Here is a 144,179-nt window from a genome sequence, read left to right on the forward strand (position 1 = left end):
TAAATAATTGCTTTTGTCATTACTATATATACAGAGAATTTTAGGCCAGTGATGGACCTGTCTTGGGTCACTCAGCCTTATGTTTCTTCTTTCCTTGCACTGTGCTCATTTGCATGCAAAGCACACATGAAACATTGTAATGTGTAGAATTAAGTTATATTATCTGCAGTGATCCAACCACAGCAGAAACAATAAGTGTGCAGCCCCAAATTAAGAACCTTTGTGAGGGAAAAATGACATGAATATCAATGGCAGGAGAAAACAAAAGATATTTATTTTTTGTTGTTAGCCTATAATTCTACAATCTGGATGGCAGGAATCTCTTCTGTTTGGATTGTTTTATGTAAATGCAAACCTGACATACTGTTGCCCTATTGGGCTCTAGCATGATACACAGACAAAGCCAATTAACATTCTTCTGCCTAAGAACTTCTGAATCATCTTCACAAGCTGGTAAGTTTACATGAAAAGGGAGCCTGATACTGTGCCATATATTTGAAAATGTATTCAACAACCGTTTCAAGGGGAGCTTTTATTACACAGTATTAAACTCTACAATAGTAATACTTAACAAGCACCTGAAGGATACAGATTTAAAGTTGGAAGATAGAAGGAAATATCCTTGTGGATATGTTATCTTAAGGACAACACTTGTGGATTTTTGATTCCTGGTCCATAAAACTCAATGGAAAAGTATTGTGTTATACTATGTATAATCTTACTGACTACATCACCTTTCAATCACCCATTTGTACTTATTAGGCATTGCAAACAATAGCTGTTGATTTTGAGAGTACACCTAGCTTTTAATACGAGATGAAATTCTCAGAGGCTGATTCCATTTTAAAAGATCCAACCACACAGGGGTTTCGACTTTGTTGCTTGATCTCTGAGTCTAGCATAAATAAGCCTATTTGGAATAAAATTTCTGAGATTTGCAGGATTCATTTGTATTACTGAGCCAACAATTCTTAAAAAATAACATACATATATAAAACAATAATTTATTATTTCTCTCATTTTACAAGACATCAATTTGTGTGGCTTAACTAAGGATTTGTAGAGCGTTTATTCTGTTCAATACATATGACACCCTAAAAAAGCAAAAGCAGCTACAAAGTTTGCTTCAATAAGCACAGATATTAATACTTTTAAGTAATAAACATCCTTCTTGATGTAACATACACAATGAAAAATCCTGTCAATAATTTGCAACAGAGGGTATTGCTGGTAATATAACTGTAAGAAATTGGCACCATAAGAGAGAAATAAAAAAAAATCGATTTGTTACAAAAAATGTATTTCTGAATTTACAAAAGTCCTTTTGAAAGGATTATATGTTATACCTTACAGGGAAATAGAGTTGTTTCCATGAAAGCAGTAAGTATGCATAACAGTAAAATACTGATAAGATATATAATATAAACAAATGAATGCAAAATAATGTAAATGCTGGCTGTGTATGTATTGCACTTGGGTCTTTACACACTTTCAAAACTGTTTTTTCGTTTCTGAAATTATTGGGAAGAGTAAAAATGTAAAAAAGGTTATTGAAAACGTTTCCAAACTCATACCCAGAGTCATGACCCAGTCATTTCAAGTCCAAAAAGGACCTTCTCTTTACCACAGTGGTGAAAAATTATTGTCCTGAAAAGGCTTTCCTTATTTCAAATTTACAAAATGTTGCCACATTGAACAAGGGCTGGATACTCTACCTGAACTGGTAGCGTCACTGGTAGACCACACTTCTGTCTGTCCTTCTCTTTCTAGCCTGCCATTTGAACTCAGACCAGGACTTAAACTGTGGTCACAGATAGGAGTGAGTTGTAAGCTCTTTTGCCATCTGGTGACTTTGTACCATGGGTCAGCAGTTCCTGTATAGTCATCCAGTTGTCAAATATTTTCTTATTTCTCTTTTTCATCAACTTTTTGTGGCTGAGTTGGATGATGTTGGGCTCCTTTTTGTCCTCCAGACAATCTGCTCGGCTCTGCTTCATGAACTCTCGGCGTTGCTTCTGCTCTTTGGCACGAACTGCATGCTGCTTCCTCTCCTCCCTGCTCCAGTAGCGGCCCATCTTAAGCTCACTTATGGCATCGTCGTCTGTGGTCATACCACTGCGCTCCTCGTGAATGCGCAGTGCACGCTCCCGCAGAAGCTTGTCTCGGACAGGCCGCTTCGTGATGTAGCGTGTGCCATCACTACGTATCTTAACCTTCCATTCCATTTTAGGCTCCAGATCACTCGGGATGATGGGGTCCCGGCACATGCTGACCAGACTCATCTGGCTATGGGCATACTCAACGGCTGATTTCTGCTGAATCAGCTGCATGTAGCTCTGGTAGTGCTGGGCATGTGCAGGGATGTGGGCGTGCTTGTACGGTGAATGTGGCCGAGACAAGTTTTGCCTCGACTTACTGGTCTCCCCATGTTTCCTTTCCTTACTCTCTGCCTGCAGGGCTCCATCTGAATCCTTGGAGGAGTCTCTGCTCTGACTGAGGCTAAATGCTTCCTGCACAGGGGACAGGAGAGGTTTAAGCATCCTGACGTTGGAGCTGGTGGAGACAGATGCCCCAGCTGGACCCTGATTCCCTGCTCCTCGGTGGAGTGAGTTGTCAGGAGACAGCTCCAACGTGAGAGGTGTGCTGCGACAGCTCTCACCAGTGTTGTAGGCACTGGAGCTGTCTTTGTCTGATTTCTCTGGCAGCTCTGTAATGTCTGAGAGCTCATGTCGGCGTGCGTCAATGCTTGTATTGTAGTTGCGGAAGCCACTGTTGTGGAGCATCCAGGACTCACGGCACTGCTCTCTGAGCAGCTGCATTTTGTGAGCACGAACAATATTCAGGCACTCCAGCTCAATAGTGCGCAGCTCCTCATTAAGCAGCTCTAGCTCTTTGTCCACACCCTCCTGACCACCTGCCTCACCAGCCTGGTAGTATGGAACTTCAGTGTTCCCCATCTGGCACTTCAGTTCCAGGAGTTCTCTGAAACGCTCACACTCATCAGCAGTGATTCCCAGAAAGTCAGTGTCAGTGCATTCCGCAGAGATGAATGACTCACTGCTGAAGGGAAGGTCAGTGCTGCTGAGGGTGTCCTGGCTGTAGGTCAGCTTTCCGTAGCTGCCCAGCGTGTTGGACGCTGTTGTCTGGTCATCACCAAGGTTCTCCTGCTCTGAGCTCTCATCGTTTCGCGTACTTTCATCTGTACGACCAAGACCACTATCCTTCTCATGGTGAATCGACAGAAGAGTGGCCGTGTCTGTAGTGCCTCCGTCGTCTTCCTGCTTCTTCTGTACAAACAGACAATGGGATTACTCAAAACAAATGCTGCATCCAAGAAGAGAGAAAGCACACTGATATCAAGTAGAATATTGCAGTCAATATTATTGAAAGTGTTTTTCATAGTTTGTAGTTTGTTTTTCATAGTTTTTCATAGAACACTCTAGTGCACAGGGGTCAAACTCAATCGGAGAGGGGGCCGAAATTTAAAACTGGTTCTTAGGCGAGGGCCGAACGGGGTCAACATTTCTTGGACAACAGACTTAAATAAACCAAGAGACAATGACAAATTAGTCATACAGAAATACGAAGCTCCCAAGACATCTTATAGAATTCAGAACAAAACAAGGGTATAAAAAAATGAGAGATTCAATTTAAAATTAAAGACACATCAGCATCATTAATTTTGTTTATGTCTCCCTCTCTATCAGAGTAATTTCCAAAAAAGTTGTGTTAAACATGCATCAAATACTGCCAGAAAACTTTACATTTTCTCAAGAAAATCTTAAATATTCAGTTTTCTTATTCACAACACCATCAAGCAAAATAAGAGTATTTTAAATGTGATCAATCTGGTGAAAATTTGCAAATACTTCACTCTGCTCTTATGCTCATTTGCCAGGGCCAGATGCTTGGCATCTATTCTTGGCTGCAAGTTAATTAATGTTTGGGGTTAGGTTTTGAGCTGTGGACACTCTCAGGATGGAGTGAAGGTGTGCATCAGTTGCTTACACAGGTATGTGCTTCCAAACATGCAGAGCATTCAAGCAGCTTGTACACGGAGTTGGGGTTGTTTCACAGTTCTATCAGCTCCATTTGGATGTTTACAGGTGCTCTTTCCACGTCAACTACAAACTACTACTGAGCAGTTCAAATTCAAATTTTTGAGCTCCATACTCTGCAAATAGCCATGTGAACTCTGAGGTCCGCTCAGTTTATCGGCATAACGCGCAGTTGGGAACAAAGCGAGGGAGACCTGGTTTGTTATTGTTTGGCAAAATGAAAAGTTTTCTTGCTGTATCTGAGTCTCCAACAGGCACAGCTTGGCTTGTTAAGCTCTCGCTGCATCATACATGTCCGTGATCACGCGGTCTCCTCCCTGAAGCTCAAGTTTTAGCGCAGTGAGAAGCTTTGTTATGTCACACAGAAATGCCGACTCACACTGTTGGTGCTCACAGGTCTTGATTGGCACGCCCGTTGTTGCAGTGCATTCTGAGATTTGTAGTATCAGCGGTGTGTGTGCTGTAGACCGGCGGGCCAGTTATGATAGACATATGATATTATCTCGTGGGCTGGATATAACTGTATCGCGGGCCAGATGTGGCCCACAGGCCTCGAGTTTGACACCTTCGTTCTAGTGTATAATTTTTTCTCACATTATATATGACAAAACATTAGATATTGGATTTCTGCTGATTTTGTAAATGTGTGTGAAATACAATGTTTGATTAATTAATGTTGCTTCAAAAGCAAAGGAGGAACATTATCAAAAATGTTGTAAACCATTGCACGGATGAAATATAAATATCTAATGTGTCTAATTTGGAATAAGTATTTTACAAGAAATGCTGTATTTTATATTGCTCTTGAAGGTTTTAATTTGATATGGACCAATAACCTTGACATAGTTTCTGACAATGAATATGTGCTTTTCCCTGTCTGTATGTTCTGTTAAGAACAACAAATCGTAGCTAAATTGTAGCAAACAAACTGTAGCTAAAAATATTTAACAGCTGTTACCATCATCAGAATCGGCTTTTCCAAAATAACACACGTGTAAGTGCAAATTAATTGAGCAATATAAATTTTAAAGGTGCAAATCTACGGAAGAGGATTAGGGGCACTGAAAAAAATAAATAAATTAAGGTCCAATAAAAAAATTCTTTAATTTTATTCTGAGAATTCTGACTTTTTTCTCAGAATTCTGACTTTAATCTCAGAATTCTGACTTTTTTCTAAGAATAAAATACATTTTTTTTTTATTGGACCTTAATTTTTTTTTTATCCCAGTGGCCCTAATCCTCTTCCTTACGAATCTGTATATCTTTAGTAGTGTGTGTACCTGCTGCAACATGCTGGCAGTGAACTGCATGGCCTGACGGTGCTGCTGCTCCAGCATATCCATGTGGAGGTCATCCAGAAAGTCGTTTCTTTCGTCATCTATCCAGCCCATGTCCAGCTAAGACACAGTGGGGAGAAGAAACATGTCATTACATGCAAATATTATCTGCAATGTTTTTTTTTTAAATGATTTTTGGGCTTTTTATGCCTTTGTAGCGTGGTATCAGGATAGGCCTGATCCAGGCCCGACCTGGTTATTTGACCCCACCAGGAAGAGAGCTAGACCGCTAGCTCGGCTTTGGATCAAAGTGGACACTAATGGAATCCAGGGGGGGTTTACAACCCTCTCCCCCATTTGTTTATACATTCTATAGAATCAGGAGGTAGACCGTGGGACAACCTCCAATAAACAACAATGATTGTTGGTGTTTAAATGTTTGCATTTAGAATAGTATGGTGGGATAAGTAACCAAATGCTTTGATCCACGGACTGTGAACAACAGGGACGAGTCACACCTCAGATCCCTGGGGCTTGAAAGAGTTTGTGGATCACTTATCTGCTTTCCCCCCCTCTCCCTCACAGAGACAGGAGAAGGGAGGGGTGAAACAGAGCTAACTCAGGACAGAGAAAATGTTGATTCATCAATGTGGTTCTCTTATTTGGTTTTAATAGTCTGTAAAAACACACACACATATATATATGCACACACATATACATTCACATATAAATGTGTGTTCACCATGATATGTTTAGTGCTGAATGAACTATTACTTTCATGAACTGTTTATTTAATCTTATTCTGTGTATCATAACCCAGCGATGTTTGGAGTCTACACGCAGCTGAGAGTCCAGAGGTATCGAATATGTGGGGGTTAGATAGATGAGATTATCTACTTTAAGTTTAGGAAGAAATAGTTTATCGAATAAGAAAGTTCCGGAGAAAGGAGTGGTCAACTTCACGCCACTTTGATTGGACACTGCCCTCGGGAGAAGAGACCCTTTAAATAGGAGACGACACCCCAAGATCTCTCTCTTACACCCTCTCTTACTTTTCTCTTGCTTCTTCCCTTTTTGTGCTACACCCTTCGTCCCGGCCGCTGACAAGCGCCTCCGCCTCCCCCTTCCTCCGTAACTTCTTCCCTTTCCCCTTTTTAAGTTTTGCCCGTGAGTAGGCCCAGAACCTGCGTGCACTCTGCCGTGCTGAAGACCTCGCATGTCAACATTGCTCCAGCATTAGATCCGAACTGCTCAAAATATAGACTCTAGTTCTCCCGGTGCTCAAGCCCCGGCGCTCGGACAAAATCTCAGTCCCGAGCCCAGAAGACGCATTCAGCCTCCATCCGGCTCAGGCCGCAACGCGGGACTGACCGGCACGTCATCATCTAGAGAGACCGAACTGGCCGTGCGGCGCCGCTCCGAGGGAACCCGGGTACAAGCCCCGGCATTAGACGCTTCGAACCACGCCGACCTGACGCTCTCCACACACCTCATCTGCAACGCGGTTGACCCTCCTCACCCTCCGAGTAGGTCTAACTTTGGTTTTACTGTATATTGGGGTTGATGCTTTAGTCACAGAATTGTTAGGAAGGTTAGTATAAGGTTTTTGGCGATATACCTCCTAATATCTCGGCTGCTACACTTCACTCCTTTGAACAGGTTTCAATCCATCTTCATCATATTCATCCTGTTATTAATCGTTTCACGTTCATAACCATATTTAGCTATCTCATGTATGTTTAGTAGTATTAGTCAATAAATTCTTCATTTATAAAGTACTGATTCAAGTGTCTTTGTGTGTGTGAAGTACTAAGCCTCTGTACACCGCGAAACAAACTCAATTCTAGACTGTAGCAACCTTCAGATTATGAGAGTGAATTAAAATAATTAGGTAACTAATTATATGTTTTCCCTGTTTTTTCAAAATTGGGTGGTGCCCCGTTAGATACCTATGATAGGTTAAGTCTTTTAATTAACGTTAAAGTTAACTTCTCGTCACTATAGAGTGCAGGCATTCTATGACGAGTCTAATTAATTATTAAATAATTAATCGGCCGATTTACGCTACACCTTTATTTCAGAGAGAGGACAGTGGATAGTGGCGGAAATGGGGGAAGAGAGAGTGGGAACAACACGCGGCAAAGGGCCGAGGCCGGGAGTTGAACCTGGGGCGTTACCGCCGCCCATCAAGGATCACAGATCAAGGATGTCTTGATTATCCCCAAGGGGCAATTTGTTTTACAGCCAGCAGTACCACACAACAATCACACCAACAAGAAAAGGTTTAAAATAAGAACCATATCAATGGTTACAAAAAGGCAATGACAACAAATCAATAAATAAACAAATATCACTTTGAGCTACTTAAAAGGCTGATGGCAGTTGGGACAAAAGAGTGTTACAGTCTGTTTGTTCTACAAGTCAGTACAATGTAATGGCGGCCAGAAGGAAGCAGCAAGAACATATTAAAAAGAGGATGGTCCGGATCGTTCAGGATTGAATGGGCTTTTTTAAGAGTCCTGAGTTTGATCACCTCAGTCAGGTCTGCAATTTTGCAGCAGCTCTTGACCATGCCCAGCATCCTGTTTTTATTTTTTAAATTAAGAGATCCGTAAAAAACAGATTTAAAAAAATGTAAGAACAGATTCAATAAAACAAGAATAAAACATTTTCATAAAAAGCCTGTCAACATTGAAATTGCGTAGCTTGTTTTTTTACAAACAGCGTCAACCTGAGGTTCAGAGGTCAGTTTATCGTCCACGATAGTACCAAGGTATTCATATTGCCTCACAGACTGTACATTCTGACCACTGATGACAGCTGGAGTGATGGCAGTGTTTTTTTTCCCTAAAATCCACTGTCATCTCCTTGGTTTTTGACACATTCATGTTTAAAAAGGAAGATTCATACCAGTTAATAAAATCAGCTAAAACAGGGCCATGATCCGGGTCAACGTTATGAAGCAGAGACACAATCACAGAGTCATCAGCAAACTTTATGACACCCTGTGTGTCGACTTTGACATTCATTGGTATATAAAATAAATAAAAGTGGAGAAAGGACGCACCCTTGTGCTGACCCTGAAAAAATAAAATCAGATAAAACCCCATTAACTCTTACACACTGAGATCTGTCAGTTAAAAAGTCCATCAGCCAGCTGATCAGGCCAAGATCAATGTTATGGAAGCTCTGTAGTTTTTCTGCTAAAATGTGAGGCTGCAAAGTTTTGCTTGAAAAATTGAACACTACCCAACACTACTATTAAAAGTTGTACTTTACTTTGGGGGCACAAAAACAGCTTTCAATTTCAAGACACCGACATTCCTTTCTAAAAGTGACCATATCAGATTTTAACATAAAATATCTTGTTGTCCTAAGCTTTCAGTTCATATCAGTAATAACCAATTTGATGGACACAATATTTATAATTACCATTTGAGATTTTCACAGTAAATACCTTAAGCTTTCGGTTCATACCAATAATGACTTATTACCTGGATCTCTGGCCTGGCCACCAGCAGAGAGATATTCGGGTTCCCCTCACTAGTTAGCAGCGCCACAGCATCCTCCCGGTTCTGGATTTCAACACCATTGATCTTGAGGGACAAATGGAAATATTGAGATACCTGATCTTATTTAAACACTTAAACACACTACAGTAATACATAAAATGAATAGCAATGAGACAAATAAAACTGCTGAGACTGCAGTGAGCTTACCTGAATGATTTTGTCCCCTTCTCTAATTCTGCCATCCTGTGCAGCAATGCTATTAGGATCGATCTAAAAAGAATATGAGATAGAGATTAACAGCTGCTCATAGCTAACTATTGAGGGGGATTTGAGCTCCAACCTGTATTGCATACTTCACTAATGTAGATCCCAGCTTCGTCCTCGTCATCAGTCCTGTAACAGATCGTCAACCCAAGCTTGTCCTGGATATTTGCTCGGTACAAATCTACTTCCTGGTAAGAAACATGCACAAATGAATATTATACATCTTATGTATCTTTTTTCCCAGGATTAAATAGAACATGGTTGTATTTTTGTTTCATGTTTTTCTGGCCAGCCTGAATATATTAAATAGGTAAAGGGGTCGTGGAGCAATGGTATTCTGTTAATCACTATATTGACTCTTGCAGTCTCCCAGCTAGCAGGCAACGTTCCTATAACATTGGCTAACATTGCCTGCAAGTTCTAATTACGTTTGAAAGAAAACATTTTAATCTAATATTCAAAGAAATTTTAAGGATGTTTATCATTTCAAATAATGCAGAGAACGTTCTCCTACTATTAAAAACATTGCACGTTACATTCTCAGAATGTTCTTAGAACAAAACATTTCTAGCTGGGCTTTCACTGTCCACTGATAGAAAAAGAGATGCTGCTATGGACTGCAGATGGTTAGAATATGGCTTTTTTTCTTGTTAAATGGTAAATGTAATTATGTAGCACCTTTGTAGTCTTCCACCAATCCAAGGCACTTTTACACTACATGTCACATTAACCCATATGTATGCATATGCACTGATGTAGTGCCATATAAGGTCATTTATCAGCACGACTTCAAGCACATTCACTGACTGCAGGCTATGCCTCCAGGAGCAATACGTATCATGCCCAAGGCTACTTCGGCATGTCTGACTGGAGGAGCTGGGGATTGAACCGCCAACCATCCAATTGAAAGGCAGCTCACTTTACCTCAGAGTCACAGCCACACCTTTATCTCACAGATGATAGCTTTTTTTTTTTAATTTAAAATTTTTTAGTGAACAATAATGCCAAACTACTTTACATCATATTAATCAGCATTTTGATCAGATGTTTTGACATTTGCCTTTTGTAATACAATATTATACAATTACTATTCAGTTCCCTGTTGTGTGTCTGTGTACAAAGGGCCATCAGCCATCAGACTAAAAAAGATATTTTCAAATTGGTTGTTTTTTCCTTAAATATAACATGATAATTATCCCCCCTATTGTGGTGAAATCTCAGATAAGACTCAGATGGGCTGTTATGGAAGTCTTTGAAAGTTTGGTCTAAAACTATGGAATGCATTAATTCAGTTCAATCTAACCACGAGCAGTGATAAAACAATAGCCACCTTTATGTAGTATTTTGTTGGGTAATTCATAATTCCCTATTTTAGTACACTACTGGAGACAGTGAAACTGAAGTTGAAGCGAGGAAACAGGAATCAGAATTCCATCTCTGTAATTTGCATGGGTTAAATTCAGAGGTGGGCAGTAACAAAGTAAATTTACTTGAAGGGGGTGTCAGGGTCATCAGAGGTCAATGAGGGAGCACAACAGAAACTTGATCATGGCCACATCCAGGCATTGTTAGCATGCATCACCAGATTAATAACTTCAAATCTTCAAATCTTCTAATTGTCCACTGGGTCTCATCTCCACTGCGTAGTAATAGATTAATGATGTCAACATGGTGCATCTGCTGGAACAAACCAGCAACTATATTACTGTCTGGCCTCTATATAAGTGTCTGTATATGGGGAGAGGAGAGTGCCCCCTCGAAAAAAATATCCTGACAATATCCTTGTGGTCGTTAGTAGGGGCATATGATTTGATATACAAATCCCTTTTACATTGCCAGTTCAAACCGGGACTGTTACACCTCTGTTACATCTCGTCTTTCATGTAAAACCCATGGATGCAAAATCGTTGGGTGAAGTTGTTCTGCCTCTGAGCTGGCCTCTGAGGTAGTAACAGAGTGGAAACGGTGTGAGTGTAAACTGCAGAGGGTGGAACAGAGCCGTGTGTGTATGTGAAGCCATGTGTGTATGTGAAGCTCACACATACACACACCTTGTGCCTGTTTTTCTTATGGAACACCGGAACGCAACGTAAAACACACTGGGGGGCAACATTACGGGCATGACTTGGTTCAATGGTTAATGGCAAAGGCTGCGTTACAGCGGAGCTGCATAATGGAGCTGTTGCAGAATTGCAATGTAAAAAGGGCTACAGAGAGGGCCTTATTTGTACTTATTTAGCAACAATGCACTGCTGTCTGTATATAGATTTCACTGAAAGGAGAGTGGAGAAAAAGGAAGACAATTTAAGTTTACCTCATATTCCAGTTCCTCTCGCTCTATGTCCTGGTGTATGCCCTCCAGGAAGTCATTGGGGTCAAAGTATGCATGTCTGGAAGGATGTCTGTGAAAAGACACAAGATAAACTAAAAATGTGGAATGCAAATATGACAAACATACATTAAATAAGGAGAGAAACTTTTCACAAGAGAAACAAACTATTCTACTACTAACTACTATATTGTCAATAAGAGATTTAAGATTGCCAAGTTTAAATTAGAATAGTTTTAAGAATTAAACGTAAAAAATCATGCTTAAATCAGATATAAGGAAGCTACACCGAGAGGCTAAACAAATTAATTACGTTATTTATTTGACTAGGAAATCAATTAAAGAAATCACAATTATTCATTCAAGGAGAGCTGTTTCCATTACACAGTGTAAAATGTGGCCAAACTTTAGGCTCCAGGGCTGAAGACACACACACACACAGGAATGACAGAAGCAACTTAGAAATGTGAAAACCCAAACCCAAATGAACCATCACTTGCCCCCTGAGGGGCTGTCAACTCTCATAAGTGACAATTTTTACTTTAAATTTGGTAGACACCCGGAGAGATCACAGCAGTGTGGTGTAAATTAGATGTGGTTCTCTTACTGAAGTATAAGAGAAAGGTGGGATGGGGAAGTGATGTTATCAACATTTCTGCAGAGTTACAGCTTCTGGTACTGATAAAACAATGAAATATAATTTTTAAATGATGGTCTGAGTAATAGCTCCATCAGTTTGAAGGCTTATGAGACCCCAAAGCCCATCCTGTAAAGGGACCTTTTATACTATGACACAAGATAGCAGAACTCCAAAGTTATCAAACAAACTGGGTGTTTAGCATATAACAAATGTTCCCTGAGGCAGGGAAACAGGGTACAACACATAAGTATGGGTATTGCGCCCTCGCAAGACCAAAAGAAGAAGAAAAGAAGACCCGAAGAACCTTTTTTAAAATGCCTGTAAAAGCCAAAGAGACTGTGGGGGGTCCCACCTTCCCATGGGACTACAAGGGACCCTGTGCAGTCTCTGCTCCTCAGTATAAACTGCACTTCACTGAGCTAAAAGGCAGTGAGGGGCTGACTTTTGTTTTACCTTGTTTCCCTCCCTCAGGGAACATTTGGAACAAAATAATATTATTTTTGTGACACCAAGCATCAAACAGATGCCACTTCAGTGTATATAACACCTGCATGGACACTGCTCTGGTACTCTGTATTATGTCAATGAGGTTTGCAGTTTATCCCTTTCAGGGGTCAAGCCCATAGGTCACAGATTTCAGGGTGCAGTTGCCAAATCTGGCCCCGGGCCTGCGATAGTAGGTCCTGTGTAGAAAGAGGCACCACAGTCTCCTTTTCAGAAGAGAAATTCTCTGCAACCAAGTTTACTTGGGCCAACGTAAGGTGATTAGGGTCATAGTTAATTCCCCTTCGCACACGCTCTAGTGTGGTCTGTAACAGCATCACTGGCGGAAACGCGTAAAGGAGTGTCTGAGGTCAATGATAAGCCAGCATATCTAAACCGAGGGGTGCGATCCCAGCGCTTTAGTTCATCATATGCAAGCCGAGAGGCACTGCTGGAATCATAGAGGCTATCAGTCCCAGCAGACTCACAGAGACTCACAGAGAAACTTGGTGCGCTGTGTCTCTGGCAGCTCTGAGTGTCAGCCACAAATGGCGCTGAGCGACCATCGTCTCAGCCAGGCCTTTTCCTAAAGAGACAGTTGCTGAACTCGTCGGAGGCTAAAATCCACTGTCCTACGAGCTAAACAAGCACTATGTAGGGAACCTTGTTAGCGATGTGGGCAGGGAGCTAGCTCACCTCCAGGCAGGCAGTTAAATAGCTTTCAAGGGTCCTACGGGAATCAGATTTTGCGAGGTGAAGTGCAAAAAGATCGAGGAGCAGAGACTGCGCAGCGTCTTATGTAGTTCCAGGGTAAGGCGGGACTTCCCTTACCCCCCACAGTCTCACTGGCCTTTACAGGTGTTTTGATAAAGGTTCTTAAGGTTGGCCTCATGAGGGCACAATCCCCATACTTAAGTGTTGTACTGAGTGTACCGACTGAAACAGAACAATCATTTAATTCTACATTGTGATAATTGCGAGGTTACCAGTAAAAATACAGCATTGTAACAAAGTAAAACGTATGGCCTCATTAGAATAAGCTATCTGAGAAAGTTTTTGCTGAAGTCCTCTATATGAGTACCTCCTTGGGTTCTTTTTTAAATGTCTAACAAGCCTGTTTCATTTTTTTTCATGCAGGGATATTGTCTGTCTGATTCCAACCTTTATCTCTATTCTGAAAAGAGTCCAGAAACCCTAGTGTGCCAGATTAAGGCGACCCATTTTCACATTCTGGCTTGAGGTCAAGGCCAGGTATGTCAGGCCTTGACTGAAGCCTCTGAGAAGCGAATAAATCTTATTGTCCTATCTTATCTTACTCTTCCGGAAGCAGATACTCGTCCAGCTCCGTCATTGGGGGTGAAGAGGAAGGGAGCTTTGTAAGAGCCATGATGTGTCTAAGGGTGATGTCAGTCTGGGTACTGACATCTGAGAGCTGGGATTCAGCAGCCTGGCTGACCAGTTTGGGATGCAGGGCTCGGCGCAGAACCTGGACCATGATGGGCTCCTTGGCAGTGCAGAAGGCTTCGACTGCCTGATCGTGGGTGGACTTGAAGAGATCCTTGCCATTGACCTATAAGAATAATTTGAATAATGGATGCAATTATTATCTCTGATGATTAAGACCTCACACAAAGCACTGTGTCTACACAAACTCAGCAGCGACGATCTGGCTGAGAAATTATTTATTATTGCCTCAGTTCCTTTAACAGGGCCACAGTCAGATCAAGCAGAATAAAACCTTAATGAGGAAGAGACTCTTTTCAATCAATCAATCAATCAAATGTTGTTTGTATAGCGCCAAATCACAACCAAAGTTATCTCAAGACACTTTACAAAAAGAGCAGGTCCGTCCTCTTTGTTATATTATTTAGAGAGAGACCCAATATGAATCACCATGAGCCACAATTGGCAACATTTGGCACAGTGGCAAGGAAAAACGTCCTTTTAACAGGCAGAAATCTCGAGCAGAACCAGGCTCATGTTGAACAGCCATCTGCATCGACTGGATGGGCCAAAAAATGGGATAGAGAGAGATGAAGGATAGAGACGGGCAGACAGAGCAACAACAACAACATACAGTGTGTTCTTGTTACAACAACATCATATGTTCTTGTTACATCAACAGCAGATAATACTTAGGGTTACAAAGCCAATAATAACTGTACAAATGTGTGTAAAATTAGCAAGAACAGCATAGTAATGATGATAGGCTGATAATAATAATTGTAGCAATTTGAAGTCAACAGGTCAATGATTAGCATTAGCAACTATATTAAAGATACTATGGGGAAGACTGATTTCGAGCAAGTCTGAGTCGAGCAGGTCCACGGCAGCAGGTGGTCTGCAGCAACGAGGAACCCAGGAACCTACGAGACAAGGGAGCTCAAAAACTCCCGGGAAGACATATGGTTAGTAATGTTAATGGGACAAGAAGATACATAGTTAATAAGATGAATTAATAAAACATAAATGCACACAGAGAAAGTGGGAGAGAGAGAGAGAGAGGGAAAGACAGGAGCTCAGTGTGTCAGATCCCCCGGCAGATTAAGCCTATAGCAGCATAACTATGGGCTGGTCCAAGCCTAAGCCAGCCATAACTATAAGCTTTATCAAAGAGGAAAGTTTTAGTAGATTATTCCAAAGGAGGGGGGCCTGATAATTGAAGGCTCTACCTCTCATACTACTCTGCATTCTGGGAGTGCAATGTTCTACAGGGGGTAATATGGCACTATGAGCTCCTTAAGATATGATGGTGCCTGACCATTAAGAGCTTTGTAAGTAAGAAGAAGGATTTTAAATTATATTCTAGATTTTACAGGAAGCCACTGCAGAGAGGCTAACACAGGAAAGATGGGATATTTTTCCTAGTTCTTGTCAGTACACCTGCTGCAGCATTTTGTAACAGCCCAAGAGTCTTTAGAGACTTATTAGAGCAACCTGATAATAACGAATTACAGTATTCCAACCTAGAAGTAATGAATGCATGGACTACTTTTTCTGCATCGTTTTGAGACATATTTTTTGCTGTGCTGTGAGGGGGAAAAAAGGCTGTCCTTGAAATGTGTGTGGGATAAAGGACATATCCTGATCAAATAGAACTCCCGGATTCCTAACAGTAGTGCCGCATGCCAGGCTGATGCCATCTTGGGCAGTTATATCATTAGAGAAAGAATCTCTGTGGTGTTTGGGGCCAAGCACAATAACTTCAGTTTTGTCTGAATTAAGTAGCAGAAAATGTCTGTTCATCTAGGTCCTTATGTCCTTAAGGCATCATTCTAGTTTAGTTGGCTGATTGGTTTCATCTGGCTTCATTGAGTATCATCTGCATAACAATGAACATGTGGGGTGTTTCCTCATGATATTACCCAGAGGAAGCAAATATAAAGTGAAAAGAATCGGTCCAAGCATAGAACCTCGTGGAACTCCATGACTAACTTTGGTGTGCATAGAGGACACATTACGAACATTAACAAACTGAGATCGATCTGATAAATAAGATTTAAACCAACTTAATGTGGATCTTGTAATGCCAATTAACTGTTCTTGTCTCTGTAACAAGATGTGATGGTCTATTGTGTCGAAGTGCTGTCACAGTGTTATGGTGGACTCTGAATCCTGACTGAAAGTCCTCAAATAGACTGTTGTTGTGAAGGAAGTCACACAACTGATTAGTACCTACTTTGCGATATATATATATATATAGATATAGGTCTATAGTTAGCTAAGGTGCCTGAGTCAAGAGTAGACTTTTTTGGAAGAGGCTTAATTACAGCTAGTTTAAATGACTGTGGTGCCTGTCGATACAGACCATGTCTAGTAAAGAAGTGCTACTTAAGAGAAAGACTTAAGCAGCTTGGTTGGAATCGGGTCTAAAAGACAGGTTGATGGTTGAGATGAAGATATCAAAGCATTTAGCTCGGGAGGATCAATTGGAGAAAAACAGTATACGTAAACATCAGGTTTTTGAGCAGTTTACAAAGATAAATCTGCACCAGTTAAGGGCAGGAGGTTACAAATTGTGTCTCTCGTCTTAAGGATTTTGTCATTAAAGAATCTCATGAAATCATTACTGCTGAGGGCTATAGGAATACATGGCTCGATCTCACTATGACTCTCTGTCAGCCTAGCTACAGTGCTGAAAAGGTACCTGGGATTGTTTTTTTATTTTCTTCTATTAAGACTATTTTGCCAGGTAAACGAGACTCTTCTGTTTTGGTGGATCACCACATTATTTGAAATGTATGCGAAAGTTGCTTCAGGTTACGAGTTTCTGAGTCATACCATGGAGCTAGCCTTTGTCGTTTAATAATCTTTTTTACGGGGGCAATCGAATCTAGAGTACTTCTCAGTGAACCTGCAGTACTATCAACAAACTGATCAAGCTGAGAGGGACTAACATTAGCATTAGAGCTTTCTGTAGTAAAGAGATATGGTAAAGAATTAAAAGCAGCTGGAATTGCTTCCTTTAATTTAGCTACAGCCCTATCAGACAAACATCTTGTCAGTACATTTTTTTTAACTGGAGAGTAGTCAATTAGTAGGACATCAAATGTTACAAAATAGAGGATTTTATGGAAAGACACGTTTTTCGTTTCAAGGCCATATGCTAGAACAAGGTTGAGGGTGTGGTAAAGTGGTGAGTAGGCTTGTTTACACTTTGAGTGAAGTCAATAGAGTCTAATAGAGACATAAATGCCATGCTAAGGCTATCATTATCAACATCCACATAAATATTAAAGTCACCTGCAATAATTATTTTATCTGTACTCAGGACTAAATTTGATAAAAACTCTGAGAATTCAGTTAGAAAAAGAGTATGGGCCAGGAGGGCGGTATACTATCACAAATATATAGACTAATAAATAGGCTGTAAAGCTTTCCGGGCTGGGTGTGAGAACAAGGCTTTCAATAGAGCCGAAACTAAGTTTTGATCTAGGGTTGATTAAAAGACTAGAATTGAAAATAGCTGCCACTCCACCACCTTGACCAATGTCTCGAGGAATATCAGTATTAAGATGACTGGGAGGAGAGGATTCATTCAAACTAACATATTCTTCCTGACACAGCCAAGTCTCAGTTAAAGAGATTAAATCAATATGATAATCTAATATCAGATCGTTTACTAATAGAGCTTTAAATGACAGGGATCTGATATTTAACAGACCACATTTCATTTTAATATTTTTTGGCACAACTGCAATTGTGGTTTTAATTGTAATTGGATTTTTATGATTTACCCTTTTTTATTTAAGTTTAAATTGACTAATAAAAGGTCTGGGTCGGGGGGCAGACACAGTCTCTATAACATTAACATTGTGGCTGGGAAACTGCTCAAAAGGAACCACAGAGCAATGTATAGGACTGCAGCTCTGCCTCCTGGTCTCAACTGTGGCTTGTCAGGTTAACATAGCCATACGGTATTACGGGACAAAAGAGCTGCACCATCCAAAGTGGGATGTGCCGTCTCTGCTAATCAGACCAGGCTTTCCCCAGAATGTCTGCCAGTTATCTAAGAAGCCCACGTAGTTTGCTGGGCACCACCTCGACAGCCAGTGGTTGAATGATGACATGTGGCTATACATAGCTCCAAAAATACTACATTTAATACAAGTACCCTTATCCTTAAAGGAGGTCAAGGTAGAACTAAACATCTGACACACTGAACAGGGCATATCAGCAGAGCGAGAGGCAGAAGGAGAAGCCATTTCAATAGATTAAGCTAACTGCTAAGCAAGTATAAAGTTAAACAGTTCAGCAGATAAGTCGCTAAAGTAACAATGACAGTGCTTGATGACAATGCATGTGTGTTTAAATAAACAACCTCAGTGATGACAATTAAAGCAAATTAATTGATTAAGTTCGAGTTAGTTCGAGCTCTATCGACAGCTAGAAACAGCACAGGAGAAAACAGTAGCAGAGAGAAAACAGGAAATGACGCAATACAATCACCGTAGTACGTCGCAGTCTTTTCAACGAATCAAGGTCATTAGCTGGGTCTCAATAGAGGAGTCACATTTCGGTAAGTAATTTCTCAGCTGAGGAATGTTGACCCCTTGAACGAGGGACGTAATTAATGAAGTAGCAATCAAAACGATCGATCGATTGTTACCAAATGATATCTGCACGTTTTTATAAGCTTTACAAACAGCGACAATCAATGCATTTACAGTTGGGACATACGGAGATACACAATATGATTGTTTAGATTAGATTGCGTAACAGAATTGCACATGATTGTGTGCGGACAGAGAGCGTCCGATGTCGGACCCTCTTTTACTGTTAGAACACTGTGTGGAGTAAACTGGTCCCGCTGTTTTTTATTTGGTTGCCACGACTTCACCTGTGATTGATGTCCTGTGACTCCTGTCACTGTTTCAGGGCTGCCACTGCAAAATGTAAGTAGCGGAAACACTGGTTTTCTTAGGACAGATTGAACTTTATTATGTTCTGAAAAAGTTATTGCACATTTTATTATATTTCTATTTGAAAGTTTTAGAACCACTGCGCTAACCTAAGAAGAGCAAAGGGCTGCAGCGTGTCCCAGAGAAGAAGCTTATTATAGAATAGAATAGAATGTCACAGAATCCAATAAGACTTCAAATCAAATAAAGAAGATTTAAGTCTGCTTACTGATCAATGCTGTCCAAACGTCTGAGAGCAGTTATTTTGCTAGAGCCAAAATGCCATTATATTACTGTAAGTTCGGCACAGTCATTCCAAACTGGAGACATAAATCATAAAACAAGCAGTTGCCCTGTATTTCAAGATTAATTTCCCGATGAATGTGACTGGTTGGTGCACATCCCTCTAGGTATGGCTGATCTCATTCAAATTGATCACGTAGTTTGACCTAACTGTGGTGATGTACATAATGCGTAGAACCAATTATAAATTGGATCCAATATATGAATACTTTGTATATACCTGACTTACACCTAGACAATGTATAAGTCAAGATTATATTTCTACACTGAACAGAAAAAACATATAAACGCAACACTGTTTTTGCTCCCATTTTTCATGAGCTGAACTCAAAGATCTAAGACTTTTTCTATGTACACAAAAGGCCTATTTCTCGCAAATATTGTTCACAAATTTGTCTAAATCTGTGTTAGTGAGGCATCTCTAAAATGTGCAGTTTTACTGTATTGGGGGGGTCCGGGGGGGGGGGTCATAAAACCAGTCAGTATCTGGTTTGACCACCATTTGCCTCACGCCGTACAACACATCTCCTTCGCATAGAGTTGATCAGGTTGTTGATTGTGGCCTGTGGAATGTTGGTCCACTCCTCTTCAATGGCTGTGCGAAGTTGCTGGATATTGGCAGGAACTGGAACACGTTGTCGTATACGACGATCCAGATATTCCAAACATGCTCAATGGGTGACATGTCTGGTGAGTATGCTGGCCATGCAAGAACTGGGGTGTTTTCAGCTTCCAGGAGTTGTGTACACATCCTTGCAACATGGGGCCGTGCATTATCGTGCTGCAACATGAGGTGATGGTTGTGGATGAATGGCACAACAATGGACCTCAGGATCTCCTCAAGGTATCTCTGTGCATTCAAAATGCCATCAGTAAAATGCACCTGTGTTCGTTGTCCATAACATACGCCTACCCATACCATAACCCCACCACCACAATGGGCCACTCGATTCACAATGTTGACATCAGTAAACCGCTCACCCACACGACAAACTGCAGTCAGGTCGAGACCCCGATGAGGACGACGAGCATTCAGATGAGCTTCCCTGAGACGGTTTCTGACAGATTGTGCAGAAATTCTTTGGTTATGCAAACCGATTGTTACAGCAGCTGTCTGGGTGGCTGGTCTCAGACGATCTTGGAGGTGAAGATGCTGGTTGTGGAGGTCCTGGGCTGGTGTGGTTACACATGGTCTGCGGTTGTGAGGCCAGTTGGATGTACTGCCAAATTCTCTGAAACGCCTTTGGAGACGGCTTATGGTAGAGAAATGAACATTCAATTCACGGGCAACAGCTCTGGTGGACATTCCTGCAGTCTGCATGCCAATTACACGCTCCCTCAAAACTTGCGACATCTGTGGCATTGTGCTGTGTGATAAAACTGCACATTTTAGAGGTGGATGGATTATCTCGGCAAGGAGAAGTGCTCACTAACACAGATTAAGACAAATTTGTGAACAATATTTGAGAGAACTAGGCCTTTTGTGTACATAGAAAAAGTCTTAGATCTTTGAGTTCAGCTCATGAAAAATGGGAGCAAAAACAAAAGTGTTGCGTTGATATTTTTGTTCAGTGTATTATAATTCAATCCGTTTCTGGTTTCAGGGCTGAGGCCCATCTACAAAGAACTACAGTATTATGTTCTGTCAATTAAATAAAAAAAATTAAAGGTCAAATACCTAAACAAAGAATGTATTTTGAAATTCAGGATTGGTCAAATAGCGATTATTTACATTATCAAGTCTGTTATTGCTTCAATTATACATGAAATTGACAATCACAATCTCCAAGTCCATGTCTTGGACAAAGCAAAGTTAATAGTCCTATTTTAAAAAACTCAAAACAGATAGTTCATTTTTGATTGGTATATGTCAATTAAAATTTTTAGTAATAATCCAAAAAATGCATTTATTGTTCAGCACTGATTCTACCCAAGTATCTTTAAAATTTAGAATGATAAAACCTCTACTGTTGCTCCTCTCGTGAGCACATTCTCTCTATGTGTAATGATGCATTTTTTGCTCCATTTTTTTTAACTCAAAAATGTGCAAAACAAGCACTGGAGTGTTAAATATAAACTTAAGTCCAACAGAGGTTTAAGCTGGAAAGCTCAGTGTCAGCATTCAGTGGACAATTAGGAGTTTGGCAGTGATTAGCACACACTCTCACTATCAGTATTAGCCCATTTTATACAAAGATCCTGCTATAACCACATTGCACCGGCATATTGGTGCCCAAGTGCTTGATAAATTAAACAGATAGATATACGTCATGTTAAGTAGCTGCTCTTGGGAACTGAGAAACACAAACATAGTAGCAAGAGTGCAGGACTATGTTTGAGGTCCCTTTCATGTAATGTTAATTAAACAGCATGCCAGTGTTTCAGAATCAAAAAATGTATGCTGAGAATGAGATGAAACACAACAGCATTGGTGCTTAGTGTGACATATAGCAGCGTTTAGCCCCCCCGGCAAGGCAGAATAATAGTGCAACATTCCTGCCCTTAACAGAATGTGTAAAAGGGGCTATTGAGCAAGCTGTCACCTCTTTACTCCCCCCCCCCCCCCCCATTTAAGCATGGCGGGCCACCTCTCAACGACCCCTATGACCAGAGTGGGGCATCTCAACTTCAGTAGCTCCAGTCGCCAACAAATACACTCCAGTCCACTTCTCTCCACTCTACTTCCACTCAGCCTGTGACCACAGAGACATGAGTGGTGCAAGGTCAGAATACACGATGAAGCTGTCTAATTCTCTTGCTAAAAAAGAAAAAAAAAACAACCGGAGCAAATTTCCATAAACTATTCCTGGGGCTCATACAGCTGTGTTCACAGTACCTGGCAAACTTCGTAGAGTAGTTTGTATTGCTTCTCCGGCTTCTGCAGGGTACAGAGACTGCATCCCATTGTGGACGAGATCACACCATCTAGACTCTCCCACCAGCCACTTAGACAGGAAGTGAGCACCACCAGATCATCTATTTCTTCTTCTCCTTTCTGACAGTCACTCTGTTTGCTCTATGTCTTGTTCTACAGCCACACAATGATTTTGGCTGGCAAGGTTGACTTCCCCCAGCCTTTGGCTGTATCTTTATGCTCAGCGTTCTCTCTCACAGACACCCCCCACCCTCTTTCTCGCCTCACATGCTCCAACCCTCTGACGCTCCTGCAGCCTTTTGCTGAGCTTACTGAGGCCAGTGCCAGAGCTATACACCCCCTTGTGTTCACAAAGACTTGCTCATTGATTATTCATAGTGTGTGTGTATGTGTGTGTGGGGGGGGTCTTCTTAATTAAGCATCTTTACATCTTTTATACTGAGAAAAAAAAACAGTTCATAAAAGAAAAGCTTTTCATTTAAAGTCTAAACTAAGCTTGTTTGTTTACAGTTCCAGTCTTTAGTCAAAATGTGACAAAAAGACAGTTATCTGGGACAACAGGTTAAGCACTCCATATTTGGCATTTATGCTTCCAAAGCTGTCCTCTGCAGCTTTGTTAAAGCATACCCTTTCTATGCCTCAGTTAAATTGACACTTGACTTCTGGTATACCAAACCAGCAGAAAGAGACACTTAGCATTCTTTCGTCATGTAAATATCTAGGCTGGCTATGATGTAGTAGGTCAACCCTTCGCAATTTGATTTCTATCTTGCTGTGAAATATGAAAGAGACTTAATTTAAGTCCACAGTGCCAAGCCACATACCTGGATATAGATTTCATGGCAGGAGGGGGATAGTCATGTCAGAGAAATAAACCTAACTGCTGGTGGTAGTGGTATTTCTTTCTGCTGATCCTTATCTCTCCTACCTACCTACCTCCCACATACGTGTTACTATGCCTTCAGCGTACGGTGTTCGATCAGCTGTTTGTGTCAGAGGTTTGTAGAAGAATCAACAAACAGAAGAAAATACAATATTATGGAAACAACAATGTTCCGTTCATGGTGGGGACCAGAGGACATTGTTTTCCTTCAAGCCTGTTGTCTAACAGGTGGTATTGTAATGGGTTGTTACATGCACCCCTAGTAGCCTATAGCTGTATTGATGTGGATGAATAAAATCTTAATTTCAGTTCAAGTTAAATTTACACACAACAACAAAAGAACAGCAAAACTCTTTTGCATGGCTTTTAACAGCAGACATTACCATGTTGCCTAGATCAGGGGTAAGCCTCCCCTGAGAGCAGCAGAAAATGAGTCGCCTATTACGCCTGTCTCCCAAGCAGCATACGCGGCTGCTGAAGATTGCAGGATTGAATAACATTGGACTGGTTATGTCCCGGCACACGTGTCAAAAATACGCTTCAAATACGTTACCTGTCAGTTGACTGACTTAGCCAAATGTTGCCAAGTGTGGCTCATGGTGGATTTATGTTGGGTTTCTCTCTAAATAATATAAAAAAGGGTATGGTCTAGACCTGCTCTTTGTGTAAAGTGTCTTGAGATAACTTTGGTTGTGATTTGGCGCTATACAATTAAAATTTGATTGATTGATTGATTGATTAATCTACGTAATTTGTTTTGACACGTTAGTTTTTCTGAAATAAATTAATTGAAATTAAAATGTTTTTGACAGCCTTTTTTGTAATATGTCCTATCCTATTGTATCATATGTCATGATATCATATTATAACTCTAAATATAAATGTTCTTCTTGTTATTATTACTTATTATTATAACTAGTTTTTAGTATTTTGTATTTTCATTGTAATGTTTAATGATAAAAGCTGCTATAACAATCTAACTCCCCTCAGGGTTAAATTAAGTATAAGCTTTGTTGTAAATAATTACTATTGAATTTTTTAACAATTAATTATCATAAAAGTATATTTTTAAGAGTAGGACTAAAAAAATCAAAACTCATCATTGGAAATGCCGCCAGAGAGAATGAAACTCAGATTGTCGGATTGCCACTCAATATGACAATATGGAACGTGAAGAAACAGAACACCAATGGCTCTTGATGAAAATTTAAGGTCCAGGTTTCCTCCACATTGCTCACGCACTGTCCAGATACCAAGTGAAGGGAAGGAAGGCAAGAAGGAAGGGTGAATGATTAAGGATGATAGGGAAAACTGAATGGGCTACATGTTGGAAATCCATGAGGTAAATGTCCAAGTGTGGCTTGTGTGTAGAATGATGATTATTAGTATTAATGAATTTTATTTAAAAGGGACCATGTACAGTTTAAAACATAAATGTCACCATTTGATGCACCCTACCAGATTATAGCTTAAAGCTAATTCGCATCTGTAGTCCCATGGTTCTGTGCATCAGCAAAGACTGGATTACAGTCACTTCACGTCATGTTACTTGAGGTCAGAAGAGAAAAATTAGGTCTTTCAAATGCCCTCAACTCTTTCCACTATTGTTGGGTGAAACTACTAATGCAAATTACATTAAGAGGAGAATGCTTCTTTCTGTCTGAAGTAAACTTTTCCCAAGACAAGAGTAAATAGGTTTGGTTCACCATAAACACAGGTTAAGGGGAGTCCACAAAGTGCTTTTTGGCAAAGCTAAGTCCTCTTCATTAAGCTTTTTGGCTTGATTTTTTATGTCAGCCTTTTAATTTTTTTCATTGGTAGAGGTATACGAGGAGAACTGAGCTACAATGCAGCTTTGTTGATGCAGATACCAGATGAGTTCATGTGAGAGACAGGAGTGATGAGGGATGATAAAATAAGTTTTGAAGGTGGCAGACACATGGGACAAGGAGACAAACAGAACCCAAGAACAGTTTAGAAACAGAGATTTAACATGTGGAGAAGTTTAACGAGTCTCCAGTTCCTTTTGACTGTACCGCCTGAGTGTGGGAAGACCAGTGTTTTTGCGGGTGTCAGTACTATGAGTATCCACCTCTGAAACACTGGGCTGTGCATAATTTATCAGACAGCTGTCAGCTTTGTACTACCGTTTACTCTGCAAGCCCGCTGGGCCAACAGGGAGTCTAGCCAGCAGGAATGACAGCCACACAAATAGTTTAATTAGAGACCTACTGTAATGTTCTGTGTAACCTGTTTTATTTTGTATCCTGGTGCTTGTGTATTATGTCTAGTGTTACTTCCTGCCTTTGTTCAGTTTCCTGCCAGTTTTTCCCTACACTTGTGTCCCACTGGTAATTAGTCCAGCCTGTATATATACCCCTGTGTTTCCACTCACCCTCTGCCAGATTGCCATTGTCACCATTGTGTGTTCATGCTTTCCAGCCTTGATTCCCTTGTGTTTGCTTGCCCGGTTTTTGAACCCTGTTTGGATTTTTGGATTTTGTTTTTTGTTGATTACCCCTTGTAAGAGCAGATTTGATGTAAATTGGTTTGTGTTATGGACTGACTGTGATTGGCGGGTCAGCCTATATAGCCGAGGAAACTTTGTGTCTTGTCAGGTGTTTCCAACCGGAACAGGAGAAACAGTTTTTGACCGCTGTGCTGCATCAGGTTATGTTCCGTGCTGATATGTCGTGTGAAAATGTGTGATTTAGTGAATGAAATGTGAAATAAATGGACTTATGTGCATCGTAACTAAGAATTAGGTGGATGTTCATTCATCCGTCATGGTAAAGAAAAAGCGCGTCAATTAGGTTTCCTGTGGAAATGCCTCAGTGGCTTAAAGCATTGGCTTAGCCTCTACAATCAAAGTCAAAAACTGTCTAATGGTCGCCAATAACTGCTGGAGTTTGAAGTTGGACTTTTGTTGCATTTTGGTGGTGGACGTGAGGAAAAGAGAGCCATTGCGGAGGCTTTGTGTGATGATCGGCGCATCAGCTGAGCGTCATTTGCTCACCTGCCGACTGGAGACGCCGGTGAGGAGAAAGGACCGCGAGGAGGAGCGGATGAGGAGACGCCGGCAAGGAGAAAGGACCGCGAGGAGGAGCGGGTGAGGAGACGCCGGTGAGGAGAAAGGACCGCGAGGAGGAGCGGGTGAGGAGACGCCGGTGAAGAGAGGATTGCGAGGAGGAGCGAGTGAGGACAGGCCGCTGAGGAGACGTCAGGAGGAGGAAACATCACAAGGTTTGCAGCATGGTCATACAGCTGCTTGGGTGACAGAAAGCAGGAGGCAACACATGAATCATGGACAAAATGATCAGACTCCACTTGGTGATATTGTGAGTATTATGTACAAACAAAATGAAATCACAGCCTCTTTGGTGAACCAACAACGCCTGCTTTCTCTGCCACCACAAGACATACCTGTCTTTGAGGGAGATCCATTTCAATACAAGGCTTTCATAAAATCATTTGAACAAGGTGTGGAGCACAAAGCAAGTAAGGCTGACTGCTTGTATTACTTAGAACAGTTCACCAGAGGGCAAACAAGGGAACTAGGGCAAAGTTGTCAACACATGGACCCTGAACGTGGCTTCATTGTGGCTAAAGCTCTGCTGCAGGAACATTTTGGTAATGAGTATAAGATTGCTAATGCATATATTGAAAAGGCTTTAACCTGGCCAGCAATAAAGTCAGAGGATGTTAAATCTTTACAGGCCTATGCTTTGTTTCTATGTTGATGTTTTAATGTGATGGAGGAGCTTCCTCATATGCAGGAAATGGACATGCAAAGCAACATGAAAACAGTGGTTTGTAAGTTGCCATATAACCATCGTGAAAGGTGGAGAGCTGTTGCTCATGATATAATGGAAAAATACAATCAACGGGCTCATTTTGTGGATGTTGTTGCATTTTTGGAGAAGCAAGTGAGGATCCTTTCTGATCCAATTTTTGGAAATATTGAACCACCTGTACCACAGAATGTAACTGCTGTAGAACCCTGTAACAAATCAAAATGCAAACAAAGTCATTCAGAGGGAAAGGAAGTAGTTTTGCCACTACAGTAAAGCCTGTTAATTCATATGAAGAAAATGCTCATACAAGCAAACACCAAAGAAACAGGACATTTTGTATTGTTCTTGCTGCTCACGTGCTCACCTCTTGGAGAAATGCCAACAGTTCCAATGTAAAAAGCACAGAGAAAAGATCCGATTCCTAAAGGAAAAAGGAATATGCTTTGGTTGTTTAAAGGTTGGACACATAAGCCGTGACTGTAATAAATGCTTGGTCTGTGAGGTTTGTGACCAACAACATCTCACTGCACTTCATATCCCAAAGGCCAATGCTGAGTCGCAACGCACAGGTGAGCCACCTGAAGTAAATACATCGACTTCTTCCCAGGTATGTGAACGCACAGGGGCTGGAAATGACCGTTGCATTCTCTCCATTGTCCCAGTGCAGGTCAAGACTACAAAAGGGAATGAAATCATTCAGACATATGCATTCTTGGATCCTGGTAGCACAGCTACATTTTACTCTGAACACCTTATGCAGCGGTTGCACATCACAGGAAAAAGAACAAATTTTCTCTTGAAAACGATGGGACAGGAAAAGGTTGTTCCCACTTTTGCTGTGTCTGGAATGGAGGTTGCAGATCTTGCAGTAAAAGGTTTTTACCCTTTGCCTGAAGTTTTCACACAGAGGGAGATGCCAGTCACCCCAGACAACATTGTCACTGCTGCTGATTTGGAAAGGTGGCCTTATTTGTCCAAGGTTCACATCTCTTCCATAAAGGCCAATGTAGACCTACTGATAGGAACCAATTTTCCCAGGTTACTGGAACCATGGGAGGTGGTGAACAGTTGTGGATACGGTCCATACGCTATAAGAACAGTGTTGGGCTGGGTTATCAATGGGCCTTTAAATGGAAACTGCAGTAATGATGAAATGAAGCTTCCTCTGTTGTGGTAAATAGAATTTCCGTGTCGAACTTGGAAGTCATGCTGAACAATCAGTATAAGCATGATTTTAATGAACGACCTTCAGAGGACAAGGAGATGTCTAGAGAAGACATAAAGTTTATGGAGATTATGGAATCCTCTGCAACTCTACAGGAAGAGAGACACTGCCTTAAGTTGCCCTTCAAGAGACCAGATGTTCACCTGCCAAACAGCTTTAAAGTAGCAAAGCAAAGGATACTTGAACTCAGGAAAAGGTTTATGAGCAACCCAGAGTTTCACAGGGAATATTCATGTTGTCTAAATAATGTCATTGAAAAGGGCTATGCAGAAAAGGTGCCTCTGGAACAGTCACAAAGCAGACCAGGAAAAGTGTGGTATATACCCCACCACAGTGTCTATCATCCCAAAAAGGGTTCTCTTCGTGTGGTGTTTGACAGTGGAGCCACATATCAGGGCACGTCATTGAACAGTGAATTGTTGCAAGGGACAAATCTTATCAGTTCGCTGCTTGGAGTCCTAACTTGTTTCAGGCAGGAACCAGTGGCATGTATGGGTGACATCCAGGCAATGTTTTATCAGGTGAAGGTGGCAGAAGAAGACAGAGACTTTCTGTGCTTTCTCTGGTGGCCGGATGGAGACCTCAGCAAAGAACTAGCAGGCTACAGGATGACAGTGCACATGTTTGGGGCCGTGTCCTCACCTAGTTGCGCTAGCTACGCGCTAAGGAAAACTACGGATGACAATTGCTCTGATTTGTCTGCAGAAACTGTTCAAGCTGTTAAACAGAACTTTTATGTGGATGACTGCTTGCTGAGTTTGAGCTCCGAGGAGGCAGCAAAGCAATGAGTCAAAGAGCTCAGTGCTCTCTGTAAGAGAGGTGGATTTGTCTTGGAGAAGTGGGTAAGCAACAGTCGTTCAGTGCTGCAGAGCATTGCTGAAGATCAGAGGGCAAAGGACCTAAAAGAGCTTGATCTGGACAGAGACAAACTTCCCATTGAGAGAGCTTTGGGTCTGCTCTGGTGTGTCGAGTCAGACTCATTCAAGTTCAAGATGGAAGTCAAACAGCAGTCTCTAACCCGAAGGGGGATGTTGTCTACAACCAGCTCTGTATATGATCCTCTGGGATTTCTGTCGCCAGTAACTCTGTCTGCTAAGATGCTGCAACAGGAGCTCTGCAGGAGAAATTGTGGATGGGATGACGCCATACCACCAGACATCTTGCAGCAATGGGAAGTGTGGTTACAGGTGGTCAAGCTATTGTCATCATTCAAGGCTGAACGCTGTTTAAAGCCAGAAAACTTTGGTGACCCCATATGTAGCCAACTGCATCACTTTGCAGATGCCAGCAAAGATGGTTATGGCGCTGTAAGTTATGTCAGGCTGAAGAACTCCAGAGGTGATGATCATGTTACATTCCTTGTGGGCAAAGCCAGAGTCACACCTTTAAAGGCTGTAACAATCCCAAGATTAGAATTGACTGCTGCCGTCCTAGCTGTCAGAGTGGATGCTATGCTAAAGGCCAAGCTTCAAATCCAGTTGGATGAGTCTGTGTTTTGGACGGACAGTACGTCAGTGTTGAAATACATCAATAATGAAGATAGGCGGTTCCACACGTTTGTGGCAAATAGGATCTCAGCCATACGAGAAATCTCAAGCCCTGCTCAATCGAGGCACATTGGCACCAAAGACAATCCGGCCGACGTTGCATCCGGGGGGATGAAGGTGTCGGACTTTCTAAAAAATCAAAGCTGGATGGAGGGACCCAGTTTTCTTTGGAAGTCTGAGGCAGATTGGCCAGTAAGTAATCATGATGCCAGGGTGGATTTTGTGAATCATTTATGTGAATGCCACTGTTCATGATTCATTGAATGCCACTGACCATCTTATAAGTTACTTTTCCTGTTGGAAAAGGCTCAAAGTGGCAGTGGCTTGGTTTCTGAGGTTGAAAGGTCATCTGTTGGAGCTCAGTCGTCAGAGAAAGGCCTCAGGATCACAGACACAGTAGAAAAGCAGCGGAGCAGTGTCCTGAGACCAAAGGATTTGTCGGAGGCTGAACTGGCTGTCATTTGCTACTGTCAGCAACAAAGGTTTGCAACTGAAATTTTCTCACTGATGTCTGAAAACTGTACAGTAAGCAAACAAAGTTCTATTTACAAGCTTGATCCCATTTTGGAAAATGGACTCTTAAGAGTGGGAGGGAGATTGGGCAAAAGGAGTGATGCCGTCAGAGGAAAAACATCCCCTCATCATTTCAAAGGAGCAGCATATCTCCAAGCTTATTCTCAGGAACATGCACCAACTGCTTGGACACAGTGGGCGAAACCATACACTATCTACACTCAGGAGGCAATACTGGATTACTAGTGCCAATGCGGCTGTGAGGAAGATCATATCCCAGTGCAGTTATTGCAGACGCCTTAATGGCAGAGCTATGCAGCAAAAGATGGCAGATCTTCCTAAGGAGAGAATTGTTCCAGATTTCTTAAGGGAAAGCCAGCCTTACCAGCGGGACTTTTCAGATCTTTTGACATGTATGTGAAGCGGCGCTGGTGACAAGCTCACTACATTTCAGACTTGTTTTGGAAGCGATGGATTCGGGAATATCTGCCCCTATTGCAAGAAGGGCAGAAGTGGAATCAGAGGAAACAGAGTCTGGCTGTTGGAAATGTTGTTGTCATTATGGATCCCTCAGCTCCCCGTGGTTCCTGGCTTCATGGGAAAGTGTTGGAGATTTTTCCTGATGCAAAGGGCATGGTGCGTTCTGTGAAGCTACAGACTAAAAACAGTGTTATTGAGAGACCTGTGACTAAACTTTGTCTGGTACAAGAAGTGTAAATTGGGTCACTAAAATTTGCATTTTTCATATGCTCATATTGTGCTCATTTTGTTGGTTGTATTGAATTGCCATGACAATTAGGGGCCGGTGTGTAAGAGCAGATTGGATGTAAATTGGTTTGTGTTATGGACTGACTGTGATTGTCAGCCTATATAGCCGAGGAACCTTTGTGTCTCGTCAGGTGTTTCCAACCGGAACAGGGGAAACAGTTTTTGACCGCTGTGCTGCATCACGCCATGCTCCGTGCTGATATGTCGTGTGAAAATGTGTGATTTAATGAATGAAATGTGAAATAAATGGACTTATGTGCATCGTAACTTAGAAGCAAGTGGACGTTCATTCATCCGTAATGGTAAAGAAAAAGTGCGTCAATTAGGTTTCCTGTGGAAATGCCTCAGTGGCTTAAAGCATTGGCTTAGCCTCTACACCCCTATTGGATTATTATGCTCTCGCTGACTGATTGTCCATGTATGACCAAAGAACATTTCAGTAAAGAAGTTTTCCTGCTAACCGGATTTTGTGTTCTGGATTTTTCCTCTGCATTTGAGTATCCTTGGTTTTAGATTGTTACACCTAAACAACTAATATTATTACTATCTCTTCAGTGTAATTAATTAAGTATGAGAGGATGTTAAATAACACAATGCTGGACTTTTTATTTGGTAATACAAAATACAGAAGTGTAAAATTACAGGCATTTTAAATTTTTTCTGTAAAATGAATTTCCCAAGGGGACTCAAAGAGGGACCCTATCCACCAGACAACAAGAACAACAAAATGTCTGCATAGAAAATAACAATGCTATTAGTGATTGTAGCATGTAGCATGACTATTTACATATACAAATCATAAACAAACAAAAGTGAAAAATTAAACAGAAAAATATGAATAATTTACTAAATAAAGAATAATTTACTAAATAAAAAGTGAAACAACAAAAAGAAAAGAAAAAAAGGGGAAGAAGTTAATTTAAAGGAAGTTAAACTAATTTTTTTTTAAAAAAGGGAAGAGGGGGGATTACTAAAATATAAAAGCTATAAAGCAATTCCATTCATGAAAAAAATTGGCAGAGCTGCCTTTCACTGAGAATCTGATCTTTTCTAACATAAGAAAAGACATAATGTCTCTGAGCCACAGGGAGATACATGGAGGGTTAGGGGACTTCCATAACAATAAAATATGTAATATATAAACTATGATGAATTAAATTGAGAAGAGTCAACAGAGTCCCTAAATATTGCAATAAAATTACAAATCTTAATGCATGTTCCGCATATTTATCTGTTGTAGCTCTCTCGCTTTCCTGAGGATGTTGGTGCAGTCAGTGTTGTAGTGGAGCTTTGCGACTTTAGCACGGGGTTGGTCACCAGGCTTAGGTTTAGACATCAGGGTCTGGTGGGCTCTGTCAACAAGCGGCTCCTTCCATCAGAAGTTTAGACAGGCTGGCAGTGCAGGAGGAGACAGGATCATCCTCTGGGACACCAATAATCCGGATGTTGTGACGGCACACTCTGGACTCCAAATCCTAATTTTATTTTCAAACTTGACCAGTTCTTTAGACAGATGTTCCTCTCTGGGATTTAGAACGACAATGTTGTCAGTGCAGGTTGACAGAAGCCCCTTATACACTGCCAATTCAAGGTGGGATTATTACGCCTCCGTTATGTTCCGTCTATGTAAAGCACACACAGACAGAATGGTGGGGCGAAGTCGTTCCGCCTCTGAGCTGGCATTGGAGGTAGAAACAGAGGCAAAACGGTGGCGCCAGCAGGCAGAACAGGGCTGTGTATGTGTATGGGAAGCATGCGCTGTTTGTTTACACCTTGCACATGTTTTGCTTCTGCAGCGCCAGAACACTAAGTGAAAACACTGTTTTACAAAGCATTGTAAATGTAAAATGGCGAAGGTGGCATAACAGCGGCGCTTCGTTACGGCGCTGTGACAAATTTGCAATGTAAAAAGGGCAAGTGATTTTTGTAGCATCGGGAGCAGTTTGATCTTTAACCGCTCAGATCCCTTGGTGCGTGTGACAGGCGTGAGTTCATAATCAATAATCAATATCAATATCAATAATCAAAGGTTGTAATGTGAACAAAGTACACAGGGACAAGGTACAATTATGCACCTTGCCTCCTTTCTCAGGGCCTTAACATTTACTTTCTTGGGGTGGGTTACTTTCATGACAGAGGGAGGTCACTGCAGACAGATATAGATGTGTGAAATAAGGCCCCAGTCCCCTATTGATGAGATACCCAGACTTACCCAGGGCACATGTTACCTCAATACAATTTGACAGAAATTACTTATTGGAAAAAGGTTGTTTGAGGAACAATAATGACCTGGTTGGCTTCAATCAGCAATTATTTTGATAATCTGCTTTTCCAGCTTCTGATATGCAAGGATTTGCTGTATTACAGTTGGCTGGAAAAACTAGCAATTTGATGATTGGAATTTGTAGATGTTCAATGGGTGTTATTCTCCATTATTTTTCATAAATAAAAGAATAAACAGATTAATAGGCACTTGGGTTTGCTGGAGGCATACAATGATATCAGTTATATTGGGGCAGCAGTTTATGTTTATTAAGGTTATTTCCTTCATCAATTAATCTGTTAATTCAAGTTAATTTTTCTTGACCAGTAGGATGATTGTGTTCTTTATAACAACAAAAACAGTTAACATGCAAATCAAAACAAATGTCAACATCAACAAGTCTTTCTTTGTGTCAATCAATTATCAAAGCAATTAGCTATTAGTGACTATACAGTAAGAGTGATGGAATGTGTCTGGTAATAATGGAACTCTGCATTTCTTATGGTTTTATGTTCCCTTTTTTCTCTAAGTTTTGTTAAATAACATGAAAAGGAAAAAGTCAATCACGGTAAAACATTTTTATAAAAAGTCTGTGTTAACCTAATAGACAATAATGAATCAACCCAGTGCTGGAAAATACTGAAAATATTGTTGACACTTTTGCAGTTTGGTCTGGTGAGTATAAGACATTTGCAAGGAAGGAAACAATATAGAGGAATAGGACAGATAGAGTACTAAATGTCGATTCTTTTCAGATCCTTGCACTCAGCACTCAAAAGAAGACATATAACAGCCTTTTTGTATCCAGCAGACACCCGGACAAAGCTTAGAGTAAGAAATTAAGTCAAATGGCTACGCTATGTTTGCAGCAGAATGGTGGAACATGACTTCATTTTGAGGTTGGCACATTTTCTTCAAAACCCTAGCTCTGTTTTTAACACCTACAAAGAGGATGTTCAAGGCTTCATTTAAACGCTGCTCCAGTTGGATGTAGTCACATTCAGTGGTGCACATCCCTGCCTTTTTTAAATACTGTTTTCAATTACTTTGGGAGTGCACAAAAACAACTTGTGCTGTAATTCAATGAGGACACAAAGAGGCAAGTCAAGCGGGTGGGACAGTCAAGCATTGTCCCCGCACAGTTGAGTGACGGAGAGTTTCGGACCTCAGAGCACTCAGTGTATACTTTGTACCTGTCAGTCAAGCAGGACAGCCTGCTCGGGAATGTGGGGGACATCTTGAGTAGTGAGCAAGGTGAGAGGTCCTCCAACACACTGCAGTCCCCCACTGGTGGGTGACTCATTCCCTCTGGGATTTTGCAGAACAATTCTTAAGCCATTGGCTGATTTAAAGTCACTGATTAAAAACACTGTGTAGAAGATGAAGGTGAAGTTTTAAATCTGAACTGATACTGATATTTTAACAGCCTTCACCATTTTAGTTTTACATGCTAGCATGCTTACATTTGCCAATTGACACTGGTCGTGAAAGAATGGTTTATGGACTGCACTTTGAGTAGTTTTGACCACTAAATGCACTTAACAAATTCACCCTTTTACAAACATATTCACACAATGATGACAGAGGTGGCCATGCAAAGTGCCAAACTGCCCATCAGTACTGAATAAATACAGACATTATCTGTCTGTGTTTCTGTGCAAACTGCGCTCTAATGCATGAAATACATCTTCACATACTTGTGTGCATGATCTGTTGCACGTCTTATACATGCACTTCAGTTACCTCCAACTGCCTGACACTGAAATGCAATCATTTTTTGAATTTGCTTCTAAATGTAATAATGCCAGTTACAACCAAGACAATCAAGATTTTTAAGGAAACCCTCAGACAAAGACCAACATGTATCATTTAGCGCACTTGCTGGTAGTAGTGGCTAACATATGACTTAAAAATTAACTCGGTTTGTGTGTAGGTGCTGTTTTAAGGTTAGGATTACTGTATCATGTTCCTGAGGTTTTTAACAGGAGCCTAATTATGCGCCCAGATAAAGGCAGTGTGTTTTTATGTACATATACACTTAACAATCATACTTTTTATTATTTGGGACTTTTAAGTCCATTTTCCTCTATCAAACAAAACACTCCTCTTACTTTTTACACACTTTGTGCAGCGACTCTTATAGTCTTGTGAAAAAGTAGAAGAACAGGAGAAGCGACACGTTTCTTATTAAAACTAAATAAAAGATCTGTGGCATGTAGTTGTGCTCCTTATGGTATGTCATGTATAATTTCTAACAATGTTCAAATTTGTGTTTTATCAGCGTGACCAGCTCTGTGACGGTAACATTCAGAAAAGAAGGCTCACTGAATCCTACTTCCTGTTCACACATAACTTTATGCCATGTATGCGCTGCAGGTTTAATCGACAAAATGACAAACAGCGAGAAAGTCTAGCGCAAACTCTGCCTTATTGTGACTTTTTTTAAACAATATAGACTATTGACATTATATATCAAGATTCTTAAGCAGACGTGGCTGTGGCTCAGTGGTAGAGTCGGTCGTCTTTCAATCGGAAGGTTGGAGGTTCGATCCCCAGCTCCCTCAGGCTACATGTCAAAGTGTCCTTGGGCAAGACACTGAACCCCAAATTGCTCCCGGTGGCATAGCCAACGGGTATGAATGTGTTATCTGATTGACAGTTGGGCACTTTACGTAGCAGCCTCTGCCATCAGTGTATGAATGGGTGAATGTGATATGTAGTGTAAAAGCAGCTTTGAGTGGTCGCAAAGACTAGAAAAGCGCTATATAAGTAGAGTCCATTTACCATTTACGTACCTTCAAAACTTTTTTTTTTTGTAGTCGTTCTTCACAATTTGTCAATCTTTTTTGTCTTTATATAAATATAAATATGTATTAATGTGTAAAAAAAAAAGAAAATGAAGTGACTGTCAAACAGGCAGCATGTCAGAGGAAAGTAACAATGAAGCTTATGCACATGAGAGACAGTTGCCAGGAGGAAACTCCACCTGTTTCTCAATGTTGCCAACCTCAAGCCAAAAAGTTTCAAGGAATCACTTCAAGAGGTGGTGTCCCATTGTCAAAGATTTCCCGCAAAGTTACCTGTCTTTATTGGTCAGCATTGAAGTGCATGTTACAACACAAAAATAAAGTATTATACACTAAATGGTTGAATGAAAGAGATTTTCCAACAGAACGGGTCATGATTAAAGATTGTGCAAACTCAACTAACCCTCTGAGGTCACACCATCCTTTCAACTGTATAATAATCTCAGATAATCCTTTCCAGTTAAGAAGAAAGAATTCAGATGCTGAAATACCACAAAACGTTCAAAGAAATACTAACTATTTCAGATGTTTTTTTTTCATGTCTTTCGTCCTCAATTGAGAATTTAAACTTATGTTCATTAGGCAGACTGTCCAACCCTGTGGTTCTGGCCTTGAGCTTTGGCTCGAGTGACTATTCAACTGGCTCATCTATACACAAAGTCATGTTATGCAACCTGAGCTGGGCTGAAAATGTTATTTTCTCCATCTAGAGGATTCTAATGCTGCTCTTGATGTATAATCAAGAGCGGTCTTACAGACAGGGTTCAGGTGAACTGGTACTTTGGTTTACTCTCCTGTACTCGCTTTGGTAATGAGATTACTGATTTAGTTGGGAGTTGGATATTTGGAGTTTATGTATACTTATATATATACAGTATATATCTCAAACGTTGGTCTCTCTCACTCTCTCTCTCTCTCTCTGTGTGAGTGTGTGTGTGTGTGTGTATATTTATGTTTCATGTGAATTTGGGGGTGAGGTTTACATCCCCATGAGTGCCAATCAGCAAGTAACAGGGCAGAGATTAACTCCCAATTACATCACAAATCTGCCCCAAGCTGTTGTCTTCTGCCAATACACGCGCCACTGAGATTTGGATTGTAGGATCCACAACTCATGGCAAACACACAAATAGGCTCCCTAGCATTCACACTTACTTGGAGAGCTGTAATCACTTGATCCACTCTCATTCAGAGAGGTCATGTAATTTGAGAGGTATAGAAGAGGATGTCAAACGTAGGGTTTTGTTGACAAGTTTAGGCCTTTCAGACAGCAAGAAAGAGAAAGAAAATTGATCAAAAAGATTAAGTATTGTTTCTTTTGTGATGAAGTCTAGGGGACAGATGGATGGGTGGAAAAGGAAGAGAGAGAAAGAAAAAGATTTACATTTAAGTAAACAAAATAAATAAAGAAATAAAATAAAGAAATTGAATAATAATATTAATACTTATATTACTATTCCTGATAGCAATGAAAATAAATGGGAGTGCAGCCCAGGCCTCAAGTGCTGTCACAATCACCATTAATTTTACTATTATCATCACCATAAGTTAAGTTTGGAGTTTGCTCCAGTTCTCTATGGGAGGGGATGGTCACATTTTGGGCTTGATCCCTCTGCAAACACCTCCCCGACCCTACAGAGGGGGCCTGTTTATCAGGAATGACTAGTCATGTTATTTTAGAACAGGGGTCTCCAACCTTTTCTCAACTGAGAGCTACTTTGAAAAACTGAAATTGGCTAAGAGCTGCTTGCATTACATTGCTGTAATTACTGGTGTTGATTCATTTGTCGACTGAAACGTTGGTATCACAGATGAGACACACACACTTGTCCTTCATATTCGTGAATAAAAACTTGCTTTCCAACTCCCCGTGGAGTTCAGATGTTGACAAACTTGCCAGGGGCATCACCATTTTTTATTGACAGCTGATAGGCCTGTCCTATTATTTTGAGGGGGTGGGACATCTGGGTATTTGATTGAATTGAATTGGCAAGAGGCTTTCAAGGTGCATTTATTCTTGTCAGATTTTTTTGTACAGAGTCTGTGAACCTCTTGGCGAGCTACTAAAATCCAGGCAATTTGGGGTTCAGTGTCTTGCCCAAGGACACTTGGACATGTAGACTGAGGGAGCTGGGGCTCAAACCTCCAACCATCCGAAAGAAAGACGACCGACTCTACTGGGTCACAGCCAGTGCTGGATGTACGTTACCTGAGAGAAAATGGTAAATTCCAAGCTTTCAAAGCTCAATATATTTAATTGGCCACTCTTAATAACATATACAATGTTAATGTTTACTTTCTGTATAATTACATTGGTTATGGTGTGAGAAAATGCATATAACATTGGTTGGGAATTATAATGTTAGTAAGCGTAGTGAGTTTGTTGCTTCAATAACGTTACTCATTTAACTTGATCAGTGTTCTCATTATTAAACTACATCATCGTAACAGCCATTTAGATGCATTCATTTTGACTAGATAACATAAGCGAGCTGCAGACTGGAGAAAAAATAAAAATAATTTAATTCACTCAAATGCTACCCGCAGCTACCGGAAACTTTTAAGGTGGAGTGTTTTCTTGCATGTGTTACTTTTTCAGCCTCGGTCCTCTGAAACACTTCTGAGACCACTGGTTTCTTTGGGCTAATTCAATTAGCTTTAGCTTGGCTCGTCAATAAGCTGCTAACTAGCCACTGCAGTCCGGGCAAACTGTGCTTTTAATGTTGCAGTAATGTTGAATAAAAGCGGTGCTTTATTTACTCGGTGCAGTGAACACAATACACAGCCCGTTTTATTTATACTTGAGCTTATCTGGACACTTTCTGCTTACTACTATAACTTGACAACCCATGAAGCATGCGATTCACGGAGTCTGCTGCAGGTACTTTTTCTACAGTCTACACTCACTTCCCATAACAAACCTGTCAGACAACGGCACATGCATCTGTCTGTATGTGACTGACTGACTGACTAAGTGACAGTACTTTCACAGCCGTAGAGAGGGACAGTTGCGACATTGCAATGGCGGATCAAGGAGCATATTGGACCTCCAGTGACGCAACTCTCCGTCTATACGGCTCTGGATACTTTGTTTGAGGAGTAGGCGGGGTAGCTCCTCCACTGCTCGTCCGCTGTCCTCACCTCACCCGTCCACAGCGCACACCTGCTTTCAAACACATTGTCATAGGCCTCATAATGACAGTCCTTGTAACACATTGCCCACTAAGGCGCACATTGACGTAATGCGGTCAGCCACATAATAAGTTTTGACCTAGTGTTCTGTTTGAAAAAAAGTGTACTGCAGGCAGATAATGCAGATAACAGAGTTAAATAAATGTGAATTCAAGTTCAGCAACTTTGTGTCTCATTTGTTATTATGCTTCAATTTTATCAAATGCAAAAAAAACAACAACATGATACTGGCATCATATATCAGCCATCGGCCCACCTGCTCTCTAAATATCAGCAGCGGTATCGGCCATTGAAAAACCCATATTGGTCAACCTCTAGTGTGCAGAGCCAAGTGGCATGAATGTAGCTTACCATGCAATGTGAAAAGATTCTCTTCTCTGAAGAGAGTTCATTACATTATATGACAACATTCTGTGAATGTCTAGGCCTACAGTTGTGGAGATCACAAAAGCAAATTATACTATTGTAGTTAAACACAAGGTTGAGCCTGATAGCAGAAGAAATTAAGGACTTAGAATAGGAGTTTGTTTTCCTGAGGTAAAGTGCAGGCCTAAAGGCATTGCTGTGGATTTACTGAATAGGACGTGGTCAATCAATCAATCAATCAATCAATCAATCAAATTTTATTTGTATAGCGCCAAACCATAACCAGAGTTATCTCGAGACACTTTACAGAAAGAGCAGGTCTAGACCAACTCTTTGTTATGTTATTTAAAGAGAGGCCCAACATGAATCACCATGAGTAGCACTTAGCAATATTCGGCACATTGGCAAGGAAAAACTTCCTTTTAACAGGCAGAAACCTCGAGCAGAACCAGACTCGTGTTGAACAGCCATCTGCCTCGACTGGATGGGCCGAAAATGGGATAGAAGGAGATGCAGGATAGAGACAGGCAAAGAGGGAAACAACATCATATGTTCTTGTTACAACAACAACATATGTCCTTGTTACAATTGGGTAATAATTCCTTTTGCTTTTGGACAAAACTTTTGGGCTCACTGATGAACAGCACATCATTATCATAATGTGTCCTTACATACCACCAACAATTCTAAAGCTTAGAGGATGCTTTCAAATACATATTAATTTATCTCATTACAAGTAGACAAGCAGACCAACATTAAAAAAACATGTAGTTGTCCATGAAAATGTCTGTGTATCTCTGATCTCCCTGTTCATTTTTCTTTAAAAATCACAAAAAGCAGCATTGAGACATTGTAAGATCAAATGGGGTTAAGGAAGAGAGACAATGTATTAAAGACTGTGTGACTTTAGGAAGAGTCATATCACCCCCTACAGGAGATATTTAAAAGTTCTCAAGTAGACACATTGATGTTTAGCAGCAAAGAAGCCTCCAAATTCCAAATGTTAAATGCTCTCTGTTTTGCTTTCATGTACTTTAAACATGAACAGAAACACAGCAATGACTTCCACAAGAGGATATTCAAATGAGGAGCTGTGGTTGCAAAGTAAGGAAATCAAGTTAAGGAGTACTAAAAAAAGACCTTGGAACTGTTAGCCATGATAAGAGCAGTCGATTTCTCTAAACGATAAGGAAAGGAGCTTTACCGCTTCCTTAAACACTGGACCATCTTTTATGAAAGGAAAGAATAAAATAATGACCCACAGTTCATTACGGCAGCTACAACTGAAGTGACGCACCTCTCAGCTGTTTATGAAAACATGCGATCAACGTGACAGCAGTAGATTTGAATGGCATCTTTACAGGATTAAAGAGTTATTTTCATACAACTACTTCACTTTCAACTTTGGTAACTTATATTCCTTTTATTCCACGTTCAAATTAATTAATTAATTATTCAAACTGTAATTGTATCACTGCTTTTAGATACAATAGATTAGTGCAGTTCAAAGTTCAGATCTACCCAGCTGAAACATGACCCTTGTTTTGCCCATCACAAAAAAGAAAATTAAATTAATTAATTTATTTATCTGTTGTTATCTGTTATTTATCTTTATTTGTCTTTGTTTGCAGTTCAGACACAGTTCAGAGGTTTAGAGTTCAACACTTTGAGATCCTCAGACAGACTGTTGCAGTGGCTTAAAGATCCTGAGGGGGCCATACGCCTTAATAAGGTCATATTTATCACCAGGTCCATGTTTATATGGCTACACAAAAGAAAACATGGTAAGACCCTTTGTAGTCCATTTTTGATTGGTTGTAGTTTTTACACAGCAGACCCACATGACATCAGTAACATCAGCCCAGTGTAAGCGCAGTCAGATTCTATGCACACCACAGTTTGTCTTGTCTTCTTGACGTTTTCCATGAAGGTCAAGGAAAAGTGGTTAGGAAAAGACATAGGAGGTCAATCTTTGGACTTTTTAACTGCAGCCCTGATGTTTGAGTAAAAGGGGGCGTGTGGCTTAAGCAAACTGAGAATTGTGGAAACACTTGGCCTAATCCCAGAGTGCTGTCCTATGGTCTGCAGACTGGTGTTTACCTGCAAAATTCTACAGCAGATCATCAATCTCTATGCAGGTCACTTGCCACCCACCCTAACTGTTTCTGCTGTTATATCACTCCTCCATCCAAAGAGGCACAGAAGCTAAGGGAGCTGGAGCCATAGCTCCAGCCTAGCATAACTCAATCTGGCTGCATTCATGCCCCTGGGGAAAACACACAAACATGTACCAAAACGCACTGCTCTGCCCAGCCCCCCACCTCCTCAAGCCACTTGAATCAGTGTGTTCAGATGCTCACTTTTCCCGCTTTAACAAGCATTTTCATGTCTCAGAGCAGTAATAACAGCAATGACAGGGGGGCAACTGGAAAGGCATTAGTGCAGAATCTGTTTAGCCATTCCTGCAAATGGAGAGCTGAGGTGAAAGCTCTTTGCTAAACTACTTCACTGCTCTGGAGACTCTGCTGTACTGTCAAAGAATGTGACGCCCAGTAGAGAGCACAGACTGGACGACATGAGAGAGTCCAGAGTGTTGACAGCCCCGGGGGGGGATAACCCACCTGTTCAAACAGCCTGAGCTATCCTGAGGAAATGAAAACTTCCATCTCTGCAGAGCTGTGCAGATCCTTCACACCAAATCCCTTTCACTTCCTCCCTGGCTCACTCACTATCTTCTGTTTTCACAGCTGGCTCCAAGACCATTTCCTCCCCATACATACATCTAGATCTGACACAGAACCAAATACCAATCCCTCAACTCATTTATGTGGAAAGTTATTGTCTTAAATGTATATTTTTCCATTTTCTGCAATACACAGTCACATTCATGTCTATAAAAGTTATGGTATGGAAACCAACTTAAAGTTGTTCACCATGGCTTACCTCAAAAGTGAATTATTCACCAACCCCGGCACATAAAAGGACCCCATGGGGGTTTGTTGAACAAGTTAAACCTTAACCTCTTCTGTCCAGCAAACTGTGCTGGACCGCAGAGTTTGAAACTCCTGAAGAGTATGATAAGTAGGAGACATGGACAAACGTGAACTGTCTGACCAGTTTTACTCTAAGGGTCAAACTGGATATGACCATTCTGACTCTAAGTACTGTTCTGTCTGTTGTATTTTCCCACAGCAAGAAGTAGATATAATGCAGCTCTACCAAACAATATAAACTTTTGAAAAGTTTATCTTCAGAGAAAAACACCAAAAAAGTGGCCATTAAAGAGAAAAATGGTTTATGTTGTAATTTTTATCAGATTTCCATGAATAATTAAGGGCAGCTGTCCATGCTGTAAACAATAGTGCACAAGGCTGTAGGAAAATACAACAGTTTACCATGTTCTTTCTTTGCAGAACTTCACCCGAAGGCAAAAGCAAACATCTTCTGACGTATTCTGTCTCCTTTTAACTTCATCAAAGGCTGAATGCCTAGAGCTTTGGGTGTCAGAGGGGAAGATTTGCATTTAACAAAAACTTGACACCTATTTAACTGTAGGCCTCAACCAAAATTTCAAACTACACCTTTCCAATGAGTCATAAATAGAGCTTGTGGGTTAAATGCTTTTGTGTCAGACATAAAACATAAGCATGACAGACGGAGGGAATGGATGTATGGAGGCAGCAATTAAACAAAAGTTTTCTGTCAAATAAGATATGTCCAATTTTTTTAAGTAAGTAAGAGTAAAATGGTTCTGAAGTTGGAAGAGCAGACTATGACCACCAGGGGTCACTCCATACCTTCCGTGATATGTTTTGAAGATTAAGAAAAGTCAGGCTGGAAAGGAGTCAAGAATGATCTTCACAGAAAAGAGCCTCTATCCAGATAGAAAACCCAGCCTTCAAGCAGCATGTAGGTCGACCTGTGCTCTGTTAATAAACACAGGTCCAGTTACATATAAAATTCTTATTTTAGGAAGCATATACATACTTCATTGAACTTCCACAGCTGGCACATGAACTTGCAAATCCCTTTTCCTTTGTGAAAACATCTGCCAAAACTATTCTTTTGTCTTTGGATTATTATTGAAGCACCACTCCAAGACTCCTTTGGAGACTCCTTCAAAGTAAAAAAAGAAAACCCAGAACAATATCAGAGTAACTATCAGGTAAAATTAGAAGACACTGGAAGTATGAAAACTATTTGTATTCCATTGTAAGAGGTCACACATGAGAACAGGCAGAAGCACAATTATAAGACAAAGGAAGGAACTTTTCAACAACTTTCAAAAGATTGTGTATGAGGTGTGAAAAGTAAAAAAAAATAAGGGAGAGAAAAAAACAGTTTGATGTTTAAAGCCCTTTTGCTGGTCCCACAGGGTGTTGTAGGGGCAGCAATGGTTCAAGGCTCATGGTTGACTAGGTGCATCATGAGTACACTCAAACTTTTTCTGCAGGCAGACAGGAAGCACCTGGGTCGAAGGGAAGGAGAAATGCAGGGGTTCTGGGCCACACCCAATGCCACACATCATCAGTTAGACTAGAAGGATCCTGTGCAAGCTCTATAGCTCTAAACAGCACTTCTTTGCTGCCTATGTGTAAACAAACATACTTCTCTTGTAAGAAGCAGTGTCACAGGGGAGTGAATGCTTTCTTTCTACTTCAACCCTCAGGCACAGAAAACACTGAGGAAGAGATCATGTTGTAGAACTGTCCCTTTACACTGAAACCTTCAACAAATGAAATAGTTTTCTCTTAGTTGATCTGGATATCCAAACTGTGATCGGCCAATAGAAATGAGAGGGGAAAAAAGCTTGTGTGATGGACCGATAACTCTGAGGTTATGGGCAGAGCAGGAGTGGCTTGGTGGGACTTGAGGTGAACTGGCAAAGGCGAACTCTGTGTTGAGTTTTGGTGACTGCGTGGCTTCTCCTGCTGGGCCCAACGCGGTATGAGAAGTGGCCACAGCAGCCAGAGGCAAGTTGCCAAATGTAAACAGCTCATTTTTGTAGTGAGGCTAAGGAGCTGCTGTAATTACTGCTCGTCATGAGAGGGTGAACAGAGATTTCAAGAAAGGGTTGAGAATAAGTAAATGAGGAGGGGAAGAAGTAGGAGGAACAAGGAGTACATGAGTGCTGAAACAAAAGGCTGGGGTGAAGGGAATAATTCCAACCCTCACGTTGATCTTTATCTATCAGAGATTCCCAGGGAAAGAATTATGAAGGCATGGAGTGCTGTTCACACCAGCTCTGCACTCTAAAGCCAAGCACTTCTTGTTACATTTCCTGTTGGAAGGATCTGCATCCCAAAAAAACACAAAACAATAAATATAGACTGTCGTAGTTCTGTGTCCTGTGCCTTTCGTATGCCTGTGAACTGTTTGGTTAAGGACAAGATCTATGTGGGCTAATAGTTTATATATCCCCAAGCAATCATCAGGAAAATTCAAGTTTTTACCACTAGGTTGTGGACTTCTACACTTATGATGTTGTTGCTGATGATTTTCTGCTCATCTTTCTCTTCATATAACAAAGGCCCTTAAAAAATCCCACGGTGCTAACCAATTAGCGCAAGATTTATTTCGCAGCATGAAAAACAAGTGAAAACCCCTCATGGATCTCTCATTCTTTGGATCTTCAATTAACCATAGTTTGTGAGTTACTCTTTAACCTTGAGTAACAGGTTACAAATTCAGTGTGAAGGCAAAAGAGCCCTTCTGTCAAAGATTTCACAACTTCTTTAAAGAATGTCCACTGTGGGCCACACGTCCAAACAACCCAAAATAAATATACAGTATATTGAGAATACCATTTTCTTGCTGAATTCATATTGGGACTGCTACTCGTGGTTACTTTCCCGAAACAAATCTCAAACAAATCATTGGTTTAGTCCTTAAAAATGTCAGTCAAAAGTGAACTTTTCCAACTGCATAAGTAGAACATATACTTTTATTAACATATATCATTCTGTCCCACTAATCCATTATAAAATGTTCAAATATGCCCTTGGAGTATTTTTTTAGTCAGAGGGAGAGTTTCAACTCTCCACTATTCTGACTCATCCTCTGATCCCTGCTTGACCTTTCCTCTAACCCTGCTCTGATTACCAAATTAACAAGCTTGTGAATTCATCTCTGCTTCAGGGAGCAGTGCAGAAGTACAAGACCCGTCTGCCGTTGCCTAAGGTTCTCTTATACTTAAATTACACAGCACCTAGCTCCACTGTGAAAAAAATGCATGCCTTGTGGCTTTCAGAAAGGGAAGGGGCATCAGGTGTGCTCTAACAGATTATCAAAAACTGCTGGTAATGATAGAAAGAATGACCGCCACTCCCCACAATGCCTTTGAAGTCTCATCAGACCAGTGGTGTAGGAAGAAATGTATTCATGTATTAATGGAAAGGCCTCAGAAAAATTAGGTAGGCACAATTTTCATGTTCCCCACAGGAGTCCGAACCATTTAGTGGAGTCTGGGGGCATGCCCCTCCTGGACAAACATTTTGCACCTTTTAAAGTTTAATGGAATAATTTGGTGCACTTTGAGACCAAAATTAACAGGCTAGAAATATGTGCTAGGGTAGTAGGTTACGGACATAACTCTGATGTGATCTCTCTTTCTCTCTCTCCCATCTCTCTCCATATCTCTATAGCCCCTTTCACACATTCACCATCTGATCCTGACATTTTACCCTTTCACACTTGTCCCTCACAGCAGGAGATTTTTCCCTGTTGGACGAGGAGGGTGCAGGGAGGGGGGGTGTCTGTTAACTTTTTGTTCTGTTTTTAAAGATTTTGCAGCTGTGTAGTGTCGGTCAGTTTTGATTGTTTTGACACATCTTTCACGATGAGCCGCCTTCACACGCGGCTCACCTACTGCTGTAAAAATGAGATCGCGGGTGAGAAATACAAAACGCGAGTTGTGTTTTTTGGGTAACTTTGTAAAACTTGTAGCTCATGATGGATGTTAACAGAGCAGATAGGTTACATGTAGGAAGAGAGATACAGATAGAGTCACTGTATGCAGTTACAGCAAGTGAAGGTGTGTGGGGAGAAATAACTAGAGCCCAACTGATTTATCGGACGATATTAACATATCACAGATACATCAGTATGGGCGAACATATCCTCCGATATACTCCGACATTAACAAACTAATTTTTGCTAAACATATTACAGATGCCTGGACAAGTCAGAGTCATTTTACCCCTTTTCAAGCAGAGGGCGTGATGATTTGTTTTCAACACTTGGGCCAGACCTACAGCTTGACGCACAAATTATAGCTGGAGTCAAGAAATGTAACAGCCACCTCACTCGTGGTTACAACTATAAACCAGCACAAAAATGACAATTACCAACATATGCCACATGCAGAACATATGTTCTGAACAGACACATTACAAACACAAATTATTATTTGCATTTTGGAAAATAAAACAGCAAACTTAACAAACAACTCAGTCAGCACTAGGCGGCGGGCGCGATAGGAAATGAGGACCTCCCTATCCATGCCAGAGTGAGCATCACAGCTGAGCAGAACAGCAGTCACAGAAACCTTGCTGTCGGAGTACCGCTGTTTCAACCCTCTATGCATCTAATCAGCGCAGACGAGATCCCGTGTGTACAGTCTCCCTCTCAGTTAGTTTTAGGTTCGATAGTTACGAAAGGTACCGAAGCTTTAAGCTTTATTTTCTGCTAGTTTCACAGCGGTTACACTCTAAACAACAAGCTTACACGTCTACACCTCCGTACAACCCTGCAGGAAGGTACAGGATTTTGTTTTAATAAAGTAGAGCCTTATCCTGCTGACTGTGTGCTTCTGTCTTGCGCCCTCTGGCACACATGCAGCTCCTTACAGCAGTGACACACACACACACACACAGACACACACACACACGGACTGTTCTCTGAAGTCCCTTTCACGTCTGCTTAAGTTACGATGTTACAGACAGACAGACAGAGAGCAGAGCAGAGAGACAGCCATGTTTTGATTTAGTCCCGACCTGCGGCCTGTTGGCTGAGCTCCAGAACAGACGAATAGAAACACAGACGAAGGGCAGACCCTCTGCAGATAAAGACACCAGCTCACACAACTCTACTGGATTATGTGTGATGATTAAGAGGGAATATTCAGTGATTTTTTTTTTTTGTAGCAGCACTGTGTGAAGGTGGGAAATTAAAAACAAGAAAATATATTTTTTTGTTCCTACTTTTGTGTATTGTGTTTTCGTGTTATACTCACCTCTATTTTATTCGATCATTTATTTTAGTGCTATCTATGATACTAAAACACTTTTATTTGAATTTTGTATGTCATGCAAATGTGACTTTTCAGATTTAGAATTGTATTCTTTTAATTTCAGATACATTTTGAACATATGTGATGATATCATTCTAACCATATCATACCAACATCAAACACGAGTTTAACACTACAATATATATATATATATACTGTATATATTGGCCGATACAGTGATATTGGAATTTTTTTACTCCCTAATATTGGAATCGGGATCGGCCCCAAAAATCCAGTATTGGTCGGGATCTAGAAATAACTGAAGAGGTGAGCAGATTAAAGTAGTTTTTTGAACAAACACTAACATACTATGGAGAAGAATGAAGCGCAGTTATTTATTTATTAGTTGATTTAACAGGGACTGTGCACATTCAGGGACATTGCTATAAATGTGCCAGAGCTAGCCAAGAGTTGTTTTTTCATCTGTAGTCCCTGGACAGATGTTTTGAGTCACCCTAGCAAGCTTAAAAACTGAATATAAAATATAAATTCATAATAATATATACGATATGCAACAAAACATGATGTTAGACAATGATGTTAATACATATATGGACTAAATGATACTACATTGTGCTGCATTATTAGATAATGTTACTAAAACATGCAAAGCAGAGGCACAGACATAAAAAAACATGCATAATATTTCATAGCGACAAAAATAGCGATAGGCAGTGTTGTGACCAAGTCATCTTTACTGAAGTCCCAAGTAAGTCTCAAGTCATTTGGTCCAAGTCCCAAGTAAGTCTCAAGTCATTTGGTCCAAGTCTCAAGGAAGTCTCGAGTCATTTTTTCTTGGGCAAGTCACAGGTTATGTCAAGTATGTCTAATAATGAATTATTATTATATAATTTATATTAAAAATTATTGGCCAATTTATATAACCTGTTCAAAAAGTATGAGAATGAATTGTATCTGTATTATCTTGGCACAGACGCAGCCATGATGATGGTCTAGTCTGAGAAGGTATTGAGTAGTAATGAGTACGACTGATGAGGCTTCTCTTTGAAGAAAAACATCAGGTAGCGTGGGTCTTTGATGTTGCATGTTGCCATAGCGAGGAGTTTGAATGACAGACAGTCATGACAATCACATACCGGGGAGCTTTTTGAGTCGTCCAATCATGATTCCCAGTTTGTGCTGCATACATACTTGATAGTTAGACATAAACTTGACAACATTGAATTATATCTTGTTATATTTAACAGCTAACATTCAATTTTATAGACACACTCAATCCTAGTCATCATGCCTCAAGTCAATTCTCAAGTCATTAACTTGCAAGTAAAAGTTGAGTCTCAAGTCATTTATTTTTTGTCAAGTCAAGTTGCAAGTCATCAACACAGTGACTCAAGTTGACTTGAGTCCAAGTCACCAAGTCTGAAGTCCACATCTCTGGCGATAGGTGACAGCAATCAGCAGTACAGACAGCAGACTGAACAGTATAGTGCAACTGTCCATCATGCCACACTCATGCTTCCAGTCGGAACCGGCCTTGAGCGTTAGAGATGCTTCGCTGTATGAACGGCGCAAAACACAACTTCAGAGATTTTTTATGTTAGAATGAGAACTGAAGTGTAAAAGTATGTTCGGTTAATTATGAAACTAAGGTGGGACAAATTAGATCATGGCGGACCGCCTCAATCTAGGTTATTAATAGGAATTCTAAGCTTAATCCAAAAGGCAACTGGACTTGGCTGAAGTTCTTGATGACATTTCACCTCATCCGAGTCTTCTTCAGTTCTAAACTGACTGCTGGACAGAGCTAGAAATATAAGCCTCTGTAGGTAATAGGTATGCTAATAGATGTGTAATCAGGGGTGAGTCGTTAGCCTGAGCTGTGAACCCAGTATCACTGAGAGTTGTTAGTACCCACAGGTGTTGATGGGTCATTAAGCTCACATGATCCTGACTGTGATCTCAGATGTTGGGCAAAGAATTCAACACAGAATTGTAAGTGGGTGATAGGTGGTGTCTTAGGCCACCACCTCCGTTAAGGAATGGTTTATCCACCTTAACATAGATGGCTTACTTGACACCTCTTTCGAACCAACGGCCTTCTCTGGCCAGGATGTGAACCTTGCTATCTTCAAAGGAGTGTTCTTTGTCTGAGTCCTGACCTGAGGAACTGACTCTCCTATGCTGGGCCATGCGTTTGTGAAGGAGTTGTTTTGTTTCCCCGATGTATAGGTCCCTGCATTCCTCATTGCATTGTACTGCATACACTACATTGCTCTGCTTATGTCTGGGTGCCAAAGCATTGTTATTCCCTACCTGTCTGGAGTATCTGAGAAACTCAGGAGGATTTTTAACAAAAACAATATCCCAGTACACTTCAAACCATCGAACACACTCAGACAGAAGCTTGCACATCTATTAGCATACTAATGACCTACAGAGGCTTGTATTTCTAGCTCTGTCCACCAGTCAGTTTAGAACTGAAGAAGCCTTTCGGATGAGAGGTGAAACATCTTCAAGAACTTCAACCACATCCAGTTGCCTTTTGGATTAAGCTTAGCATTACCATGACTTGGATGATTGAGAACCTTCATAGACATAATCGATGGAAACCACTTTTTACCAAGTCAGACAATCGATTAATAGGTAAGCCTGGGTCATTTGTGGGTGGGCTAAAGCACAGCCAGGCCTACTTGTGCCTATGCGCCTGCATCAGACAGAAGGGAAAAAAAGGCATCCCTCCCCATAAGGAGCCCCACAGGGTCAAGATCCACACACTGCCTCTCAGGGATTGCCACCCACTAATAAAAAGGATTGGAATTAGGCCCATACAGCCTTTAGTTTTCTCTGTCTCTAACTTTTGTCACTCAGCTTATGTCTGCCATATACAGTCATCATGTCCTTCAACCATCAAATTGAATTTGATCTCTCGTATTGAAACAAAAGCTTTGAAGGTCATCATTGATGTCTTGTTCTTAACCTTTTTGGTTCTTGATTGAGTTTGGCAGTGACAGATAGTTAGATACATTGTTGAACTTTAGCAGTGGTGCTTTAAAAAATAGACAGTGCTCAGATTTATGAGAGGGTTTGATAGAAACTAAAGATTCATTTGAATTTTCTTTTCAACAAACCAAAGCTGGCAGGAGGAGAAGGTCAGGGAAAAAAATCCCAATTCAAGTTTATACACAATAAATAAGGAAACAGATATAATTTTTAATCAGGTTTTGCTCGCTGGAAAGCTTACTGAAAAGAAGAAGCCCAGAGCAAAGGGATGGGGAAATGGGGGATGAGGAGGTAAACAGTGGGAAAGGTGAAATGTGCATCACAGCTCCGGCTTGGGGCTCACCACTGAGCAGCAAGGGATGATACTGATGGACATATCAGACATTGTACTAACAAGCAGCCTGTTTATCTCGAAGCACAAACACACAATTAACAACACACGCATGTAAAAAAACAAAAACAAAACAATACTACACACAGACAGCTTATTGTACACATATTTCTGGTAACCACAAATGACCAGGACAGAAACGTTAAAGATCACAATTTTAAGGATCAAATTTTTCCATCTGTGCATCTTTGCAAAATATGGTCATTATAAAGACTACAGCAGATATAGACATGAACACATTTTTCTCTCTGAGAATCTGATCCTCAACAGGTTTGGTTTCGTGAAGGGTTTTAAATTATCTGACCAATTCCTGTCCCTGCATGGGGTAAGAGAAATGAACCCTCTGGGGGGAGGGGAGGTTACACAATGCACTAACTCTGTGTGAATACATTGGTCAGGACTCTCTCCAGCTGTGCATCAGTACAACAGTGTAAATTTAAGGCAAACTACACATAGCTATATTACAACACCTGTTAAACCCAGGAATCTTTCAGTCTGGCTCATTTTATCATGATCTTCTCCATCCATTTCCAAAAGACCTAGAAGAACTACAGATGATTCACTGAAATTTGAGACGGATCTTTCAGTTTTACTGATAGACATTTATGACTTGCTCTTATTTCACATCGATACCACCATCCATCACATACCTCTTCCCTCTCGTCTGAAAACAGTGCTTTGCTCGCCTAGCATGGGTGTCTTGCCTTCAACAGTGGGCAGCATAGTGTCTCAGCCTTCTCCGTACCACCGATACCCATGTGCATTAGAAAGCAAATAATTTCATTTATATTTATTTTCCTGAAATTAAAAAAAACAACAAAAGTAAAATTCCACTGTTGTGTTTTGTTCTTTTAACTGAAAATGTGTAAATCCGTCTAGTTCTTTCTTCATGTGGCCTGAGCAATTGCACTACATGCCTTTCCACAAGTTCCTCATTTATTTTGAACCTCCAAACTTACACAACTGAATCTCTGATTCCACCATGACCTTCTTATCCACGAATCTGTTCTCGGCACAAAACAACCCAAGCAGGCCTGGATCAGTCCTAGGCAGTGCAGGGGTCCCTCAAGCTCTGCTTGGTTTTAACCCTAAAGTGCAATTGAGGTTAGTTAACAGCCAAGTGAGACTGAAAGTGATCCCTTTCAGTGGTTGTGACTTTATAATTTTCTTTAGAAGAAGAAGAAGAAAAAATGAACAAGCCAGCCAACCATCGACATTTAAGGATGTGTAGTCTGGCCAAAGTGGATGAAGGTTTTGAACTTGCTCTATTTCTCATTTCCAATGGTCAGGTTCGCTGGCCCTCTGTGGATCATATTCAAATGTTCCATTTACCCAGGAGACAGAAATAAACCCTCAGCTTCGTCTCTAGGTAGCACAGCTGTTAGAAAAATACCAAGTGGACAAAACAGTGAAGATGCCAGCCATCAGACAAGTAATGTCACTGGGTTTAAAATATGTAAAAACACAGATTGAACTGTAAAATTATAAAAACTGTTTTATAAAGAGCAAATGCCTTGCTCTTACTCCTGTACTAAGAAGTCTCATGGTAAAGCAGTTATTTCTGCTTGTGCTCTTGAGGTAGTGTGAAGATGCACAATCAAGATTTAGTGTTCTTACTCCCATACACCACTGCTATATGTGCTGTGCCAAAACTCAATCTGAAGTATCTGGGAAAGGCTTCTGCTTTTTCTGTCCTGAGGTAATACAGTATAATACTCAATTAAACCAAACTGAGGGAAAATTCATGGAGTAAAATAACTTATATAAATTGTAGCTCTTTTTTTGGGTCCCTTTCACCTAAACATTAATTTCTCCTTAGTATTTTGCATTGTCAAATTCTTGAAACTGTTGCTAGTGCCAAAAATTAAAGTCATTCATTTGCTGACTGTCTCTAATATAAATGACAAGGATTTCTACAAAATCTCTACAGTGTTAAAGTACACATGCTTATCTTTAACTACCCTTGTCATCCACATTCCTCAGCCCCCGTTGCTTCCAGGATGTGGCTGAAGTTGGGGAAAGGCAGGTGGTTTATGGAAGCAAGAGTTATGGGTTTACGGGGATGTATGTATTTGTGTGTTTTTATCAATGACTGTATATACAGATGGGCGACGCGTCTCCATCTGTTCCCATTGTACGAAATTGATGCCAAAATAGCCCCTGTGATAGGCGCTGCCATCTTGAGATGGTGATGTCATATGGAGCCAGAGTCTGGGCAGTAGAGATCAGCCGGTGGCGCCGCCGTAGCCACTTCCGCTAACCAAAACACACACTTAACTTACCGAAAACAGCAAAGATCCTGCTCGCCAGCATGTTTAACAGCAGAACAGCTGCTTTGTGTTGGTCTGAGGTTAATGTTCACAGGTATGGAAACTTCATTGACTGTAGTGATTGTTTTAGTTACGTTTCCTCTCGCAGTTCGTCCTCCACTCTGCTAATCCGGAACTGATTGGATGCAAGAGCCGTATTTGTCAAGAGAGCTGTCAACCATCATTTTGACAGCATCAAATAACTCATTAAAAATAAACTTGTCAGAAAAATAAACACTTGGACGTAAATAAGCATGATAATAACAAACTCTAATGATAGAAACCATGTTTGAGAAAAAAATATTTGGCGTGTGTTTTGATTTTATAGTTTGACCAATGTCCCACCTGTTAACATGTAGGAGGCGGGCTTTATGACCTATACTGCAGCCAGTCGGCAGGGGGCACTCCAAATGTTTTGGCTTTACTTTTAGGGAGCTGTCATGTCATCCATCCATATATACAGTCTTTGGATTGTATTTAAACCCCGACAACCACCCCTTTAATAACTTGTAAAGCTTTCTAATCAGATAAAAGACATTGAGCTGACTCTTATCAAGAGTGTCATAAAAATGGGGGACAAAAGAATTACATTTTCAGATAACAGAAAGTAGCTTGGTTAAACATCAGTCTAAATGCACTCACTTTTTGGATGACAGCGTAAATACCAAGCTATTCCTTTACTCATGTGTTAACCTTGTTTTTCTCTTTCTTTGGACCTAAGCTCACATCCCATTTTTAAGGAATAAAGTGAGTGTCACTCGTTGTTATGCTCTCTATGCTAATTACTTGTAATAATCACACATCCCTGACTGGAAGTTACTCTTAGCACAAGCTTTAGGATTATGCAAATAGGTAAGTAAATACAGGTTAAGTCTCTAATATTGCAACTCCAAGACTGTCTTCCTTGTGCTACTCCTTTTGCAGCATCTGCATAATAGAAAAAGGAGGAGAAATAGCATCGCCTTGTGGCTGTAATCAGTGGCCCTGTTTGACAGACACACAGCATTAATAGCATGACAAAGGCTAGGGAGTGGAAGCTCTAGAATACATTACATTTACGTTTACATGCTATATTCTAATGCTGTTCAATTCAAGGGACAGTCAACAACAGGTGCCCTAGGGATATCACACACATATACATGCACACACACAACTTTGAGGAGGATAGGAAAGGACAGCAGAAAGGATAGCTTTGGTCTCTTTACTTACATGCCCGCTCACAAATACTTTTTCACTACAGGATGATTCTCTTACCTGCAGAGAAAAAAAGAGAAGAAAGACAAAGAAGGTACATTTTTAAGTGTAATTTTTCAGCTGAGAATTATCACTTGTTAGCCACTTGGTTTAGTTTAAATCTTGTCTTCTTCAGAGAGACAAAGAGGGTTACTCTGTGTCCATATTTGGGCTTGTGGGCGCTCCTATAAGTCCTTAATAACACAGTGAGAGTGTCTCAGTTAGCTGGACAGTCGACGTACATAATTCCTCTCTCGCCGGAGGAGAGAGAGTCAATGCTTGTCCTCAACAAGCCTGTACACACAACCCCATACACATTGACCTGTGGGGTCTAACATGAGAAAATATGGTGTCAGACATTATATGTTGCTACAGATCCTATTGCAACTTACTAGTATCTAGAAATCAAGTAATTTGTGGTGTTGCTATGTCTGTTAAAGTTGATTTTGTTCACTCCAGGTACTCTGGCTACCTCAAACAATCCAAAGATATGCTAGTTAGGTCGAAGCTAAATCCAAAAGGCAACTGGACTTGGTTTAAGTTTTAGAAGACGTTTCACCTCTCATCCGAAAGTTTGGAGGGTGAGTCGTTAGCCTGAGCTGTGAACCCAGTATCACTGAGAGTTGTTAGTACCCACTGGTGTTGATGGGTAGTTAAGCTCACATGATTTTTTTTTTTAGCTCTGTCCACCAGTTAGTTAGAACTGAAGAAGCCTTTTGGATGAGAGGTGAAACGATTGGAGGGCAGCAGACTCCACCTCTGAGCCACAGCCCTGTGATGACTGTCACTGGCCAGGGTGTATCCCCCTCTCACCAAATGTCAGCTGGAATTGGCTCCAGCCCCCTGCAATCCTCAAAAGTAAAGATGATGAATGGATTAAGTAACATAAAAGGGAACACTATTGAAAAACCCACAGAGACTCAGCAGCAGCATATAATTCCCCTTAGATCTACATAGCATTTTATACCCTTCTGTATTGGTTCACTCTCTGCTCTAAACACTTTAGACACTTTAAACACAGGAGAAAAAACAGCTCTAAACCTTCAGTATACTTCATGCCCTGTACTAAACTAACTGGTGAACACTACGCATCTAGCATTTCACAACTTAAGAGCCAGATATGTCTAGGAGTTCTTTGAGACCAAAAACATACCCGATAGAGAGAATAATTTCATCTTAAAATGAATATAGATGTTACTGTGTATCTTCTGGATGTGTAAATGGGTAGGTGTATGCTAGCAAGTCCACTTCCCAAACATTTCAAGAAGATAACTTTTTTGCACTGCCCACAGCTTTCAAAATGTAATCATTCATTGTTATTTACATTTATTGGGGGCGGTTGTGGCTCACTGGTAGGGTCGGTTGTCTTTCAAATGGAAGGTTGGGGGTTTGATCTCTCACTGCTTCAGTCACTTGTCGAAGTGTCCTTGGGCAAGACACTGAACCTGAACCCCAAATTGCTCCCGAACAGATAGCCATCAGATATGAATGGGTATACATACTGATTAGATCGGCACTTAGGCCTTTGCCATCAGTGTGTGAATGTGTGTAAAAGTTTGAATGTGACATGTAGTGTAAAAGCGCTTTGAGTGTTCGGAATACTAGAAAAGCGCTATATAAGTGCAGTCCATTTACCATTATCATCTTCATTCTATTTTCAAAACATGACAAACATTCATAATGATGCTAAACATATTGAAATTGCATTTACAAATACCTGCTACTTTTATAAGTTCACATTTTTTTCAAGTTATATTTGTATGAAGATATAAAAAAGTTGTGTCAGTACTGGTTCTTATAATGAAGCTACTGCTAGAAACTATTTCACAAACAAACTAAAATAAAAGCTCTGAAAGGTAACTGGTTCCAGTACAGCTGGAACAAAATTAATGAGAGAGACAGACAGAAGAGCTGACCTTCCTCTTAATTCTCGATCTAATTATTTGTCCCCGACCCACCCCAGGTCAGACCCTGCAGGTCCAGCTCTAATCCGTTTCCTTCGCCCACTTCAAAGGGCCCTGATTACAGGGAGAAAAATAATGCAGAAGGAGACAGGAAGAGGAAAGGACGGAAAGACAGAGGGATGAAAGGAAGGACAGACGAAGAAGGGAAGGAAAGTGGATTTAGCCAAAATGGAAACATATCATATCTGTCTCTGAGATGTCAGCCTTGTGAGGTCCGTTTAGCACCCATCTAATGATCTGAGTTGGGCTTTTTTCAGCTACGGAGGATCTGCAGCATTTGTGTGTATGAGGCACACATAAGAATACTTAAGTACTTAAGGCTCTTTTTCCATTGTCACATGACTGTTTCTTAATGCTGCCATAAATTTAAGTAAATGTTGCATAATAACAAATGTCTGCGTATGTTTTTGAACTTCTTCCAATTTTCCATTGAAACCATCTACATTTTTTTTACATCTATAACATGATTTGTGGAGGAAACACTTCAAAGGATAGATAAGAAAAAGGATGTGCAAGAACGTTAGGTAGAGTTAGACAACATTTTCCAGAAGAACATACTACTATTATCATGAACCCAAAGTGTGTGTGTCCACCTGGTTTGAGGTAAAATTACATTTTGATTAATTGTAAAATATTTTCGAGTTTTGGTAGTGCTGTTTTGATACATCATATCAACAACTTAGATTCTATTTTTATGTACATATTATTTACTGGTATTCCAAACAAACCAGTTTTGTTGCAGCTAAAACTATAAAATGCATACATTCTAGTGTGCCTGAGGAAACATCCTGCAAGATGTTCATAAAAGCAAAAGAAAACAGTTTCTGTACAAATAGAATAAGTATTGGGTTAGATCAGCAGCTAAAAGAAACTAAATGTACGTGTTGGAAATTGTAAAAGCTAAAAAGCAATGAATAGTCAGTGAATCTTGCTGGCATACTATATTTCACCTCAACAATGCTCTAATACATAGCGTTTTTCGCTCACTTCTGCAAAGTCTGCAGGCTGGAAACCATAACCTTTTCAAAGCAGGAGGTTTTAGAAGGAGAAAACAGATGAGGGAAGTGAAGGAGCATCGAGGAGGGAGGGAGAGGAGTAGGAGGACAGACTTGAAAGGCCCGAGGCTGACTCTCTTTCTCTCTCCCCATGCCGTGGATGATCAGCGGCTGAAATGAGGTTGGCCGCTGGCTAGACTTGTCTGTCCACAGGTTTAAATTTAGGCTGGAACAGACACAATGCTCGGCCTTCGCCTTCGCAGCCAACCAGTGAGTGAGTCCTGGGAGCCATCACGGGCCGCATAATCATTTCTCGTCATCCTTCAGGGGGAATTACAAGGCCACCCAACATTCAACTTGACTTGATCGGTGCAAAATTCTCCGGACTTAAGGGTATTGTGCACTGATGTGAAAACATAATTTTATCATAAAAGGTATCACATGAACTTTTGCTAAAAGACTAGTCTAATTTTGGGTATTATTAAAAAACACCTTTAAAAACACCTACAAACCTGCTGCTGTATACATTTAGCTTTTATGTTCTCGACACCATACTAAATGTCCCCTTTATGGACAGGCAAATGGTTGATTTATGCCAATATTCAAACACACAGAAAAATAAGAGGGAAAAGAAATCAGAATGCACCAAATGACAAGAATGAACAACAATCCATCTGATTCTGTAGTATGCAAACAACAGTTCAGGCAGAGGTAAGTGAGATGACTTATCAGAGCCTCTCATGTGGAAAGTCTGACCAGCTTTCAAATGAGCAAATAACATATAATTGCAGACAGGCTAATTCAGGTTTTTTTTACAAACACATCTTTTTCCATCAAAGAACACAGGCTGGAGATTATCTGTTTACAAGCTATTACTCACTTCCTTTTTTGGCTTGTTGTCCATAGTGTGCTATCTTTTCTGTAATTGTGCCTAATTATGCCAGGCTGATAAGGAAATGATGAAATAGGGACACTGCCTCTCATGTAAACATTTGGATGTGATTTTGGCTGTCCCTATCTTTGCTTTTCTCTCTTAGTGTCTGTGCGTGTGTGTGTGTGTGTGTGTGTGTTGGGGGGTATATAAACCTCCGATGGTAGATGAGCTGCGACATCGTCGACAACAACAGAGCAAAACAGACAGTATGGAGTATGGAGCTGTTTCTGCAGAGGGGAGCTCCTAATTGCAAAGGCTGTTAATTTAGCCTTGGCAGTAGAGGTAAACACACACCAGGGGCTGTTGGGGTGGGTTCAGGTGGGAAAGTGAAGTTTAGCTTTGACAGGGTTGATGAGAAGAAAGCCCCTGTCTCCTCATCAACATCACCTCACCTTTCTCCCCCCCTTTTCAGCCCAAACATCACACGCCTCTAATTACTAACCATGGGAAAGCTGGGAAAACAACAACATTTTACAACACGCAACAGAGAGAAGACATTGTGAAAAGATTAAGCTGTAACATCCGTTGAGCTTGAAATCAAATTAAGGAGCATAGACAGAAAAATGCAGAGAGAGAAAGAAAAGGCTCAGCTTGCGTAATGAGCAGAGAGAGGGACATGTGATGGCTCCAGTTTGGTGGGCTGGGGGAAAAGGGCCTGTGGTCTGAGTATGTTGTCTACATTACAGGGCATGTCTACGTATTTAAACAGCTGTAATTGTGTGATAATTCCTTCATCTGGGTGGGAAGAGTGGTGACGTGGAACAACTAAAGAGGCCCTCGACTCCTCTTTCTGTATGTGTTTGATTTTTGGATTTAATGTTTTTGTGGAAAGGGTGCTTTCTTAAAGGACACAACTGACTTGCATACACTTGTAGTAAGAAGGAATGCAGAGCAGTCTGTTCAATTTGCTTTCCTCATTAAATATGATACTGTTTAGTGTCACTGATGAGCCCAGTTTGTTGTTGTAGCACTCCTCCTCTCCTGCATATGTGCATACACATAACCACACAAACACAAGCAGACATGCGGGGGAATGCAAGCCTTGTGTACCCATCCATGAAAAGCACACAAACTCAGCACTGCTCCACTGTGCTGGGCCCTGAGACAGAGCACCTTTTCAACAGAAGGCACTAACTCATGGGTTTGCAGTTAAACTGCCCCAGGTCATGGCAGTGGTGTGAGGGCCAAAGGCATGTAAACAAGAAGACAACAATGAGCAGACTGACCAGAGTGCACACTTCTGTCATTCAAACCCTCTTTCCAACTCTGTTCCCACAAGCCACAGGGCTGCACTGGAAACTATATGTTTACTTCATTCACATTCTGTCAAGCCAAGGTGATTGTAAAGTTCCAAACTGGAGGGGATAAAAAATGTGCACAAACTCAGTGGAATGCATCCCTGCTTGATAAAGACAAGCATTTGAGGACTTTTGGGCTCTTTAGTGTTAGAAAAGACACTTTTCAGGAAAACTTATCTAAACATGTTGTATCTTTCCGTTACAGAGAGTAAAACATCCTCTCAAACCCTTCTGAGTCTCTTTTTTGGACCTTTTTCAAATTACATCTGGAGATGATTAAATGTCATTATAAAATATGTGCTGGCTGAATGGGTTGGGCTCATATTACAGCACTCATATGGCCGGAGAAACATGCGAGTCTAGCATCTATTCTCATCACAACTTTTTAAACAGTCACAACACGGTCCCATTGTGAGCCATCAAACAAAGCTTTACCAGTAAAACATTTACACTAAGGCAGCATGAAACTGGTTTAGGGGAAAAGCAGAAGATGGCCTTGTTTCCTTGTAAATTCATGAAGACAAGAGCAGCAGTACAAAGAAGGAACGAGGGAAAAACAAGAGGTAATATTGGTGGATGGAAATGGTCGGGAGCCTCAGCTCTGTGAGTGTCTGTGTGCTGCCCTTGCCAACACAAACAAGGCCTAAGCGATGCTCGGATCTGATTTCAGCATGGAGGCATGGCAGGAAACCGGTTCCTCTGGGGGTTGGGAGTTGGGCTACACATCATATCCTCCAAGAGAAAACAGAAAGAGATTCAAAGACAGGCAAACTGTCTTCTTCAATCACTAGCCCTCCAGCGATGATGGCTGATTTAAAGTCACCATTTCTTTAGGTGGCCTTTTTTAAAGCATATAATATGTTATCTGCTCTGCTCCTGCCATTAACACTTCAGCAGTGATCACAGGGTTGGGCACGAGTGCTTGATGCAGATCCTTGTGCCACAGGGTCAGCTCAGTTCAGAGCCTTGTATCTGCATCTGGATCTCAACTGCATTGCTTGAGAGCCTGAGGGATACTATTCAGCACATGTGCAGAGAATTATCACAGGTCTACGCAGCAGCAAGGAGGCTTAAAAACTCTTTTTGACTTAGCCTCTATGTAACACGCTACTCTGCGTGTGTATACCAGGCTTTATCTTATTTGTCACTGCCTCTGTTAGTATCACTTCTAGCCAGTGTCTCATTGACACTTCCAGTGTACTTTGTGGTAGCAGCAAGCTTCTGGCACTAAAACACAGGGGCCAGGTTCAACTACAAGTGGTATAAGATGGATAAAATTCAATCGAAATATGGAAAATTAAGGTTTTGCGTCTCAAACTGTGTGAGGTATGAAGAAGCCGCCAAGGAAACAAAGAACCACTTGTGTGAGGAAGGATAAGTAAAGCCTATGTCATAGGCTCATGTTAAAGTTAATTCCCACATTTACCCATCAATCCCAGAAAACGGTTAGAGCCTCAAGAGTTGATACAAGTTGATCACACTTTAAAGATGAATTAAAGTGAAAAGTAGGTATTAGGGCTGGATATTGTTAATACCCCAGATTACTTGTACCCTCGTACTTTTTTAACAAAAAAAACAGACTTCTCAAAGGCTAACTGTCGGACACAAGCAGATGAATAAGAACTGTGTCTGCAGAAAAATTTGAGCTTGGTCAATAAAACAGTTGGCCTACACTACCAGTCAAAAGTTTGGACATATTTTCTCATACAAGTGAATGGGAAAGTGTGTCCAAACTTTTGACTGGTAGTGTATATATAAAAAACCTTTTTATTTGATGTTTATTTAAATACATTTTTTATCATCAGAGTTTTAAAACTTTTTAATATCAGTTTTAGTTTCAGCTTCAGTTTAAAACAAGCACAGTCTAAAATTTGTAAAAACAAGGGTTAGATGTATGAGTGGTATTCTTATTCCGTAAGAATGGATAGACATTGTTACGATTTTTTTTTACATAAGACATAAGACCAGTTTTGGTGTGAATACCAAACCTTAAAAATGTTGCATACCAATTCAAGAAAGACACGTTTATTATTATATTGTAACAAAAAGGGCCAATTTTCATAATTGGTACATCTTCTACTTCTAACCAAAGAAATGGCATTGCATTGAAAAATGTTCAGGTCCGCCAGGCTGTAAGACAAAGAGGCCACAGAGGGCAAAAAACAAACACTAGAGAACCTACCCAGCAAATGCAAATAAAGCCATTGTGCTTTAAGCTAAAGCTTCACATCCAGAACCACTACCCTTGGGAGCCCACTGCAGCCCTTACCCTGCCCTGTCCACTGACCACTCCTCCCCCAGTTCTCTTCACTCTCAACAACTTCAACATGGAAGTAATGATGCCAGATGTGACCAATCAAGTTGATAAAGAGCAGGGTCTGCTATGGACCATCGCACAGCTGTGGGTGCAGCTGTGCACAATTGTCAGGCCAGCTTACTCGGACAGAGAGAGAAGCAGAGTAAGAGACAAGAATAGACAAATAGGGAGGAAGAAAAAACAGCCATAATGTCCACTTAGATGAAAGCATTGACATATCCACCAGATTCATCTTTTACAGTCCTGCCACTTTAAACCCAACAAAGACTTTGTCATTTTATTCGTAAATTCTATTTTTAATGATGTTCTCCTCTCCATTTTCTCCCCCTCCCCCCTTTTCTTAACCCTCTCTCTCTGTCTCTCTTCCTCTTTTCTGCTGAAACAGGGCCTGCTCAACACATTAGCAAGATATCCTGTTCTGACAGCAGCTTCAGCCAAAATCCAGCCATCGTCAAGATTTATGCCATCATAGCGAGCTATGGATTTGGGAGATGTAATTCAAATCAAACCTAAGGACCTAGGAAGAAGAATGGTAAAATTCACTCTTGCAAAAACAGCAACAATGACAGAAGAACATGTGATGAACCACAAGCTCTGAGGTATTATGTTCAACGTTCTGACTATAGCCCTTTTACATTGCAATTCCGCAACAGCGCCGTAAAGAAGCTCTGCCGTTATGCCGCGTTTGCCATTTTACATTGGACCAATCAATGACGCCGTAAAAGCCGCCCCAACGGCTCTTCCACCCTGCCAGCCCTGCCGTTTACACTGACGTTGTTTCGCCTCTGTTACTTCCTCCTATGCCGGCTCATAGGTGGAACGACTTTGCCCCACCATTCCGCCTTTGTGTGTTTTACATGGAAGACGAGTCGTAACAGAGCCGTAAAAATCCCACCTTGAACAGGTAGTGAAAAACTTTACCAAAAGTTTCTAAAACAAATTTGCAAAGGCTGACTCTTTTGAGTAATTAATGTCTGTTACAGATTTCTTAGCTTGATTTTAAAAAATAAATAGGATTTTAAAACAATACAAGCTGAAATAATGTTGCCATGTGCTTATATTTTCCCCTTGTCTTAAAAATGTAAAGGAGCACAGGCTCGCTTATTTTCCTCCTTTGCTTAAAATCCCTTTTGCCCTTCTCCCCTGCTAATTTTCCTTATCCGCCACGGAGCTCAGCCATTTTATAAAAATCTGACAAAATTAAGATACAGTTGCAGCAGGCTACACAGCAGCATGTTGCCAGAGATGTTAAATTAAGTGTTATGTACACTACCAGTCAAAAGTTTGGACACATTTTCTCATACAAGTGAATGGGAAAGTGTGTCCAAACTTTTGACTGGTAGTGCATGCTTCCCGAGGAGTAAAACTTTAAAGAAAAACAAATTACTTTAATTTATTATTTAGGTTTTCTTGTATTATATCATGGTTGGGACTGAGTTGAGGCTGATTCTGTTGACGCACCTAAACTTTAAATGGACCTATTATAGGCATTGAAAGTTTGTTATTTCATAAAAGTGCTTGTCACAGTGGGTTCAGGTTATTCAGGGTCCCAGTTCCCCCCCCAAAAAATAGAGTAATTATGTACTGCAGCTGCAAGCCAATCACAGTGATTGTTCTGTTCTTTAATCTAAGTAAAGTCTTTATAACGGTAAACACCACTTGATTCAAAAAATCGTACTTTCTGCTGTATGTTTGATTTTTTGGGGGGCATGTAAATAATAAAAATAAATGAAAACAGACACCACTGCTCCAATAAGGTATTGATCTTTTTAAAGTAAATAAAAAGAAGAGATAAATAACTTATCAAAGCGCTTAATACAAAGAATGGAAGGACTTTGCAGTCACTTCAAAAGATGTCAACAATTTAAAGTAAGATGCCAGCTTTATCTTATCTTAATCATGGTAATGATAGCACAGTGGGTTTTGCAAATTTAGCCAGTTACATAGCTACAGTATATCCCCTCTCTTCCTGTAGCATGATGGCATGGATGAGTTTTTTGAGATTGTCTTTAAAACGGAAGAAGCGTTAAAAAGCGTTCTCAAAAACAAGCACAAATATTTCCTTCAAGGCTTTGGGCAATCTGAGCAATATCATTCAAATCGCTCATGACTGATTCAGTACCATCAGAATCCAAACTTAGGGTGGACTAAATGTAGCTTACAGAAATTGGACTCTTGAATGAAGCATTTTTTAAAAGTCTCTCTCAAAGGAGTTGACGAAGCTTCAGAGCAATCATAGCATACAACAGGCACTCTGTTGTATGCTTTGGCTAGCTCACGGCCACCACTGGGCCTCATGGATGAATGTAGACCTTTAAGAGTAAACCACACACACACTAACTACCAGGTGTGAAAGTAGAAAGAGAGGTACAGACACAGTATGAAAACTGTTCAAAATGTTGTGTCATGCAGGATGTCTGGTGTGAGCGGCATGTCATTGGCAATAACATAAACTATAAACACAAGTACAGTCTGAGCTGAAATGGTAAAGTGCAACTACTACATGGTAATATCATATGAAGAAAATTCTTTCAACGTTAACATAGACTCTTACTCATTTTCAGCTTTGCTGCTTAAAGCAGGCATCCAAGGTGCAAGACTCCAAATTACCTATTCCAGGATAAACATAGCTGGGCAGTTGAGGAGATGGTTTATATGTCTGCTCTATAGAGTGAACTGCTAGAGGTTTAGGAGGCAAAGTAACCAGAAGCCTCCCTGCTTGCTTCCCCTGGAAATGGGGATGTGCCAGCTATTTATAAAGACTGTTTGTGGACTGTCGCACAGGCTTTTGGATATGTGTTTTTTATGCACTCAGCATTAGTATGTGCAGGAGGTTGTCAGCGTTAAAACAGGCTAGATTAAATTACATGGTTATGTTCATGATCATCAATGCTATTAGTTTCCCCACGTTGATTGCTTTGACACTTCATGCTGTCCAAGCATGGCTATGAAGGAGATCAATTTCGCTCATGCCAAATTAAAGGCTGATATATGGCTCCTCTTTAGAGTTGAGGTATCCATGCCAGCCTGAGAGCGTGTGAATCAGATTAAGACTTGGATTTTCAGGATCCATGAAAGAAACTGACATGAAAAGAACAAAAAAACACCCAGGGATGGATAGAGTGCTCTACTTTAACATGCCAGACATATCATAATGGAACAGTTTGTAGTGAGAATAGTGGCATTTTAATGGGTGGCCACAAATTTTGAGTTGTCCTACATGGCCTAGACTAAAAACTGAACAACATCAAGATCTGGGTAAAATGATACACAAATGTCATGTTTATTTTATCTCATAGTTGTTTGTTCAACTAGACAGCCATTTAATGTCCCAGAGTGAGCTTTTCAGTAGTGAAAAAATGTGCAGAACAATCATAGCATCAACACCTTTTATTCAGACCGATGTACAGAGAATAAATATTGCGTCATACAAGACTAAAAACACATTATTTACAACATTACATTTATGACAGACAATTAGATGGAATTCTCTGTTTAGTACTTTGTAGTTTACGGTCACTTGATGACCGATGTTAAGCAATGATTTCAATTGTGATATAAAACTAGAGAACATGGAGCGCTGGCTGATTAGGCTGGGAATTGTGTTCCAAAAGTTTGCTGCTCTTATGCCGAATGTTGCCTCTGGTAGATGCTCATGTATGTCAGATCTTATCTGATCATCACAAGAAGATTTTAAAGCAAGACTACTTTAAAAGAACTCCTTTGCATGTGTGTACTCTAATAAGATTTGATTTTACGTGACATCTCCCTGGAAACATAAGCAAGCTACCTATTCTCTATATTGTTAAATTCAGTTTTTTTTCAGCTTTTTTCCCCCCAGATTTTTTCCACAGCCCCGCCCACACAGACAAAATAAGAAAATACAGAGTGTGCTGTAGATTTGTTTGTAGTTAAGACAAATATTTGAATGGAGAGTTAACAACAAACTTTAAAAAACAAAGAGATTTAGATAATTCTTACTAGAGCCACTAAACATTGCTCTCCTTGATCCGCCTGATGAAGTCAAACTCCAACAATGTGCACTAATGTGATGGGAAATGGGGAGAAATATAAGCCTATTAACCCACAGAGGCTTATATTTCTGGCTCTGTCCACCAATCAGTTTAGAACTGAAGAAGACTTTCGGATGAGAGATGGAATCTCTTCAAGAACTTCTACCATGTCTAGTTGCCTTTCGGATTAAACCTCTGAATTTCCATGACCTGGATGACTGAGAACCATCACAGTAACGGACTAGGAGATTGTAATGATGTCTGTAAATATACCTCTCACCAAGCCAATCCCACACAAACACGTGCACACAAAAACACATCATCTCCTTCTTTGCTTAGGCCTGAGTCAGACCAGAGCAAGTTTTAACTCCTTCAGCCATTCCCCCAGCCCGGTACAGCTCAGCATAGGCCTACACTGCCAAGTCCAACATGGCTGCTGGTTATGGTACCTAAATCAAAACTGATTTTCATCAGCAACACTCCTGTGAAGATGTGGTTTAATTGCATGATGTTTACACACCGATTGGTGGAGGTGAAGGCAGAAGCTCTTGTAGTAATGCTAATATAATGGCTCATCTCTAAGGACATGACACATGACAGTGAGCAAGCTGCCTGCTCATTCCTGAAACTATGAGAAGCTTAATACTAGAGGAGTTGAGCAGCAGTCAAAGGATAGTGTAATTTTCAGTATGCCTGCCACCACCAAGGCTTGTGCTACATACAAAAAGCCTCTCCATCTTACATGGTAGCTAGCAGCAGTTTAAAGTGTGAGTCACCTCCAAGTCAGATTTTCTGGTGGTAGGGAAGCATCCATCTGAGCAGCTTTCAGTAGAGCCGAGCAGAGTACTACCTAGAGAGCTCGGAGCTACTAGCTGTTCATGGTTTTGACAAATGTGTAATGTGTTGTGAGACTCATCCATGCATGTTAAATGACAATGGGCCTCTTCTTTACTCTGCTATTCTACTGAGCAGGGTAGAAAACAGATTTTATTTGCACAGCGCCAGATCCTTCCATTCAAGTCTTATAATAATGAAAGATAATGATTGTGTCCAGTCAAACACTCCTACTTTAAAGAACCCTCATCATCAGTCAGTATGAACATTCTGCCAAAAGGCTAACACCCTACCCTAACTAGGCAGCATGTGTTGGTAATTTGCAAGCAGTTGATGTTGACTTGCTGGGTTATGACACGCCGCAAAGTTGGCTGCAGCAAGTACATAGACACACATTCTCCAATTAACCCTGCGGCGTTTGGCTATCAGGCTTTATGGGGCCATGATACTTTAAGGTCTACAGGGTTTTAGTAAGACCTAAACACACAGTGGCACAAAAACATGTCTACATTATTGTTATTCATTCAGTTACAGTTACTAAATTGAGAAAGAACTGAAAAGCTACTCATGTCTAACTTCATAAAGAACTCCAAACAGTTAATAATGTGTTCAACATAATACAGGCCTTTTTTATTACAATTTGCACTAGTCCCCATTGAGCTGCTGTTATTAATTATAGCATAAACTATGAAGTCATAACTGCAAAATGTTCTTAGGCAATTATGACTGTGCAGACATACTCTAGCTGGAAGTGTCCATTTGGAGCACTGATGTGAAACGACAAGAACACAAGACTAAGCCACCTGATACAACTCCTTTACTAGTCAAATAGATTTTTGTATAATGTTGGCAAAATACACCACACAAAGAAGATTCAATTCCCCACAGTAAATACTTGAACGTAAAAAGTTTTTTGAGTAGGTGCTTGCTTACATGTGAGAATGTACCCCTCTCCCCAACCCCCCTCTCTTGTCCCACCTCTCCCCTCCCTCCCAGACATGCTCTGATGGAGAGATAAGTTGAAGGTCATCCTGAGAAAACAGAGACTCCACTCAGGAATTTGTGGAATAACATTCTCGTGTTCTGTGGACAAAAGCATATCAGAGACTGGTATGGTGTCACATGGGCTTGTGTCATCACTGCTGTCAACATGGACCTTGGTATGATAACTTGATTCTGGAGAGAATGAAGGCAGACAAACACAATTTTCTTGATTGTCTTTATTTAAAAAAATAAAAATAATAATGACAATAGATGTCTAGAAACTAGATTTAAGACTAACTGGCAAACCCTAAATCATGAACTAAACTAATTAAAAAAAGGTCCTGTGTGGAGCTGTTTATGCAACCTAAGCAGAATGCATTGCTCCAAATGCCAACTAGAAAAAAAAGCCATTGGACTGAAGAACAGGATGCAGTTCTAAAACTGATCTCTTCAAGGAATTTTGTAAAAATGTACTTCCTTTTACTAAGTGTCAAACGGTTCTTCTTTTTCAAAAAATGTTATGTCAGATGCTTCTTCAAAATGATGAAATACACTGTCAGCTTAGTTTCACAGTTGATGTCTAGGAAGGCATCAGAGCATGACTTCTTACCCTCAACATCAAATAGTTTCAGGCTCATTACTAAAATAGATTCAACTGGCACATCAACGATATGGACATAGTGGTTACTGAGATCTCTGGCAGTTTTAGTCTTGCGCCACATAAAAACATGTGTAAATACATAGTTTAAATTACTGTTTAAGTGATAAAAAATTGCATGCAGCTGAGCTCTGTTTTTTCCCCAATTGGCCAAAGTTGCCTTTTCCAAAAACGTGAGTCACACCACACTTAATTTCCAAGCTGTACCTTAAGTTACAGTAGGTGTAATGATGTACAGCGCCACCCTATCCCTTAAGCCCCCCCTCCCCTCCCCACACACACACACAAAATCACATTTGGTTAAAAATCTTACCATGAAAACCAGAGTTGCTTTTTTTTTCCATACTGCAGAATCAGAGGTTGGGGCAAGAAAGAATAAATGAGGGCTCAAGATGAGGAGAGAACCATCTGAGAAAACACTGAAGACATTGAAGGCTGAGAGAGAGCCAGTAAATGCGTTGCTTTAAAAGTCTGGAGTGACTACTTTTCATTTCAGCAAAATGGCACAGAATGCACTTGGAAAAGGCTAACCAGGAGAGTTAATTCACCGCATTCACAGCTGAGTGAATGGAGCCTCCAGTCTGCCCCCCTAGAGTTTCTGCATCATGTAATTTAATTCATGGGCCGCAGAACACAGCCAGGGAAGGCTCAAATGGGACAAATACACTGAACCACTGCAGCCATTTATGATTGTTTTTACTGCTAGATAAATGAGCGCAAAACATCTGAATTAAACATTTCCAATGATTCTAATAACACATTTTTTCTTTGAGATCTTATTGGCTGCTCGCTGGGGTCAGCCCTACACATGGGTCTGTATGTGACTGACTGACTGAGTAACTTAATGACTGACTGACTGAATGAGTGAGTGAGTGGCAGTACTTTCAGAGCCGTAGAGAGAGAGAGAGTCCAGACATCGCAATGGCGGATCATGGAGCATATTGCACCTCCACTGACGCGACGCTGTCTATACGGCTCTGGATACTTTGTTCGGGGAGTAGGCGGGGCTGCTCCTCCACTGCCCTCACCTACGTCTGCAGCGTGCACCTGCTTTCAAACACGTTGTCATCGGCCTCCAAAGCACACATTGACCTGATGCACGCAGCCACATACGAGGTTTTGACCTAGGTCTTATTAGCTCTTGCCGTACAACACTGAGGGCCAATTTATAGCCCTTTACCTCATAGTATATGCGTTGCCTCTTTAACTGAAATTAAAAAAAAGGTCATTTTTACAATCCATAACCCATGTCTTAGAATCCATATATGTGCTATGGTAACATACATGGCTTGTTACAGTATGAGGCAGACAAAAACAAGACTATGTCATAACCTAGTGTGTGGCTCAGGTCAATGTGCGCTTTTGTGGGCAACGTGTTACAAGGACTGTCCTTATGAGGCCGATGACAACTTGTTGGATAGCAGGTGTGCGCTGCGGACTTAGGTGAGGACAGCGGAGGAGCAGCCCCACCTACTCCCCGAACAAAGTATCCAGAGTATGACAGAGAGTCGCGTCAGTGGAGGTCCAATATGCTCCATGACCCGCCATTGCGATGTCGCAACTCTCTCTCTCTCTACAGCTCTGAAAGTACTGTCACTCAGTCAATCAGTCAGTCACATAGAGACCAATGTGTAGGGCTGACCCCGGTCAGCCAAAAATGACACCCGCTTCAATGGCTAGGGCATACAACCAACAGTCATCCTGTCACTTCATCTAGTTGAATCATGGCAACACGGAAATTCACTACAAAAACTGTGTTCTAAATGGTTTGAACACTTCAATACTTCCTGTCCCATTTGTATATTTGTCTAAAAGCCTTTATTGGGACTGACAAATTATGTTGTGTAAACAAACTTAAGTAAGATTAAGCTGGGCCTGTGAGCATCCCCATTCTTACTTTTTGAAAGTTCTTCTTGAGAGAAGAGTAGGTGGACAGTAATAGTGGATAAAAGTATAAAAATGTAAAAGTAAAGTAAGTCATTCATATTCTGCAACTCTGCACAATAAGGAATTGCGGCGGCTGATGGCACCATAAATTGTGTATCATTTGCCCCGCTATTTGCTCGGTTTCAGGGTCCGATTCACAAAGCCAATTGCACTAATGATATTCAAGAGCAAACACAGCCATAAAGTTTAGCAGATCTGTGATTGTGGAGAGAAGCTGTCTGCACCTCCACTCTCTGCTGTGCGGTGCTGTGCTCTCAGGCATTAGTTGAGCGCACACTGACGGATCTTAACTCCATCCACAGAACGATGATGAGCAGGGAGAGGAGGGGGCAGCTCTTTTATCAGTTTATTGTGAAGTATAGGAGGTGTTTAGCAGGTATAGCAGGTGTTTACTAGTTTAACTATTTGAACTTTTTAAACGAGCACGCAACAGCTGCTCGTCCATAAAATAATCCCCCTCATGTGTAATGGCTCCAAAGTGTGCCCGTGTCCTGGGGTTGAGCCTTGCACAGCCCTGGACTGATTGTTCTCCTGATTAGTAATGACAATATATTATTGACATATTGTTTTTACAGACAAATAAATGTTTTGATCACACAAAATTGTCATCATGATCACTGAAAGCTCAGAGTGTGACAGCCCTTATAATACTGCGCCGCAGTTACCACCAATTCTCTGCAGGTGGTTTATTTTCACACTAACTCAGGGTTTCCCAACTCCCGGTCTGCGGTCTAATAAAACTTAGATGCAGTCTCCTCACTGAATAAATACAGATCTGTCTCTATTTCCGTACGTGTGACCGTGATTTATGCGCATGCGTGTCGAAAGTCCCCCCGGTCCGTCAAAAATATTATTGCTACTCTCTGGTCGGTGTAGTCAGAAAGGTTGGGAACCCCTGTTCTAACTGTTTGCATAATAACTCATTTAAATGCACGCAAACGGCACCAGAGCACAGAGACGCTATTTGCTCTGCAGTGCACTTCAGGGTGTATTTAACCCTCTGCGTGTGCTTCAAGAATGAGGCAGTCTTGTTGTGTCATTTGAACAGGTTTTGCAGATGTAAAAGCCGCGCAGGTCGTTACCCACACAGGGTTTATTTGGACCTCAAACCACAATAATCAATGAGCCCTGACTCTGCTGTGAAATTCATTAATGGTCTGTAACCACTTCTCTTTGTAACCCCTACCTGGGATCAAGTTAAGGGAAAGTCAGTGCCATGAACATTTCCCAATTATATGAGTGGACAGGTTTCTTGCAGGGGCTTATGTGCTTTCTGGGGGCAAGAGAGTATCACTATTATGCACTGCAGTTATGGTTTGTCTGCAGGAGCCAGATGGCTGCTTGGAGGTAAGGGACTGGGAAGGAGGTCCAGATGAAAAAGAAAAGGTTTCGTTTTCCTTTAATGTACAGTACCCCACCTCTCACCCAATGACAGCTTGGATAGGCTCCAGCCCCACTGCAACTAGATAGAAGTGGTATAGATAAGGAATGGATGGATGTTTATGTTCAGAAAAAGACGTTTAAAAAAAAAAAATGTGTTAGTAGTTTCTTCGTAGCTATAAAAAAAGGAAGGCATGTTTTGCATACAAAAAAGGAATATCAAAATGTTTACTCTTACTTGCAGATCATGTCCTACAGATAAAAGAGAGTTTGTCCTGGATGGCGGCATTTGTAGTCTGTAAGCACATTGTGATGCAGCAGGACTGATCAAGCAGCACAAACTTAAATTCCTTGAATCAGTGCCAAAAAATGTAAGACCTCTCTGAGCTGTCCTTTGTCACATGAAGCTTTTATCTGATTTTGGAGAGTTTGACTCATAGGGCCCTATTTACATGGCAGACAGCGCACAGCCTAAAGCACATGGTGTTAAGTGATTTAGGGCATGTCCGACCAACTTTTGCTAGTTACACGGTGGAAGGCGCAAAGAGTTTGCCTTAAGTCCCTGTATTATTCATAGGTGTGTTTTCGGCATAGGTGTGTTTTTGGCATTAATCAAACCAATCAGTGTCATTTCTCATCCCCTTTAAGAGCTAGGTGCGCCTGCAGGCAGGTGTGTTGTCATTTACACGGCAGATTTCAGTCTTATATAAATCAGACTTGAGTCGGCATATTTAACTTTTTTCTTTCCACTGTGCCCCTGTACATGCAGAACACACATGATGTTAAAGCCACTCTCCCTGAGGTGAAGCAGGAGTATGTGGAGGCAGCAGTGAGCTTGGCCACATCTTTCAGCACTTCTCAGCAGATCGGCTGCAGAATCAAATCGAAAGCAGAATCATGATTTACGGAGACGAGGGAAACAAAAGCTTGTCATCTCATGGTCCTCTGTCCCATAATCAACGTTATTTCACTGTATCAGTCATCACTGCTTTTTTTCTTATGAGCGCTGCTGTGCATCTGGTGTGAGTAACACGCAGAGACTCGCATGTGGTGAACTCGCCAGTGTATGCCCATAATGCGCCCTTTAAAAAGCAGAGACAGTCGCTTTCTGCGTCCTCAAGATAGCAACGGGCCACCCGTTTGACTGATCACACCTCATTTTAAGACCAACGGGCCCATAGGTGTTAACGTGAGCCCAATATCAATTCCTATTTAGACCTATTTGGTGCTGGGCATGAAAATGACAACTGCGTCAGGTGGAAAATAGCAATGACACTTGCGCTGCTTGCCGTGGCATTTTGCAGCACGTTGCACGAGGTGTACAATAGGGCCCATAGAGCACAACACACACCTTTTCCCTGAGATACCTTGTATATATTATTAATTCTAGGGTAACATAGCCATGCAGCACAGCAAACACAATAGCTTTTCTGGACACTCAAGCTTTCATGTAAGATGAGAATAAATGTTTGTATTCCATTTACTAATAAAATCCAAAATAGCGCAGGGCTTGTCAGAAAATGGCTTTGTGCCAAATCCGGTTTGTGTTAAAGCCAAGCCCAAGCAGGCAGCATGCCTTTGCTCAGAGACAGCAGCTGTTGGCCTGATATAGCATGGAAAGGGGGCAGAAAGACCACAGTTTTAAAACCAACCTTTTCATTTACAGATAAAACAAGAAAGAAGTCTGAGAGAGATTACAGGTTAAGTGCTTGTCATGATGCAGGGGAAAATGAAGGAAATTCCTACTCTCACTATTGATATGAAAATAAGACAGACACTTGGTGATAGAAATTTAAATATAAGGTAAAAAGCCAAACAGAGCTATGCAATTATCCACTCACTCTGGCCACATTTGGCTTTATCTACATCAGTCTTCAGGTGGCTGGATTCCTGAGCTCTCATATTTTCCATGTTTTGTTTTTGTTCTGTTATCACTAAGAGTACATGTCCTGGCAGAATAAGGCTAGAAGATGCCATAAGATATGAAAACAAAAGAAAAATGATATCTAGTGTTAATCTAGGTCATAGCTGAGAGACAGTTGTGACATTATGTTTAGCAAAGCTATAGAGCAGATGTTAAGAGGAATAAGTTAATAATAAATGGAATACATATTCTGTTAAAAGAACAAAACCAAATTAAGTCTCCTTTTGGACCATATCTATAGCCTATAAGCTCATCTTTGAAATCATCATCTTCATAGTCTCCTTTCATTTATTTTCGTATATAAGGTAAACTGACACACAAGAAGTGTGTGAGAGTAAACCAACCTTACAAATACTCACAAAGGCCTATTGTTCAGCCAGAATATGCATGATGTTAGAGACAGTAGACATTTATGTACACGTCCTTTCCTCTTTCTAGCCCTTAGGTTAGAAAAGAGTTAGATGAGATGGCAAGCAGTAAAACAGTCCCTTTCAAGTTAGCATAGAAATCTTACTCAGGGGAATATCCTTTACCACCTGAACATATCAATCAAACATTTGGCCTAGTGCTCTTCTGGAATACGCAGGGAAGAAAAGGGAAATCTCCTCAGACCTCAATCCAGCATACAGACACAGTGGCTGCCACTGTGCGTACGCTAACATACCTCTCTGATTAAATCCTATATACTGTATTCTTGCTGAGGTTCTAATCAAAGCACTGCTTTGTTTGTCAGGGGTAAAGGTATCTTTATTGACACCTTGATGTTGACCTTGGCATAGGTCTCTGTGTTCTTAGCCGGTGGTCCTGAACTTCTCCTGAGCCTGTCCATTATTTTCTCTGCCTTAGCACTATCATATGTCAAAATCTACAAGAATTTGTAGACACAACCTTTTCAACCCCAGGACAAGATGTACCATTATAAGGATAAGACATAAGCAGTAAAAAAAAAAAAGTTATTAAACATATGCCTTAGATAGAACTGCAAGCTTTTGCTAAAATTCAAAAGTCAATTTTCTAAACCCAAAGCTGATCAGCTCTTCACAGATAGACTCAAACTAGTGTTATTCAATTTTTTTGTACAAAGCAATGTCCACAAGTATTCATTGATAGTTCTGTTTTGTATTTTTTATAACACAGTGACACAGAGTATATGACATGTATCATTGCATAAACACAGCTGGAACTAAAAGACAGAGGGCCCTATTTTCATGGCACTCAGCCATGGCTTATCACTGCTAAAGATCCACAGGCCTGTGGTACCAAAACAAAGAACTGCTGGGGTTAAGATTAGGTAATGTTCACATTTGAAGTGATACATTTATCAGTACTGATATTAGGGCTGCAACTAAGAACTTATTAGCATTATATTCAAAACACAAAAAATAGATCTTGTTTTCTTGTACAATGCAATGTTAATATATCAATTATGTATCTCGATTAATATCTTGTTGATTTACTTGATTTACTTAATTTCACATGAAAAAGGAAAGTACAGAAAAGGCCACTGCAATAAAAACCCTTTAGTCTGAATCTGACTAATGGCATGAAATATTCAAAAACTCCATAACCTTATACTCCAGTGACTGTCCAACCTAATTTCAGCAAATTAGTGATAGATTTGTGTCCGTTCTGATGGATAAACACATGATTACAAGTTAATTTATAATATATAATATAATTTATAATAAGCATTCGCTTATTATAAGCTTTACTAGTACTGTATCCTCCGCTGCTTTATCAGCGTCCGGGCTACATCGGCCCATCACAAAATGGAGAGGAGAGGAAATAGACCGTATTTCAGTCCGTTAGGTTTGTTTTTAAATGAACATTGGAAACCGTAATCGTGCGTTTGTCCGTGTAAACGTTCACTAATCTACCAGAGGCGGACACTTCATCAGCAATGCACAACAAACAGATAGTCCTCATTGAAAAATTATTCATGTTTATCCCAAACATGGATGTATTATATAACTGGATACCGGACTGGAAAATGGCGGCCGTTGATTTCAACGGAGTTGCTCGCCTGGCGCATACGCCGAAAAAGTTTCTGACTTCCGGGTTTACTTCCGCGTTATGGGGCCCATAGAGCATGCGCAGTTGAGTCACCCCCCATGATGCTCTGGGGCCTCCCATCATGCCCTGGGGCAATGAGAACGAGCAAATCGCGTTCTGGACAAGCGCTGCGCGCTCATGAGTGCTTGTGGATGAGTTTGACCGGTAATGACAAATCTACACAATCAAATGATGGATTTATAGGGCACATCAACCGATGATGTTCTCAAAGTCATGGTTATAGACTATACGTGGTTAATTTGTGTTACTTTATTTTTTTTTAAGTAAGGATAAAACGAGTCATTTTTATTACGGTTAATCTAAAATAAAAAAATATTGGATGCCCCACAATAATACAAGCTGTCATATTTATCAACCAAATGCCGGTAGGTAAATCTGTTTTGTCTATTAATGATCCCGTATGTGATATAGCCTACGACTTCTTGTCAGATTAAGTTTAAAGTTCTTATCGTTTTATAGGCTATATCGGCACATTCAAACAGGCAAGTCTTTCGTTATTAAGCGTTGTGCAGTCCCAATTTTAGGCCTAATTAACTTTGCATTTTCTCTGTTTCTTTTACAGCTACATGATATAGTTTGGATATTACCTGAGTCATGGAAGGAGCTCCTGGACATTAAGTGTTATTCCTAGCCTGATATCTTTTTATAGTCGACCCTAAAAAACACTGTTTTCTCCTGTAGTGAGATGTCAGAACCTATACTTCGCCACATGCTACTGAATTAAAAAAAAAAAGAAAAAACTTTTTTTCATTTCATTTTTTCACAAACTATTATCATTGTTACAAATTTCCGTTGTGTGGTGTATTTAACATAATTTGGTGTTCCTATGCAAGGCTTTATAATGAAACAGTTCAACACTTTTCAAAGTAATTATATGATTTTACTGAACATGAACTATTTACAATATAACGAACATAACATAACAAAACGAAAACAACAGACTTGTGATAGAGTGGGTGAACAGTGTGATGAAAAAAAGGCAACCAAAAAGCAACAAGTAAAAAAAAAAAAGGCCACCATTATTATTATACCACTATTATTATTCACCACCATTATTATTATACCACTATTATTATTCATCTTTATTATTTATTGCGTTGTAGTTTATACTTGCATCATCATCAGTATGCTCTGCTGCAGATTGCATAATTCCAGGCCATCAGACTGAGACGGTTCAAACCGTAATAAAAGGTCGTTATGATAGGATGAAAAGGATATTGAACACCAGTCAAGGTGAGACCGAGACCCTGGTGACACATCACCGAAACTATCACATGCATGGTAAATAACTTTTCGACTTTTACACAGCAGTGGCACTGGCAGTAAGTGAAAATGCGGTCATTAAGCGGGTAATTTAAAGCCAAAATACCTTTAGAATTGCATTTAAAAATACATGCCATTAAAATATGAAACTTGTATCACAACTCTGTCTCGAAAAAAACTCACCCTGGAGTCGTTTAGTTCACTTTTCCGACCACGTTTAGCCCCGTTCAGAGCTGTCATTAAGCCAACAGGCATCCTCGCTCCCGAGACGCAGCAAGACCGCGCTTGGGAGTGCACGCACACAGCTGTGACGTCACCATGGAAAATGAGACTTTGGGGAGGCTTTTCTGGCCTTTAGAAAACTTTTTGATGGTTTAAAAGTCCATGACTTAAAAATATGGAATACAAAGATTAGCAATTAACAGTGGTTACAGCTGGAGGTGTCCCGAGAACAGTTTTACAGGCTTCTCTTTTACTATTGCGGTCTATGGGAAAAATGCTTTCTGGGCCCCATGGGATTTTTTGTTGCAATACCACGAGTGGCCACTGGGAAAAATCGGCGTGTCTGCTGAGAGGCGGCGCCATATCCAGGTCTTATTATAGATCCATGATCCCAAAGAAGGCCGGAGACCGCGTAACTTCCTGTAATTCATCACATGAGCAACACAAGCCGCAGCATTGGCTGGCTGCCCCTATTGACGTTTTCACAGTGCATGCCGTGCATCATAACATAGACCCAACTAATCAATGAGGAAATTTGTTGCCAACTATTTTAATCACCGATTTTAATCATTGATTTAAATCATTGATTTTAATCATCGGTTTTAATCGATTTAATTGATTAGTTGTTGCAGCCCTAACTGATATAACTCTTTTTCCAATAATTAACTCTTGTTACAATACAAATCTAACTTCAGTTTAAAAAGATAGTAAAAACATGTTTTTGTTAAACATTTAGAATATTTAGAATATGCTTTTCTGATTAACCTTCCAGTCCTCTCCCAAACTGGTCCGTTAAATCCACAGACACAGAGAGTCTGTTACCAGAACATACATAAGAACACTGGTTACCTTTGAAATTTGCATTAAAATTATTGCAATGAGAGTTTTAAAAAGTAATCAAAGTTATCCAATTTTCACTTGCCATTGCCCTAATTGTTGTTGGAATTTAGTCAGTTAAAAAAATGTGGTCACAGCATAGAGTATATGAATTCACTAAATACATATATTTAATACACCAAGCTTCAAGGTATTCAAATAGCAAAGAGTACGAGCATGGATTCAAACTGAATTTTTACATCTAAACATTTTTTGTCACCATGTTTTTATATGGTAAGTCAATAGGGTATATTCTTAATTTCCATAAGAAAAAAATGTCAAAATAATATCCAAGAAAGAACTTTATCTCAGCTTTTGTGTATTGGAAGAAATTATCTGTGGGTTAACAGTTTAAAAACATCATGTTTACAGTCTAATTCAATTGTATGTAAGATTCCTAAAATTGATGGAATTACATTTGAACGCTTCTGATAAGTCACTTGTCACAATTAAAATCTAATTGTGAATGCACCTGTGCTTTACCCCATTTGTATTTAAGGGGCCTATATAGAGACAGAAAAAAACAACTTAGCCAAGACCTCAGAAATAGAATCCTCTCCATAAGTATATCCCAGGGCTAAACTAGCTTTTGCCCAAAAGGTTAAACTGAACCCAAAAACAACAAAAATGAGATGATGAAGGAATTGGAGGCACAAGGTACCAATGTATCTAAAGCCACATTAAAAGACCCACATTACCAAGGCCTGTTAGGCTTTCTTGCATTGAACAAGCCCATCATCTAAGAATAGTATGATCTCCAGGATAAACACATAGCCTTTTAGACCAGGGTTCTGCAGTCAGATGACACTACAACTGTCAATAATGTGTTAGTGTGTGTGTGTGTGTGTGTGTGTGTGTGTGTGTGTGTGTGTAAAATAAACAACAACACTGCAGTGCTAGTGCCAAGTGTGACATACTCAAAGCTCTTTATTAGAAACACTGATTAACCTAACAGACATGTTTTTGGACTGTGGGCGAAAGGAACCCAGAGGGAACCCACGCATGCACAAAGAAACATAAAAGTACAGTTAAAAGGAAAAATTAAAAAATCTTGTTGGATCGAAAGGAATACAACTATATGCATTGTTCATCTAAATTTCTATTCTAGAAGTAAGTTTTCAATAAAATGTAACAATAGACATTAACTAAACAAATCTGCAAACTTGTCATCATCTTGATATTCCTGAGTCTACCTTTGGGGTTGGCGAACTGATTCTCCAGTTAATTGAGAATTCCTACATCACTAGTACCCATTTAGTTTTTATGTTTGCCATAAGATAAGCTTAATAACATCCTGTATTGAGTAATTATTTTCATATTCTGTAGTATGTGAATATTTGAGATTAGAGAGAAGAATATCTGGGAAGTTCCTACTTATGTGTGATGCAACCCTATTTTTATATTACTTGGAATTTTAAAACCCTGTAGTCTGAGCCCCACCTAGAAAATGCCTGTAAAATTTCTGTCTCATGTTTCACAGAAACAAAAAAGGATTTGTTCAAGTATTATATGGTTGTAATGTGTGATCTACATAAAGAAGGACTTATTTGTATTTGTTATTCTGTAACAAGGACATATGTTGTTGTGGTAACAAGAACATATGTTGTTGTTGCTCTCTTTGCCTGTCTCTATCCTGCATCTCCTATCCCATTTTCGGCCCATCCAGTCGAGGCAGATGGCTGTTCAACATGAGTCTGGTTCTGCTCGAGGTTTCTGCCTGTTAAAAGGAAGTTTTTCCTTGCCAATGTGCCGAATTGCTAAGTGCTACTCATGGTGGATTGATGTTGGGCCTCTCTTTAAATAACTTAACAATGAGTCGGTCTAGACCTGCTCTTTCTGTAAAGTGTCTCGAGATAACCCTGGTTATGATTTGGCGCTATACAAATAAAATTTGATTGATTGATTGATTGATTGATTGATTGATTGATTTGGTGAAGACTACGCTTTCATTAAGCTATTGGTTTTAGGACTGTCTCCTTTTTGAATGTTTTTCCCTTGCAAGATTCCAAAGTAATCCTCACAAACATTGTGAAAGCTACATTAACTTGGTGTGCTTTTCATGGATCAGTCGAATAGGACTAGAATACGGCTGCTTAACATGTATGTCACTGCTGCAGAGCTTCTCCATTTCACTTTGACTTTCTTGGTATATGCAGAAAATGTTGTCAATTTAGCAGAAGGATATTAGCTCATTTCATTTACAGTAGTTCTATCAAACATTTATGTATTATGGTGTGGGACACAGAAAAACTATTTCATACCCAAATTTGCATTAGAACTTGACAGGTCGCTAAACAACTTTACTTTATGTTGCATGAAGTAGCTGTTCTGGAGTTTTCAAAATTTGAACACCTAAGTAAACATAGACAAGGAGTTCATACAGTTTTCAGTAAATTATGCAATTTGGCAAAATAACCTGTACTTTTTGTTGGTTTGTTTACTATGTGTTGTTTTTTTACTCTGACTAATTTTCTTCAATTATATTGATCTAAAAAAGGCTTCAAACTTTTTGTCACTGTAATTCAACCAGAAGCAAACACACATGTGTCAAGTGTGCTAAGCCAGAGAGAAAAAAAAGAGAGAGTGACTGAGAAACAGAACAATGTGGGGCTGTGATTAACATGCTGCAGTTGGGATGCATTTCAGAGGGGCACTGGAAGGAAACAACGGCCCATTACAGCACAACTAAGGGTCCGTTAATCAGCCTTTTGGGATTTAATTGAGGGTAGTTAATTGGGAGTCAGTGGGAAGTCTGTGTTTGAGAGTCAGGAGCTGACATGAGAAGGAGCTGGCAGAGGAACCTGAGCTGATCCATTTACACAAGGGCAGTGATTGATTGGCAGGAAAATTAGGCCTAATTACACCTGTCTATTTCTGCCCCCTTGAAACCTTTTAGGGGCTATAAATTAACCCACTAGCTCTCATAAACAAGTAGCCAGTCGAGACTGTGTTGGAGCAGAGCAAATACATTTACAGTAGACCCAGGCTGTATCTGTGTCTCCACAAAAATCATCAACCACCGGCCTGCCTTTGAGTTCACAAGCTGTTTAAACTGAGTGGAAAATACAAAATTCTGTGTGGGTTGAATGGCAGAGAGAAAGGCCTCCTGGCTGGAGCAAGGCACAAGCTCACCTCACACCATCTCTTTACTTAGAAGACTCCACATCTTTAAAATACCCCCCCTCCACCCCCCTATGGAGCAGTGGAAAACAAAGGTGTGCTTGTCCTCACTTCCTAAAACCAGCTCTGCATCGGGTAGTGGCTACCACCAGAAGCTGATTATGGACTCTTTAAAGTTAGATTTGATTTAATGTCCTACTCCTGCCTCAGCAAGACCACGCGGCACAGGAATGTGGCTTGCTGCTATGATTGGCCCGCTTAGCCTGGGGTGGAGTCATCCTGTCCAGGGGCAGACAGGAGAAGCAGAGTGGGGCCACATTCAGCTTGCCCAACGCAGGAATAAACACACTGCCTGCACAGGGGCCAAAATCCAATAACGATCCTGACAAAGGCCTGCTTTCTTGCCTTAGAATGCTAAACAACATGTGATTCCCTTTAGGGAACTAGCTTCTATGCCTGATCTTCATAGCCCTCTGGGTCAGAAATAGCACCTCATGAACTTGGGGCATATGTCCTACTGAGGATACCATGTGCTGCAACAACTGTTATTAACAGTGTTCTAGCTCATTTTAACTAGAGTTGACCTTTATTTTTCAGGAGGATTACTGAAGTGATAAATATATACACTTTAGACACCAAAACAACAGTCAGTTTCAATTACATGTCATGTACTCAAAATAGCAAGACTGGGAGCAAAAATCAGCAGTAGAGTCATCAAATATACAATTTGCATTCTGAGCTTACACACACACTGAAAGTGTTAGTAAAATTACACAAGTTCAGTGTTGGATATATACCACAAAAATGCATAAATAACTACCGAACACTAACTGGATAAACTGACTAGGGATTCAACTTATTCCGATTAATATGGATTTATTAATTTCACACATTATTAATGTATAAAATCACATGAACATTAATAATATAAGATTAACTTTACTGATCCCCAAGGGAAATGTTTACTTATATGGGTAATGTGAAGTGTTATAGTCATCAACTGTCATCCATGCCTATCTTTTAATTAATTTAAAAAAAAAAATCTAATCTTACATGTGGCCTGAGAATATCCTGACTATAATTGTTGATTTAGTAAAAATGATTCTCTCACGCAGTGTTAATATTATTATTATTAATAAATGAATTGCACTGTATTAAATCCCATTGTATAGTGCTGGTCTACAAGCTACTGATGTCATGTTAGTGCTTTACACCTGGTATACGAATCTACAATAGCTAGCGTTTACTCCACACTGACAGTAGGACGCAACGTTAAACTGACTGAAGCCCTTGAGAGGACTATTTTGTCTTCCAGCACAACTTTCACCGCTACACCATTGTAAGTGACAAGTTTCTATTTAATTCCCTACAAACTCAATATTTCATACTAATACGTCATTTATAATGTTGGGCTTGTAGTGCTCAGTGGTGATCCCGCAGATGCTGCATCAAGTTTGATATGTGTTGACAAAGCCGCAACTTTTTGCGGTAGGTTTTGCAGACAGGCATCTGTTGTCTTGAATAACTCCCTGGTTCTTGGTGTACCTGAAAGGCTACCACACGAAACGACTTCACTCGTTATTTCGGGGGATACAAAGCTTGGCTTATATCTGTCACGGGAAGGGGCTTGTATGATACTGGGGCGTGGCTTGTCTTTTCGGGGCGGGACTTATTCATGTCACGGGGCGGGGATTGTGTTTTAGGGGCGGGACTTATAGCTGTCACGAGGTGGGGCTTCTGTTTCAGGGGCGGGACTTAAATTTGTCACAGGGGTGTGGTTTATGGCTGTCACAGGGGTGGGGCTTGTGTTTAAGGGGCGGGGCTTATGTGTCACGGGGCGGGGCTTATATCTGTTACGGGGCGGTGCTTATGCCTGTCACATGGGCGGGGCTTGTGTTTTAGGGGAGTGGCTTATGTCTGTGACAGGGGCGGGGCTAATATATGTCATGTGGGCGGGGCTTGTGTTTTAGGGGCGGGACCCTAATCTGTTACGTGATGGGGCTTGTGTTTTAGGGGCGGGATTTATATCTGTCACCTGGGCAGGGCTTGTGTTTTAGGAGCGTGACTTATATCTGTCACAGGGTGGGGCTTGTGTTTTAGGGGCAGGACTTAAATTTGTCATGGGGGCGTGGTTTATGCCTGTCACAGGGGCAGGGCTTGTGTTTTAAGGGCGGGGCTAATATCTGTCACGTGGGCGGGGCTTGTGTTTTATGGGCGGGGCTTATATCTGTCATGGGTGAGGCTTGAGTTTTAGGGGCGTGGCTTATGCATGTCACAGGGGCAGGGCTTATATCTGTTACGGGGCGGGGCTTATGCCTATCACGAGGGCGGGACTTGTGTTTTAGGGGCGTGGCTGATATGTGTTATGGTGCGGGGCTTGTGTTATAGGGGCGTTGCTCATGTATTACAGGTGTGTGGCTTCTGTTTTGGGGGCATTGCTTACATATACCTGTCAGGGTGCATGGCTTATATCTGTCACAGGGCTTGTTTTTTTGTGGGCGGGGCTTATACTGTTACGGGGGTGGGTCCAGGCTCTGTTTTAGTGGAAGTGGCTTATACCTGTAACAGGGGCTAGGCTTGGTTTTTGGGGGCGAGGCTTATACTTGTCACAGGGCGGGGATTGTTTCATTCTGGGCTTGGCTCTGAATTATTTAATAACTTGTCTGTCACTTTGGCACACACCACAATTATACTTAATTAAATACATAATAACAATGTCCATTATCCCCTACACTATATAGATATAACAACAGCAGTTTTTTCTTCCCACACTGACTTTTACCAATATACTTTTGTTTGCAGCTGGCTTGTGTGACAGTTTAATTTGCGGTTTAGCAATGTAACCTAGGGTATTTTCAGTCCTACGAAGGTTGTGCTTCTTTTTTTTACTTGGGTACATCACCATGGTAACCTAGCAAGCCTAACAATTTCCCTTAAGCTCCAGAGTAGGGGGGTCAAACTCATATTAGGTAGTGGGCCGGATTTGTTCCGATGAGACCTCAAAGGGGCCGGACAATTTTTTGCCAACATCATGATGTCTTAACACATAGATATATCGGCTACTACAGTTTTATTATTTGAAATCATTCAATAAGAGCCACCAGATACTTTTAACAATCAGTGAGCATTTCATGTTGTTGCATAAACAACAAAAAATTTAATAAAGCAACATGCGATCCTTGCAACATATTAACAAAGATTAATTTCAAATGTGAATGTCTTTGTCATTCACCAATGATACATTTGAAAGAATAGGTTAATAATAATAGCACATAATAATAATACTGTACAACAGGGAAGTGGCATAGTAAACGTTTTCCTATTTACACTACTCTAAACAACAATACATTTAGTGTTTAACTCTCATTGTGATTCATTAATTATTCATTTCAAATATTGCTGGTTAAGGTTATAAAACAGCCACCTGTTGTCCAGAAAGTCCGACCTGATATTGGGGTTAAACCAGCTGCCATGGGATCAGGGCCTGTGGAATCCAGTGTGTAGTGACGAGAGAGAGAGAGAGAGGGAGCGATATTGCCAATCAAGTTCGTGGCCGGCAGTATATGTGAAACTGAAACTGAGGAAAAGGAACACTCACATTTTCACTTGCTGGTCGGCACCTGACACTTTTTCACTTCCACCAGCCTGTCGACATCAGGAACTAGTTTCTGAGCGGTGACGATTTTCATTATGTCCCTCAGATGTCCGTGCGTCAGCCGACTGCGCAGTTTGGACTTCATCCCTCACGTTAATACCTGCTCGCATACATATGTTGTTCCAAACATACAGACTACCTTTGATGCAAATGCTGTCTTTTATAAAGTAATGTCAAACTTCGTACTTCGTACTTTAACGGTGCGCTACACTACAGTTTGACCAGCTCCATTCAGAGTTCCTCTCTCACGTGCGTAATCCCTCTCCAGCTGAGTGAAGACAGTTAATCCACTTTTAAACTCGGCTATGAGCCCCAACAATGTGTTCCTGTACGTGTCAATACTTTCGTAATCCACAGGTACAGATTTTAGACAGGAGAAGTGGGCTGGGTTGTGCTGGGACAGCTGCGCCTGCCACAGAGCACATTTCATTTGGAAAGCACGAGCGCTGTCGGAGTACTCTGTGACTAGTTTGTTGCGGCCCTGCATGTTAACATTCATCACATTCAAATGTTCTGTAATGTCCACTGAAAAAGCAAGACCTGTAACCCTGTCTGGCTTATCTTACTCTGCCACTTGCTTTCCTCTCTGTGCCATGAATTGAGCGATCTCTGTGCGTAATTGAAAGAAGCGTCTGAGCACCACTCCTCGGCTCAACCAGCGGACCTCAGTGTGAGGGCAGCTCATGCCTAATATCGTGATCAGATAAACGATCATCAAATTCTCTATATATACATCTATAAAAATCTCTCTTTAAAATTATAAATAGGCCTATATATATATATATATATATATATATATATATATATATATATGATGAGACCTCCTGGCAGGCTGCATCTGGCTCACGGGCCGTATCTTTGACACCCCTGCTCCAGAGCAAGCTGTTCAAGACAAGATCAACCTGCATAAAAGCACCTACTGACTGACCTATCAGGTATCCTGATCCTGGTATCCCTTAGCTTGGAGAGCACATTTTAGAGGGGAAGGAGGGCAATAGTGTTCAGAAAACTTACTTTTTTATTATGTGCTGGTTTAGCTCAGTGGTTATATCAGTGGCTTATGCATGTACAGAAGTCTTAGACCTCCATGTGGTTGATCCTGGTTCAATCCCCACCCATACCCACTTTCTCCCCGGTTTCCTAAACTATACACTGTCTGCTCTCTTTAAATAAAAGCATAAAAAGTAGTGCCAAATAAAGAGGAGTTCTTACTGAAAAGTGAAACGCGGTGAAATATTCAAATATAGTGTTTTTTTAGGTGGGATGTCCTTATAAGTGGACAAATTACGTGTGGAATTGACCCTATCTGCAGCGGCATATAGCCTAGCTTGCGTGCCGGTTTCTAAACACCGGGCCACACTGACCGGCATCCACTGTATGTAGTACACTTACTATTGATAAGGATTTCATACAACCCCACTTCAAACAAACCAAACTATCCCTTTAACGGCTCACAGACCCTGAGTTGTTGCAGTCATTTGTTCTCAATAGTTTTCCTTTTATTGTTAATCTACTGACCACTTTGTGTTTTTATTTACTCCATAAATGTTTGACACCGCTATTGTATCTGTTGAAAGAAGAAGTCTTAAACTGTCACACACCTCATAAAATACATCTGATCAACAAATATATTTAAAGAAACAGTTCTGGGAGGAACTGAATAGGAAGAATAGGTTTAAATCAAATATTAATAGCATTTATACAGATTGTGCGGCTAAAACACACCAGCAACGTAATTCTCCTTCAGAAGACTTCACTATATGTTAACAATCAGGGTGGGCAAAATCATTAAAAAATATGCAATAATAACAATTGTACGAGATGGAAAACGTAGAAAAAGTATGTTTGCCATCTGATAGTCAGCAAGGTAAATGAAGGTTTTCAGAAAAAATGAGAGAGAGTGTAGTAAACTGCCCAGTATAGAGAAATTAGAATATAACTAGCTAACTAAGCTTTTTGTCATTACTGCCTTTCAGGGATCAGAAAAATACCAGGGATGTCTAAAGGAAAAAGTGACACAGCTAATTTGCATCAAATGGCAACATTTGGCTTCCGATTTCTCCCCCAATTTTTCAAATATCCAACTCCTTCATGCCTTGGGCGGCAGCCCGGACACCAGCAACAAGAAAAGGCTCATTGACATGCATACCTAGGACCCACCTCCAACACAGTTCAATTTACATCTGTGTCAGTCACTGCTAAGTGCTATATGGCACAGTTTTAAGCTGTCTAACCTGGTGACTTTTAAAACTGTTCAGAGGTTTTAAATCTTTACTGGCTCACTGAGCAACCTTGCAACTCATTCAGCTTGTGACAAGTAGCAATTTGGATGTCCTTCCCTGTAAGGTGACACAGTCACATTTATTTATCAACATGAAATTATCCTCTGCAATTTAAGATACACTTACATTATTTTGCAGTGCTTTAGCCAAAAGACAAATAAGCCCATTGATTCTTTGATAATCATAGTATAAGCTGTGGCACTATTCTCATTGGAACAGGTTGAGTCAAACATATAAAGCTTATATGGTTGCAGTTGAGTTACAAAATTTCAAGTTGGTATTCAATTTATATGCTTTTCCACAAAAGAACTTGTATTAATGGGTGAGTATTTTACATTTCAGACATTTTTAACAACATTCCTCATCCTATTCTGAGAGCTAATCATACTAAAATATATTCTGCATCTTAAAGAGCTTAATTGAACAGAGTACTGCCGGCTTGCAGCATCTGTTACAAAACCAGCACAAACATACCTGCTAATTTTAATCTACATTTTGAGTCGCCTTGTTGTATAGGAGGTGACAATAAATACCAAGATGTTCTGCTCAATTCTAGACTTCCAATTCCCACTTCCAACTACATCTGTTATGTATCTTGTAGATAAATATTGTCTCAGCAGTGACACATTTCTGCCCGCTAGCCCCTCCTCCATCCAGTTTAGAATTGACTTCTCCATGTTACTTTTTTAAAGTATTATAGGTATAAAGTATTTGTTGCTGTTCACCCTATGGAACCTAAGAATATTTGCTCAGGATTTACAAGGTGACATAAACAACAGCAGGCGTGGCATCTCCATTCTCTACCTTTTTTTGCCCACACAGGCCCTACCCTGAAAGAGCTCTGGTCGGCCATTCAGCTTAACTGTATTGCAGAAGCAGAGAAGCTTGAGGAAAGTCCTTTTTTGCTGAAAAATACACAGCAACTATGTTTTTGCCAGAGATCCAGCATTGCTCAATTTGAAGTGACACGGAAAGAAAAATAGCTCTTCATTTTGCAGAGTGAAGCGAAAGCAAACAGATATTGAGGTTTTCATAAGAAAAAATTCTGAACAAGGAGGCATTCATGTACTCTTTCATACCAGCTCAGTCAGAGGACAGCCATCTGCTATTGAACTCTCCCACTAAGAGTCTGTTATAGAAGTACGAGTCGTAGATCATCATGTACATGTACATCCATATAGACTTACTGGAACTTACACCTCTACAACAGGAAGGAAAAACAACTCCGCGACTGTGGTTGTTGGCCTTTGCAGGTGAACAAGCTTTTCATTGCTCAGTGTAACATGATTGTCATTTTACAGGCAGTTAATCCCCATAGCAGGGTTATGCTATAACTTGTGAGCCGCTGTCAAAATGATAACCTTGATGTGCTTGTTCGCCAGATTTTATGTGTGGACAAAAAAGGAAAGTGGTAATAAAACAAGCGGTTTCTAAATTTGCACTGATCAATATTTTACATTAAAAGTGAATAAAATGCCCATGTCTTATGTGAAAGAGCCCTGAACAGACTCTACTGCACGTTTGACCAGTCTGATTACTCAGGGGAGAGGGACGAGGTAATAGCTGAGCTCACTCCAATGACCCTCACCAAAGCAAACCTGGAGCTGCAGCCAGTGAAGGTAGAACACATGCTGAAGAGGATGAAACCAAACAAAGTATCGGGACCTGACCAGATCTGTGGCTGCTTTCTGAAGGTTTGCTGCAGCCAGATGGTTGGTGTTTTCTGCAATCTCTTCAACTGCTCCCTGGCAGAACACTCAATCCTATCACTCTGGAAATCATCTGTCCAGTAGCCAAAAAGGGCAATCCCACATGTGACAATGACCGGCCTTTTGCATTAACATCCCTGGTTATGAAAGGCTATGAGAGGCTTGTTCTTTCCCAGCTTCAGGAGGAGGTCAGTATACATGCTGACTCTTTTCAGTTTGCATATAAACAGCACAGGGGTATGGATGATGTTGTACTAATATTGCTGCATGGAGCCTATAACCATCTTGAGAGGCCAAGGTCCCTTATTATTTTTTGTGGACTTCTCAAGCGCTTTTAACACCATGCAACCCCATTTGATGGGACGAAAGTTGCTCCATTTGGACACCAACCTGCACCTGATTTTCAGGGTCCGAGTCAACGGTCACCTCAGTTCATCTCAGACAGTCTCCACAGGAGCCCCACAAGGCTCTGTAATCTCACAAGTACTGTACACACTATATGGCTGCAGAAGCACTGACCCATGTATAACATACATCAAATAGTCTGATGATACTGTGATCATGGACACCACTAATTCTGAGGGACAGTTGCAGACTGAGATGGACATTTTGCAGAGTGGTGCAGGCAGAACTGTCTTGATCTCAACACCTCTAAAGACCAAAGAACTGGTTGTTGACTTCTGCAAAGGACTTTACAGCATCCCCACTCTGTCAGTCAATAACCAGCTTATAGAGAGGGTAGAGTCACACAGATACCTTGGAACAATAACTGATCACAAACTCACCTTCCTACCCAACACTGAAACCATTTTCACCAAATGTGAGCAACGGCTCTTCTTCCTCAGGAAATGCTGCACTGTCTGCAGACTTTAAGTCCACCAATCAATCCTGAGAGAATATTGCAAATGTTTCATTGAATCTATAATAACCTTCAATATAACAGCCTGGTTTGGGTCCCTATCAAGCATCAATCACAATCCACTAAAGAAAAATAATCGGACTGGACCAGTAACCACTACTCAGCATTTACAACAGAAGGACTAAAGTAAAAGAATTACAAAAAGCCTCGGACACCACACACACACACTACACAGCCAATACTGTCACCTACCCTTAGGCCTGATATATAGATCACTCACCTTCAGGACTAAGAGAGCCATGTCTTTGTGCCCACATCCATCAGACTCATGAACAGTTGAATTATTCATTTTAATGATATGCATTTTATATTTTATTAACATGATTTATTGCATATTCATTAAGTATTATTTATAATGTTTTAAATCTTCATTTACTACTGTACGAATGTTGTATGTGATATGTGTGTGTGGTATGTTGTTGGGTACGTGAACTTTACTGTTTTGAAGCAGCCATTCTTCAAGTCCCTATTGTTTAAGGTGCATCTTGTGTACTTTGAGAAAACTAGATATAGAAATAGATAGGAAATGTGTATTGCACTGTAAATATGCTCCCTGAAAAGATTAACATCCATGTAAAAGCATTTCAATAGTTATGAGAGAAGCCACTGATGTCATATAGTATATGCCTATAAAAATAAGAAAAGATTTGGAGCATTATTTTGTAAAACATTGCCAACCACAAAGCATGCAAAAATGACAAGCCATTGTTTTCAAATCAAGTTCAAAACATGAATATGAATAAGCCTTTTGGTGCTTTGGATTAAATTCCTCCTGATCCCCCAAAGTTAAAGATGCAACCCACACTATTGCAAACATGTTGTTATGACGTTGCATTTCTTTTTGTGGTCTGAAAAACCTTGATATGGAACTTTTTGCTCTAACCAGCTAACAAAGAGGGAGTCTTCGAAATATGAACCCCCTCCACTATCAGTTTTCACATCTGAATCCCCCATGTGAAACAACACTGTAGTATCTATACATTTTTATTTCAATGGCTGAATGATTTATTTCCTTGCTTACTGTATAATAATCCCTCACGTCTTGAAAAGAAAAGCTCACTTAATAGGGTGCTTTGCTACCTCCTTAGGCCGTTCGTGTCCTTTATGCTCATGTGTTTTCCTCATCGGAAAGATTTAATGACTTCAATAGACTACAATAGCTCAAAACAAGACAAACACAAGTGTGTCATGGTCCTAAAGCAAAATCTGTACTCACCTTTATTAAGCCCTTAAATGGTGACTCAAAATGAAATCCTACACAAGATATCTTCTTTTGTAACCAAATACAGCAACATCTGGCCCATTACCAAAGGGATGGGCATTTCAGGCAAAAATACTATTTGACACTCACTGGAAACTATTCGACTATTATTCAAAGATCGCCCCCCATGTGCGCAAACACACATGAGGAGAGAGAGAGACTGTCTACTTTTTCACAACAAAGTGTGTACAGATAAAACCCCTATAAAACATGGGGTATAATAAACTGTGCATCTTTGGCATATAATACACAGACATGAATTATTTCACTTGCAGTGAGAATCATTGAGTCATATTTGCATAGTTGTTGTAAACTTATGATATGCTCGTCTTACTTTTCAAAGTTTGCACCTGACCTCATTTTCGCTTATCTTTTCAAAGGACAGACGTATACAGATCATTTTATCAAATATCTTCAACTAAGGAGCTTGACATTTTCTCAATACCATTCATTAGATATATCTGTTAGTTCCCCTTTAGAGGACGCAATGGTAAGATGTTGTTGTAACAGTGGCTTAATTTAATCTTTGTATGACTTGTTTGTGTCTGGGTCTGATAAATCCTCCGAATCAAAATTGAGATTGTGGAAGGAAGACATAGATGATGAAATATCTTTGGAAGACTGGAGTGAGGCATGTCGGAAGGCTCAGACACAGACAGTCAACAGTTTGAAACTTATTCAGTATAAATGGTTGATGCGTACATACATAACTCTTGTTAAAAATTGCATACGTTTAATGATAATATTCCTGATACCTGTATTAAGTGTGATGAAATAAGAGGGACATTGTACCACTGTATGAAAGTGAAATCATTTTGGCAAGATATTATTAATATGATTGATCCAATTTTATTACAGAAATTACCACTGGACCCTGAGATTTTTGTGTTTTAGGTTTATATCCTGTCAACCCTCACTTACAAAACAAAGTGATTAGATTCATCGACGTGCATATTACAAACTAAACGTATAATTGCTCTCAATTGGAAGAATGTACATGGGCCTAGGATCTACAAGTGGGTTAAAGAAAGTGCGTCAAACATGTCAATGGAAAAGATAACATATATTGTTAGCAAATGTTTTTAATGATATTTGGAGACCGTTTTTGTACTATTTAAGGCATAATGTTAATGGTTGTAACTTGCTCCAGCAGGAACAAGCTCTATGGGAGTGAGGTTGTAATTTGATTTTGTATTTTGATCTAAGAAACACCCTTTATTTATTTGCTGGCTTATTTTATTTATTTTATTTTATGTATTCCATGTATATGTACTGTATGTGTATGTATTTTGTATTATCTTTTTTATTATTATTATTCATTTATTTATTTATTTGTCTCATTTTATTTATTCAATTGGTTATGTCTGTTGATAGGGGCCAGGTAATGGGTGGGAAGGCAAGGCAAACATTTTTGCTGTATACTATATAATTACTATTTCATTGTATAAGTTGTTGTCATCTGCAAACTTAGAAAAAACCAACATGATTTCCAAGTTCCGCACATGCCCAAATAAACACGTGCAAAAAAGACACTACAGCTGCATGCAAAGACCATGCAAAGTGCCAACCTCAGGGGCTGAAAAATGTTGCCAAAAACTGCAGTCCCCACGAGTTGCCGCTTGAGTCTGGCTTCAAAAGCAACTCACCCCATTAGGCCCCATATTAAATTGTGCAACTTAACATCACAACTAAACATGTTTACAGGTTGTCCAAATAATGGGTTTGTTCTCTGTAGCTAATTTTTCTCTTCATGACAACTGTACGGGGGGTTCATTCAGTTATACTGTAGGCCAGGGCTATTCAACTTCAACAGCAAGTGGGCCACATAGGATAATCACAAGGGCTTTGGGGGCCACACAGAATATTTTGTCAATAAATGGCTTCAAATAGCACCTGCATTTATATTATAATGTTTATAGATTGTAGTCCGTAATGATGAGGAGACTGGTACTTTAAGTTACCCGGTACTCGCTCATTTGATCACTCACTTGAGAGTTAAGCAAGCAGCAAGTCTGTTATATTCCACAGGCTCTCTTAGGTTCTTTAGTCCAATAAATAAACAACTCTGGTCAACTACCGGCAAAAATAGAATCTCTCACTGTGGGAAATATGATGGTAAACAAGCTCACACACCAGTATTTGCCATGGACAGACTGTTCAACTTTGAGGACTTCACCCTCTTGTACAAATATGGTAACTCCAGGAAACCAATATGGCGTCTGCCAGTATGCTGAAACCAAGGCTTTAAAAGGGCAAGGCATCACTTTGTTATGTAAATTATTTATACTGTCTATGGCAATGACACACACTTTAGTTCCACTTGTACATGTTCATGCAACATATGAGCAAATCTGACTTTGGTCATAATTTGGGTAAATTGCTTGTTCACCCTGCCCAACAGGTTTTAGACTCTTGATTGTGTTACTTAAAGAGATGGTGATTATGGTGTTGCAGTACTTACAACCACAATATTTAATAACACAATGTGAGGCTTGTGGCAGTTTACTTGTGGCACTTTTGTAATGGCTTCATGAACGTGAGGATACAGTGAGCAGAGTCCAGATGTGCGAGTCTTCTTTTCATGTAAACACTTGCCACAAACATCTCTGTGAGCAATGTGCTGGTCTTACGGCTGCAGGGCAATTTCACTGAGGTTTTACAATAAGCCTGCGACAAACCATATTTGTCATCTTGCGGCAAGTGGTAATACACACTTGAAATCCACATAAATCTCACTGTACAATGTAGCCATTGTGTGATTCTGGTTGACAACTGTTCTATAAAAGCAACCTTGGCTATGTTGAGTTTTTTAACACATCCCTCATGTTGACCTCAGGGTGAGCTGGCCTTTCTACACGAGATTCAGTTTAAAAGGCGAAAGGAGGATGCTTGACCGCAACTCTGTCATAAGGGATTTGTCAGCTAGGAAGTGAACTCAGGGCTCTTTCTCACTCGGCGAAACCAAAGACAGACAGCATCGCCTCAGGTTTATCTAACTCTATCTTCTGTGATGACCGTCTTGACAAAGCTTTTGCCTGAGTGTTGATTGCTAGAAATATATGTTGAAACCGTAGCTGTTTACAGGATTTAGTTCTTTGAATGGAAATAAAAATCCAAAATGCAAATGCTCATTAGTTGGCTCACATTCGCCCTTTTGAGTTTTCTTTTCCAGAAGGCACGGAAACATAAATATTGACTGATGGTTTTGTGCATCCACACTGTAATCATCTTTATAAAGGCATACAGCAGCTGTCAGATAATCCAACATTACAATGTACAGTGCATCAACTTTCTTTTTTTGTCCTTCACATGGAACACTGTATTGGCCACGTACCTCTATGATTCTGTCGTGTATTTGAAGGCCCCCTTCCTTGTCTGCTGGACCTTCCGCCACGATCTTGGATACAAAGATCCCTTCATTTGAAGTGCTGTCATTGTCATCCTATGGAATAAATGGCAGTTATTGATTGGAGATTTATAAAAGTACTGTATTTAGATGGATAAGGAGAAAAGTACTATACATAATCATTCAATCAATTCAATTAAATCAAATCATTCCTCAATCAATCATTAAATGTATTCCTAATAAAATGACAAAGGATGAGTAAGAAAAGTTCAGTTAAAGTCTTTGGTGAGTCTTCTAACTTGAAGTATGATTCCCCTAAATAACACATTTTTTTTAGCTATCCATCTCTGAAACACCCCACTAAAATAGATTTCAGTGTCAGCAGTTATTATAGGGTCAGCAGTTTCAGATTATCTTAAAATTTAAGCACATGTATCCAGCAACATCAGAAATGCTTGATACCAGGTGAGGTATTTGATAATATAGGTCTATTTGTAAATGGTTGAACCTGAACCATGAATTGAGGATTTAAGGGTGAGCTGTAAATTTAGATGCTTCCCAAGTCTAGAGGGTGTTCCTGGTCTGTATAACAACATAAATTTTGACATGTGTACATGTTGGATGTACATGAGGTACTCTATGCCTAACACTGGCTTAAAAAACACTGGGTTTTTTTGTTGTGTTTTATTTCGGGGGTTTTTCTTGCACTGTCTTTAAAACTACATGAAACATGTTTTAAACAGCTGCTAAGCTCTGTAATACAACTACAATTTAAAGGGATACTTAAATAAACCTCAGAGGTCACAGTTGCGAAACTCTAATTAAGAATTTTTGGTCTGGTTCCTCTTTCAGAGGAATCTTGCATAGTGACACTGCAATGCTTCAATACAGGCTTACTACAGTACTTTGCCTCATAACTACCACTATCTTAAGAGTTGTACACAAGCTAACTCTTCTAGGTACCACAAAACCTGGCTGCTGATTGCTCTATGAAAGCCATGCCAGAGTAACAGCCAAATGAAACACGTGTCAAAGCAGGCTACAGGTATATTAGCTATTTCCATTTAAATAAATGGCTTCTACAGAGACTGCTGATTTAAGGCTAGCAGAGAAAATAAGAGCCAAGTATTATCTCTGCTGTCTTATGGTTGAGTTTGATTCATGGTTCTGTCACAAGAGCGAGAAAGGTTGCAAATCAACAAGACTGTGGACTGGGGTAAAAACATAGCTTCTTATGTGTAGATCTTTTTATAGATTACCGCCATAAAAAGTTTTACTGTGATAATCTATGTTGCCTCAGAGCAGTATGTCACTGTGACTGTGGAAAAACAGTTCAGCACAGTCCCGATGAAAAAGATATGGTGAACACCATTTCAATAGAACCTGCACTGCAGTAAGAAACTCCATCTACGGAAGATAGAGTTGTAACCAATTTTCGACCCCTCAGGAAGCAGAGCGTGTGGCATCATTAATGACTTTCACCTCAGAGCCCTGGGGCAGAGAACATAGCGACTGTGAAAGGTTCAAGATAGGATAAAAGTCCCATTTCTCTCCGCAATGTTTACCTCACTACCAAAATCCCCTCAATTAGAGACAAAACAACTGCGGTCAAACCCATAATCCCAGATTTAACTCTCATAAAAGTAATTATAGTTTTTTTAATCTGTAATGCCAAATCCGCTAAACCAGACCAATATATAAACACAATAAAACTTGATAGATGCGGTCCAACTATCCACAGACTTGAAAACACAAGCATAACCGTGTAAGCTGTGTCAGTAAGTACAGAGAAAGCTTGTGGTGCTTCGAGTATGTGCTATTCATTCCTGGGTTGCCATACGACACTTAGCTGATCACCGAGGGAGATGAAACCTCAGAGATGCTCAGCTTTTAACCTACCGCACTTGGCCTTCCTCCTATGATGTTAAAACCCAGAGATCCGCTCTCACGTAGAAGGACAACCGTCAAGCTTTTAGTGTCATCTTCCTACAGACAGACAGAGGAGAGATATATAAAGAACTAGATAGCAGGAAATTATTCATAATAAATCATTCTTAACTTCGGGTAAGCAACAGCATGATTAAACTGCTTGAAGAGGGATAACAGCACCGAAAAAATGACCAACATCCAATCTACCTTATTAGCAGATAACAGGTGCTAAATACATTTCATAACCACGAGAGCAAGGCATATGGGTAAGAGGAGGTGATGTGAAAGGATAAGACTGAAAATTCTTGGTATCTTAAAACTTGGGCTGAACAATGTATTGATTCTATTTCAAAGCCCCTGTTTAAAACTTTTCAACTTTGAAATCAAATCACAGGGGGTAAGCTATAACTTGTTATTAAATTAGGAGTTGTAGAATATTGACGTTTTATTCAGCTGTTTCTTTTGCATGCTCTGTTTCTGTTTCTGGCATATCTAAGTCAAAAGCAGCTTATTGATACCTATTATGTCAGTTACAAAAAAGAGACAAACCTGTTGACTATTCTCAAGTTATTAAAGTAACAATCTTGAAGATTTAAATTGTTGTGCTCTTGAGCGCTTCCCACTGCCGATAATCCGGAAGTATGAGAGCACTCTTCCCAATTTATGGCTGGCTCCCTTTGTCATGGTCCTAGCTCTTGATTTTCCTCACTTTCTTTGTAGACTGTTTGACTTAATCTTAGCTTCGGATTTGTTTCTTTTTCTTTGAGCAATGTGCTGGTTCACTTATTTTTGAAGTTGTATCTGTAGTCATCGATGTTTTCCTTGTTTGTTCAGCCATAATAGATTACCGTTTCCTCACAATGCTTACAGAAACCGGAAGTGCAGCCACTTAGCTCCGCCTACACTGTCTGACAGACCAACCACTGCTGGATGATGTAAAACATATCACTAACTGGGCGCCGCTTGTGATTTTTTTCCACGAAAGTCACCACAGACACTCAGTCCATAATTCTGCAAATGCAAAGGCTTTCTTCAGTGGGCCATAGGCTTAATCACCATTGTGTTACCTCATTCGGTTATACATAGTGACTTAACAGACATTTATTTAAATTAAAATCTTCCAGATGACTTTAAATTAATTTAGAAGTCAGGTTGTTATTATGCTTAGTACAAATTCTCATTTCATTTCAAATAAATAGGCTTTTCTTAAATCTATCAAGAATTAAATATGAGATGCAGACTAAAAATTCTTTTGGAAAATGCAGTTCAATATTTTGCGCAAATTGCTCAACCAAGCCTTTACCACTATCAAAGGCTTTGCCAACCAAAAGATTGAAGACCAGTTCAAAGTGCTAACAACCCTTCCTCAAACACTGCTCTCCAATGTAAATTAATACACACCAGATGACCTCTTTCTCAGTGCAACACGACAAGAAAACCTCTGGAAAACTTGTAGAGTCAGCTCTTAATCTGATTTTTTAAGCAAGACTTACAGTGAAGTTATGAGGAAACATAATTTCAGCTGCCACTCCAGTATGTTAGGACATAGTGCGACTAAATATAAAGCAGATATTATTGGCATGTACGGTGTCCTGACTGCCGTAGAGGCTAAAAAGACCATCGTGTGCATGTCAGGCATTCAGGAATGTGTGCTTCTGCACTATGTCACGGTAGCATTAGCAACACATGCTTCTGCATTAAAGCGACTACAGCCGTTTCTGTCAACAAGAAGACAGTTGTGCATTAGTCGAAAATTTAGCTGAATTTGACAAAAACATTTTCCTTTACTTTATATACTTGTGGTAATTATACTTAATCTGCCACAAGCTTCGAACCAAACGGATTATAGAGTTGTTTTCAATATTTTTCTGCAAGAGCTATTGAAATGGACCAATACTGAGCATTTTCTTCCACATCTGCAATCACTTTAGCAAAGGTCTAATACCTAAGAAATGAAGTGAAGCTCTTCAGGAGGTTGTTATTTGCTGCAGTACAAGGTATGCCTGTTAAAAAACAACATGTCCTAACCACCAGAATTGCAAAACACAGTCACAATGACTAATTGTTTGTCCCTAATAATTTGGAGAAAACACATGGATGCTATGTCAGTTAAATAAATGTTTAACATTAACTTTGATGGGCAGTTTGTTAAAGCAGGACGAGAGCAAACTGGCAGTGAAACTTTAGTCGTGACTTGGCATGCTAACAGTAAGACTTTACCTCAGCACAAGTCACACTTTCCATGTCTGTGCTCCATAAAACTGCTTCCCTTCCATATACCTTTTAACACATTATATCTTATTATACTTTAGTAGCAGTTTAATCAATTTCTTTCTTTTAAGGGTAATTTGAAATCAAAGATCTAGCTGTTCAATTTTAGTGACCTCTGGATGGCTTCTATCTATAGCTGCTTTCCCACTGGTCAAAAAACCCACCAACAATCGCTTACATCCAGCTTTTTTGCTTGATAGGAAACGCTTAAGACCCAGGTCAAATGACTCTGCAGTAGACCTGGGTAATTATCGCATCGGCTCCGATCGGCATTGATGGGAACACCAAACCCGTGTCGACATGCTAATCTCCCACCCCTCCCCGGTGCGATGCTATGCTCCGTCGCTAACTTCTGCGACTCTGTTCGTTCTCAGCTACAAATTCCACCAACATCCGTCCAAGCAGCGCTCGTTCCAAATTTGTCACGCCAAGTTTGATAAATAGACTGAATGAGTAATAGATACAATAAAGACCTAATTGCCCTAACATCTTCACTGTTTACTAAGTCTGTTTCAGGCGCGTTTGTGACGTCAGACAGAACACAACAGAAAAGAGACCGTAAGGAGTATACTTCACTGGTAGTGGGAACAGACAGTCGGCATCTATAAACAGGTCTTCCTGGGTCTGAAAAACCTGTGTCAACACACTAAATTTAGGTGGGAAAGGGTATGTGATTGTTGCTATTTATAACTGCCACACATATGTTAGAGATAGGCAATGGGCAAAATTATTCTGTCAAATTATGTCATAGATCCATGCTTTAAAATGAACCTCAATCAGTCTTAACAGATAAAGCCTATGATAACTTTGACTTAATACATGGGACGTGCAATCTGTTTAACGTTTTTTTTATTTTGATAGACTTTACTTTATCGCGTCAAGTAGCACAAACACTATCATCTGTAGCTGCTTGAGACGAGCATGGTTCAAAAGACAGATCTAAGGCTGAATGGAAAGTGTGACAGAAATTCTTGCAGCCCTGAAGAAAACCAGAGTGAGGTCTGAGCTTTTTGTTTTGGCTTGGTTTTATAGCGTTCGTTGGCTCACTGAAGATGTCTAAATAGTGTTAGGACTATTATTGGAAACCACATGTCAGTTTTTCCGTTTAGCCAGGTCATACACATCTACCTCACAGTCAATGCCTGGATACTAAAAGACATTAAAATCCTCCATCTGGCTGAGAGCCTGAGCCAAGAAGAGGTGGAAACACAAAAACAAACTCAATAGGTTAACCGTCACGATGGGCCTATATTTTCTTTGACAGTGATTTGAGAAACTGAAATGTCAAACAAATCTGCATTAGACCTTTATCACCAAATAAATGTTCAGTTGCTAAACACTGCTAGCAACTGATGCACTCCACTTGGTCTGTCCTGGTCCATGGTACTGTAAATGCTGTCTTAGTAGCATGGCTCAAAAGGAACAGAGCCCTAATAAATGTCATTACCTGGGCCACTCCTGCTATGACAAATCAAGATATACCCTTTGATACCAGCTGCTCACTGACATAGAAGGGTTTTGCTGTCTGCAGGTCACTTCCCACAGCTAATCCCTTTTGTGATGCTCGGTTTATATTCATGTGCATTCATTCATTGAGGTATTCCCCTCCAGTTGATTCCTGTTAACTGCATGGCTGAAACCACTGTGCCTTTAATGCACAATTTACCAGACTACCTGAACACATTCTGCAGGGAACGAAACTGCTAAAATCCACCAAGCGAAAAAGACAGTTAAGATTTTAAAAGATGTCTCTTAAACGAGATCTGTAGTCATGGACGAAAATAAGTAAGAAACTTCAGTGACAAAAGGGAGATTTTAGATGTGTACATTTAAAAACAGACAAACTCCTAGTTCCCTTTCTTTTACATTTCTTTATGAAACAATTTCAGCAGTGTGGGTCCAATGCGTTGGTATTGTTGTGAAACTCCCCCTTCTGTTCTCGCACAGATTTTATAACTAAGCCTGATCAAAGTTAGACCACTCACCACTTATTACATTGATTAACTTATTTATGAACTTATTCAGCCTTAATGATGTTGATAATTGGTCATTACAAGAGGATAAAACACCTTTCCAACAGGTTCTCCTTGCTATATTACTCAACAGGAACTTGTACCTGCCTACAGATTTAGATGCATTATCCACCAATGACCATCAAACAATTCTTGTACTACTGTAGGTGGGAGGCAATAAATATCGAATCTGTCTCATCATCACAGTGCACAGTACACCACAAAACATAGGAATTTTAAAGCCTTTCAGCCTTCAGATGTCCTCCAAGTAGGTTTGAGGCACACACAGCTTTTGTGCTTTTTACCTCCCTACATACATGATTCAAACATTTTTAGGGTCTTCATAAGGACAAACATCTAAAGATAGAAAGATTCAAATAAGCATGCTGCTAGAAGGCAACATAAATGGAATCTTGCTCTTAATGTGTACAGAACTGCAGTAAATATTTGGCCCTCCCCCATTAACTGCCAACTGGCCAAAGGCACAGCTGACATCAATGTCTCAAAGTAGACAGTGAAGGAACAAACTACCGAGCAGTGTTGGACTCCTCAACATTTGGTTCAAAGGAGAACCCTAAGAAAAATCCCCCCAAAAAGGTTTGATTTCGACCTCCATTTGAGGGGGAGAGAAAAGTAAACTCTCCGAGCTATGTGTTGGTCTGGAATAGTGGAATGTTGAGAAAGATATTTAAACGCGTAACATAATAAAGTTTGCCCTGAAAAATTTGTTCATCAGGATGTCAGCAAAAGATCGGTCAAAATGTTTTTCCTGTTGTTCAATTATTTGGGTTTTTTTACTTGATGCATTTCACACTTGAAGAACACAGGATTTCCTCAGTGCCGGGGAGAATAATTTTGGTTGGTAGATGGAAAAGTTGGATGAAAGTTGAATCTGTGTTGCTTACCTTGCAAGAGAAAGCCACTGTCTTGGTGAGGGAATCGATCCTCTCACTGTACTCGGTGAATTTCTTTTGATATTTCAGAGCTGTCATCTGGAGTTCACTGTGCACAGCGGAAAGTTGTGCTAGAAGAGACTTCTCTCTTTTGTTTGCTTTAATAGTCTGTTTCTTGAACTCTCTATCCAGGCAGATAATTTTGCACTGCAACGCGCTATTGTGCGCCTTCAGTGCTCTTAGGCAGCAGTGATTGTTTAATCTCTGCTCTTTATGGACGAGCATCAATCCGCAGCCGCTCTCGCATATCCCCGCTGGTCTGAGGTCGCACGACTCCCGCATATGATCATCTATGTCCCTTAGGTTGAGAACCTCGCTGCATCCTTTATTCCTGCACTTCACCGGGGAGTAGTCGCACATCTCGGCGTGCTTAGCCAGATGCTGCAGCTTCACCACCACATCGCAGCCCCTCGCATGGTTGTCACATTTGATCTCCAGCTTCAGGATGAGATTTTTTAGAGGCAGGACGTGGTTCAGCTCTTTGGCGGAGATACGCTGACATTTAACGGGGCAGCTGCTCTGCTGGACGACCCAGGGCAGCACGCAGCCGGAGCAGAAGACGTGACCGCACGGAGTCGTCAGCGGGTCCTCCAGAACTTTATTACACAAGTTGCATTTGAAATCCGGGTCCACGGTCCCCTTAAAGCGGTCCAGCTCGAATCCCATGGTTTTCAAAGCCGAATCCAAACTTTACGACTCCCCACCCCCGCAGGTCTGAGTCGGAGCAGTTGGGCGTTTTTATCTGGTCATTGGTAGAGCGCTTTCAGACCGACTACAAGCTCTCCTCTAAACTGAAAAATGACCGAGACTTTTGGTGCCTTCACGTGCGCCTCGTTTGTCTCACCTTTAAAGTGGTCAGAGCTTGTAAGCCCGAAATGTAATTGCTTTAGTTAACTTTTCAGGTATAACAAATTTGCTTTGGACCTGTTAATTAAAAAAGAAAGAAAGAAAGAAATCTGTATGAAGTTGATTGTTATTAAAACTTACATTAAAAAAAAAGTCCTAATAATAAAAAATATAGCTTGAGTAGAAGTCATTATGTCAAAAAGTTTACATTCTCTATTGATGACCTAAAATACGTGGTCCTTGTCATAAAAATATAAAATACGAGCCATCTTACGGACTGTTCAAGTGAGCTAAACCAATACGCAAAGATTCTGTCAGTCAGTGAAGGCAGCATTTCTACGGGCAAAAGTGTGGAGTTGTTCTCTACCGTAACTGCTCTGTTAAATGCGCATTTTAAGGTTGATACATTGGCAGACAAAACATTTTTGCTCTTTAAAAAAATAAAACTTTAATATTGAACACATACTAATCCATCTACTTGGACATACCATGGTTGTCATTAATTTGTTCAAATTGTGAGCGGATCAAAACATTTGAGACCAATGTCAGTCTTGGTAGCCTAGGAGGACCGTATTTCATCATCATCATTTATTTATTTAAATCCTCAGAAAACACATTGAGGGAGAACCCTAATTTACAATGGTGCAGAGGTACAGACAATAATAGAGCAGATACAAATAAAATCATTATTAGTATTTGTTTTCATATAAAGTCAAAATTTTTGTAGCCAAGAGACTTCATAAAGTATGCCTATCTATCATTTGACAATGCAGATGAGGCTGATCATGGATAATATCATGGAGACCTGTGGCTTTATTCCCCACCTGACTCTTTAAGTGGTAAACAACAACATTAAATGATGGCTACAACTGACATTTTCCCTGGTCATAAGGGATTTTTGGTTGTTCCTACTATTCCTAATATTTTGGATCTGCAAATCTAGAAATCTGTAGCATGTGAGTTACATGCTAATGTAAATAATGTTTTCTAAATAAACATAACGTAGCAGAATGTACACCCATATATTCTTGACTGCACTCATGCATTGTGAAAATACAATAATGTTTTGAGATTTAAAAAAAAAAAGTAGTTTGAGTACTTATAGTTGTATAGTTGTGTACTTTGTCCACCACTGGAACAACCAACTTTGGAAGGACACTAAGAATTGAACCATAAGAAAGAGTGCGAAGTTATATCACAACTGGAGTGAAGGGCAGATCAGGGTAAACGTTGGGAAAATATACCTGTATCAAAATAAGTCAATGAAAAGCCATATTTGAGTCACCAATGTGACACCACCTCTAAAGAGACTCCTTATGTAAAAAACAAAAAAGTGTGGTGTGACCCTTTTACCACTCAAGCACTTTGATTTGAATGCATTGACAGCACACATTTGATTTTTAAATGAAACTCCATTGGGCTCACCAGATGTGCATCCGAAATGAAAAGTATTGCCTTCGCTACTCAGGCAGAAACACACACACACACACACACACACACACACACACACACACACACACACACACAACCTCCATTGGTCCTGCCCCTGCCATGTTTATAAACTCAGTCCAACTGGTTGCCTCCTCTTTCGGAAATCCAGTTGTATGCAATGCCATGCTCAATAAAACTTTCCATATGTGCATTATCTAGAACCAAAAACAAGGGCTTATCAAAGACTTAATGGAAAAAGTGTGACAGAGAGAGTCTGAGCTGGTGGGTAATCATACACTGATGTTATTGGTTATCTTAGATGAGGTGGAAGAAAACTTGAGGTGCAGGCGCATCAAAGGTCCTTGTAAAGTTTATCTACAGTTTGTTAATACTAACTGTAGGGCAGTTGAGCTTTAGGTCAAGGCTTGTGTTTAAAAAAAAAAAGAAATTACATATGAAAAATGAAAGAGGGCTGGTGTAGTGTAACACCTGTTTCAGTCAGTTTACACTGAGTTACTGGAATTTTTCATTCCTGCTGATTCACATCAGCTGCACATTGCGATAAATAATTTCACAGTTTACAGCTAAATCCAGGCCTTAATATCAGGGTACCTTGGAGGAATTATCCTGCAATATTGTGTTCAATGCTGCAGAATCAAACCAGCAACCCAGCTACAACTAGCCGCTTGACCTCTGGGCCGGTGATTAAGTAGTTCAGGTCAGAGACAAACAACTGACCTGTCTGCTTGTGGCTGACTGTGAGTGTCAGTTGTTTGATCTGCCTCAGTAGGAGAAATGTTTTCAAAATGGAGTGACAATAGATAAGCAGTTATTTTTATAGACTATGTTTGAGTCAGGGAAAGCATTCATCTATGTGTGACTGAAGTTTGGGGATTTTCATGGTGCAGTGTGTTTGAGAAACTAATTCCCAATCTACCAGACTGGTCTGTTAAGGAATGTTTTCCATGAAACTGGGTGAAGTGGCAACAGTTAGGGCTTAAATGAGTCCTCGTTGGGTCCAGCTCCAAAGACAGACATCATCCCAGTGGAGATAAGAGTTGATCCCAGTCCTCCAACCTAAACTGTAAGTGAAGGACACATCAGACCTTCAGGCTAAAATAGAATTTAAAGATAACTTCCATGCAACAATCTGAAATAATTCAAAGGTTAAACAAAAAAGCTGTAATATTTAGATAAGTGAGCTGTAGAGAAGCTGTTTGGCTTTATTTTTTTCCCTAAGCCATAGCTAGGATGGCTATTTCTTTCTTTCAGTCTTTTAGCTTCCAGTCTTTATGCCGTCTATGGCTTCATATTTAGTTGACTAATATAAGACCTGTATCAATTTATCAATCTTCATTTCTTAGAAAGCAAATAAACTCCTATCCCATAATAGCAAGATATATCTAAAAGAAAATATCAGCAAATTCCTTTTTCCTTATGCAAAAAAAAAAAAAGTCTGCAAAGTAATTTGTTGTTTTGAGTGACATGATCAGAGTGTGCCTTGGTGTCATTGTTAAATCTTCTTACTTGAAGTCTTTGTTGAAAGGCATCGGAGGGATCTAGATTTTAGCACGCGTATGGGTGTTTTTCTATGTCTTCAGAGTCATTCGTCATTTAGTAATCATCATCTCTCTTCTTTTGATATGTCAAAGGCATGTGGGCCATGGGGGAAACAGAAAGATGAATTATTGCTTTAAGGGATGCCTTTTCATGCATTGCTGAAACATGACGTAACTACAAAAGGAATACTCTATCCATCTAATATTGTCAAAACTTAGTTTAGCCCCCCAAATGATTTATATGCCAATAGTATGGTTTGTTTTTCTTACAAACATCCGCAGCTTATTGTGCTTTCCACCGGGGAGTTGAAGTTTTGTAGCTTCAGTGCCTTGAGTAGATGAATGACTTCAAAGTCTGCTTGAAGAGGTCTCTGGTTGACCTCTCCGACAGGCTGGGCGAGTATCTAACAAGCAATAGGTTGCACAGACCTTTGCTGGCGTGTAACTGACAGATAGTGTGAACCAAATAACTGCCCTTGCTCTGTCAGTCTGTTATGACAGAGAACAGCAGCTCAACCGTCACAACATACTTACAGGCATAAACATGTAAATGTGTGATTGGTAATGACTGCAAAACACAGGTGTCTCCAGTGGTGTGGGGCAAATAAAACAGAGCTGTAACACTCCCATGGCATGGCACACATGCAATGCCTTACTGAATGCAGTTGATAATCAAATGCAGTATGACAAAAACAGATCCCCAGTAGAGATAATAATGTGAAAAATATTTGCCTTAGCTGAAAAGATCATTATCACAAACTGCTAAGAGGACAAGCTGAAGCCAAAAATATTTTGCTTCGCTTCTCAGAGCGGACTGCTCTGAATTCACTCAGGGAGGTGAGAAACTGGTTGTGGGTCAGTGGAACCCAGATTTACCCAAAAGCAAAATTGCACAGGTAGGGAAAATCCCCATTTGATATGAACTAAGTCAAAGTCTCAGAACTAAACCAAGCAAGCAAAAACTAAGAAAAAAAGAGAGTCAAAAGCAATTACTCCCTAGATGCAACTTCAACTTATGTGCAATAATTACTGTCGTTATATATGTTATTATAATTTTTGTGATGTGTAAAGGGTTTTAGGTAAATGGTAAATGGACTGTACTTATATAGCGCTTTTCTAGTCCTTGCGACCACTCAAAGCTGCTTTTACACTACATATCACATTCACTCATTCACACACACATTTATACACTGATGGCAGAGGCTGCTACGTAAAGTGCCCAACTGTCAATCAGATATCACATTCATACCTGTTGGCTATGCCACCGGGAGCAATTTGGGGTTCAGTGTCTTGCCAAAGGACTCTTCGACATGTAGCCTGAGGGAGCTGGGGAATCGAACCTCCCACCTTCCAACTGAAAGACGACCGACTCTACCACTGAACCACAGCCGCCCCGAAATCCCTTTTTTCAGTACAGGTTCCCAATGTATATAATTAATCTCCCTGCATTAAAATATGTTTTTCTTGTAGCTTGTAGCTGCTCATAGAAGCGTACTGTTGACTGTGGTTTCACAAGTTTAGTGTATCATCAACAATCATTAGAATAACAGACAGAAGCGAGAGCAAGAGATCTCAACAAAGCAGCAGGGGACCCATTACAAATGAAATGTTCAGCTTCTTACTATCAGCTCTCACACATTTTATCTCCATAGGTATTTTTGTCTATGTATCTTTTCTGAAAATCTGACATTGAAATGTGTCACAATCGTATTTTATTTCAGCCATAAATGAAGAGTGAAACTTTTGCTGTCACATAGGCTGCTGTGACTCTGCTGCTGTTAGCCCAGTCTCACTTGTGGGGGGAAATGGTATCTGCCTTGGAAATGATTAATAACAAACAGTTCTTATAAATGTTATTCTCAAAAGTATTTACAATACATAAAATTACATTTCCACAGTATCTTTAAAATGTTTGTTTTCCAATGAACAATGTTGTTGCTAATTCTAATTCCTTAGCCAGATATACAGCATCTCACTTTTTTCTGTACTAATGATGCCTATATTTTTCAAGGTAAATATCTACCTGAAACTAACAGTAGTGTGTAACATGCTGTAAATCTTGTATAGAGCCTCAACATTTTTCAGATGGATTTTCATAATGCATTAGTTACAGAGGTTTCCAAGGCACAAGTGTGTAATATTAGGAACATATGAGTCCCTCTGCAGGAGGGAGGGGAGGAAGGCACTTATTTTTTGCAAGCTCTGTTCTCACTGGGTCCATAAATAACATTCAAGTATACTTGGCACATCTTATCTTGGCTTATTAGAAAACGTTTGAAGATAAAAGTTTAAAGGTAAACTATATAGAGTTAAGGACATGCTTTCAAATCCACAAAACCTATTCAATGTTCAATACATTGTATCTTACCATGAACATTTTTTGCATTCCTGTTTAATTTTTTTTTTGTACATTAAGCAACCAAATGCAGACATGATCCCAAAGTGGAAGCCCTGTTTGATACAAAGCAGCTCATATAAAGTGAATTATACATTGTGATGATGTTTCACCCATTCAGCACTACTCTTCAACCCACCAGAAGAGTAGTAGAAGACATTTGACTGTACAGTTGGCTGTTTGGTGTATATAAATACCCGTATTAAAAATGTTCCCGCACTTAAACATATGCATATAATGCAAAATGAAGATTTTGTTTTCTTACCACAGTCAGGGAGGAGATTGATATAGATGACTTGGTTGACAAAGCATCTTTGAACCATGGGAGTGAAGGCCAACTGTTAGCAAAAACGGACTACAGGCCAGATCTTATATCCCTTTTCTTTAGCTTGATTTTTTACAGTCTGACTAGCAATTTGAGGCACTGCCTAAATTGAGATTACCTGTTCAGTTGCCTAAACTCAACCACACATGAATCAATGTCATGTCCGTCCATCAGAAAACCATTTTATGAGTCTTTTAGAATTATATTCCAGGGCAGTCAGCTTTGCACTGGCAAACATATTGGACCAGAATACAAAATGCTCATATATATGTTTTTTTTGGAAGACAGACGACAGATTTTTGTTCGGTATGAGGGCTCAATTGTTCCAATTAATGAACTGAGGCTTGATGCCAAATATTTCTTAGATGCAAATTAGTAAAAAAAAAGAGATCATACATCTTCACAAAGCTTGCTGAATTGAAAATGGCTGTCTCCTTCAAAATGGGTTGGTTTATTAATTCCAATCAATTTAAATATCAACGCTGATTTTACAGATATCACTTAAACTCTAAAAAAAGTCCTTTTAAATGAAACAAAACAATTATAATAAAGTGTAGACAAGAAAGCTGTGGATTACGTTTTTAATAGATAACTATACCAGCAAGCACTACCACAGGCACTTTTACACAGAATGATTAAAATGTGTAATCTAAATCACAGTTTTTTAGTTTCTGAGGACCACTATAGAAAGGTGATTACTTGAATACGAAACATAATTTAAGTGACAACAACTGGGATCAAAAAGCAGGAATTATGGACTGAAGGTGTCATAATTGTGTATGTGATAAAGCACAAAAACAAACAGCCTGATTAAAGCAATCAAACCAGTTACCCTGAGCAGCACAACATGGCGAGAGGGGTTCACTGAGGGATAACTCAATATACAAGGAAACAAGGCAATGGTCTGTGTAAGTAACATTAGGAGCTAATTTGAAACAAGCCCCTTCTAATTAGCCATTACCAAAATAACAGACTGAGGTCATAGTTATTACTTTCTCTTATTGGGACCATTGGCTTGGGTTTGAGTCCATTTCAGAAATAAAGTATTTTTAAACTCTGTTTTAAATGCAGCCTTAATCTGAACAGTTGGCCACACAATCTTGTTGGGATTTTCTTTGATGTTTTTATTGTCATATGAATAAATACAAATACAATTTCAGATGGAATTTATGTTTAAGTATTCAAGTATTCTCAGTTGTTGCCTCTTTCTACAGCTTCTTACTATTAGAAACACAGTCTTACATGAAATTTTATTTTGTAAAAATGCTCAAATTTTTCACACACTTGCATGCACCAATTAGCAATCACATTTTGTTTTGCTGGCTCCGATTGCTGATGTTAACATTCATTTGTTTATGCTGAAGAAAGAAAGCATTTTTGCTACAGTCATAAACAAAAAAATACCTACAAACATGTATGAAATAGGCCTTCTAAGAAGCAAATACATTTGCTGTCTTGTCGCCAATTCGATTGCTGAATCTATCTGGTCTGTGCTGATTAGATCGGAATGAAAATAGTTCCTCTGCTTGTATTCTTTGTAGACATGGGAAAACAAACACACCTCAACTCCAAAGCTGAGTAGAACCTCCATAAAAAAAAGCTTCTTCCTTATATTGGGATTTTTAGGATGCGCGTTGTTCTCCTTGGATCATGGTGCAAGATAAATCTCACTAAGGAAACAGTGAGTGGGCTGAGCTCAAAATAACATGCAGTAGCTTTGGATTAAAAATATCATGTGCGAAAATATGTTAAATCCTCAAACAAAACAAGAGTTTCCTGTTTAGCGCTCCAGTTTCTGACCTACTTGTTGTACACAAATGTGTAAGGCTTAATAACTTGTGTATTTTGTAAAAGGATATGGAAATATTAAGCTTGAGGCAGTCCTGCTTTGTGTCTCTGAACACATTGTGCATCTCCTTTGGCAGCTGTAATGACGTAATATAAAGTAATTGTGATGTGTGGAGTAAATATAGTGCTTTACAAACAGTAAAATCACAGATAAGAGAGAAAAATAACACATTAGTTGTTAAACAGAGATGTGAAACAATAAATTGGGACACATAATTGTGAGAAAAGAATATAAAATGGGTCATCGAAATTACACTGGCATATTCATATATTTTCATCAGATATCAAAATATGGCACCTTTGTTGCAAGCGGGATCCCTATGGTGATCAATAGACAAATGAATCTCAGTCAATTATCAGCTCACTTTTTTTCATTATTTTGATCTAAGTTGTCTTATCTACACATTCATATTCATGATCTTGTGATGTTTGTTTTAAACATGAGAGGTGTTTTGGAGATGCTATGCTAAATATTTGAGGCTCAATAGAAGAGATACTGATTGTTTAGAATTTGCTGATTTATTTTAAGACACCAACTATGCACTGGACTGTGTGAGCTGCCTATCTGGCTGCCCTGGTGCCCTCCAGAGCAAATGTTGACTCTGCAGTGGGTCCTAATCAGTGATCTAAGGACTAACTAAACCGTTTTCCTTAAAACCTTTCATGCCACTTATAACTCTGCTCCGGCATACACAGTCCTCACTCGAGATGGGGATTACATGGCTTGCATATCCTGCCCCCTTTATCTGGACATTCTCCAGCATAACTTTAAGTTAGCCCATGAGTCATGCTTCTAAGTGTTGTGACCAGACCAGCAATTTTGTTATATAGAACTGAATCAATATCTTTGCTCATAAGAACACAGTGAAACCAAAACACACGTCTGACTTTACTGATTGAACGCGATATACAAAACATAACAGACTCCTATTATGACATACAAATCTTCTTAAATATATTGACTGTTTTTTTCTGGATATGGAGAACTTACTATGCACAAAAATATTTTTCACCAATATAACATGGAGCAAATTCCCGCAATTGAACCTGACTGAGAAATGTGATACTGATGAGGTATGTTCTCAACAAATTATTTGTTTTGACCCAACTATTGTAAGAGGAACATTGCCGTCTTGAGTAACTTATACAAAATGCAATGGAAGCATAGTGAGTACATGAGCTCACTGCAACAAACCTAGTGAGCTATAGCTACACAAGAGACCAGAGAATACCAATTACATGGAATATGTATGTTTGAACACAGTTTTAGTCATGTTAAAAAAATGTACATTAGTCCCCATCTGGAGGTACAACATTTAAAAGCTGGATTAAATATACTTTAAGTACGTATTATTGCTTTCAGATGTCATAGGAACTCTAAATTGTTGTAAAAGTAAATAAAATATCTAAAATATTTGTATATTAATCTGTTGTTGTTTTTCCAATAAACATTCGTGGTCCTTCCTTCCAAATCATCAAATGGTTAAGGTAAACAATGTGTTAAGTGTGATTTCGGACTTGTGGCTTCCACAGGCCAAATTTGCTTGCTGAATGCAAATTCTCACAACAGCTAGTATTTACTTTGTGTTATCACAAACAAATGTTTAAGAATATTTATTTCGCAACAAACAACGAATGTATGTTGAAGATGTCTTTAGATGCAAATTAGTAAAAAAAAAAAAAAAAGATCATACATCTTCACAAAGCTTGCTGAATTGAAAATGGCTGTCTCCTTCAAAATGGGTTGGTTTATTAATTCCAATCAATTTAAATATCAACGCTGATTTTACAGATATCACTTAAACTCTAAAATATACAACAGTAAACTTTTTGCAATTCTTTGAGGTCAGTATAAATACTTGAAGCAAGCACTGTAGTGAAGAGGGAAGTTTGCTCTGTTCTCAAACATAGATGCTGCCCTGCAATTAGTGTTTGAGATTTGGCAGCTGCATTTAACCGCAGAGTATGTACAGTAAATTTGTGGAGTCTCTTGGTCAGAGCCACATCATTAACCTTCTGGAACTGCACCAGCAACAACTGAGTGCCCCTTTTACTGTCCATTGTTGCTTAGCGATGGACAAACAACCAAACAAAACAGACACACAAATCAATAGAACTTAAAACTACATTTAACATGGACCAATTCTGCTTTTGCCAGTATGCTTTGTTACCAAGAAGGTTTTTGAATAAACTGGTAAAGTAGCTTATAAAAAACCTAAATTGCAAAACATTTAAAACTATTCTAGAGCTGCTGCCATTGATTTGATACAGTGTACAGAACATACACACAATGCCTTCTAAGGCTGTAACACTGATTTTTAAATGACGTATTTTAAGACATGTTTGTGTATGTGTCGCTTCACCAGCAGTGTGTGTTTTCTACCTTAGATGTACCCAAGGTTAACCAGACTGGTGAAAGCACCAAACCTCTGGCTTGAGAGTTTGTAAACTATCTCAACCACACGTATATAGCTGGGCAACTGCTGCTGAAATTAAGGTCCTGTCATGAGCTATTCCCCAGGGAGATAGCATAATTAAAAGGGCCTTGATGAACACATGGCATTGGTTCAAAAATATCATCCACAAATCCGCTAGAAAAGCTTTTTTATTTTGCATGTCACATGTGTAAGCTCCTTGCTGAGGGAGCAGGCTGTAAGCAGTGAGGGTTAAAGGCTCCCCAGGATCTCAGCTGCATGACATATGTCTTCTATTACAGTCCTTTTTCAAACATTTCATAAAGACTTGTGGCTTTTCAGTCTGCCTGAGAAGGAGGATTAGGCCCCTCTGAAATTGATTTATTTCTATGCCCTAACTGTATTAAATATAACTGACCATCAAAGTTGTCACAAAGAGGAAGGGTGGGGTAGGGGGGAATGAGCTGCTACATGTACCACAAAAAGGGGAGATTTCTTTTGAAGGCTATTTATCTAAAAAATGTCTTGTTTAGAGGCTTGACTGGGAGGCAGAAAATAGGTCATATTTCACCCACTAATGCAGCCAACCTTGGTGGCTGCAGGATTAATTCAAGCCAAAGTCATAACAAATGTGACACGTTGTGTAATAGTATGCTATACAGTGTTCCAAAATGGGTTACCTAAAGTTAATCCCTTTAAATATTCAATAGGATAAATTATCCAGTGTATTTTACATATATGGTAAAGTTCTCAACTCTCATGAACATTGTTTTAGACGAAAAGTCACAAAACCTTATTCAGTCTGGAACTAAAAATGGCTACCAAACAGGGACAGATGGACATGAGCCATATCAGCATTTAAAGCCTCTGACAGCCATGGTGGTGCGATTGACAGTATCTGTGTCTTAAACAAACATGGGTCTGTTGTCTTTTAAATGCTGCGCAGATGCCAGACACTACAAAAGGAAAATTTGCATTTTTTTCATTCTGTGTGGTAAGCTGACAGTTTAAAGACAACCCCCAATTTATCACTCACAGAAAAAATAAAGCAATGAAAAGACTAATGCTTAATATGTTCCTATCATATCACAGCAATGTGTGAATGACAATTACTATATTTAACTAAAGACAGCTTTAGGGAGATTGTTAATGGAAAAGTTGGGCAAGCAAGAAAGGATAAAAACACATGAATTTCATGTGAACAGTGTGTTTGTGTTTTCAATAATGAAAGAAGAACTGCCTTGTCTTGGGCTGTCATAAACATAGTTGCTAATTTTGAGCAACACATGAATGCTTAATAATTTCCACTTACATGCCATGGTATACTACACTACTACTATACTAACTACACTATACTTTACTATACTATACTATACTATACTATACTATACTAAGGCACTAACATTATCCTTTTGGCCATCAGTGAAACATCAATTCCAATCCTGTTTTCTGATGATTATGAAGTTCATAACAACACATGTAATTTGTTATAGCAGCTTTGAGTGGTCGCAAAGACTAGAAAAGCGAAATATAAGTACAGTCCATTCATACCCCAAGATGAGGAAAAGCCTTTTTCCTCAGCGCTATCTATTAAGAGGCATGTTGTGCAGCTGAAAAGAAGGTACAAAGTGATGCTATCTTTAAATGGCTGCGTTACATTAGCAATGTCTCTCCAACTCGCAGGTAATATTTGCTTTTTGTGTGTGTCTGACTTATTGAAACTTATGTGGGTTTGGGTAACATTAAGAAAGAAATATTAGATGTACAGAAAAGCAGCACTAACTAACTAACACAGGTACTGTTCGCTAAAATAATAGCTGCATTGAAATCGATTAATTGAGCATTAAGGTTTTGATGTTTTGTCACGGTGCTAACCTGGCCATGGCTACTTCTTCCAAGTACCTATTTCTGTCACTAAAGGAACTGAATCTCAGGGGGAAAGTGTATATACTGTAGATTGTATCATTGCATCAAAATAAAGTGAAACAGAATCAAGTTTAAAAAGCACTGTCAGCACACTCTTTAAAGAGTTGTCCAACAAAGTCCCTTTTTAGCTTCTCATAATGACAAATACCAACAAGAGCAAATTTGCAGACAGCTTGGAGAAAGCAGTGTGATATATCCTTATCCATCATCATTATTTGTCTTTACTGTTTTTGACCTCCTTCTGTCACAACAGAAGCAAACTGAAACTTAAATGATCTGTGTCATTGGTGAAAGCTTCCCACAAAACTGAGCTGCAAGCTATTTCTCAGAACACTGACTCCCAATCATTTCCAACATCTGGAACAACTATGGAATACATAAACAAAGAGCTGGGTAGGGGATGGGGGTTGGGTGCCATCATCACAAGGAATTCAAAGGAGAGTGGGGCAGTTTGAGACACAGTTAGTTGAGAGTTTACAAGATGGAATGTGAACAGTACTGACGGATGGGTCAGTAAAGCTCTCTCTTGTACTGAGGAAGTCTGTTCAAGAGCTGTAGGATCCCCGCTAACAGGCCTAGATTTTGTGGAAATGGGATCTTTGCTCTGTGGAGAGCATTCTTATGCTCATGCGGTGCTCTTACAGTGTATGAAATTCACATCTGAAGCTTCCCTGTATATTTTCTTTCCTGACATTCTAACCTATTACCTTGCATGCCACTGGGTTAGTAGATGATGTAAAAGTGATTATAAAACAGAACATTTCACTTTTCAAAACCTTTTTCAAAGCTTTATCTCACATATTTATACTAAGGGTAACTGTCAGAGTGGAGTAGAGGGACAATTGAGCCTGTTGCCAAAATCGAAATGATGAAGTAAAAGTTGATGACAGAAAAACCGTAGTGTGGAATGATAAAATATTTTAAGTGAATAAATAAATATAAAGCATGGAAAAAAATAAAACAAATTCCAGCAGCTGCACACACTGTAAAATTCAGTGGTAGTGAAAAGAAGCACCAAGAAAAAAGCCACATTAGTCCTAAATTTACTCAACAATATAACAAGAATATAAGAACATGAGAACTTTCCATCTTTTTATGTGAAAAAGTAAACCAAGGTTAATATTTAAATAGCTGTCTCTGTCAATATGACTGTGTCTAATAAAGGCCTCTGTTCGATCGAAAAATGCTCTGTTATTTTGACTTTGCTTGGCTTTTTCCCCACAGTGCACAGATCTTTTGTCTGACTATTTATTGCCTAAAGAAGTTTTTTTTGATCAGTGTACCCTCCCTCTCCAAAGCCCCTTTCCCACTCGTCCAAAAACCTGCTAACACCCGTTAACACCCAGCTTTTTTGCTTAGTGGGAAAGGTTACAATCGCCATTCAGACCAGGGTCACATGAGTCTGCATGAGACCCGGGTAATTATCACCTCGGCTCTGATCGGCAATGATGGGAACACAAAAACCGGGTTGACACACTAATCTCCGGCCCCTTTCCGGCACAATGCTATGATGCGCATTCTGCCCGCCTCCGTCTAAGCAGCGCTTGAACATCGTTCCAAATTTGTTAATAATAATACATTTTATTTAGAAGCGCCTTTCAGGACACTCAAGGTCGCTGTACAAACAAAAAAAAACAGTTGGCGCCCAGTTTGATAAATAGACTGAATGAATAATAGCTACATTAAGGCCTAACCACCGTAACATCTTCAATGGCCTCCATGCCGCTTACCAAAATGTAAAATGTAAGTTATTTCTGCGTACTATTGCTTACTAACCCTGTTTCCGACATGTTTGTGACGTCATACGGTGACATAGCAGAAAAAAAACCGAAAGGAGTATATTCCACTGGCAATGGGAAAAGAGACACTTGGCATTTATTAGCGGGTCTTCCTGGGTCTGAAATGTCTGAATGTCAATGCGCTTATTTTGGTGGGAAAGGGGTATAAGACTTATGCCAGGGCTACATGTATTGGCATATAATTTTCTACAAACATTATGGTTCCAAAAATCGAAATTAATTCAGTGATTTCTTGACTTTTACATTTTTGGATGAATTGCCATGTAAATTAAACAGGAACTGGTGGAAAGCATAATAGAGCTGGTTGGCTGGAAAGCTGGCTGATGGCTAGTAAGCAAGGAATCCGACGAGTAGATGGCTGAAGTGCAGACCAGAAGCTAGGAGGTTGGAAGTTAGTAGGCCATGGTTTGGTCAGGGAACTGGTCCAGCACAGAGGCTTGGGCTGATACCTAAAAACCTGGGACTGGAGGCTGGAGGGTTAAGATGAAACAGGCAAAGGGAAATCAGTAGTGTTAATAAAGTCTTCATCCCAACCAGGTAGCAATGTTTTGAAACAATGCTTTATAGACACTTCGTGGCTTGAAAGTGCTGCCACCCTGTTCACAAAACCGGAGGCCTAGCTCCTAAATCACAAGGAACACACAAGGGCACAAGTTACCTCACATAGTTCTAAAGAAAACAATCAACTTGGGTCCAAGTAGGGCCAGTTCGTTCTGTCAAGGTTTGGAGTACACGCACCAGTGAATGAACCTAATTGCAAGTGAAATAGGCAGAATGATGCAATTCAATAACCTATTGCGTAGGAAAGCTTTCAGGCAGGCAGGCAGTTAGGTGGGCAGGTCGTGGCTATGTGCCTGTAGCTAATTCATTATTTGTCAAATGCGATTCTTTTTGTAGTGGTAACTGACTGGAGGTGTTAATTTATCAGACTAAAGAAGTCAGGAGAGCTTAAATGTAACTTTCCTCTCACATGCTGCAACTTCTCTGCTGGAAAAAGCAAACAACAAATCTGTTTCCCATGTACAGGCTGCCACAAATACATCACTTTATCTAGCTAACAAGCTAACAAACCATTTACAATGATCACAAACAATTATACATGTCCAAACACTAAAATATGATAATACTATAATTTCACTGAAGCTGGAGCACAGACTTTTTGGATGGCCTGTTAGGGCTAGGGTTATTTAGTTGATTAGTACAGCATATCATGTCTGAAATTTGTAAGAAAAAATCCCCAAAAGGTCCCAACAACACAGCCAAGAGGTTTATTTCAGGGATTGAATTAGCTGAGGGGACACCTAGCAGACAGCTTGCAGCATCCACCCGCCACTCAAAGTGGCAACGGCCATAATTTTTATGAACATAAATGGTCAAGGATAAATGAACTGCTCTATTCAAATCTTCTGACAACAATTGGTTTACTGTACCGCCATATTCACCATTTCACACCCACACATATTCATACACTGATCGCAGAGGTTGCTTTGCAGAGGATGACCTAATCTAATCACATTTAAATACACGGGAAGACCAATGGTTATGTATTCTAGTGCAATGCTGGAATTCAGGTTACGAATATTGGCAAAGGTTATCTATTATTTCCTCTTAAGTGGTTTTACAAACTTGGATGCTAATGCTGGGGAACATAATATGTTCAAATATGTCTCATATTCCCATGGTTTGCATATAAAAACCTTCCCTTATGCTGGATAATCTGAAGATTAGCAATTGTTGTTTTCTGAAAGGTAAAGCAGAGAAGTCCTATCTCGTCACCTGCAACAAGCTCTTAAACCCAACCAAATTTAAACTATTGGGTTGTGACATCATGAAATGGATTACCAATAGAGATTTGTAACAGTGTTGAAAGATAAACAATCACGATGTCAGTCAATCAATCGATCAATCAATCAATTTTTTGATTTAGCACCAAATCATAACGGAAGTTATCTGAGGACACTTCACAAAAAGAGACCATACTCTATTATATTATTTACTGAGACGCAACATTAATCCATCATGAGCATGTGTTTGGCAACATTTTACAACAGTGGTAAGGAAAAACTTTTAACAGACAGAAACCTTGAGCAGACTCATGGTCAACAGCCATCTGTATCGACTAGAAGGGCAGAGAAAGGAGGATAGGGGGAGATGCAGAAAGAGAGAGATGAATAGAGCCAGACAAGTAGAGCAAAAACAACAGATAATACAGACTTATGGCTATAATGTCAATAATAGTAGTAGAACTACAGTATGTATAATATTAGCAATAACAAGTACAGTAATGATGATATAAGTATGACTGATAATTGTAGCAGTTGAAGTCAAACTGGTCTGTTATTAGCATTAACAACTACAATAATGATAATATAGACTGATAATAATAATTAATTGTAGCAGTTGTAGTCGAGCATGTCTTGCTGATATTAACATGAGATCAGAAAACGTTTCCATGTATCATTCTAGAAAGCATGGACAATACAATTGAATATTTTTGTCATTTATTTGAGGAACGTTTTGTTTCATGCCAATTAGTAAATGTTTCAACCCTGAACTAAAGATGGTAAAAGTGATAAGCATCATACCTTTTAACATCAGCATTTAAGCATTGTCACTATGAGTGTTATCATAGTTATCCTAGCTCAAAGCAGCACTGTGCTTAAGTACAGGATCTCACGTCGCTAGCATGGCTGTAGATTTTGTATTGTTATAATTATTAGATTAGATGTAGTACTCTGCCAATTATTCTAATCCCTCACATTATTCAAATTGAAAATTGAACTTCCTTTGTGGCCAAGAAGCCTCACATTAACCCCTAAATGGAAAGAGATACAAATGTATATACTTGAGCTTGAGTTGCTTTGTAGATACCCAGGAGATGAGCATGGCTCCCACAGGTGGCGTTTTCCTCACCTGTTCCTCAGTGTCCTGCCATGTCTCTCTACCATGTTTTATCCTGAGTGCGTGCGTGTGTGTGGGTGGGTGTATGTGTGTGAGTGTGTATGTGCATACGTGTACATGTGTGTCTGTCTGTGTGTGTGATAAAGTGTATGTGTGCCTCTGCGGGTGGGTCGGGATGGGCAAGTTTCCAGTATTTGTATTGTTGTGATATGTTTTTAATTCTAGTGATATGATTTTAATTTTTCTGTGAAGCACTTTGTGTTGCATTCTTTTTGCATGAAAGGTGCTATATAAATAAAGTTTGATTTGATTTGATTTGATTTATGTCAAAAGCTAATTTCCCTCTCGATCTAAATCAGTTTACAGGGTTATGTAAAATCCCATCCTTTGCAATTTTGGGAGAAAATAACATGCTGGAGAGATATCTCAGATTTTTCCTATTGTGTGTTCTTATCACAACAGGGTTGTTGAGAAACATCAACACTCGCTTGTTCCCATTTCAGGACAGAAAATCAAATAGCTTATCTGTGCGCTGACTGTACACAAACTTATATGCAGGGATGCATGAGGGTCAATTGAGGCATGTCAGCTTCAGCAGTCTAAAAGCTTGTCATCTGAGAGAGAGCCAGAAAACAAGAAGCCATCAGTCAGGCCCTGACCTGTCTGACAAGACATTTCTGCTCCCAAGATGTGTCATTGATATGAATGATGAATAATGTTCAGTATAAACGCCCTGTATGGTTGGCCTTCTCAAAAAATATATAATGTGTGCTCGAGGAGATTCAAATTTTTAATGTAAAACTTAGCTATTGACTTTAACACACCATTGTTTTCTGAAGGTTATAGACATTTATAATAAATCTTAAGTTTTGAATCACGGCAAAAATGTGTTTCCCACTGATTACATGCCCTTACAATGTAATGGAAAATTTAAATATGCATGCTGGCATTAAATCTATGTCCAATACTATGCACAGAGCAAAAATCTATTTCAGCTCACATTTGCAGTGAATTTCCCAAAAATTAGAACACCAGAAAACCAAGATTGTTATCTTTGAGACAAAACTTGCAGCCCCACTCATGAAAACAAAATAAAACAAAACAAAACTGAGGGACCGACAAATAGCCTGTTTGATTTTGACTTCAAACCCAGCTTACTTTGTTGCAGTCAAAACAGTTATCCAACAGGATGTGTATGCTTCCTTATTCAGTAGTTACTACCAATCTCTTCATCATGTATTGCCTATAATCAAGAAGTTGTATTTTTAAATAAAATAGAATTAGGTGTTTAAAGTCATAAATACAACATTCAAACACTTTCCTTTTATTTGTGCAAACTTTAATGCAAAGAATTGTTTTATATAGAATCGAAAAACTAATCAAATAAAGTATCTGACTGAAAAAAAACAAAAAACAAGGCAGGTTAACAAGGCGGTTGCCTTTTGGCCATCTTACTTACAAGGGGGGTGGCATTCCACCTTAAATCGCCTACTGGTTGTAACCAAATTTCATGGCATTATAAATATTTTCTATTCATTCAAAATCATTAATATGAACCTATGGTGGCACCAGAGGAAAAATTAGGGGATCGTCAAAGTAATGAGGGTTTTATTGTCTGGAAACCACAAATTACTGTAAAATATAACTCAAACTAAACATTTTCAAAAAAACTAAACTAACATATCAACATCAAAACTAATTACTGAAATTGAGAACGAAAAGTCAAAACTAAATAAAAATTCAAAATTCAAAACTATTATAACCTTGGTGGAGGCAGCAGTGAGCTTCTCCACGTCTTTTGGCATCACGAGTTTGGCACTAAACCAAAAGCAGTGTCATGATTTAAGGAGATGAGGGAAACAAAAGCTTGCCGTCTCACAGTCCTCTGTCCCATAAACGTTATTTTACTATGTGCAAATACACTGCGTTTTGCTTATGAGTAGAAGCGCTGCCCCGTTGTTTGTAAGAAGCAGAGACTCGCGTGTTGTGAACTCAACGATGTATGCCAATCTTATTAATGGGCCCTGTAAATAGCAGGAACATATTGAGCCATAGACTTTAGACCAGGTTCTTGGAGGTTTATGGCGCAATGACACTTGCGCTGAGCGCCCTGGCATTTTACAGCGTGTTGCACCGGGTGTATAGGGCCCACAGTGTCATGAGTTATTCTAGTTTGTTGAGTTTTAGATTTGTGTTTTGGTGATCAGATGTTGTTTCCTGTTTTGCGCTCTCACTTTGTCTCCTGTTGTCATTAGTTCTTGTTTTTTAGTTTTGTATTTAACTGAATCTGTGTTCTTGTCATTAACTCTTGTTTAGTTATGTATTTCATTTGTGTTTCCTGTTTTACTTTGTCACCTTGTCTCTTGTGTTGATCCACTTCCTGCCCTGCCCTTATCGTTTTCACTTGCCCCTTGATTGTCTCACCTGTCTGATTAGCCTCACCTCCTAAATTTATTTAATCTCTGTGCTCCCCTGTCTCTTTGTCAGTGCGTAGTTTGTCATATGCCCTGCTTCCACGTAATACCTGTGGTGAATCCCTCTTTAAGTCTCGTGTGTTTTCCTTTTTCAAGTTTGGATATTGGTTGGATCTCTTTGTTGGATTTATGTTACTGGGACTCTCTATAAGTAAGCTTTTGTTTGTTGCCTTTTTTCTGATTAAATAAATGTCAAGTCTGCACCTGGGTCCTCTCCCTTTTTGTGTTTTTTGTGAACCGTGACACACAGAGTGATATGAATGAATGATGAATTAATAAATGAATACATAAACTTTGACCATTGGAAAATCATTATGTTATTATTAGGGCTGTCAATCAATTAAAATATTTAATTGCAATTAATCACATGGTTGTCCATAGTTAACTCAGGATTAATCGCAAATTAATCATACAGTTTTTTACCTGTTGCAAATGTACCTTAATGAGATATATTTTTTTAAGTTTTTATTATTCTTATCAACATGGGAATGGACAAATATGCTTCCTTTGTGCAAATGTATGTTTATTATTACTGCAACATTCCAAAACAATGACAAATACTGTCCAGAATGTTCTACAGAATAACCTCAAAGGTACTGCATGCTCAACAAATATGCTGAAAGCATAACATGGCAATCATTGCATATATCAATGATTTCTGTGAGAAGCACATCACATGTAGACTTACTCAGTCTGGATTATCCTCTTTCTACACTGCTCAAAAAAGTTAAGGGAACACTTAAATCAAACATCAGATCTTGATGAATGTACGGTGCATACGGAAAGTATTCACAGCGCTTTACTTTTTCCACATTTTGTTATGTTACAGCCTTATTCCAAAATGAATTAAATTAATTTCTTTCCTCAAAATTCTACACATAAAACCCCATAATGACAACTTAAAAAAAGTTTGTTTGAAATTTTTGTTAATTTATTAAAAATAAAAAACAAAGAAATCACTTGTACATAAGTATTCACAGCCTTTGCTCAATACTTGGTTGTGGCACCTTTGGCAGCAATTACAGCCTCAAGTCTTTTGGAATATGAAGCCACAAGCTTGGCACACCTATCTTTGGCCAGTTTCGCCCATTCCTCTTTACAAAACCTCTCAAGCTCCATCAGGTTGGATGGGGAGCGTCGGTGCACAGCCATTTTCAGATCCCTCCAGAGATGTTCAATTGGATTCAAGTCTGGGCTCTGGCTGGGCCACTCCAGGACATTCACAGAGTTGTCCTGAAGCCACTTCTTCGATATCTTGGCTGTGTGCTTAGGGTCGTTGTCCTGTTAAAAAGATGAACCGTCGCCCCAGTCTGAGGTCAAGAGCGCTCTGGAACAGGTTTTCCTCCAGGATGTCTCTGTACATTGCTGCATTCATCTTTCCCTCAATCCTGACTAGTCTTCCAGTTCCTGCCGCTGAAAAACATCCCCACAGCATGATGCTGCCACCACCATGTTTCACTGTAGGGATGGTATTGGCCAGGTGATGAGCGGTGCCTGGTTTCCTCCAAACATAACGCTTGGCATTCACGCCAAAGAGTTCGATCTTTGTCTCATCAGACCAGAGAATTTTGTTTCTCATGGTCTGAGAGTCTTTCAGGTGCCTTTTGGCAAACTCCAGGCGGGCTGCCATGTGCCTTTTACTAAGGAGTGGCTTCCGTCTGGCCACTCTACCATACAGGCCTGATTGGTGGAGTGCTGCAGCGATGGTCGTCCTTCTGGAAGGTTCTCCTCTCTCCACAGAGGAACGCTGGAGCTCTGTCAGAGTGACCATCGGGTTATTGGTCACCTCCCTAACTAAAGCCCTTCTCCCCCGATCACTCAGTTTTGAGGGACGGCCAGCTCTAGGAAGAGTTCTGGTGGTTCCAAACTTCTTCCATTTTCGGATGATGGAGGCCACTGTGCTCATAGGGACCTTTAAAGCAGCAGAAATTTTTCTGTACCCTTCCCAAGATCTATGCCTCAAGACAATCCTGTCTCGGAGGTCTACAGACAATTCCTTTGACTTCATGCTTGTTTTGTGGTCTGACATGCACTGTTAACTGTGGGACCTTATATAGACAGGTGTGTGCCTTTCCTAATCATGTCCAATCAACTGAATTTACCACAGGTGGACTCCAGTTAAGCTGTAGAAACATCTCAAGGACAATCAGTGGAAACAGAATGCACCTGAGCTCAATTTTGAGCTTGATCGCAAAGGCTGTGAATACTTATGTACAAGTGATTTCTTCGTTTTTTATTTTTAATAAATTTGCAAAAATTTCAAACAAACTTTTTTTAAGTTGTCATTATGGGGTTTTATGTGTAGAAATTTGTTGTATAATTCAAGTTGAAAATCTTTACTGATGTATATTGTATAATTTGTTGAGAACAAAATGATGTAACAACGGTCAATGGAAACTAAAATCATCAGCCCATTGAGGGTTGGATTCAAAAGCACACCCAAAATCAGAGTAAAACATTGAAATCACAGACTGATCCAACTTGCGTGAATGTCATCATGGCAAATCATGATGTGCCCCCACGTGCTCGTATGCAATCCCGACATTGCAGGGCATGCTCCTGATATGTCTCTGGGGGATCTCCTCCCAGACCTGGATAGGGCATCAGTGAGCTCCTGGACAGTCTGTGGCGGTACTTGCAAGGTCTGATGCACCTGGTGCTCAATTGGATTTAGGTCAGGGGAACAAGAGGGCCAGTCAGTGGCATCAATGCCTTCGTCATCCAGGAACTGCCTACACACTCTGGCCACATGAGGCCGGGCATTATCCTGCACCATGAGGAACCCAGGGCCAACTGCACCACCATAAGGTCTAACAATTGCTTGGAAGATGTCATCCCAGTACCTAACAGCAGTCAGGGTACCATTGGCTATGACATGGAGGTCTGTGCGACCCTCCAAGGATATGCCTCCCCAGACCATCACTGACCCACCGCCAAACCGGTCATGCTGGATGATGTTACAGGCGGCATCTCCAGACTCTTTTACGTCTGTCACATGTGCTCAGTGTGAACCTGCTCTCATCTGTGAAGAGAACGGGGCGCCAATGGCGGACCTGCCAATTCTGGTGTTCTCTGGCAAATGCTAATGGAGCTGCACGGTGCTGGGCTGTGAGCACAGGTCCCATGCCCTGGTCGGGCCTCATGCCACCCTCATGGAGTCTGTTTCTGACAGTTTAGTCAGAAACATGCAAGCCAGTAGCCTGCTGGAGGTAATTTCATAGGGCTCTGGCAGTGCTCCTCCTCGCACAAAGTAACAAATATCGGTCCTGCTGCTGGGTTGATGCCCTTCTGCGGCCCTGTCCAGCTCTCCTCATGTAACAACCGGTCTCCTGGTACAGGAGCAACAACAGCAAACCTTCTTGCGACCGTACGTATGGATGTGCCATCCTGCAGGAGCTGGACTACCTGTGCAACCTGATTGGACTGCAGGTACCGCCTCATGCTACCAGTAGTGACAAGGACACTAGCAGAACACAAAACTAAAGAAGAATCAATCAGGAAGTATCAGGAGAGTGCAACTGTCTGTGGCCACCACATGCAAAACCATTCCCTTTTTGGGGGTTGTCTTGCTTTTGCCTCTCCACTGCAACTGTTGTCTCTTTAATTTGCACCATAGCAGGTGAAATTGATTCACAATCACTTGTGCTTCCTAAATGGACAGATTGATATCCCTGAAGTTTAACAGACTTGGTGTTATAATGTGACAATTAAGTGTAATTTTTTTGAGCAGTGAAGATGCTTTTTTCCCCCTAACACACCTGCACCTCTGCTCTCTGCACAGCTGCTTGCCCCGCCCCCTCTTTCTGTGTGTCTCTCTGGCTGCTGTGTTGACTGTCTTCATCAGCAATCTGTTTAATTAAGTCACAAAAGTTAAGTATTGTCTCTCGCAATTCAGTTCTCGCAACACGTGAGTCGCGTGTGAACGAGGGACTTTATTAATGACGTAGTGATCAAAACGATCGATTGTTACCGAATGACATCTGCACCTTTTATAAGCTTTATAAACAGCGACAATCAATGCATTTACGATAGGGACACACAGAGATACACAGTAGGAATGTTTACATTGTGTTACAGAACTGCATATGATTGTGTGCGGACAGAGAGCATCCTGATGGCCTGTGACTTCTGTCACTGTTTCAGTGCTCTTCCTCAACAAGGAGAGCGGACAAATGTTAGAGAGGGAGAAGAGGAGCTAGGGTTAGCTTCTTCTACCTGCTGCGAGGAAGATGAGTAAGGGAAAGAGGTGAGGCAACATAGGGAGCCTCGCCTAAAACCAACGTCACTAACCATGCTAATCTTGTGACATGAGTGACATTATGCAACAACCTGTGGATGGTCTCTGGTGCCCAGTCAGGCAAAATTAACTGTCACAGATAATTGGTAACCGGCAAAAATGTTTGAATGCTGTGTGGTTTAATACAGCTTGATACAGCTGGCTCAAATGCTCCTTTGAGATGAAGGCAACATGCTTTGGCTGCCAAACAGATGAGTCTAAATATCTTTTTATTATAAGCTGCAGCTTCAGGTAATTTGGATTGTTAAGCTATTTTGGACATGGTAGGACAACTCTGGAAAATGTGCAATGGTTTTTGAGTCCTGCGTTTTCCTTGTCAAACCCTGGAACATAACAAACAGTACGGTCTAGACCTGCTCTTTTTGTAAAGTGTCTAGAGATAACTTTGGTTATGATTTGGCGCTATACAAATTAAATTTGATTGATTGATTTGATTGGATGTATATAAGTCTCCTTGCCTAGTTGTATTGTCACTTGGATCCACCCTCTGTCCTTCTCTCTCTTCCCCTCTCTCTCTTCCTTTCTCTCCCTGTCTCTGCATATGTGTGTGTGTGTGTGTATTGGACGGGTGGGCCTGATAACCAAAAAACAAAAACAACAAACAGAAAAAACAAATAATCAGACCAATCATAAAGACCAATCCTCTCCAGTTGACAGGAAATCCGAATTCAGGCCATGATGAAACACTTTAAAATGATCACATAATATAACTTACAGAGCAGCTGCATGTGCTCTTTACGTTAAATGTAATTTTCAGTGAATTTCCATAAGAAACTTTTCAATGTACTTAGAAAGTGGCTTTGCCCTGTATTACCATTCTTGAAATGAACCAACTTGAAATTTTGGAGGCCAGATCGTAAGGATTTGGATGTTGCCCAGGCAGGTTAACTTGTGCTGTGTGATGTGATTACCTTGGATTTAACACAAGACTGTGATTGTGCTTCCTGTGTCAGCTCCCCAAACCTTGTAGAGCAGCATCTGTTCCTGTTTAACATCAATACTTGCAGGCTTCCATTAGCTACGTCAGACTGATGGCTACCTTTAAACCTCAAGACTCACAATCATTATCATATTTAAAGTTCTAAAGATAAAGTTAAAAAAGTGAGCATTAAAGGTGTCACTGGTATACATGCACAAGGTTCTTTTTTCTGATTTGATTGCAGTCTTTCTCTCCCTGTCAAACTGCATTATTCTTCTTGACCATACAAGACTACAACTCTCATTGCCGCTGTTCTGGCACAATAATCATGTTGTCAAGTCAAACTTGGTTTGTCCTGTAAGTGATCAAACTGATAAATCACTAATGCAGACTGATATTGTGTTTTTTGCGGTTTGTGTGCAGAAATATCATTGGCTTGTATTCTGTTGCACTTTAGCTCCAACTGGAAGTATAACAACGGCTGAACTGACCTGAGAAACTGCAGATGGAGAGAGGTAGTGACTGTGCCCCAAAAATGTCTCTTTGGGTTAGTCTGACCTGTCACGTTTCACTGCAGGTCATGGTGCTGATGAGTTGGAGGCAGCAGGAGCAGAAAAAGCCCAAGAGATGTGTTCCAAAATTCCTTTGTCCTGGACTCTGACGTTTTATTCTGTGAATCATTCTGTCATACTTACTTGACTAATGACACAAATATCCAACGGAGGACTATGCTGCTATTTTTTTAAGAAACCTGACTTTCTGACCTCTTTTTGAGTGTCACTGGGAGGTTGACAGAGGCTGCTGTGTTCAAATTGTTCACATTTTTGTAATATGAAAAGCTGTATTAAGAGGCTGGCCTCATGACATGTATTTCATATATGAATGCAAGTTTAAGTAAAAAAAATAACCAACAGTCTTTGAACTTAACAACTGTAATTACTAGAGACCCGTTGAAGGGTTTTTTAACAGAGAGGCTTAATCAAAGAAGGTTTGCTGCTGTTACTTGACTAAGGCTTGCACATTTGTATCCAAGTCAATTCTTACATCAAGCTCAAGCCACTTCCCCTGAGCAGCACACATGTGAACAGAGATTGGACAGTGTAAAGACAGCTAAATTAGACCCTACAGATAGCGGTGGAGGGACTTTCCTCACAGAATCAGCAGGGAAATGAGGAGTCAGAGAATCAGATGGAGTAGATTAGTGGTCCAGAAACCACTGCGGCTGGGAAAAATGTGCCTCTGATGATAATGAGTTTAACAGGACATCCACTACAACCTCTCTGATGTTATGGCAAAGATATTGACTAACCAAAACTATATCCTATAGGAGTCATGTTGTCTCAAGCTCAAAGACATCTTTGTACATCACTCAAACTCAACAGGTTTGGACTGACACTAGCCAGGCACTGTTTACGCATCAGAGAGTCTCCTATCAGATGGAGGGGGTTGACAGAAAAAAACACACAATGTAAAGTGGAGCTTATCATCAAATGTGCCGTGATTGGGCCAGAGCTTGTTCTCTCCTATCCTAAAAAGCTCTCAAAATAAACACAGACCTTAAAGTATTCTCCCTGCCATCTCAGACATCATTTGGTATTTCCCAGCAGAGGTCCACAAACCACTAAATTATAAACCTAATATTTCTTCTGCTGCACTGTTAAATGTAGATGTGTTGCACGCCTTTGTGTAGACAAGCAGGCACCAAATAATTGAACCTCCCAACTCAAGTTAACATCTTAGGTCAAGTCAGTGTAGGTTAGAAGCTGAGTAGCAAACATTGAACATAAAAAAGAACATCTGGATGAACCATTTTTTTCTTGTTAACATGGATTCTCTGCATAAGTCCTGCCTTCATGTTGTTATTTACAAGTCAGTGTCAAAGCAGCAACAAGTCTTGCACAAGCCAGCATGAAAGTGCAAGCCCTATAATTGCAGAACCACTGGAAGTGGAAATGTAATCATATACAGAATACAAATTTAGCTCGATGGAGATTAGGAAACAGCATGAACAAATTGAATTGCTGTTAAAAGGGAAATATTGGCGCAATTACACACATTACACAACATCCATCTCTCTGACCTTAGTCTGAGCTGCAAAAACAAGGAGAACAGGCGGGCAGAATCCATAAAAGTGGAGGGGGGAAAGGGGAGGATTGTAAGGAATGCTGGAATCTTTTAATGCATACATCCAGGTTGGAGGCAGAAAATAGTAACATGTCTGAACAGCAATTGGAGGAATCCTAAGTGGAGCTCCAGACACAGTCGCTGTAGAACCCCCTCATGCTTCGTGGCTGCTATAAAACAATGTAAGTGATATTCTGCAATACAATTGAGAAATGTGAAGGGAGAAGATGATGTTTTTTGAAAGGGAACAACTGCCTCATGAGTCAAATTGGAGTTCAGAAACATGCTCTTGATCTTATCTGGGCAAGGTTCCTTGACAAGCGACCTCTCAGATGATGAAAAAGCTTCAAAAATAAAATCCTTCTTTATAACAGGCCAGGTGTTTGTTGTATTTATGCACAGTTAATAAACCTTAACAATCAGCAACAGTATTTACAGGACATTATCTTATTTTTACATTTGTAATTCCAACACTGGCTCCATGACTACCCATGAAAGTCAAAGTGTATTAACACCGATATTTTAAGCTGTTGAACTCTGTTTTTCATTTCATTTCAACATTTCCTATTTACTTGGGCTGAAACTGATGATGCACATGATGGGCTGTTGAAGATTACAGTTATGATGATAATTAGACTGGCGACAAAGGGACAGAGGGTAGCAATGGTGGCGATTACAAGGGCTGATTGGAATAATGAGGTAGATAATGATAAAAACAACTTTCACAGCAATTAGCTTAAAGGGGACACAAGGAGACGGACACAGACATCAATGTTACATGACCTCATCTTGTAAATGCTCCAAAGGGAACTTTCAGGTTTACTCATTTGTAGCAGGGCAATTAATTTGAACGTCTATCAACACACAATACAGATGATGCACAATAGAGTATTGTGTGAAGCAACAGGGAAAGATCAAAAGGGTTGCTCAAAATGTATTTGATTTTATGATTTCCTCTAATTTGATTTTTACAGGAAGATGTCAGCCTTCTTGCTAAAATATATTAATTTAAAATGTGAGATTTTCAAACATGTCATATCTCAGTGGGTTTCATTCTGCAGACGTTTGTCAACATTACTCCTAAAATCTCAAAATGTAACCTCGAGGCCTTACGTGGCCAAGTTCAAAGCAACCAACAATGAAAACACAAATGTAAAGAAAAAAAGAAGTCTACTAAATCGCTGGAACAGGAGGACGCTGTAGCTTTATGATTTGACCCTTTTTCAGGTTGAAGCCATTTAAGCTCATGCACATCCTTCAGAAGTTCAAGGGGAGAAAAAGTGAAAGGAAATCTGAACACATGACCCTCTTAAAGGATAAGCTTCAACTGGCCTTTTGTGTTCGCTTTGCTTGACAGACACCAGGTGCAGAGTAAAATCCTTTTGGTGGTAAACGTTAGAGGGTTTTAAAGGCTACAAGCTTGGTGTTCCATCGAAGATGGTTTGCTTCATCAGACAGTTGAAGAAAAGCATTCAAATCAATCAATAGAGAAAGTAACACACATTTATATAAAAACAAACAAGCAAACGGAGAGACCTGATAAATGGTTCTTAAAGTACAACTGAAGTTAAACATTTTTTTAGCAAAGAAAGTTATGTAAATCCTCAGCAGTTTTAGTTATATTTGTTTTTCTGCACTGATTGTGCGTCCAGTTTAGTGTTCTCCAGGGGGTGGGAACCTATTTTTCTGTATGTGTGTCAATCAGTCAAAATCTCATTGTCTAGGCTGGTGCTATGAGTCATAGTGAAATGTCATTTTATCTTCTGACAGACGGTTAGCTGTCATGCCAAACAGAAAGATGGACCTTTCTTAAGAGCTACAGAAGGCCAACCCCAAGCGGTTGAAAGTCTCTCTTGGAATGTGTGGTAAGATAATAAAATAACCCCCCCATCCTGATGTACATGTAAGAGAAAATAAAAGCTCAGTACACTTAAGTGTTCCAGTTTGGGAGTTTGGCAAAACCCCATAATAATATATAGAATATGTCAGTCAAACACTTTCATGAAAAAGGCCAATCAGAAACCTTCAGCTTAGACATAATTTCCACAAACAGTACTTTCCCCTTTTAATCCAAAAATATGCACAATATCTTAATCATCATTACGTGTTACATTTCCCCAAACAAAAGTGAGGCATTATACTTTAAAAGGGTTTTCAGCAACTGAAAAACAACCAGCTAAGGCGTGTATAATACACAGGCAGAAACACACACTCACAATAAAAAGAAAAGAAAGACAGGCTATTATAGCAAATAATAGATTCGGGGTCAACACCTGGTAATTCTTACACCAGTGGAAGGGAAAGCCTTGACATTTTCCAGAAAGTGCCATACAACATGCCAATATTCAAATAGGGCATGCTGGAACAAAAAAGCACACAAACAGAATGAGTGAAAAACACATTACTTCATTAAGTATCAAAAGCAGAGCTGAATAGAAGGAATTACATCAAATTAATTGCATGTTTTCATGTTTAGTTGGAAATTCTAAAAAGTATTTTGCATGATGACCCAAACCCATTTTCTGTCAGAAATGTCTGTTATATGTCCAGAGTCAGCAAATTTGTTAACATTTTTTTTTAGCCAAACCAAAAATCTCATGGTAACTCAGAAGCCAAATTAGAACAAACAAGCTTGAAAGGACAGAGAGCTAGTCTTTGCCAGAGCTCAGTGTTATTTCCAATTCCTGAATCTGATTGGCTGTGATACAGGCAGACTAGAGTAAGAGCCCAATGTTGAAAGAGGTCTACAGTGCTCCGACTGTGAGTCTGGCAAAACAATAGCGCCCCCTGCTGTCTGACTGATATGACCACCCCCATCCCCCACATCTTGCTGCTTAGAGTCTAACTTGGCATGATGTGTGACCTCAGACCTCGTCATGTAGACCCAGCACTATAGTGACCCTCAACCCTTCCTCTCAACACACAAACTTCCACAAGAAACCATGCTAGAGCTGTGCATTCCTCAAAGTTTGGCTTGGAGAAAACCCCATGATCCACATCTGGTTTTGTTTTAGTTCTCTCCCCACATTCAATTGGGACTTAAGAATACAGTTTCAAGTAATAAATGGAGGGTTGTGCAGCTTATTTGTTCACTGTATGATAAAATTACAAGGGCTGTAATTGATTACTTCGATAATTACATTGAAAGTAATTTACGTGCTGCCTTAGGGACGCCAAATGAGATAAACTGAAATAATGGTAGCAGTGGAATAAGTAAATATTTATTGGATCTCCTCTGTGGATCCTGTTATTTTAGCTCTGGGAACATTTGTGCAAGCAAGCACTGATGGAATTGGTTAGGGCAGTGGCATGCTGAAGGAGCGTGTGCGAGTGTGTGCGTGTGGGTGGGGATGTATGTGTGGGTTACACTGAGTCGTACTTTTATAACAGAGCCACTGGAGGGCAGTGAAAGAACTGCGAGTGGCAGGCAGGATCATCACTGCACAAGTATTTCCATGTGAAGTCAGTAAACAAACAATCATCAGGGTGTGAATGAGGTCATGGGCATGATCATTGGCATAGAAACACAAACAGGAAGCCCTACCTCGTGTGACCTTCTGTGTCTCTCCTTGGGCCCCCCTTCTCTGTGCTTTCCCATGACCTACTGCTGTACAAATTTGGAGACTGCAAAGCAAGGTGAAGAAAGTGTGATAGACACATTGTGAAAATGTTTATGAACTTTGTACTGAGATACAGCAGGTAGAGTCTCATACAGTACAAAAATGTACGAAAATACGGTTTAATGCTACAGAACTCTTGAACATAGAGTAAATGTTGTGCCAATGGCTGTACAATATTAACAGCATGTTGCTGCTGTACTGTGGGAACTAGTTCTTTGTATGGAAATTAACTGAGGCAACTGTAGAAGGACATAAACCTGCAGGAATAATAACAGCACAATGGAGCCATGGAAGTTAAACAGACCTACGATACACAAACAACTGCTGTTGAATATAATGTATTTTTCAAGTGACTTGCATACATACACAGCAGTAAGTCTAGAAGAAATTAGGTGCATAAAATAAATGTCTTATAATAAAAATATATACAATATATATAACAAAGTGTGCCAAATACCGATTTATAATACAATCATATTGTGAAATGAAACTTATCTGAGGAATTAAAAAGGCCATCTTTTGAGAGAAAAAATAGGACAAAGATAGCACCATTGTATTGAAAATTCATGGCTGGTGAGGTGTTAGCATTTAAAGTCAAGTTATGCAGGGGCATCAGAACCACAGGGTGCTGGCTTTACTACAGTCGTGCCTGGAACCTTTACAGTGAAAGCTTAAGCCTGTACTGGTGCCAAGCTCTTCAAAAGGAAGAGTGTCTTTTTAGTGCAAATCACAGCACACTGCTCAACAGCTTAGGTCACATGGTGACACTTGCAAAGGTCACACAAGGAAAGACCTCAACTTTCATAAAAATCTTGCTGTGACAGCAGCCAACATCTGATCAAGTTGACACCATTTTCCCTTGCTTTCTTGCTGTCAATCACCTGTTTATTCATATTACATCAGTGGGAAACCCCTGTGGGATAATACAGTTGACAGGTAGCATCAATGTTCTCCTCCAGCCTTGGCTAACCTCGTACAATTCCACGCGAACTGTGTTTGCATTGATTGATTTTTTGATGTCCCACAAAATGTCCTTCAAACTTGTCTAGTGTGGTTTTGAAATGTGCTATTGCAATGCAGATCACACTGTCCAAGCAATGACATATTAATATGCGAGAGGAACCACGTAGGAAGTGGGGTATTGAAAAATATTTTGTCAATCTCTCAATTTGGTTATATAGGGCACATTCAGTTATATTTGCTGGGCATCATAAGATTGGCAGCAGAGCAAACAAATAAACAATATGATGCGATAAAAGTAGTTGGAATTGATTCAGAGGATTACAGATAGAAAACCGTGAAAAGTGTTTCACTGACCAAATTCTATTAAAGACCGTTTTAGAAACATGGACAGCAAGGGCTGCTTAAATACAGCTATTGATGGGAGTTGTGTTTTGTCTCACGCTGTGTAATAATTGTATTGTATTGTTTATAAAACACACAGCATCTCATTTATGAACGCATAAAACAGGGCCTAAAAGTGCTGCGTGCCACTTCCCAGGGAGAAGTAGTGATCTATAAAAACAAACTTGAGAGGAAAATGTGCTCTGAACCATGCGTACATTTTGGAGGCAGCGGAAATTGGCAAGGCAGACAGTGGGATGGTGAAGCCAGATTTTATATGGATGCCTATCACACATTCCATTTCACTAAACATCAGACGTTATTGATCGATCCACCTCATCATAAACATTCATACCCAACTAGCAGGGAACATTCCCATATCATTGTCTAACATTACCTACAAAACGTTTTAATCTAATATTCATAGAATGTTTTAAGGATGTTTATCATGTCAAATAATGTTCTTGGAACGTTAAAACTTAAACTAAGACATAACGTTTTAACTGCAACATTCTGAGGATCTTTTCAGGATGTTAGTACAGCCTGAACTATCAAAACGTGATTTATAAAACATTCCTGAAAAGGGATTTGAACATTCTCACTGCAACTTTCTCAGTAAAATGTTCTCAGAGAACGTTCTCCTACTGATAAAAAGGAACATTCTGGGAACCCAGAAAAAAACTTCCCGCTCAAAACATTACCAGAACATTACACGTAGCCTTCTCAGAACGTTCTTAGAACAAAACATTTCCAGCTGGGCACCTGCAGTTGTTGTTTTTGTCTTTTTTCAATTTGAAAAGATACAAGCAAATATTAAATAAAAGTCAGCTATATATTTTAGGAGGACTATCTCACCTTCACAGTTCCCCTGGAGCACAGAAGACAGGGCCATCTGCACAGTAACTTATAAAATGTCGGCTGTGGAGATCCAAAATAACATCAAGAAGCGTTAAGTATTGTTTAATACAGCATCATTAGTTTTATTAATATCGTCTTAGACATATCACTAAGTACAAATTTTAGTTTTAATATGATTTTTTTGCGCTGAAATAACTGCAGTGATCAGACACCAGCGAGTGAGGAAGTCAAGAGTGTTATGACGTGACGATATGGCAGTGGTAGAGCGAGGAGCTCTGCCAGGCCATGCAAGTACCATTTGGGTTTAGCAGAGGTGTAAAGAGTACTGAAATGTCCTACTCAAGTAGAAGTACTGTTACTTGACTGAAATTGTACTCAAGTAAAAGTAAAAGTACTTGTGTACTGTAAAAAAATGGCTAAAGTTAAAAGTAGCTAGTAGCTTAAAGTTACTATGTTACTTTCCCGCCCCGCAGATTTTTTAAATAAACAAATGTACCATGGTTACCTTACACATGCATCCTATGCAATGAACTGAAAAGGAACAGAGGAAATGATAGTACAGTTGAAATAATGTAATGCAACAGGTTCCAACTAATGCCATAAATGGCTTCATAAAGCAGGTTTATGAAAGCTTTTTGTGTAATCTGTAGCCCTCGGCTCCCAGTTCTAATTAAAATAAAACCCTATGTTTACTTTGTTTTGGTGTGAAAATAACAAGATGGACCTTTTCTTAAAGAATAAGATCCTTTGTTTAACCAGAAACAGCTGTTATATAGCTCTCTTCATAGCCACCAGACTCCACTGACAAAAACAGTAATTTTACATCGCAGAACACAGGAGTTGCTGATGGTCTACCGCTGCTTTGATCGGTTAGTTTGTTTGTGTTATTGTGTGGTGATTTAAAGGGTTAGTTCAGTTCCGAACTAACGTGTGTTACGACATGTAACGAGGCAGTGGTAGACCAGCAACTCCTGTGTTCTGCTAGGTAAAATGGCTGTTACTGGGTAAACCAAAAACTTAACTAACCATATTAAATTGTATCCTAATTTTTACCAACACAAACCGCCTCACATAACGTAACCCTTAAAACGTTACATGCGTCTCCCTCTTTGGCTAATGCTAACCACACACACACACACACACACACACACACACACACGTGTGCCACAGTGTTTCCCATTACATAGGCCGAACTCTCTTCTGTCCCATTCATGGTTCACTAACATTATGCATCAGGCTAGTAGTTGCAGCTCTCCTTCTTTGCTTAGGACTCTGTGAAAATTAACAGGCAACGCTGTTTTGACACGAAGCATGACACTTTGATCTGACTGGCCTGTTTTAGATGCGATGCATTTGACGCGATGCTACATACAATTACTTTACTTCATTTTAAACATACTTAAGACTAAAATGACTGACTTTGAATTACAGAATTACATAAGCAATAACAGTTATGTGAGTACATGTTAGGGCTGCCCGATTCTGGATAAAATGAGAATCTGTTTCTTGCTTAGAATTGAGATCACGATTCTGTCACAATTTTTTTTCTCAATATAAATGTTTATTGCACTCACCTGACACAAAAAGAAACGCAGCAAAAAATATGAAGTTGCCTGATATTGACACATCAATGTTGGACAACAGAACGGGAACGCTCCTGTTATAAGTGATTAAGTGCAAACGCTTCATGAATCCCAAACTGAACATGAAAACAATAGAATAGAACAGAATTAGGGCTGCACGATATTGGAAACAACATACTGTTACGACCTCACCAAAGGCTCCAAATCAAAGAGGCCAAACATAATAAAGAATCATAGTAGTTGCCAACAACAACAAGAATTTCTTTATTAAATCACAAGAACCCACAAAACAACCCATTTCAAAATCAAACCTAAACAAATACTGGGGCCGTAGGATCTGGTGTCTTTCCTTCTTCCCTAAACCTAACCAAAACTAAACCCTATTAAAGAAACAAAACCGAAAACTAGACTACTGGCCCCATCAGAAAATAAGTAAAGAATGCACAAAGCAAAACTCAAATTAACAAAGGAGTAGCTTCAGCTACTCCTGCTGCTGCTGTGAAGCCATCAGAAGAGAGCGTAGTGTTTTCTGCCCGTCCCTTTTATGGTCTCTCCTCCAAATCAGGTGGATCACCAACACCTGAAAGAATTAGCAGGGTGAGTACAGACATTAACACCAATAGCCAGCAGGGGGAGAGCATGTAACACATACACATGCAATATATTTTTGTTATATACATATAAACATACATATATACAATTAACAATCATATTTTTTATTATACGGGACCTTTAAGTCTATTTGCTGATAATAAAACAAACCCCCCCCTACTTTTATCACTCTTGGTTCAGATTCTGACACCTGCATGGAAAAGTAGAGAGGACAGTTGGAGCGACACGTTCTTTATAAAACAAATACTAACAGATTTGTGGGCTCCATTTGTGTTATTAATTTGGTACGTCATCAACAATTGCTAATGATGATCAAATGTATGTTTAATCAGCATGATCAGCCCCGTGACAGTCACTTTATGAAACGAAAAATCACGTCTCCTGTTTCCTGTCTTTCTTGTCAGCACACACAACCTCAGGCGGTGTGTGTGCTGCAGGCACGAACATTAAACAGCATGTCCGCTCTGTGAACTGTCCGTTTATGTAGCCGCTGCATTAACCAGCACTGGGACGAGGTGACGCTGTTAATAGGAATACTCTCACTTATAAGCCCCCTCACGTAACAGAGCTGCTGACGTCATAGAAAATGTCAGCGGGACGATCAAGGCTCAGTAACACGGTGTGGTTTTTTAACAGCGGCACCTCATTATATTGCTGCTTAACGCTGCGGTTACACAAACTGTCAGTGAACGGAGCCTACAATTCCTTAGCTATCGCCTCCTACCGGCTCTGCAGCCCCAGCATTTCCTTCTTCTCCTTGGGGATTTCAGAGTCGAATCAGCTGATCCCTGGTATAAACAATGGAGCCCTGTCTCGCTTCTGCCAGGATGGTAATCGGGCCGATAACTGTACTCCAAACACTTCAAAACAAGAAAGTGTGGAGCCATATCTTATTGGTCTCACCATCATCTTCTGGATTCATTTTGTCATTTTATTTGTCCTTAGTAAGGCAGTGTAAGGTTTCCTTGCTCAACTTTACTCACACTGGCATTTTCTCACATTGGTTTGTTTTGGCCAGTTACTGCTGCTCTGCATCACGTGGTATAACGCTGCGTTGTCATTTGTTGAGGGACAAAGGGGGAGCGCTTGTTTTGATGCAGCTGATGTTCCGAATGAAAATGCGGCAGAATCATTGTCATTTAGAAATGAGATTGCGATGATGTTAGGGTCTGACGTTTTCTTGTGGTGTTTCTGTTTTTTCTTGTGGCTCTTTTTTTCTGTCCTCTTCCCCCTCCTCTTTGTGTTACCTTTTTCCACAGTGTGTGTGGCAGGAGGTGTGGCTGATTCACGTTCCTCTGGAGCTGCAGCAGAGGCACACCTGCTCTCAATCTTCCAGCAATCCCCTACTCCATAAAAGACTGGTCAAGCCTCCACCACTCTGCCAGATAATTCTGTCTCCTTCGATAGTGCTGACGCATGTACTTTTTGCCTCTAGAGTTCTTTAGTGTTTTTGCCAATCTGTGTTTTCTCCCTGCTACCTTTAACTTTAGCTTTTGGCCTAGCAATTGCTGTAATTAACAGCTTTTTTCTTTTGTGTTTTTTCAGTGTGTGTGCCCTGCTCCCTCGTCAGACTTCTGAATCACCTGCCCTCTTGCCTCACCGCCTTCAGTGGTCAGCCAGCCTCCAGCCACCACCACCTGGCTCATTTTGGTTTAGCCATTTTTGGACTTTTACTTTTTGTTGGATCATTTTGTCTGCACTAATAATTAAATACCTTTTACACTGCTTTCCTTGTCGGTCTCCAGCTACTGTGGTCCTAACACTAGACCCACCTTAACATATAAATCGAGATCACGATTTTATATCGATTAATCGTGCAGCCCTAGTACATGTAATGCATTACTTCCACCTCTGAGGTATAGTCACCCTCCGGGACGTTAAAGAGAAGGCTGCATTTGTAGCCTACTGTTGTGCACCCCCACTGCCACTGTGATTCATCTTCTTCAGGTGTTCTGGCCTACGAGCGGGTCCCTATCTCCTGATGAGGAGGACAAGGAGATGGACAGCAACAGACACTGCCGGCGAGAGGAAAGGATGGACAGAACTTTTTAACGGCCTCCTTGTTTTCAGTGTTGGACTTTTAACGTATGCATTTTTAACCGGGCTCTTTAAACGGTTTTAAGACAGTGATTGAAGATTTTAGTTGGCAATTTTAGAGGTAATTTTTAGGATTTTTTTTTTTAATTACACTCGTTAGTGTTGCCTATTTGAAATGTATTATAATAAACAATAACTTTAGTTGCACCAAAAAACTTAAGTCTCCTCTTTGGTTTAAACTATGCTGCTCACCACTTGATTTGAAAGGACCTTTGCATAATTCTTCTAAATAACCCTCTGTTTCACATTTACGATCTTCTTCATCACACGATCATGCACACAAACTGTAGGAGACTCTGCGGTGGCTGCTTCACACACTTTGCCTTCACTGCAACAGTTCTTTTTAAAATCAAGTGGTGAGCACAAGGTTTTTAACCGAGGAGAATGACAACCATTTCATGTGCAACCAAGTTACAATTTATTTGAATATGTTTTTAAATGGATTAGACAAGATTGCAATTAAAAATTTGAATTATTAATTATCCTTGACACCTCTTTCAAACTTGAGGTATCAAGGAAGCCATCGATGTTAAGCTGACAAAACCATCCCTTAACAGAGGTGGTGGCAATCAGATCGCGTTGTAAAGTCCACGTTTTAGTGCATGTACTGGAGCCCAGACCTCGACTCTAGAGTCAGTTCAGGTGGAGGATTTCTACCGTTGGGTTGTATATTTTTCACAGAGCATGGACCAATATCGCAGGAAGGGATGACAATGAAAGAAACACTCAAAATATCTGCACTTACAACAGTCCCTGCCCAAGCAGCATCCATAAATGAGCAGTTGGAGAAGGCTCAGAGGCAGCGCCTCCAATCTACTATAGTGGAAGATAAAGCAGGAGTGCTACAGTCTCCTCAGGATTCTCCTGTTCTGCCTGATGGCAGGGGACGGATGATGGGAAAATGCCCTGTCAAGCTGCAGTTTCCATCATTTGGAAAGATGGAAGATGAGCCAGATCCCATATTATATCTGGAGAAATGTAATGATTTCCTGGATTTAAATCCGCTGACTGAAGAGGAGTTGCTGGCGGCCTTGAGAAATGTCTTGCATGGAATGGCAAGAGACTGGTGGGATGTGGTTCGTTTAAACCATAGATTGTATAAATAATGGACGTACTCTCAGTGACGTCACCCATTGGTTTGTGAAGCAGCGTTTTGAAGCCCGAATTGCGTCGCCAAGTTGGAAATGCCAGAGCCGGCTAATCCAGAGGCAGACAAGGAGCCGGAGCGCGACCGAGCTAAAGCCTATGGCTGAGCTCTATGGGCAGGCCGCATGAATCAGCCAGCTACAGCTATGAAGCTAGGCTATATGCTCCTCAGTGTAGCTAGCGGTTATTAGCCATAGACTGTATTTAATGAATGAGCTAGTTTGACTTTGCCAGGAGGAGATTCTGTCGGTGACTGACTGCAGGTGTTTATTTATCAGACTAAAGAAGTAGCGGACTCGCTGCTCGCTCGCCCGGTGAGAGAGCGGCGAGCCGACACGTAAAGGGAAATTTAAAATAACTGATCTTCTCATCACTGCAGTCTGCTGTAATCTCTTAAACTTCTGACTCCTATTTACTGGCCGACGATTAAATAAATGTTTGATAAACACTGCACAGGCTAACAAGCAGCTAAAGCGAGCACAGTATACCTGCTACTTAGTGCTAAAAATATTTCAGTACAGTAACACTAACATTTAACTGACCGAAAAGCTGGAGCTCAGACTTCTTGCACAACCATAAAGTTAACCATAAATCCCACAGAGACAGATTATTTGTCCAAAAAAATCCCCAAAGTCTCCAACCGCACAAACAGGTGAAGTTAAGCTCTGTGTCTTTGTTGACGTCTAGCAGACAGCCAGCAGGATCCACCTATCAATCAAGTGATCCAGCCCCTATGATTTAAGGCTTAGTATAATCAAAACGGGTGTGTTGTAAAAACCTGAACTGGCAGAGAGAGTGAGGACAAGTGTTACAGGTGGTGGCGAAAGCATCCGTGATTTTTCCTATATGTACCACTCTTTGTGTCAGAGGTGGAAGCCTGAGTCTGTAGTGCTAATGCTGATTTCAGGAACATCAATCCACACATGGCAAGCCAACTTCGGGGGCAGAGTCACTACAGTGGATGAACTGGTGAGGCTAAGATGGCAACTTGAGAAGGATAGAGCAAGTCAGTCTTAATATGACAAACGGAAAAAACAAATTGGTAAACAAAAGGGTAAAGAAAAAGTTTTTGACAACCGACCCCCTGACAGAGAATACCAACTCCCCACCTGTTGTTTACTGCTGGAGATGTAAAGGTGAGTCAGTTAAAGGTACCATTAACTGTAAGGAACTGGAGGGGCAAGGCTGTTGTGGATACAGGTTCAACATTAACTCTGCTCAGTGAAATAGCTGGTAGCTGTATTGGTGCTTGACTTCAAGACCCTGGCGTTTCCCTTTGCTGCTGGGTTTAGATTTCGTCTTCTTTACAGGCATGCAGCTTGATGTTGCAGGCGGAGTGTACTGGTTCCAGGGAAATGAGGGTAAAAGATTTTTCTTCAGTGCAGAGTCCTCTCCATTGGGGAAGGGAGAGATGAGCAATTGTGTTACTTTAATCCAGAAGGCAGTCCAGGAGTCTCACCTGGAGGAACGCATGAAACTCAGATTAAACACCCTGAACCAACCTGAAGACCTTACAGAGGTTCCTGGGCATGGCAGGGTGGTATCATTGATAGATTCCTCTGGTCACCTGTATACCAAACTGCCTTTGATACACTTAAACATCTGGTAAAACCTCCTATCCTGGGCCATCCAAACTTCAGTGCTCCATTCGTGGTGTATACGGGAGCCATTGAGATCGGACTTGGTGCAGTAGTAGTCCAGAAATCAGACCATGGAAATGATGAAGTCCTTGCTTTTGCCAGCCGCTGCCTAAATCCAGCTGAGAGGAATTATGCTGTCACTGAGTAGGAATGCTTGGCTGTGGTGTGGGCAGTAGAAAAATAGAGGACCTTTTTGGAAGGTCGACGTTTCACAGTGATGACAGATCATGCCTCTCTTCTGAGGGTGTTTAAAACAACCAAACCCAGCACTCAACTCATCAGGTGGGCCCTCAGGCTTCAAGAGTTCACTTTCAATGGGGAGTACATAAAAGAAAAGTACAACACTCTGCCAGATGCCCTCTCCCGAGCCCCAACAGAACATCAGCCGAACTTGCCTGTGTGTGCTACCATTATGGCTGCCTCTCCAAGACCGTCAAAAGAACTTTCTAGGGGGCCACTGGCATGTGCCGGTCCCTGGACTGGTATGCCGAGCTCATTAGTGGCATGTCAAATGTTTTTCAACAGAAAGTGGTGCTTGAAAGTGGAAAGCTATTATTAGACTGTCACACCAGTACTGCGAATGTTCCACCCCCCATGATGCATATTAAAATATATACCAGTGGTCTTGTTTTACGACATTTACTGCCGTAAATACATACTTTTTAAAAATCTTAATTACAACACAACTGCAACATGTGATGTAAATAAAGGAATTTATACGTTTATCTCGTCCACCTGTCATGTGTATTGAAAGTATGGTTGATTACTACGTCCGTGAAGAAATAAAAGTAATTTCATAGCCATATCCATGGCAATGTAACCAGTAAACTCGTAACAAAGCTTGTATCAGCTAACAAGGCTCTCTAACCTAGCCACCTTGGCCAGTCAGAATAATCAATAGCAGAATGAACACAATCAAACGTATATCATAGAAAAACATCCACCATGAGGAAATGCTCTACAGGGCTAAATTGTTGCCTTCAACGTAGCATTAGACTTATATGCCAGCAATATTATGACTGGCATAGACATTGATATGTGAGATCTAGCCCTGCGTTCATTTAAAGAGGAAGGTATTGGCCAAGAGGGGGCACTGTGAGTCATTGTAGCAGAGGTTTAATAATCATAAGCTGGCTGCCCTCAGTTGTATTCATGGAGTGTAAATCTATTAGAATGCAGTCTTCTACGATCCTGAGGCCGTTGATCAGTTTACTGCACTATATTGTATGCGGCCATGTGTGAGTGTGTGGTTCTGTAATAAACAGGAAAAAAATAGCCATTAGTGACAGCTCACTGAATAATTACATTACAATTACTGTATCAATTAAACAGAACTGTACCGTTTGGCGTCATTTGCGCCAATAAAGGACGTAATTTACCGCAATTAATTAACACAATCATTGCAGCATCATAACGTGACATTATAAACAATATATCCAGCAATAAACATTGAAGTTACTGATCTCTGGACGCACACTCTCAAACCTGAACGGAAATGGCGACGATCAATGCATGAACTTATACACTTATAACAGTATCACTGATAACTGTGTCTGGCTCATAGACTGTATAAAAAGATGGACCCTAATAGTGAAGCCAAAACATTTTGAGCGCCCCCTGCTGACTGGCTGCAGTATTGGTCATAGAGCCCGTCTTCTCCATGTTGACAGGTGGGTCATGAGTCAAAATATAAAATCAAATTACACGCCAGATACATTTTTCTCATACATGGTTTCTGTCATTATAGTTATTTCTTCTCATGCTGATTTACGTCCAAGTGTTCATTTTTCTGGCAAGTTTATTTCTAATTAGTGATTTGATGCTGTAAAAATGACAGATCTGTTGACAAATACAGCCCTTGAAGCCAGTCAATTCCGGATTAGCAGACTAGAGGACAATCGGCAAGAGGAAACGTAACTAAAACAGTCACTACAGTCGTTTCCATACCTGTGAACGTTAACCTCAGACCAACACAAAGAAGCTGTTCTGCCGTTAAATACGCCGCTATGCGGGATCTTTGCTGTTTTTGTTAGTTTTAAGTTAGTGGAAGTGGCTACAGCCGCTTCACCCACCTATCGCTACTGCGCAGTCTCTGGCTCCATATGACATCACCAACGCAAGATGGCAGCGCCTATCGCAGGGGCTATTTTGGCATCACTTTTGAACAATGGGAAACAGATGGAGACGCGTTGTCCATC

At 40.2% G+C, this 144,179-nt stretch overlaps 1 protein-coding gene across 4 annotated transcripts; it reads right to left on the reverse strand.

Moving 5' to 3' along the window:
* Positions 1–249: 249 nt before the first annotated feature.
* On the reverse strand, positions 250–102,579 carry pdzrn3b (PDZ domain containing RING finger 3b). Of its 4 annotated transcripts, XM_069677664.1 has the most exons (10): positions 101,776–102,579; positions 96,558–96,644; positions 94,647–94,754; positions 13,880–14,133; positions 11,426–11,513; positions 9,201–9,299; positions 9,055–9,117; positions 8,830–8,931; positions 5,339–5,455; positions 250–3,287 (listed from the first exon to the last, which is right to left on the reverse strand). In XM_069677664.1, exons 1-10 carry the CDS (start codon positions 102,487–102,489, stop codon positions 1,797–1,799), a joined length of 3,123 nt encoding a protein of 1,040 aa, XP_069533765.1. In that variant the 5' UTR covers positions 102,490–102,579; the 3' UTR covers positions 250–1,796. The 4 variants fall into 4 exon arrangements, with proteins under 4 accessions (XP_069533765.1, XP_069533767.1, XP_069533768.1 ...); XM_069677666.1 differs by lacking the exon at positions 96,558–96,644; XM_069677667.1 differs by lacking the exons at positions 94,647–94,754; positions 96,558–96,644; positions 101,776–102,579 and adding an exon at positions 22,104–22,564.
* Positions 102,580–144,179: the final 41,600 nt, after the last annotated feature.

The sequence above is a fragment of the Semicossyphus pulcher genome, unplaced genomic scaffold (assembly GCF_022749685.1).
Source record: "Semicossyphus pulcher isolate SPU_LCO1_2020_fin unplaced genomic scaffold, fSemPul1.0.p SCAF_3, whole genome shotgun sequence".
In the NCBI taxonomy this organism is placed as follows: Eukaryota; Metazoa; Chordata; class Actinopteri; order Labriformes; family Labridae; genus Semicossyphus; species Semicossyphus pulcher.

Coding starts and splice junctions, on each gene's coding strand:
- pdzrn3b (XM_069677664.1), bottom strand. CDS start 102,489: ATGGGATTCGAGCTGGACCGCTTTAAGGGGACCGTGGACCCGGATTTC. Junction 94,755..96,557: donor TAGGAGGAAGGCCAAGTGCG/GTAGGTTAAAAG, acceptor TTTATTCCATAG/GATGACAATGACAGCACTTC. Junction 5,456..8,829: donor TGGCCAGGCCAGAGATCCAG/GTAATAAGTCAT, acceptor ACTGTGTCTTAG/CTGGACATGGGCTGGATAGA.